The sequence below is a fragment of the Setaria viridis genome, chromosome 1 (genome assembly GCF_005286985.2).
Source record: "Setaria viridis chromosome 1, Setaria_viridis_v4.0, whole genome shotgun sequence".
Taxonomy (NCBI): domain Eukaryota; kingdom Viridiplantae; phylum Streptophyta; class Magnoliopsida; order Poales; family Poaceae; genus Setaria; species Setaria viridis.
Window position 1 is genome coordinate 23,622,501 of NC_048263.2, and position 136,830 is coordinate 23,759,330.

Genomic DNA, 136,830 nt, shown 5'->3' on the forward strand with positions numbered 1-136,830 from the left:
TATGGTATGGCTCCAGCTAGGATAAAATCGAGGTGAAATTAAATACGGGAGGTCGCATGTCTGGTTTTGGGAGTTGAAGGGATCGAAACGAACTATTTTAGAATCCAAGAAGAAGGGTTTGTTTGGTTCTTGGGACTAAAGTTTAGTCTCTGTCACATCAAATGTTTAGATACTAATTATGAGTATTAAATATAGGTTAAGTACAAAATCAATTGTATAAATGAAGGCTAATTCGCAAGATGAATTTATTAAGCTTAATTAGTCCATGATTTGGCCATGTGATGCTACAGTAAATATGTGCTAATTATGAATTAATTAGGCTTAATAGATTCATCTTGCGAATTAATTAGTCCATGAATTGGCCATGTGATGCTACAGTAAGCTACATACGGTTGATTATCCTTTTATTTCAAAAAAAATTCCTTTTGGAAGCGATGTATTGACGTGTAATGTGATTCTGTAGGTATCTGACAATGCTAACTTGGGGCAAAGTGCTTTTTTGAGAGGTTAATTAGGTATGCTTCGCTACGGTAAGCACCTTCTCCATGTGCAAAACAGAATACATCCAAAAATAAGCAAATTAAAATTCTAGGTGTTACATTTTATGATGGAAAGATATCTGACGGTCCCAATGTCACTACTAAGAGCTATGATGAGAAGAGATTTCTTCATTTTTATCAAGCAAAATCTTTAGGTCGTACTCATTCATAAATGTAGATGGTGAAACAACCAAGAAGCACAACCGTAGCCTGAAAACACAATCGAATCTGCTGCAGTTTCGTGGCCGTTGCAACGCACGGGTATGTGTGCTAGTTATGAATTAATGAGGCTTAATAGATTCATCTTGCAAATTAGCCGCGGCTTATGCAATTAGTTTTATAATTAGTTCACATTTAATCCTTCTAATTAGTATCAAACATCCGATGTCACCTAAACTAAGAATTAGTCCACGGATCCCAACACCTCCGAAAACACACACTCGACCCAAATTCCAAGGAGGTAAATAGGACTTTTTGCAAAACAAAATGATTCTATCATCCATTTTGGGCTCAAACAAGCCACCTGGCCCGGGCTCACCTCAAGAAGCGAATTATATACTTGGGCCCACTGGCCGAGCAAGGCCGCCCATCCAGCCACCTGGTGTTTTTGGTCGCAATCACTCGCTACTAGAGACGGGAACAAGCCCACGGCCTCGGTCAGGGTGTCTCTCTATTGGCAGCCACGTCCACCCCGCTCAGAAAGCGTCGACCAGCCCACGTCTAGCCCGTGCCAAGTCGGACCCCACTTCCCCCACCCCGACCCAGTGCCAGTGCGCCACGTGTACCCACGCAAAAGCCGTTACCCCCTCCCCCCTCCCTCCTCTCAAAAGATCACAGAGAGGTGGGGAGAAAACGAAACGCCGTTGCCTCCTCCCACGAATCTCCCCGCCCTCTCCTCTCCCCTCCTCTGGTGCCCGTCACGTTCCCCGCGTCCGCCCGCCACCGCCAGCCCCTTCGCCGGCGACACCCCCCGCCGCCCGCCGCCCACGGAGGCCGTGGGCCTGCCGCCCCGCTCGGTCGCCAACGGAGGCAAGGTAACCGGCGCCTTTTTCCCCTTCCTCTCGATGCGATCGTCTGCCTGCCTGCCTCGCGCCGATCGGCCGGGCACGCCATTGCGTCCCGGCGCGGGCGCTTTTCCCTTTCCTCTCTCGTTGGGGTTAGGCGGCGTCCACAGGAACATGATGGGGATCCTTTTTTATTTTTCCTCCTCTTTTTCGGGGGATGGGAATTTCTGAAAAATCCCTTCGATTTTCTGGGGCCGCGAGATTGGGTTTCGCTGTCGCCGTTCTCGCCGCGTCGGTTTGGCTCCACGCGGTTTTGCGCCCGTGCTTCACGGGTTTGTCCGGGGACGGCGGTTCTCGTTCCGAGATCGCATTCTGGTTCCGTTCCTTGATCCCTCTCATCAACTGAATTTTTACTTCATCCCTTTTCTTTTTCTCTTTGAATGAAATTGTGCTTGGCCAGGTAAATAACTGTTGTTGTAAATAGTTATTGCTATTTATCATTCTTGTTCACTGTTTCATACGTACTTGCCTTTTTCTCCTCTCCCCATTGGTAGTCGAGGTTCCTGGCGTATATATGAGGCTTTCGTCTCCTTTCTGTGGCGTGTTCAAAAGTTTCCTTTCCTTTCACGGGTCAAAACCCAAAATGTGCTGGAAAGATTAATGCGTCGTGCAAGGTTGTGAATCGGGTACCTTTCTCATCTACATGTCTCTGTTCATCTTGTGGGGAACGGGGGGAATTGAATCATTTTCCTTCAACTTGGAGGTCTGGATTTTAGATTGGCTAGTAGACTTGCTTGCTATGATTTTTTTACTCCCTTTTTCAGTTATGTTCCATGAAGCATTTTATTCCCTTGTTCAGTTATGTTCTATAAATCAGTGAGAGGATTCCCATGTCTTCCCCTTTGCTTTGTTAGATTGGAATTATCATGTTCTTCGGACACTTTTATCTTCTTTCTGCTCTTTTGGTATCAGATTTGAATACAGCCGTCTTTTTTGACAATGAATGAATGACGGCATGATGCCTTATGTGTGCTCAACTGTCTACAATTATCCTGAATGCTTTGATCATCCAGACCTATCTTACATGCACCACACATGCAGTTCAATAAATCAAATCTCTTACCTGAAACTCATAGAAAGTTAAGTTTGGGCTGTTGGTAAGTTAGGTGAAGCATTAGAAGCAATCTGACTTTTAGTTTCATGCTGGTTACTATTCTACTTAGTCTTATCAAACAGAAAAGTTCATTTTAGTAAGTTCTCTCTTCCTTCACTATTGGGTATTTAGTTTCAGCAGCTAAGTAATCCTTGGCAAGTGCTATTTCCTTGGTCTCTTCCTGTTCAGTTTCACGCTGGTTACTATTCTACTTAGTCTTGTCAAACAGAAAAGTCTATTTCAGTAAAATTCTCTCTTTCCTTCACTTTTGGGTATTTAGTTTCAGCAGCTAAGTAATCATTGGCCGTTTTTCATGGCTTTCCTGTTGTCATATCCATGATCACTTTTCTTTATGCAAGTGCAAGCTATTGCTCTAAGAGGTTTCCTTTTTCCTGCATGCAGGCTATGTGTTGGGAAGGTCTGAAGGTTTTCAAATCTATTCGGAATTGGCTTTAGCAAGGACGTGAAGTAAAAGTACCATTTCAAAGTGTTGTGATTCCAATCAGTTCGTTTCTGTAGTGGATTTAGACCAAAAGTTTGAAACTCCAAGGAATCAAGGTTGGTCATTTCATTTATGGCATCTTCAGATGAATGAATAAATAAAAAGAATGTTTGTTACAATCGAATATCCATTTTTTTTCATCTCATGATATTTTATAAAGGAACAGTAGTGGCTCAATGTTAGTTGTCTCCAAGGTTTCTACCATTCTTGTGTGTTCATTTATTCTTATCCCTTGGATTGTAGGAATTGGTTCTTTTAGTTCTTGACAGAAAAAATTCCACCAGACATGGTGGCGTCTTTAGACAATGTGAGAGGCTTGACTTTGGCCATGTCATCTAGTGCATTCATTGGTTCAAGCTTTGTGATCAAGAAAGTTGGGCTGAAGAAGGCTGGCGATAATGGGGTGCGAGCAGGTTGTGCCTCTTCTAACAGCTTTGTTTTTATTGAGGAATCATAGCAGCTCTTTAATCAGGATGAAACCTTGGTAGTGCATAATGGTGTTCAGACTCTTAACTCTTAGTACTTACTTAATGATGTATACCTTTCATGTATATCCTGTTGATGCTTCTGATTTCCCTTGTTACTATGATGAACTGCAGCTTCTGGAGGCTTCTCATATCTGTATGAGCCGTTATGGTGGCTGGGAATGATAACTAGTAAGTGTCAACTAAGATCATGCTTTGTCTTCTCAGGGATTTAACAGTTACAGACATATTTCTGTATGTACTTCTTGTAGTAGTGCACTTGTACTGCTATCTGTAGCTCATTGCAGTTCTACTTGTTTTTATGTTTGGGTGTTACTCTGTATCTGATTTATATGCTTTTTAAGCTGGTTGGTTTCATAGTTTCTTGAGTTGTGCCACTGACACACAACTGGAGTTAGTCATTGTTGACTGTTTTTATCATTCTCCACCTGCACGCCTACATTTACCATATAATCTTGCAACAGTGAATTTGGGTTTGTGATTTAACACCTACATCTAATAGATTATTACTGGGATTACTCCATGCTGCTAGCACTAGGCTTCAACCTAAGTGCCAGAGGGTCCAAGTGTGCTGCATCTTTTCTTTTTCCTAATTGTAGGAGAATGTATATAGTAAATGATATGCATGCACTAGTAATAGTAAACTATATTGTATAGTTAGGGATTCTGTCATGTTCGGATGAACAGAGGAGCATGCATATAATGTTTAACTTAAAATCTTGGGAATTCTCTCATCCCTTGGTTCTAAAAAGGCTGAGCATGGGTTTCAACTTACCTTGTTTGTTGGAATCCTGTCACTGCACTTGTAGTTTCATGAATGATGGAAATTTAAAATGTTTGTTAAGAGTCTACCTACTTGCATTATCAAGTATTTGGAGCAATAAAGGGGGTTATATCATCTGATGAAGAATCACTTAAAAAGAATCAAGAACATGACATCAACTTGCATTTATATTTCTTTTCATTTTAAAGGATAGGGCAGTAACACTATAATAACAGTGAAGTACAAAACAATATTTCTGACATAGTATTTACATGCGTAGCAACATTATATAATGATGGAACGGATGGTACACAGTACACTCTCCCTAATCATTTTGTTTTACCTTGCAGTGATTCTGGGTGAGGTAGCCAACTTTGCAGCATATGCATTTGCCCCTGCTGTACTTGTTACTCCTCTAGGAGCTCTAAGCATCATATTTAGGTAGAAGCCTTGCCATCTTCCTGAATTTCCTTACGCCTAGCATTGCGCTCCTGTTTAATGTTTTGCTCATGCAGTGCAGTGCTCGCACACTTTATTCTGAAAGAGAATTTGCACATGTTTGGTGTTGTTGGTTGCATACTATGTGTTGTTGGTTCGATTGGTATAGTTTTGCATGCCCCAAAGGAGAGAAAGATTGACTCAATGAAGGAAATATGGCATCTTGCAACGCAGCCAGGTAGCTAACTGATCACTTGCTCCTGTCACTATGGAGTCCCTTTTCCTTCTTCCTGCCTGCATTTGTTCTGTTTAACTGGTCAGTCCATGTTGACGTGTACACATCATTTGACTTACAGGTTTTATTGTTTATTCATGTGTGGCGGTAGCCTGTGTTCTTTTTTTGATATTCCGGGTGGTTGAACGCTCAGGACACAGGTTGATGCTGGTTTATATAGCAATCTGTTCATTAATGGGATCTCTTACGGTACATAAGAAGTACATCACCTTCAGATTAAATTATTAAATAGAATTAACCACTGACCTTTTATTAACATAATTTTATGATTGGGACAGGTTATCAGTGTAAAAGCAGTTGCCATTGCTTTAAAGCTATCATTTAGTGGATCAAATCAATTCATCTACGTTCAGACATGGTTCTTCATAGTAGTTGTCACTATTTGCTGTTTGGTGCAGTTGAACTACCTAAACAAGGTATAAAAGTGTTCTGGTGTATGGATACATTCTTGAGAAATGCCTTGCACAGTTTTCTTTTTTCTTTTTAATAATGTCATTCTGAGCTATGCATGAGTTTGCTTTTCATTATATATGTGGCAATGCCTTGAGACATTGATATAATGCATCAACTTGCTTTACTTGTCTAATTTCATTTCGTTATGCTGAATTTCTGATCAAACAATCACCCTGTAACATCTTATTTTTGCATATTTCCTGATCTAGGCCTCAGTTTCTGAACATACATTTCTTCGAATATTTTTAGTTGACATTCTGAGCAAGCACATGTTCAAACAAACATATTTTTATAAGCAAGGCCTTGGTTTAGATCAAAGTACTGCAGGGGTTATCTTTGCACATCAGGAGATTTCGGAAAATTTCTTGTAACCCGTGCTAGTTAGTCATTCAGCTGTACATAGCAATTTTCTTGAACACATGAATAACACACAAGAAGACACAAAATAGACATTTCAAGCTAATAACCAAGAAGACATAAAATAGACATTTCAAGCTAATAACCAAGAAGACATAAAATAGAGGAAGTTGTGTTTAAACTCTTCTGGCAACTCTTCATTGTGACCTTTTCACCCTCTTGTTACTTTGCTGTAGGCTTTGGACTCGTTCAACACGGCTGTGGTTTCTCCTGTATACTATGTGATGTTCACCATTCTTACCATTTTTGCTAACATGATTATGTATAAGGTGATCTTGTTGTCCACTTGCACATAACTTTTGCATGATATATTGGCCTTTATATGTTTTCATCATTATTTCTGCTTGCTGAGAGAAATTGCATGCCACAGTAATTTATATTGGCTGATACAGGATAACTAGTTTGGTGAGCTCCTTTATTGTTCTAAATAGATATCGATTTGCGTCTTGAGTGTAGCTTAGAATATATATGAAATAAGATGCCTGATATTCTCTTTTATCTTGCAAATTGTATGGGCATGAACCAATAATATATTTCTGGAACTTAAGTTTCATTTTCTGTAATCACTAAAGATGCAAACAAAGGGTGAATTGCAATTTTTCTGATATCCAAAGGAGAAATTCCAAAAGAAAGGAAACTATTAAGCAGCATGCCCCCCCCCCCCCCCAAAAAAAAAAAAACATTGTTATGATTGTTTCGTATTCCAGTGGAAATGTGAATCTGGCAAAAAAAAAAAAAAACTGATATCTGTTTGTCATGGTTTTTCAAGGACTGGGCCTCACAAACCGCAACACAGATTGCGACGCAGCTATGTGGGTTTGTGACCATTGTTGCTGGGACCTTTCTACTCCACAAGACTAGGGATATGGGGAATCCACCACCGCCTGACCAAGTTTGCCTGGAAGAAGCTAGAGAATGTGCTCCACGATCAATGAACAGCTCTAGCTGAAAACATAACATGTACTAAACATGAAATTTGTCTCAACCTCTTTAGACTCTGGTGGAGTTTTTGGCTGTAGATATATTAGGAAAGAGTGAAGATTGGGTGCCATTGATTGAACTATTAAGACTTTTGTAGTAGTAGGATATACGAATGAAGTTTTACGTTTTCTGCACCAGTGAAGTGTATGAAAACAGCAAAATCTTACATAGGATTTAAAACTCATTGCAGATCGATAGTTAACCTTTGCTTAATAGTTTGTTTCAAAATTTTTACTGAGCATAGCTAGTTTCGACACCTAGGATCTGTGTTTCTGATTTCTCCTCTCTGGTTTAGGCAACAGAGTGAAATTCAGCCCTGCTCACCTGCTCGGTGCAGTAGTTCCTCGCTCAACCTCTCAGCACTGTCCTCCGGCAAGTGTCTGCTAGAGGTGTCGAATGTTTAGATATTAATTAAGAGTATTAAATATAGGTTAATTACAAAACCAATTGCATAAACGAACGAATTAGCCTTCATTTATGCAATTGATTTTGTAATTAATCTATATTTAATACTCGTAATTAGTATATAGGGACTAAACTTTAGTCCCCGTAACCAAACACCCCCTCATGGTACCATGGAAGTGTAAATTAAATAAAGCCTTAATTGATTGAACAATCAATACGTTTCCATTATAAATGGAATCGGTACATATAGTTTGGAATGGTACAACAGAGGCAACTAATCCTTAGAATTGCATGCAAGAAATAGATAGAAACCAAAGATCCTGTAGTCTGTAGGTAGTTTCCGTAGAAGCCCTGCCGATCACATGCGTGTCGCTGTGAAGGGTTGCACGGCATCTGTTGCCGGACGCGCTACAGTAGGGGGTGTCACACCAGCAGAAAGCGTTGCCTGGCCGCCACCGCCAACTGGCGTTGCGTGTCAATCTAGAGGGATCTTTTACTCACAGCTTCAGAAGCCATGTCACTTGAAGCAACAATGTTAGCATTCCATCTCAAAATCAACATAGAATGTAACGTATTGTGCTCTCGTTCATCCTTGGAAGAGCTCTTGCAACATCTCTTCCAGGTCCCGGGGAGTGAATTTTAGGGTGGTAATTTTGTTATCCTCTATGTATTCTGTATAGCCTGAAACGATTTTCTCGGTGATAGCTCTGGGCAGCGTTTTCCTCAGCTCGGGATCTGGGACCTTCCACAGCTTTTGGGTATTGTAGGTCTTCAGAAACTCAGACTGGAACTTGTAAGGCAGTGGGGAGTAGTTTCTCCTGAAGCAACGAGGTGCCGGAGCATGACAACACCGGTGCCCACGATACCTGTATATAACTCTCCATATAGCGCTCGAGTTTACCTCGTAGGATTTGGATATGTAAAGAACGCAGTTGCTCTGCTGTATGAAATGTGAGTTGTTGAGCAGGAATAAGAACCCGAGGCTTTGATTTGGGAATTCTTCAGACTTCGACAAGACTCATGCTGTCCAAAGGTGATAGGTCCCCAATCTGAGGCACATACTCACAGACAACTGGATCCAATGTCCGGTAGTTTGTCCGCAAGAATCTGATGTAGCTTAATACGGACGGAGTGACCTTGTGAATGCCAGAAGAGTCTTGGTCGTCCTCCAGTGATTCCATGATTCGAACCCAAACCTCCTCCACTTGGCTCCTTATGGCATCAGCCGCCTTGCCCTCCTTTGCTAGTAGGACACTGCCTATCTCGCTCCGTATCCTCTCAACGACTCGTGCAGAGGGTGATGGATCATCGAATAGCAACCGGATCTCGGACAAGGCCTTGGACAGAGTATGGCGCACACGGAGCAGGGCATGGAGCTTCTGGCAACAACAACTTCACAAGTACTAGCGGTAAGATTTGGCAGAACGTCTATGAAGTCAACAAAAGCGAGCATTTTCAACATGGCTTGTTGGATAATGGATAAATCTTGCAAACTGGAAATGTACTCACTCTCCATAGCAGCAGCAGCAGCAGCATCTTCTTCCTCCTCGGAGACGTGACCAGGCAAGAGCGACACCATGAGACAAAAGGTATTCGTGATCTCGGTGAGAGCCCGGATCCAGCTCGATGCATGATTCGGATCCAGCTTGAGTTTCCCAGCAGCGACACCATCAGCGAGGTGGAGAACCCACCCGATACCCAGCTCCATCAACCACCTCTCAAGGACACCCATGTCGGCGCCTTCGATGCTGCATTTCGCCGACGGCGCACCAAAGAATTCCTTGGCGCTTTTGATTCGCTTCGCCTTCTTCCCGTTCCCCGTTTCTATGCGGGGCTTCTTGACTGGTTGAACAAACTCAGCATCCTTCTTCTCCATTTCTTCCAAGTGCATGGCCGCCTCCATATATAGAGATAGAAGACGACAGGCGAGAGCCGGTGGACGTGTAGGCAATCGAGAGGGTACCTGAGGAGCTGCTAATGGTGTAGGAACTGGATCCGGTTTGCTCGCGGTAGCTCCAAGGCCCGCGGCCGCAGTGGTGGATCTAGAATTTTACCATAGGAATTTTACCACAGGGTATGTCAAAAAAAAATCTTATACAATTCGATAAAATTATTTACAATTCGATAAATTCAAAGATTAAGCTAGAAACAATAACAAATCACAATATAAATAGTTCGAAATATAGCATAAAAGAAATTTACAATATTACTTGTCTGCTTTGTTTAACTGGCGCTTTTTGAATGATATGAATGTCTTGATTATATCTTCATTCACTTGGAAGAAAATATCTCGCTCAATAAATGTGACTAGACAATCATCCAAAATACTATCACCTAGCTTATTCCTTAACTTTGTTTTCACTTTAACCATCGCATAAAATACCCTTTCAACATTTGTTGTTGCCACTGGTAAAAGCAATATCAATTTGAGAAGCAAGTAAACCATATCATACATTTTGTACCTCAGTGTTTGAACAAGCTTAACTGAGAGATCAACGATGTTGTCTAGACCCTTGAAGCTATCATCTCGTCGCATGTCATCAATATAATTATCAAGTTGCAATTCAAGTTTTAGCAAATCATTGTTGGAGAAGTCCTTACAATAAAATTCAGCCAATAAGCATACCTTCTGTGCATCAAACGAAGCAAATGAATTGGAAGGACTAAATGCTGACATACACGAAAGTAGCTTCATATTGATCTTATCAAACCGATTATCAAGCTCTTGACTAATTTGATCAATGACACCAATATATACTTCTCTTCTAAAATGGTCATCATTTGTTTGGTTTCGGGCATGGGCATACCTTGCTGATTTTCCATATGGCACATAATCACCATCCATAGTAGGAACTTCAACATCATGTTTAATGCAAAAAGAAGTGACTCTCTCAAGGAAGTGGTCCCAACCATCATACCTTAACTGTTGCATTTTGTTCTTTGCCACATTAACAAGGGAGATTGCATTAAGAATATCTTGATCCCTTCTCTGCAAACACTCGGATAACTCATTTGTGTATCCAAGAATAACAAACATTAAGTGCACAAAGAAAACGAACTTAAAAGTTTCAAATGCTCCAAGCACAAAATGTATCTTTGTCCAATCATCCTTATGTGAAATATCATCACCAAGATCAATGAGCACATCATGGATTGAGGAATACATTGTAATGATGCTGCATATAGTTTTGTAATGAGAGCCCCATCAAGTTTCACTAGGCCTAGGCAAACTCATCTCTTGATTTAATCCACTCCCAGCTCACCACACTCAAGTGCTTTCTTGATATTCTCAAGCCTAGCAGTTCGAAGCATATCATGACACTTGTAAGAAACTCCAATAATATTCAATAAGATAGATACTTGATCAAAAAAGCTCTTACAATCAGTATTTCTCTTGGCAACAGCAACAAGAACTAGTTGGAGTTGATGTGCAAAGCAATGGATATAATATGCAGAAGGTGATTCTTGCATGATCAATGTTTTTAGCCCTTTAATATCTCCTTTCATATTGCTGGCCCAATCATAACCTTGACCTCTAATTTGAGTCATAGTCAATCCATGACTAACAAGTAAACCCTCAATAGCTTCCTTAAGTGACAAAGAGGTAGTATCATCTACATGAACAACTCCAATAAAGTGTTCACATGGCCTTCCAAGTTTATCAACATAACGCAAACACGGAGCTAGTTGTTTTTTATGTGATATGTCACTGGACTCATCAGCTAAAATTGCATAGGGCTCATCATTAAGTTCTTCAATTATTTTCTTTCTAGTTTCTATGGCACAACAATGAATAATTTACTTTTGTATCTCTGGGCTAGTTAAGGTGCAATTACCTGGAGTATTAGTCAAGACATACTTGTTCACTTCATCACTGTTTCCGGCAAGAAACTTCAAAAGTTCAGCGAAATTTCCTCTGTTGCTAGACTCTTCATTTTCATCATGTCCACGAAATGCCAATCCTTGATGCAAAAGAAACTTGATACATCTAAGTGAATATGTCAACCTTTTCTTATAAAGATGAAGATCCTCATCAGTCCACTTCTCAATGTGATAATCAATTGCTACCTTGGGATTTATAAAACCAATGTATCTCTCCTGAGCTGCATTGTGTGCCATAGAACCACTATGTTTGAGAAGTGCTTTGTTTCCTATATTCCAATTATTCCCTCCTCCAACAATAAATATATTTGACCCAGCACCCTTCTTGAACAAGTAGCATATAAAGAAAAACGCAGAATCCTTGTTGATACTATATTCAAGCCACTCATGATTATACATCCATACATAATTGAATTGGCGATCCCTACCTCTAATTTTTCTTGATGGAAAATCATGATTAATAGGTTTGAATCGGCCTTTAATAATATATGATCTTCGAATTGCATCTTGATCATTAACATGATAACTTTCAATGGGCTGCCTTTCACTTGGATCATGTGGAAGATGATTGATGTCATAAATCGGCGGATGTGATGTGGGTGGTTGCAATGGTGGAGGTGAGGGCACAGGATCCACGATTTCTTCAACTACCACTCTATCCTGCTCCTGATTCTGTTCTTCCACAAAAGTTTCAACTGGAGATGAGACAGTGTTTGAAGCAACAACAATTGCTGCCTTCTTTGCTGCTTGTTTCTGAAAAAGAGATGCAATATCTCCGCCTCTCTTCATAATCCAACCGTTCTGGAAAAAAACAATTTCTATGAAATGTAAGTACAACAACTTACTAGACATTATAGCAAAACAAATATGTAACGATATAATCATGTTCTAAACTTTTAGGTAGAAAACTTACAAATCACATCCTCACACGATATTAATTTAAGAATGTTGATGGATTGATGGTCCGTTCAATAAACTCACGAACTAAAATAAAAAAAACACTCATACATAAATAAATAAAAATATTTAAGAATATAAGTTTTTTCAAATAAGAAAAAAATAGAAGATAGATTCATCTTAAACCTCCTTGTGGACGATCAAAAGTTTTTGCGCAACGGCACAAATTCCCACGCGCAGTCGCGCACTTGCGCAGACGCACTGGCCGGCCCGGGTGGCCTGGTGCGGCGATCGGCGGTGTTGCCGCGGAGGACAGGAGGGGTCGTGGCGGTTTGACAACGTCTAGCAAGCGGACTGCGGAGGAGTCGTGGACTCGTGGCGCCATGGCGGTGGTGCGGCGCCGAGCGGAATTGGAGGGATCGCGAGTCGTCGAGTCTCGAACTGACGTCATGACGCATGGAATCGTTTGCTACGCGGCTAGGCCTGGGCGCCATGGCAGAGGAAATCAGGAAAGGAATCATCACAGGAGGAAACGAATCGTCACAGTCGTGGGGAACGTGGGCTCCTGCCGTCCTGCGTCCTACCTCCTGACAGACTGGCGCTTGCCGCCTGGGTGCCTGCCTCTTGAGTCCTGACGGACTGGGTGCTTGCCTCCTACCTCCTGACAGATTTACAAGGTGCTGGCCTGCTGGGGCCTAGGGTATGCCGGGGCCCACCCGGCATACCCTGTAGCTCTGCCCATGCGCGGCCTTCACCCTGCCCGTCGCCTCATGCTAAACTGGCGCCGATCTTTAGAGAGCAATCTCCCTACCGAGGCGGGACGTCAAGGTGGAGTGCATCCGCTTCTCCAAGGATGGGGGGCCTCCTCTACCTCACCGCCGTCAAAAAGTCCGACAAGTCCCCGAGGATCCCAATCTCATCGACATCCTCGCACACGTAGATATTGATCGGCAATAAAATATTAACAAGTCCGATAATCCCGTGGTATCAGGGAAGAATGGACCCATCCACCCCCTCCCTCGTCCCCACGGGATGCGACTCCCATAGTGAAAACCAGCCTACAACCCAAACCCAAATCCCGTCTAGATCCACAACCATCAAAGCCAACCTAGCTCCATCCACTGCAGATTTGGAGACGCCGACGGATGATCTACAAGCTCATCCAGCTATCATCACAAGCGATGCAAGGACGGAGGAGATCGAGATGGCTTTGAGTATGGCCACGACGGAGCTCCTTCCGATGGCGTGTCAGCACTTGTCAGCATGATGTCACTCGCAGGTACAGTTGATGCAGCCTAATGCGGCAGTAATCCTCCCGGATCTTGCTTGAGAGATTCATCTTCAAACTGGATTCAAGACGACGCACAGAGGTGTTGGGCTCGAGGGTAGCCAGGAGGAGACAGATCCATTGGTTCTCGACCTTATTCAAAGGCGCATTAATCAGGAGATCCAGCAAGATCCGCCAGCTTACAACATCACAGCCACCTCAGCACAAGGAGATTGAGTTATGGAGAAAGAGAAGAGGAGATTCACTCAAGCAGAGAAAGGGAAGGGAATCAATTCAACTACCACACAAGGACAGTAATCACATCCATTCAAGACCAAAGAGGGAAGCAGCTTAACGATGCCCAAGAAAATCCAGCAGGGTGAATGCTCCACCTCTAGGAGGAGGATGAGCTTTCAATCCCCATCTTTTCAAGTACATCCTGGACAGAGCCCTCCCATGGATCCACCACCAAGAATTCAACATGATGATGCACAATGGACAGATCAAATTGATGAGCATGGTTATTAGATAGTCAAACTGGCCTACTGGTGGTGCCAGACCAACAAACATTCAAGAGAGAATTCACTGCCACACCAACTGAAAAAGGATGAGCAGAGACAACAGTCATACTTGGCACACGTCAGGGGCAAATGTCTTAATTGTTTCTCCACCGAGCACAAGGTTGCAGATTGTAGGAGTCGACTCAAATGCTGGTGATGTCTTTAGTTGGGCACAAGGAGCACCGCTGTCCCTCCAGGAGGACTCCCTTTAAGAGGCCGGCTATGGAGCTGCATCCACAGCTTCACACTCCCTCTCATAGTTCTGCTCCCCCTTTTGGCGGAGCTCCAGCTGGGGGTTCGACCGTGCGGATGGTCGAATGCTCCTACCTCCAGGTGGCTAAGGGTGAGATAGTGAAAGAGGACATGGCGATGTACCCAGGGGACTCCCATGCACGATCGGAGTTCGCGACCTGCGCGATCTTCGCGACGGGGTCGATCAAGCGCAAGAGGGAGTCCCTGATCGGCAAGACAGCCGTTTGCTAGCTCAACGACAAGAGCCATGACTCTGTGCCCCACCACGTCATCGACGCTCTGGAGGAGAAACTACACATCTCATGCCAAGAGGTGAAGGTCATGAAGCATTTTTCGGAGCAGCACCTCGTCTTATTCTCTGACCGCAGGGCCTGCAATCGAGTCCTTCACCACCGAGGTATTTGGAGCAGGGGATGTGTCTTCAACTTCGAGAAGTGGATGGAGCATTGTGGCACCATGGAGAACAAGCTTGAGTTCCGGGTGAGGCTGCGCATCGAGGTGTGCCCATGCACACCTGGTCGGAGGAGGTGGTGGCCAAGATCATCGAACAACACTGCGCCATCCACTACATCGAGAGGCATTCATGTGGGCGTGGTCCTCCAACCCAAGCAAGATCCCCAGAAAGGTACTGCTCACCGTCACCAACCCAGACCAGGAGATAACCGACAATGACAACTTCGTGCAACACTCTGACCCACCACAAGACATTAATGGCGCGTACGACTACAAGCTGCACCTTCACCTCGATGTGGTGGAGGGCCTTGCCTTCCTTCACGGGCGAGGTGGTGGCGGCGGGGGCCGCCCAATAGGAAGCCACGCTGGGAGTTCCTGTGGAACTACGATGTCGCGGACTCGCTGGGAGAGTGACGCAACGGGCAGCACCACGACAACCACACCGGCCGCGACTACCGCCCTCGCCGAGACCGGGACAATCACGACGACGACACCTTCCACCATGGCACACGACATCACCGCAGCCAGTCCTCCTGGGGGCGGGCAACACGTTGCCATGGCACGGTGGAAGACTGCTACAGCTCCAGGCGTCACCGGGCAGGCAACCAGAACTACCGCAACAGAGACTTCACCCAGGAGACTCCTCACCAGCAGAAGATAACAGGCAAGCAGACGTTCTGGAGGAAGAAGAGCAACAAGTGAGTCTCCTTCCTTCGCCAATTCCCTGGTGCAGATCCTAGGTGTGTCTCCCATCACCGAGGATCCTAGTTGGTTTATGCGTCACCCTGAACACTTCACTTTGGCAAACAAGGAGGACTGGGACCCCATGAGGGATGAGCCTCTCACCCAACATGTTCTTGCAGGGCACCCATCTAAGGAGAGTCGCATTCAGGAGATGCTGGAGTCGGCTGCCGGTTGGACCCCCGTCGCCTCCCCACGCGGCCCTGGAGGGGACATGGAGCAGCCTGATGATGGCACTACCACAGAAGCACTGAAGAAGACAGCGCCCATCCACACGAACCTGCAGGTTGGTCATTAGGGGCAATAGAAGCTTTTGATTCAAACAGTACCACACCTAGTACATTACAAATCTGTGCACCAATAGATGCTCAGCTAGAAAGGAATTCCAATTCTAATCACTTTGTAGTAGAGATGCAGCCTACTGAAAATAACAATGACACCATGGAAGACAGCAACGTCTCCAGAGATGAAAACACCAACGCATCCTCACCTCAGTGGTAGAACACCATTTCAGCACCCACAACAATACAAGTCTCCATCAATGATAGTGTGGGCTGCAGCACTAACAATGAAACCCACAATATGGTCAACAATGAAAACAGCACCAAGTTCAATGATTTAGAACCATTCATTGATTTCATAGAAAATGCTACCCTCCTGCACAATCCCGCCTAGAGCTAATCCCATCCAACCTACTGAGACCCATTCGGAAACAGCTAGTGCACAAAGAAAAAGCTCCAGATTAGCAGATAAAATAAAGCTGCATCCGAGCAAAGATAGCATTCAACTAGCGCAAAGAGTGCTGAATAATAATCTTGGTGAATTATCCCCAAAGTCAAAAGAACACCTAATCCTAATTTTAATCATTTGGCATAGCACCTCCCAAAGCCGTTGACCGGCCTGAAGATGAGGCGATCCAGACCTTGGTGGAGCACGGGAACCAGCCCAAGAACAAGAACGAAAGAAGAGCAAGATTGCCCCAGCACCAGCAGCAGGGGTGGACGCCCAGACGGCCTAGTGGACCAGAGCCTCAAGATGTGGGTCATTTTTACTTTCAGTAATGTTAGGCAGACTCTAGATCTCGATCTTGAATTCGAACTCATTCTGGTTTGTAATAGTAATTGGGTCGGCAATTTGGCCTAGTGGCTTCAGCGGTGCTTTGTTCCGGGTCGATGGCCCAGCACCAGTGTCCATGAAGCTCATCGCTGCGATCTCACGCGAATCGCCGCCCTCAGAGTGAACCAGGCTTTGTATCTAGCCCCAGCGCCAAGCCTTGTAACCTACAGAATGTTGCTCCCCAGGGGTTTAATGTTAGTTGTGTGCTTCATCTCCATGTCACAAAAAGATTGTAATATCCTGTGTTGGAATGTACATAGTCTGAACGTGGCCGCAAGAAGAGCAAATGTACGAAACGCTGTCCGCTCATCTAGGGCAACGGTAGTGTGCCTCCAGGAGACCAAAATCGCCCAGTGGACGTCCAAACTAGTAGCAGACATGCTAAGATAGAGTTTTGCAAAGAACTTTGTGGCGCTACCAGTGATAGGCATCAGTGGAGGCATTCTCATATACAAGGTAGAGGATAAGAACAACAACAGACTAAATAGGACTTTGATGAACCGGTTCAAGCAGGCTCTAGATGAGACTCAATTAATGGAAATCGACCTGCGTAGGAGAAGGTTTACTTGGAGCAATGAACAGGACAACCCCACATTTACAAGAATCGACAGGTTCTTGGGCTCGCCAGAATGGCACACCTCCTGTTCCCAAACTTGGACCTACAAGCCCTGTCGACTATGGGCTCGGACCACTGCCCTCTCTTTATGGCCATGCCCTACAAGAGCAAAGGACGCTCACGCCAGAGGAGTTAGAGTTTCGGTGATACTTGAAAGCTAAATCAGTGCCAATCCAGCGGACCCGTGCAAGACAGCACTCTAGATTAACATGGATACGTAAAGGCGACACTTGCACACAGTTGTTTATGATACATGCAAATAATAGGAAAAGGAAGTTACACATTCCTGCACTAACCAACCCATGGAACAATGACCAATCACCAGCAAAAAGAAGCAGTATACCAACACTTTGCCAATCTACTGGGCAAAATGCAAGAAAGAACCCTAATCTTAAACTAGGCCAACCTCGCATAAACCCCCTTTGACATGGATGAGATCAAAAACATGGTCATGCACCGGCCAGTAGAGAAATCACCGGGCCTGGACAGCTTTATCGGCCTCTTCTACAAAAAGTGCTGGGCAACGATCGGCAATGATCTAACAGAATCATTACAAGCTTTCCACTCTCTCAGGACTAGACGGATGGAATTGATCAATGAAGCCAACATTGTCTTGCTGCCCAAAAAAGATGGAGCGACCAGAGTGGCAAATTTTAGACCAATTAGTCTTATCAATAGCTTAGCAAAGATCATAACAAAGGTACTTGCCGATAGGTTGGCTCCAAAGCTTAATGAACTAGTTTCCGGGTGCCAGAATGCCTTCATAAAAAAATGATATATACATGACAACTTTGTTTATGTACAAGGTGTGATCAAAGCCTTGCACAAATCAAAACGACCGGCATTGTTTATAAAGCTCGACATCTCTAAGGCATTTGACTCGATCAGCTAGGTGTTCCTCATAGAAACTCTACAGGCTCTTGGTTTTGGCCAAAAATGGAGAGACTGGATCACAGCCTTGTTAGCCACATCATCCTCAAAGGTATTGCTCAATGGAGTGCCTGGGGAAAAAATTCAAGCATGCAAGACGCCTTCAACAAGGTGACCCACTATCACCCATGTTGTTCGTCCTGGCCATTGACCCACTCCACAAGTTAATCAAGATGGCCGCTAGTAACAACATCATAAACCCCATCCTCCCTCGAGCGGCAAAAATGAGATGCTCTCTACATGCCGATGATGCGGCAATTTTCGCGAACACGGATCGAACAGAACTGCACCATATCGGCCAGTTGCTACATACATTCGGCGAATGCTCCGGCCTCAAGATTAACATGAATAAGATAGAGATATTCCCCATTCGTTGCAGCGAGGATATCATCTCAGAAGCTCTAACGGACTTCCTAGGAAAAACACTTCTTCATTCCCTGGAAAATATCTGGGATTACCTCTCCACACCCGCAAACTCAGGAGGGTGGACATTCAACCGCTGATCAATAAGATAGGAGGAAGACTACCTGGATGGAAAGGGAAATTGTTGTCCTGGGTCGGAAGAGAGACACTAGTAAAGAGTGTGCTGACTTCTCAACCAATTTACTACCTCACAGCCTTCCCAACGCAAAAGTGGCTGATCAAACAAATCGATTGACTCAAATGAGGCTTTTTATGGAAAGGAGTCGAACCGGAAAAGGTCAATGGAGGACATTATTTGGTCAACTGGCCAACAGTGTGTTTGCCAAAAGATTTAGGAGGGCTAGAAATTCTTGACCTAGAGCAACTCGCTAGAGCTCTAAGAATGCGTTGGTGCTGGTTCCGATGGAAACATTCGAATAGACTTTAGGTAGGATTGGGTATCCCTTGTGACAAACATGACAAAGGCCTATTCTATGCCTCAATTGTAGTGGTGGTGGGTAATGGGAAAAAATCTAACTTTTGCCACTCGTCTTGGGTGAGCAGGGCGTCACCAAGAAATTTGGCGCCGCTCTTATTCCAACGATCCAGACGAAAACAATTCTCAGCACACCGAGCATTGCAGGACAACTACTGGATTGATCAAGTATGCCCGCTCACAACTTAGGAGGAAATCAGGGAGTATGTGCACCTATGGGAAGAAATTCAATTGCTACATATGGACAACAGCATTGAGGACGAGATCTCTTGGAGGTGGACATCGGATGGGGAATACACGACAAAAAGAGGACATAAACCCATATCGGTGAAGCAAAACCAGTTGATGAGGTGGCATTCTTAATCAAAGAGGACATAAATCAATACCGGATGGTAATGTCTCCCGCACGGAACACCGATGTTGTAGGCAGCCCGACCGTTGGGAACGTCTTTGGTTGTTTTTCTCTTTGGGATTGTCATGTGAGCGCCCGCTGTCGTCTCACTCCCCTCTTCTTTAATTTGTTGAGTGCGTGGCTAGTGGCCCGGTCGTTGAGTTGCTGTTGAGTTGTGTTGTCTGTTTCTTTATATTGTTTCTTTATTCCTTTTCGTCTAATAAAAATTCGGCAAATCTCTTACCGTCCGTTAAAAAAAATAATCCCGTGGTAAGCCATGTACCTATTTAAATAAATCTTTAAATCATTTAAGAACACTCCAAGTGATTTAAATAATAATTTAAATCACTCATGTCTTCTGATATGCATATCGACGAAATATTTAGGTCCTGTTTGGCACGGCTCCACTCCTAAACTCCAGCAACTCCATCAAAAAATTCAGCCAAACACCCCAACTCCAAAACTCCATGGAGTTGCCAACTTCATGGAGCTGTAGTGCAAATGGAGGTGGAGTTTTGGAGCACCTCTTTTGCTACTCCAGAAACCTCTCTTTTTAACCTCCTCGTGGAGTTGGTGGGTAATTACCCACCAATGCCACTGGTTACACAAAAAAACGTTTCATTCTATTCTCCCTTCTATTCTCCCGAGCCCCACTTGCCGCCAGAGCCTCGCCCGTCGCCGCCCCTGTGGCCGGCTGGCCCCGCTGCCCGGCGACGCCCGCCGCCTGTCGCCGCGCCCATCGCCGCCCGCCGCCCGGCGTCGCCCGTTGCCGCCCCCGTGACCGGCCGTCCCCGTTGCCTGTCGCCCGTCGCCGCCCCGCCTCCCGGCGACGCCCGTCGCCGCCCGCCGCCCGTCTATTCTCCCGAGCCCCACTCGCCGCCAGAGCCCCACCCGTCACCGCCCTTGTGGTCGGCCGGCCCCACCGCCCGTCGCCGCCCCACCGCCCGTCACCGTCCCGCCGCCCGGCGACGTCCGTCGCCGCTCGCCGCCCGCCGCCCGTCGCCCATCGCCGCCCCGCCGCCCGGCGACGCCCGTCGCCGCCCGCCGCCCGTGGAGGGTCTCCCATGTGCGGCACAGTGCAGTGGAAAAAGAGGAAGAAGAAGATGGGATAGAGAGGATGACAAGTGGGACCTTAATTGGGAGGCAACAATGGCAATCCACACTGAAATCGATTTTTTTTGGAGCTGAGAGCACCCATCTAGCCAAACACCCTATTTTTGTTCTGGAGTTTTGGAGCGGAGCTGGCTCCATGTGGAGTTCTGGAGTGGAGCAGCTCCACCCGGAGTTGGAGCCATGCCAAACAGGACCTTAAGAACCCTCCATGACAAGTTAAAGAAGGGATCAGCGTGCAATGCAGCTGCTACATCGCCGGAACTTCCTCAAGGACTCTGAAGCCTTTCTTCAGTTCTTGCATGCAGAACTTGAGTCACTGACAAGCAAGATAAGTGTAACGCGCCTAGCAACATTTTAAGCATTTGCCTAATTGCCTAGAAATTGCCAAACATGTCAACATGATTGAAATTTGTGCTGAATATGGTGCACGGAATGATTGTAGTGATTTTGTTTTGCATTTGTTTTTTGCCCCCTAGGGATATGGAAGAAGCAGAAATGGTGGACTTGCAAGTCACAATCAGCAACAGGTAACAGTAACTATGCCAAACCATTGCTCCAAGTACACAATTCATGGATATGATTCTATTCCTCTTTACAATGGATATGCCAATAAAAAATATCCATATAAATGGCAGAGCAAGGTCCGGGCCTCATTTAGCTAAGAAAATACGAACTTTACAAAGATATCATCAGGTGGCAAATTGAAGTTTAACAGGCGAGATCTCCAATCTGAAATTTGTTTTCTTATCTGATCTCCCTCCTCTTCCATCCGTGGATATGCCATTGAAGGACAAACCCGACAGCACGTTCATGGCTACAGAATGACGAAAGATTGAAAAGGTATGTCGATAAGCACATTTCGGGTGACTGCCCTACTTCGAATCTGTAAAGTGAAAGTATAGTTTACACCTCATAATTTATTCAACAGCTTCACAAGGTTCATGTCAATTAGCTTACTGTTAAGGGTTATTTACGAAAACCTGAGTGACTCGGGTTTGGGTAATCAACTTTATGACATGTCGACATGCAACTAAGGCATTTGGCATACTTGTAAATCCATGAATAGCGAAACAATAGCTAGAAGCCACAAATATTTGTAAATAAAGATAAAAAAGGCTTTCATCATTCTTGATGTCTTGCTTCAGGTATTACCTGTATAAAGAAGTTGGAACATCTTATCTGTCCATGGGCCATCTGGCCACTGGTGATAAAATGAAACAGTGCATCAGTCAGAATTACAGGCAACAGCAGCACTGCACACTCACATCTGTTGCTTCATGGCTGGCTCTCCCATGCTTAGAAGTATAGGGACATAGGGTGATTTTTCATATTCCTTTGTATGTGTACTCAAAAGGTTGGAAGAAAACATCCATTCAACTTACTACTCCTTCCGTCCAATATTACTATTTATTTTGATTTTTCTATATACATAACTTTTGGTGTGCACCTAGATATATACTATGTCTAGATACATAGGAAAAGTAATGTACGTATAAAAGCCAAAATGAATTGTAATTTAGGATGGAGAGAGTATTTCAGAAAAAAGAAATGCGTTGCCTTCTACTTTCAGCTTATAGACCTTGATATTTAAGGGTTAAGGCCCAAGGAGAATGGTGTGGTGCTACACTGCAGTAGCGGCTGGCGCAGAAAGATTAACATTTGGGAAAATTGGTTTCATAGCATCGAAAAATCACTTCATCTGGAAAATACCATTGAAAGTTTGCCATCCCGTAAAATACCATCGAAAGATTCAACCGTCAACTGGAAATAGCATTCCGTGACGTTCGAGTGGAAATGCCGTTAACGTCGTCCGTCTTAGACACCTCCTCCCTCCCATGTTTCTTCCGGACTTTCCAAAGCCGAACGCCTTCCTCGTCCCTCCGTTGCGCCGGCAAGCCGCTGCTTCTTCCTGCCCCTGCTCCTGGCCATGCTGCGTCGCTACAACGGCTGGGCCAACACTCTCACTGCATCAAGTCTTGGTGCTAGGCGCTTCCCCTACACCCTCGCTCAAGGGCTACGACGTACCTGAGGGTGTCGATTTCATGGACTTGAAGATTGCAGTGGTGGATTTAGTGCTTGCCCGCGTGAGAAATTTGGAAGCAAGCAGGTGCTTCTGATGCTATAGAGAAGGGAGGGGGAAATCGAGTAGAACAAGGAGATAGCATGCTCCATGCTGCTTGCTTGCTCTATTCGGAGATGCAGGAGTTGAGCAGGTGCTGTCGTGCTGCTTGCTAATTTGAGGAGAGCAATAGAGGGGGATTGAATGGATAGATTACTACTTGTGCTTGGATTGGAGGTGCGCAGGTGGCCGCTTACTTCGATGGGGAGAGAGAACAGATGAGAGATTGCATATGGAGTAGAGGACTAGGGCAGCGCCCTCACTCGGCCTCGGCCTCGCATCCTTGGCGCGGCGTGGAGCTCGGACTGTAGCTGGAGGTGGCCAGGGGCTCAAGAGGCGGCTGCAGGCTTTTGCGTGCCCATCGAGAAGAGGGGCAAGGAGCGGTCGGCGCTCACCTTGGGAAGGAAGGAGGAGCCAAGGAGGGATGAGCTGGATAGGCTTGACGGTGTTTCCTCTTCACGTCACGGAATGCTATTTATAGGTTGACGGTTAACCTTTCCATGATATTTTACGGAACAACGAGCTTTTAATTGTATTTTTTTCTAGATGTGGCGACCTATAAAACCAATTTTCCATTAAAATTTCCATCCTCCCCCAACCACCAGACCCCTGTCGGTGATGATGAGCAGCCTCAGACAGAGGTCAGAGCACGTGCTCTTTAGCTCAGCGACGGCCCGTCTCCAAAGCTCTGCCGGACATGGGCCTCATGTTTATCAATACCAATGGTCACACAAGCTGTTCGGTTGGCAGTCAACAATGGCAATCAGTTTTGCCCGCATGGAGGGAATGCGACACACAAATATAAAGAAAATGGAATTGACACTCCACACGTATCTAGACTTTTATTAAAGCCTCTTCTAAATGCGTTGAGTAACAGAAAGTTTAGTTCTCGGACCCATATGATTACATGAACATCATATATCTGACACACACGCTACCGGGGACATTAACATTATTACACAACGAGAATAATGTACATGTGGCGAACATTATTTTCATCCTAACATAATCGGTGGCATAGTCATGAGCTACTTCCTCCATTCCAAATTGTATCTTTTAGCTTTTTTAATTCATAAATATTATTATGCATCTAGATATAGCTCCAAAATATAGATCATTTTAACTTAGCTCCAAATTGTAGATCGTTTTAACTTTTTAGGGTCTAGGCGCATAATAATATCTATGAACCTGGAAAAGTCAAAACGACCTCCAATTTGGAACAGAGGGAGTAGAAAGAATTTGTGGTCCCTTCAGTTGTACTCGACAAACTCTTTGGATCTCTACAGAAAATGTGCTTACAGCATATGTAACCCTTCAGTGGGCAGTCTAGTTCTAATTACCAACCTTCTCGATTTCCCACCCACGAATGGATTCGTAGATAACTAGGCCTTCTATGGTGGTGCGAAATTGCATTGACGGATATATTCATCGTCATAGTCCACGTACTTTGTCCAAAGGTGCCTGAACTGGTTCATACCGATGTCCAGCCACGGCTTCATATTACCGTTGAAATGCACAACAGCAGCATTCCTGATCTCCTCCATGCTGATGCTTGGATTGTACCCAAGCCCAAGAACATGCCAGGATTTGTCCAGAGGCTTCGTGGTGGAGTAGAATGTGATTAAGCCTGGGGGCAGCGTTCCTAGCTTCCATAATGTCCGGTTCTCATTCTGAAAATGATAACAAGGAATTCATCAATGGTAAATAATCAACAGAAGAAGAAAAGGCAGAGTATTGGCTAGAAGTTCCTCCATTCACACCAAACTAGTATGTTACATGGATTGGCAAAAGTACTGCACATTTCAGGGGCCATGGGAATGTTAACTTTAGTAGTTTAACTTCTGCCCTACTTGACAACAACCATTAACATTTGCTCTTTGACAAGCCGTGCGTTAATTAAAATAAGATTGACTAAACAATTTGACAATATTCAAATAATCATTTTCTACACCTAGTAATTTTAGCTGTTGTCGTCTATCATTAACAGAGTTACTCTTGTATGGCGTAGCAGAGATACACAGATTGCCTTATCACACAGCTTGGTCATTTAACAACTAAGAACATTAACTCTGAATTTCGGACAAGAGATATCTAAATGGTTACCTGATTCTGCCAGTAATGGTACTGTTCAGTACACTTCTCCCTCCTCCAAGAATCAAGATCAAAGAAGTTCATGCCATATGCCCATCCACAGGCATTAGGACTAAACTTTGCTTTGATAAGGGGATGTGAGAAGTTCATGTACTGCCAATACCGATGAAAAGACCCAAAGCATGTTTCTACTGCTCCATTCACTTTCCCATCCATGTCAATCTTCCACAGCCCTGTAAGATCCCTCTGCACCACAACATCATCGTCCAGGAAAAGAATCCGGTGCAGCTTCGGGTACATCTCCGGCAAATAGAATCGCAAGTGATTGAGCATAGATAGATACTTGGGATTCCTGAACTTCATATTGCTAGCATCTTTGGTGGCATTCTCAAGCTTGTTCTCAAAATAGAATTTTTGGAGGTTTGCCGACTCCAGTTGCCGGAGCACAGGGACATACGAGGAGTTCAGAAATTTGTAATCCTCAAATGCTTTGACCTCATAGTGTGCACCTTTTAAGTCCATTCGGCGTATTATCACCTGCAATGGCATGCCATATAACTTTAAATACACTTCTAGCAGAAACTATCAGTGGGCCAATGACCATGTGAACTAAATTTAACAAGAAGGCAACAGTTAAAGAAGCACAATGTCAATGGCCAAAAGACATAGACAAATAGGAGTCAGCATAGTGATTCTGAATCTTTCATTGCATTTATTAGCAGAATGGTATCCCACTCGGGTGATCCTGACTTGCTATCTCTAAACACTAAGTATAAAGCTAAAAATCCAGTACTCAACCAGCCATTGCGATGTTCAACTGTTCCTGATCTACCTATACAAAATAAAGCTTCTGTCTAGCAATATTTAGTGAGCTAGGACTTCCTTAAGACTATATATGTTGACTCTGTAAATTTGAAAGTAACAAACAGAAACGGATAGAATACTCTACCAAGGGCATGTCAGATTTCTTCAAGAATGCACAATATGTAGAAGACACCATTACATCTAGAGATGTGCATGAATGATCATTCTACATTATCACTAAAGTAACCACTGATACAAGTTTTTGGGAACAAAATGCTGTGCAAAGTAGGCAATACTTCAGTGTATATATAAGCAAGATGGAGAAGCAGAATGGAAGCAAACCTGCATGGCGCCGAGGTTCATCCGGTCGGTGACAACATGGAAGACGTGCTTTGAGGGGTCGATGGAGTTGGCGACGGCGGAGCGCACGACGCAGGAGGCCGCGAGCACGTTGTCGGAGAAGATTGCGTAGTGGAAGAGCGCGGGGTCCTCGAGCGCCCGCGGCGGCGGCACCGGTTCCGCGTACTGCTCGGGCCTGGCGATCCGCTCGGCGGTGAGGCGGACGGCGAGGCAGTGGAGCGGCTTGGGGATGGACTTTGCGGCGATGAGGGAGGCGAAGGCGCCTCGCTTCTTGGCGCGCGCGAGCAGCTCGTTCTGCGCGAAGATGGCGTCCTTGAGGCGCTGGATCTTGAGCTGCGGGTCGAATAGCGGCTTGGAGTCGGCGATGGCGGCGCGCGCGGCGCGGATCAGGTCCTTGGCCTGGAGGTCGAGCTGGCGGGAGGACGAGGCGTTGGCGGCGGCGGCGGGGTCGGAGAAGGGGTCCGAGACGGTGGCGGCGTCGGCGGCGAGGGAGAGGGCGCGGAGCGTGTTGGTGAGGTTGCGGTGGAGCGAGGAGAGGAGGCGGAGGTGGCGCGCGCGGTCGAGGTGGAGGCGGCGCGACGCCGCGGCGAGAGCGGCAGCGGAGGCGGCGGCGTCCGAGGCCTGCTTCCGGATCTGCTCCGCCCGGAGGCGGTCCCCGTTCACGGCCGCGGACGCGCCGGCGGTGGCCACGGGCGCGGCGGCGGAGACGGCGAGGAGGAGGAGAGCGAGGGCCACGACGGGACGGGCGCTGCGCCCAGCGCTCCCGGCCACGGCTGCCATGGGTCTCAGAGCTCGCACGGTACGGGAGCCTCTCGCATTGGCGGGGAGAGGGTGAGGAAGGGAGCAGTGGCGCACTGTGCAGTGGTGGTGGGCTTGGGGAAGAAGAGGAGAGGGGGTGGGGATTTAATTAACCGGGAATGGGATTAGTATCTGCGGATCAATGGCGATGGCCTCGGGTCCAGCCGCGTCGCCGACACCTCTGGTTCTCACTGGCACGTGGGGCACCAAGCGCTCGTCCCACATGTCGGTCTAGCTGGGTAGACTGTGGAGCTGGGAGTCCGTCCGGTTGTGGGCCCGGGGCTCGTGGCCGCGTACCGGACTGAAGCGGACCCCTGTTCTGCCGGTGGGCCCACTCGTCAGTGGGGTGTTGTTGGTTTCGGTGGTGAACCACCAGACCCCGATGGGAATGTCGAGTGGCCGAATCGTGCGGTGCGCGGTGGCCGGAATTCTGGTATTGGCCCGCCCGGTGGCTGGATTTTGGAACGCGGATCTTCTGCGCCGCGCACCATCCCGTTGACCGGTAGGTCCAACCAATGCGCTGGAATGGATTCGGCCCCTGCCTAGTCGCCTAGATCAGCCCCTTCGGCAACACGATGCTAGTCGAGCACTCGAGCTCTAGTACCTTGCCAAATTCTCCGAGCAACATCACTTTGTCTTACCAAGCACATCCCGTATCGATTCTCCTGTTCTCTCACGAGGCATCCATTGCCTCAGAAGCCAGAACCAATTCGAAAATCGATTGAGGTGAATCTCTAACTTCTCTCTAGCTAACTATCGAGCTCGTTCTACTTTTGCAAAGGAGTATATGTAGAACGAGCTCATCCGTCTAAAAAACGCACGCAAGGTTTCTTTTTCTTTTTGTGGCGGGATATTTTTTTTATCTAAACCACCAAAACTAATGAAACGTCCCATGGTTATCTAATGTCTTGATGGTTAAACATGCAATATATTTAGGGAACCACGCAACCACTGCTGGGGAAAGCGCCTTCAGTACCAGATCCAAACCCCCTTTGGCACCGGTTGTGCAACCGGTATTGCTAAGTCGGTACTAAGGGGGTCCTTTAGTACCGATTGGTCTCCCAACCGGTACTAAATTCCTTTTTCTTTTCTGTTTCTTTTCCCATTTTCTTTTCTATTTCTTTATTCTATATTAGTATTTCGTATTTATTTTCTTTGCGTATACTAGTTCTAATACGCAATATATATAAAGTTGTATTTGATCAATAATATTACATTTAAGATCATATTATACATAGACATATTGCGCATGCACATATATGAATAATATTACATTACATCAACTCTCCAAGTTCAATATTTTGGATCAACTATTATGAACCCGAGTCTTGATGGTGATGCAGATTTGATCCATCATTATGGAACTCTTCCGCTGGATTTACTACCTTGTCCAGAAGAAATCCACTGAGTTATTCTTGAATTGCTCTAATTTTTCCATCTCGAGGAATTTTTCTTTCATGTGCATAATCTATGTCATTAGTACAAGTTATTATATTAGATCAATGGATCTACGCAATTAGAACTAATTTATTGTTAAGAAATTTGTATATGTACTCTGAATTCATGGTTAGTTATACGCTTGGGACGTACAAAGCCATGGATGAACTCACATACGTAGTATCCGCATAAATTATTCCTCGGATTCTATCTCAAACAATATATATATATATATGGTAAAAGAAGTTACGAAATATTTGTTGTGTTCAAGGAAGTGACACGAGATGTGCAAATTCAATACATACCGGGAATTCATAGTGGATATGAAGTTGCTCCTTGAATTCACCCGAGTGATGTTGACGGAAGCGAGCCCATGCTCTGTTAAGCATGTCTATGAGGTTGGTGTATTGATTTTTTGATCTCCTTAGAGAATCCAGGATATAGACCATGCTTCGATCAACCACGATAACGAGTATCCAGTGGAAACTGTACATATAAACATAGTGAAAAGCTATTTAGTCTTATTTTTAACTGCTAGTTCGAAAAATAAAAGAGATGGGAAACACGCTCACTTGAAGTTGTACGGCAGAAATATGTACTTCTTGTAATGTTGCTTGTCCAAGAAATTATATATATTCTTCAAGGTTCGATTTGGTTTATCTCTTACATTTGCCTCGTTTATAACATCCGGATCCACGAAGCCGATGTCATACAATCCTATCCTCCAGCAAGCTTGAATCTCCATCATGCATGATATAAAATAGAATAGGAGATAAGATATCGCACAATGACTAGAGTACGGATTTTGAAGTTAGAGAAAATTAAACACTTACAGAACCTAGGAACTGATGAGTGATTTGTCAAGTGCGTCTTGATTGTAAAGGAAATAAAGTTACTTGAGTGGCACATTTATAATGGCATCACCAAGGAAATAATGTTGATCGCTAATTCGAACTTCTAGCATGACTAAACTGGTGGCTGAAGCCTCCATGTACCATTGGTATAATTTGTACATCTTCTTTGGAAGACGGTCCACCAACTGCGGCCACACAAGCTCTTTCCCTAACTCAAATTTCCATTTACCATCCCCAAGGTGCTTTGGGATGTGATCATTCCCTCGAAGTAGAGCTGCGGTGAGATTTGTATCTTTGGTGAATAGAAGCAGGTTCTTATCAAACTCCGAAAGCACCTGGAGCGGGGTAATCAATTGGTTGGATTGGGTTCTGATCTATGGAATACTTGACCCACTTTTCTTCTTGTTCTGAAAAGCATTTGTTATAGTGCGGTCGCAGTCAGAGAGCGATGGTTTCGTTGACTTTTTCTTTTTCTCCAACTCCATGCGTCTAATGAAAGCCCAAAATTTAACCTTATCAAGTGGTGGATCTTTCTTCACGGGAGGCTTTGGTGCGAAGTAAGCTTTAACCTGAGCATTCACTATTGCGTCGAGTTCCGCATCAGTCATATCATAAGGTTTTTTGGGCTCTGGTTGATTCTCATTTGGCTTCTTCTGCTTCTTCTTTGTGGGCGTAGTAGGTGGAATTGAAGGCGTCTTTCGCCGTGTAGCCTTGCTCATAACAGGGGGAGGTGGACCCATGCTAGGATCCTTGTCAGCTGGCGGAGAGCGTGGACTCATGCTAGGATCCCTATCAGCTAGTGGACTCATGCTAGGATCCCTGTCAGCTAGTGGAGAGGGTGCCCTGGTAGATGGCGTAGGTGCTCTTGCCCTTGAGCCCTGAGGAGATGATCCCAAGGTCCGGGGATTCGGTTGCAGAATCATTATGTAGCGCTTGGGCCATAGAATCCAACTGTGGATGGCTTGTCCTAAATTCTTTTCCCCGTCGCCTCCAGGTACCTGCAGTTCAAGGTCATCCCAACCATCGACCACTCGGTCCACCCCAACTTTGGCGTAACAACGAGCTGAAATCTCCATGCCATGAATTGTTTGGCCTTGTGTTGGTTGTTCAGCCACACCATAAGCCACCACGATAAGATTGTTTTTCACAGGAGTAACAAGCTCACAAAGAGCTCTCCCAGTGATGTCATCTACGGGGTAGCGTTGGTTGTCCTCAACCATGTCAGAAGATCCTACAGCTGGTGCTTCCGTGGAAGCAACGCTTCTTCGACGTTGAGAGGAGCTTACATCGACATTAGCCCTAATGATGCAGTTGCTTGTTCACTGGCTTGTTTTCTAAGAGTTAGAGCCACACGCCGATCGATTGCTTCCTCCATTCTTTCCTCTGTCAAAGTTGCATGTTCTTGGAACTCTCACAACTATCGTGCCTATTCGGCCTTACTTCTTTGACGACTTCTATAGGAATGAATGTGACCATGAAAGGCAAACTTCCATAGAATTACTCCTTTGCCTCGGCAATGTCCAGGATGTTTTGAATTACCTAGTGTCATAGTCAGCTCGTTCTTCTCTCGATCAGGCACGAAAGATCCTTTGGTTGTAGCCTTTATTAACTCAACAAGCCTCGTACCCGCTTCTCTTAATTCTTGGCCGAACACAAATAATCCATCTTTGGGATTGAGCGTGCCGCCATGAGCATAATATCAATGCTTTACTCGCTCCGGCCATTCGAGAGTCGCTGGTACAATTCCCTTAGCAATTATGTCATCTTCTATCCTCTGCCATTTGATGATCCCCTTCGTGTAACCTCCTGGCCCAAGCCGATGAAAGTATTTCTTCTAACGAGCATTGTCGGTGTTGGTTTTAGTTGCCTTAGCGCTCTTTTGCGACTGCTTGAACTGCACAAATGAATCCCAATGATCTCTTAACTTCAGGTGCTTCACGAAATCTGGTATAAGACCCTTCTTTATGTAGTCTTTGTTCATGTTCTTCTTGTACGTCTGAAAAGCAATTGAATCCTTCGGAAAGTCCCAATCTTTCACTTTTTGTTTATCTACACCTTCAAACGTAAAGTTTTCTTTTATCTGCTCCCATATCATTTCCTTCTCTTGCTCGGGGACCGTGCTTATGGGGAACATGCTTGTGGGGACCACACTCTCATCGATTTCAGGGCTTTTCCAATTTTGAAAGCTTATTGGGATGTTATCCCTAACAATAAACCTAATTTAATTCACCAATTTGGTCTTAGCATTGTATGGAGCAGTTGGTTCACCCTCTTCATTAAGTTCCGTGATGATGATACAGCCCTCAAACTTCTTCTTCGGGCCTCATTTCCGTTTAGGCCTGCTCGATCCATATGGTTGAAAAATGAAAGAAATATTAATTTCCAATAATCTTGATAAGTAGAGAATTTAAATCATGTTTACGTATAATAATTGTTATACCTCACCTTGTTGCCCATCATTGCCTCCCTCGGCAATTGGTTGCGCCTCATTGCCATCACCAGACATGTTGAGGTAGATGTCAGTCTGGCAATGATTAACCTCTTTGTTTGGTTGATGATTCGTGCGACCTTGAGCAATCAAGTTCATTAGGTATTCCTCGTCCAATCGAGCCTGCTCGTCCTCGGATCATGCCATTGTAACTAATATAATATAAAAGGATTTTATTCTAAGAAATAGTATGATTTATTCAAAGAATGACTATAACTTATCAATTTTGTTAGAATAAATGAGTACCAAAATGAATGACTAATAGTTATACATTTTCAAACAATAAATGACTAAAAAAGAATGAAACACTTATACAATTTGTTATAATAAATGACTACAACAATATTTAATGTGAGTTGCTAGTAAATGACAAAAAAAATTAAGAATGAAACACTTATACAATTTGTTACAATAAATGACTACAATAATATTTACATTGAGTTGCTTATAAATGACAATAAAAAAGAATGAATAAATAAAACTTATACATTTATAACAATAATTGACTATATAATGAATGACTAATATTTATACATTTTGTAACAATAATTGACTACAAAGAAGAATGGCTATAACTTATAAATTTTGTAAAAATAAATGACTAATACTTATATAATTTATTACAATTAATGATAATAATATGCACAATAAATGACAAAGAATTATTCTAAGTAGTAGGCATTTTATAATTTCTAGCACTATTCGTATATTTTCTACCACTATTCTACTCATTTCTGGCACTAATAAAACAATGCATGGCAATAATGTACAGTAATTTCCTAGCACTATTTACAAATTTTCTAATTTTCTATATTCACCACACTACTTATACATTTTTCTATTTGTTATAAAACAATTTCTATATTCACCATTCTACTTATAACACAATTTCTTTATTTCCTAGCACTATTTTCTTATTTCCAAGCAATAATTTACATTAATTTCCTAGCACTATTTCCTTATTTCCTAGTACTATTTACAACACAATTTCTAACACTATTTCTATACTTTTCATTTTTTTTATTTTTCCTAACACAATTTCTATACTTTTCCTAGCAATATTTTAACTAGAAAAACATTTATCCATAATCCTAAAAATAAAGAAATTAAAAAAAAGATGACGTCAGCAGAGACGGCGCCCGCGGCCGTGCGATCCCTTGAAGCACGGCGCCGGTGGAGGGGCGGGCGTTGGGTTATGGGGGCCGGCGCCGGAGCCACGCGCGGGGTGTCGAAGAAGGCAGCGGAGGCGTGACGGGGGTCGTGGCTGGGGCGCACCGCGATGTCGGGGTCGTTGGAGAAGGCGGTGGAGGCGCGACGACGGGGACGACAACGGCGTGAAGGAGGGAGGACGTTGGGGTGGCGGCGGAGGAGGATCCGGGAGGAGAGGGTTGGCGTCATAGGCGAATTTCGCTAAGTGTTGGGGAGGAAGGCGTGCGGTGGGGCTTTTATCCTCCTAGTACCGGTGCTAGCCAGCAATCGGTACTAAAAGGCTTTTTAGTACCGGATCCAGCCATCACCCGGTACTAAGGGGGGGCAGAGCGCGCCAAAGCGAAATCACTATTATATTAATTTATTGCGTAGTAAATCAAATAACGTGCATAAAAATTGCAAAAATGATTTGTTAGCTTGATGTTGATTAGATATACACTATAAAAATATTAGATGCAGTTAAATATCAAACATAGTAAAATTATTAATTTTAACTTAGTAATAGGTTATACTGGTCATAATACTTATGTTAAATTTAAAATTAAAAAATAGATATTTTGACATGCAAAAATTTTGAAGAATAGTGCCTCTAGTTTTACTAATATGTTTATCATGACTTAGTCATGTACTTATTTCATTGTATGTAATTTTATTGTTTACTATTTAATGGTACTACAAAAAATCAAATATTTAATATTTTAGCCATGCAAAAATTAGTTCTTGTTTAATAGAGTGAGATTTTTGCAAATAGTATTGTTAATAAACTCATAGAACACATGACATGACATTACAATGCGTTATTACATTAATTTGTCACTTGACCACAAAATACAACATAATGGTTCTAATACATTACACATCATCATCTAGCGGAACGTTAATAACCTTCCTCTTGACGAACATCCCTTGGTTGTGATCGCGGCGTAAGTATGGAGCGTCCTCTTTGGCTAACAGGATGCTTGAGTCAACCTCGACTGAAAATGGAGGAAGATTATCGAACTAATCATAATTTTTTGAAATGCCAGTTTTGTCCTCAACTCCAACGATTTTCCTTTTCTTTGGAAGAACAATGTGGTGTTTTGACTGGTCATCTGACTTATTAGCACCTTTCTTTATTGGTTTGCATGACATGTCTTTCACGTAGAAAACTTGAGTCACATCATTGGCTAGGACGAATGGTTCATCTCTGTATCCAATCTTGTTGAGGTCCACTATTATCATCCCATAGTTGTCAGTCGTTATGCCTTCTCCAGTAAGTTTCACCCATTGGCACCGAAACAAAGGAATTTTCAAAGGTCCATAGTCCAGTTCCCATATCTTTTCAATGACACCATAGTATGTCTTTTTTTCTATTGTTGTCTATTGCATCTATACGGACACCACGATTTTAATTTGTGCTCTTTTGGTCTTGAGCTCTTGTGTAAAATGTTTACCCATTTATCTTGTATCCTTGGAATGCCGATACTGAGATAGATGGACCCCTAGCTAACCATGCTAGTTGTTTTTCAATCATGTCATCACCTATCAGTTGTCGCCGCAACCAAGAGGTGAAAATCTCAATGTGATTACGTGTAATCTAGGGCTCAGTCTTCTCTTAGTTTGAGGACCGTACAATAGCCTTGTGCTCCTCCATATATGGAGCCACCAGGGATGATTGTTGCAGGATCATGAAGTGTGCTTTACGCCATGTACTTTCATCGATGTCCATCTGAGCTTTCCTCCCAAGTGTTCCCTTTCCCTTGAGTCTCCCCTCATGGCGTGATTACGAACATATTGTGTAGAAATATAGGACTGAGAACAAAAATCTCTTCAACAAGGTGGACTACAAGGTGGGTCATAGAAGGTGGGTCATGATATTAAAGAAGGAAGGTGGAAAGACCATATCAAAGCTGACAAGGTATTGCACCATGTCATTTTGCAGTTGTAGTAGATTGTTTGGATAGATTGCATTCGGAGAAATCATATTGAGGAATGCAAATAGCTTCACGATTGTCATTCTCACATTCTCTGGTAGAATACCCCTTAGTGCAACAGGTAGCAACTATGTCACCAGGACGTGGCAATCATGGGCCTTATGAATTTCTTCTCTTTAATATTTATTATTCCTGTATATTGAGGAGTAGCCCGATGGGACCCTGATACTATTCAAGCACTCAAACATGCTTTCCTTCTCTTCCTTGCTGGGAGTGTAACTAGCAGGATGCAAGTAATGTCAATCATCTCTCTTTTCCGGATGTAGATCATCTCATTGTTTCGTATGTTTCAGGTCCCGACGTGCTTCAATTGTATCATTTGTCTTTCCATATGTACCCAGAACGCCAAGCACGTTCACACCAAGATTTTTCGTTAGGTGTATCACATCGATTGCATTACAGACCTCAAGAGCTTCCCAATAAGGTAGCTCCCAAAATATAGATTTCTTCTTCCACATGGGTGCATGTCCGTCCTCGTCGTTTAGAATAGGTTGGCTACCAAAGCCCTTACCAAAGACTACCCTCACATCCTTTATCATAAAAACTACATGTTTACCGTTACGGTGAATTGGCTTAGTATGTTTTTCTTCCTTCCCTTCAAAATGCTCCCCTTTCTTTCTTAACGGGTGCTTAGCAGGAAGAAATCGCCTGTATACACGACCTTCCGATAGTGTTTCAAATAAATGCTGTAAGTATCATCTAAACAGTGTGTGCAGACTCGATATCCCTTGTTTGTCTGTCCGAACAGATTACCAAGCACCAGCCAATCATTGATGGTTACGAATACCAATACTTGTAGATTAAAAGTCTCATTTTTGTTCTTATCCCACACACGTACACCTTCTTCCTTCCATAACAGTAAAAGTTCATCGACCAACGGTTTTAGGTAAGCATCAATGTCGTTGGCAGGTTGTTTTGAAACATAGATAATTAACGGCATCACAATGAACTTCCGCTTCATGTACATCCAAGGTGGAAGGTTGAACATACATAAGGTCACAGGCCAAGTGCTATGATCACTACTGAACTCACCGAATGGATTCATCTATCCATACTTAAACCAAACATTATGTTCCTTGCATCCTTTTCAAGTGATTTTCATTAACTCATCAAAACTCTTGATAGAAACTCCATTTTTTGCCTGTCATTGCAGCATTTTCAATGTGGTACCCAACTTTTTGTGCCCCTGTTTGCAATCTGGGTACAACAATTTCTTATGATCATCTAACATACGCTCCAACTTCTTTGACTCCTTCACATTCTCGCAGTTTTCCTTTGCATCTCGCAACACCTGACCTAGATCATCGGTAGGACATTCTTCTGCAACCATCTCTTCTTCAGCCTCGCCCATTGCAGCATCTGAAAAGGCACCTCCTTGAGGCCAGTCAGGAATGTAGTTATCATCTTCTTCATCATCATCATCTTCCATCATAATTCCTCTTTCCTCGTGCTTGGTCCAAATAAAATAGTTAGGCATGAATCCCGAATTGTATACGTGGGCGTGAACAGTCTTTCTGGATGAGTAATCCTTCTCATTTTTGCAAATTCAGCATGGACAACAAATAAAACCAGACAGTGGTTTGTTGGACTCTGCCAGATCAAGAAAACAACACAAGTCATTAATGTACTCCATGGAACATTTGTCCGCGTTGTACATCCATTGCCAATCCATCTACAAAGTATTACCGAACCAAAAATATTCTAATCAACCATAGAATTATACATGAAACATAACAAACATGATACAAATACCATTAAACTCAAATGTTGCTAAAAGTATAGATAGAAATACACAAATTTAAATTTCAGACCCAAACAGCATGATACACTACGACAAACTCAAATGTTGCTGAAAGTTTAGATAGAAATACACAAATTTAAATTTCAGACCCAAACAACATGATATACTATGACAAACCATCTACTGAGTACTATCTAGGAGGACTTTAAGTATCCTTGGGCGGCGAAAATGAAGGTTTCGCTGACCCAACCTCATCCTATGATTTATTTATACCTCCTACGATGGTAGTACTTAGTGGACCTGAAACACCCAGGACTGGCGGTGGAGCATAACGACCACCAAAAGGAGGTTTTTAACCTGCCGCAACAGCATCTTTGTGACATCTTTTCAAATAACAAAGCATTGCTCTCTCCCACGTGCTCATGTTCTTCGGCTTATCATGAGGGCCAACTATGGTTTTCCCCTTGCCGCGAGAGGAACGATGATCGCCCCGACCATCACCACTACCTCCAACAGCAGTAGCCATCTCTATGTACCACAATTTATTTAGCTCATATTTGCAAATAACTAAACTATGAACAAATTATATTTTTCTCATAATTTATTTAGCTCAAACATAACATATAAATGAATTTTTTTTCATTGTATCTTATTCTAAAAATGACTAATTACATACCTCTATTTCATCTTATTATCTCTATGTACCACAATTTATCTCGCTCATATTTGCAAATGACTAAAATATGAACAAATTATATTTTTCCCCATAATTTATTTAGCTCATTTTTGTAAAGGAGTAAACAATAAAATTATTACTCTAACTTTATATCAATTTCTTTGACTAATACGAAACATAGGATCCAAAAAATTGTAGTTTATTCTAAAAATCATAAATATGAGCTCTAAATAACATATTCATATAAATGAAATTTTTCTCTATTGTACCTTATTCTAAAAATCATAAATTACTCTAACTCTAAAGCATAAAACTTAGTATAGTAACCATGTATCAAGGGAGGATGAAGTTTCTAACCTTCAGAACACTTGAATGAGTGAAATCTTCACAAAATGATCAAAAATCCGGCAGCACCTTCCCTATTTCGCCATGAATGGATGAAGCTCGAGCTGGAGTAAATGGCTTGGGCAGGAGGAAGTAGACGCCTAATTTAAGGAGGGAAGTTAGTACTGGTTGGGGGCTCCAACCGGTACTTAAAGGTTACCCGAGTGGAGGCTCCACCCGGTACTAATGGGTGACCTTTAGTACTAGTTGGAGCCACCAACCGGTACTTAAGGAGTCACGAGGGGCTTTAGAGAACTAGCCGTTAGACCCGGTATTAATGCTCACATTAGTACCGGGTCAAAAATCAACTGGTACTAAACCTCGTGATGAATGCCAAGTTTTCCAGTAGTGTACTAATCCGACGTGCATGTGTTGCAAATAGCCAACCATGTACTGATCGTGATGGAGTCACTACTCCGTAGCCACCGTTTAACTATGAAGTATCAAAGTTATGAAAATATGTGTTTCCTTCTGCATGGTAGCCTATCTCCACATGGCATATGTCGACATCGTCCACGTCCCCCCGCTCATGTAAGGAAGTGAGCAGTGCAAGGATGCACGGCGAGTCAGGTCCCACAATCACTATGCAAGAAATCAACAAAGAAGACTCCTCAATCGGAGATACTGAGGTTCCGTTTGGTTCCTAGGACTAAAGTTTAGTCCTTGTCATATCGAATGTTTAGATACTGTATTAAATATAGATCAATTACAAAACCAATTGCACAGATGAAGGTTAATTCGCGAGACGAATCTATTAAGCCTAATTAGTCCATGATTTGGTAATGTGATGCTACAGTAAATATGTGCTAATCATGAATTAATCAGACTTAATAGATTCGTCTCGCGAATTAGCCTCCATCTATGTAATTAGTTTTATAATTAACTCATGTTTAGTCCTTCTAATTAGTCTCCAAACATTCTATGTGATGTGGACTAAATTTTAGCTTAAGGATCCAAATAACCCCTGAATTAAATGGGTCTCCAATGTGAGATCGGAGATTCGCATAGAATAGACACGTCTGCTATCTGCTTGCCTCCATCAAAATGTGTCTTCTATGTAGCTACATCGAAGACGTGGATTAATGAGCTGCGTCTCTCGTAACGTGAGCGGTAATAAGAGACGCGTCTACTCATCGGTACTCTGGACCCGAAAAATTATACAACTTGCTTCAGAAGCGGTTTGCGTCCGTCCTCTCGTCCCCGCTGCCGCTGCACCCTTCCCTTCCCCACCCACCACCAGGCACGTACGTTTAGCTTGGATGTATGGGCTCGCGTGCGATAGTGCGAGAGTGCAGGAAACGAGCCTGGACCCCTTGGACTCACGTGAATTTTTTAAAAAAAATATCTGAATGAGATTTACTATATTATCAGGACATCTGCACACTGGAAACTCTGGAACCGTTTGAGTGAGACAAACTAGTGATTCTTTTTTATTTAACAAAAATATTAATATTGCTAGAGAAGAGAAGAGAACACTTAAGCTCTGATGTCGGAAAACTCGGTACGGGGAGACCTAAAACCTAGAGCTATGACTTGATGTACTAGCTCTGAGTGTGGTGGCAGCTAGTATTTTCGAAGTGCACAGAGAAGTAGGGGCATTTAGAGATCGTTCGGGAGACTTTCTTATGAAACGGCTTCATGTGTTGAAAGGTCTAGGATATCGTCTAGAGCGGGGAGTAAATAAGCAAATCCTATGATTAACAAAATTTAAATCTATTGTTAGTACCTAACTGGCTAGGCTAGTTTTGGACAGAAAAAAAAACCAACGACAAATGCACAAGCGTATCTACGAGTTCTAGCACAAATCAAACTTGGAAATATACCTTTGCATATGTTTTTTTAGCAAGGTCAAATAGTCCTTGCACACAAAACAAGCACACCTAAGTAGATCAAAGCAGAAGCACAAATAAATGCACGAATGAGTAAGGCAAACTAAATCAGAGACACGATGAGTAAGTTTACCATTTTGGCAGTCATTTTGGGATCACAAGAAGGAAGACAACCTCTATACTGGCCCCACATGTCACGGAGCAAATAATAGAAAGTGGGTCGGAATAGAGTGAAAAGGAACGACCGATTGGGTGGGCTGGAGGATAGTGGCGCATTTGGTCAAAGAGGTTTTGCAATACGAATCCGTTTTTAAAGTGGGTTTTTCTGATGGATTTAAAATACAAATAATTATGCACACAAAAACTGATAAAATTAGTAATAATAGATTATGCATTCATTTCACTTACTTTTGCACCAATAAAAGATGATGCGTCACAATTAGGACAATTACAAATTTAATTTATACGGCAAGCTTTTCAATCAAATAAGCACATCACAAAAAAGGGAAGAAAACCAAAAAGAGTCATCTAGATTTTCCCAAGCCACTAAACGAAAAAGACAGAAAGTGAGCAAGATATTTGAGATTTTTTCTGGTTGTAGTCGCTTGCTTGGTGGTTGATAACTTGATAGTATCACTCTTTAAGTACAAAGATGCACCGACCGATTCACCGTTTGATATAGACTTCGGTGTTAGATATCCGGACAGTAAATTAGTAATTTGATTTCAAGTAAATTACATTTTCTTACGAGTGCCATTACTCTCTTATTATGACCTTGCCTACACATCTTTGGTTAGAGAAGCTGACTAAAACTGTAGAGCTTGAAAGACGGGGAAAAGGTATTTAAAAAAAAGATCATACGGAAAAAATTGCAACAAGAATTGTCGATCATCCCTTGGGCCATCTATAGACTTCACTTCGAAAAAGAACTCATACACAACTAGTACAATTTTGAGCCCAGCCCAAGAAATAAACGACCTAGGTTGACTTCTAGGCCAGCCCAATCTTCAAAAGCCCACTCCTACTCATAATGCTCTTCTGTATGTCACTTCATTTAGGCCCCGTTTGGTTCAACTTACTTATTTTTAGCACCCGTCATATCGAATGTTTAGATACTAATTAGAAGTATTAAACATAGACTATTTACAAAACTCATTGCACAGATGGAGGCTAAATGGCGAGATGAATCTATTAAGCCTAATTAGTCCATGATTTGACAATGTGCTGCTACAGTAAACATTTGCTAATGATGGATTAATTAGGCTTAATAGATTCGTCTCGCAGTTTAACCTCATCTGTGCAATTAGTTTTATAATTAACTCATATTTAGTCCTACTAATTAGTCTCCGAATATTCGATGTGACACGAACTAAACTTTAGCTCAAGGAACCAAACACCCCCTAATCCACTGCTCCTCGTAATAATGATGATGAAAGGGTTCAGCTATATCTGACAAATCAAAATTCAAAAGCTTATGTGAATTACAAAGCCGCACGGCAACATTAAGTATAATAATACGTCTGGCTTCATTGCAGTCCGACTTACTTCATGTCCAGGACATGATCATGGATTCAAAAATTTTATGATTAATTTTTTCATCCTACGGTTCGTTTTGACTATTCTACGTACATAAGTTTTAGTATGTATATAGATATAGTACAAATCTAGATGCATATCAAATGGTAGAAAATTCAAAATGAATAGTAATTTAGGATGGATGGAGTATTTTTTTCTTATGATGGACAAGATTGAGTACTACTGCTGCAATATGTAGGGCTCGTTTGGCAGGGTTTTGGATTTGGCTGAAAACAGCTCCAGCTGTAGCTTCTCTGGTGGAGCGGCTTTTCTGGTAGAGCTGAAGCCGAGAAAAGCGTTTGGTAAAATGGCTTCTCCAATATTTTAAGAAGTGGATGTGGGAGATTAAATGTCCAATATACCTATGACTATTTAACATGATATGCATGTGAGTTTTATATTTTTCGATAAATTGTAATCTGACTTATTTAAGATATGAGTTTTTATTTTTTATCAATTTATAATCTGATTTTATATGAAATGAGAAAAAGGTATCGATGGAAGAAAAAGAAGTGTTAATCTTTTTGGGGTACGCGGTGGCAATTTTACCATAATTATGACAACTCTGAGGTAATTTCGTACCAAAGGTGGGGAGCTAGGAGGGAGCCGCGGGGAGTCAGTTTTTTAAGCTCCACCGCTGCAGTACAAATCACAAAACGGCTTCTCCTTAGCTTCGCATGAGGAGCCGTTTTTTTACACATGCGTTAGGTACAGCTTCCCTGAAGCCGCACATGACGCCGTAACAAAAGTCTTGCCAAAGGAGGCCGTGGTATATCACCACAAGAGCCCACAACAAATCCGGCCTTATTACCATGAAAATTATTGTGAAATCTATTTTAGGCTGGAGTAACAATAGTTCATCGCTATCTCGCCGCTGCTGCTGCTCGCGTTCTTCAGGTCACGACGTAAAGCCCCATGAAAAGGGGGGGGGGAAAAACAATGTGCGGATGGCAGTAACTCGACAAGGGCACACACTCGTGCTAAAAACAGTGGGAGCGTGAACAAGATTTAGTACTTGGCACGTCTGGATTCTCCGGGGGAAAAAAATAAAGTGACACATCATCACACAAAAAAACATCGTGTTCGTTATGTGTTTTCTCTCTTTTAATTGTGGAGGCACCACGCCCCCTGCTCGGTGAAAGCAAGCGCGGGGAGCGGACGACGCTGTCGGCGTCTTCGTCGGACGTTGCCAACGGAAGCCCCACCCTGCTCGGCGGCGTCCGGCCATCCGTAACATCCAGCGATAGACTCAGTGACCATTCTACCCTTCTACACACGTCACACGTGCCATATGCCGTCGTCCTTCCTTGGCTTGCTCCCTGCTTCGTTCTTCTCTGACAGCGCCGGTCTCGAGTTCTATACTCCTGTCCGATCCATCGGCGCCGCACGTGTGTGTCCACACGTATCATCATCGTTCCGGCTGCCTGTTCCTCTAACTAAACTCTCCATCGCTACAACTAAATAGGCAGCAGTAGTGGTTTGGCCGTTTGGGCTAGCCAGAAGATGTGCAGGAGAAAGAAACGCAGCTAGCAAGAAAAAAAAATTGTAGGAATGGCCGGTTCCACAGAAACACACTACAGCAAGGGATACTTATGTGAACAAAGTGTATGTACAGTAGGTATCGATGTGTTTGTTTGCTGTTCCAAAAGCAGAAAAAAAGATAGAATTCAGGGAAATTAATGATGAGGCAGAAAAGGCAATACACAAGAAGATGTAAAAAAAAATTAACCGCAGTCTTATTTACATGTTAATTCTTCTCTATTATTGAACTTGCTATTTCTCTTGCGACGGCCAAGGATACAGCATAATAATTAGTGCATGCAGCCATACGATCCTTTCCTAAAACAAAGTCACTCTAGAAAAACTCAAATAACTTAGCAAAATGCAAAATTCTCGTGCTCATGCTATTTATTAGCCATATCTAGCGCTTGACCGTTGCATGCACATGCACAAATTTTGCACATGCAGAAACTAAAAGTGGACAAATTTTGAATCACGGAATGAATTCCTTTTTAAGGATGGAAGTAATCTAAAATGATTAATACTTTTTCTTATGGCAATTAGCCATACACGGACCGAGAATCATAATCATGACATTCTTTGTCCACTCCTGGTGTAACTCTAACGTTTACCTTGGTAGGAGTAGCCGAGTAGTGGTCATCGCTAGCTGTGGATGTGCTATGCTGAAAGAGGAGCTGTCAAAAATTTGCAAGAAGCGTGTCACTAGAGCAAGCTGAGTAGAACTGCGGAGTATAAGAGGGGTTAGAATTGGATCACAATTTTAACTACATGATTTTAATACGGTCTTTGTGATACGTATGTGTCAAGTGTCATCAAAAGTCTCAACCCCTTATTTCCTCTACTTTCTAAGATACTACAAAGTAAAGAAGAATTACAAAAGTGCTAGAATGGGGTAGAGAGGAATTTGAGTCAGCTTAGAATGATGGTCTCTAGAAACTTCAAAAAAACGTTATTCTAAAAGTTTTGAGAATGTTATTAAGCAACTGAGGAAAGTGGCATATCTATAAAATTTCCCCCAAAACTTATCTTCTGTAATTTTGCAGGTTTTGGATAAATTTGTTACAAAATCACAACCCAGAGATATGGGACAAATAAACATGCAATAATTATGCCCAAATAGGAATATAAGGATTGTGCATGATACATTTTCTCAATAACAAGAGAAATTAGTGCCCATGGATGCATTGTATGATACCGCTTCATATAAAAATCACCAATTGTAATTAACCATTGCAGTTTCAGCATAATTTAAGAATTTTTGGGTCAATGGAGAATCTAACCAATTATGTGGCACTGGGCAGAAATTTCTCTTTTGAGTACCTTTCACTAGGTTTTAATGCGGGGCATTCACATTTTTTTTTCCTGAAAATCCATTCATAGTGTTTGGTTACACACGCGATAAAACTCAAGAAGTACGGGTTGAGTGTTGTCGCAAGGATCGATGTTTCAAAGTTACAACCAATTTTGTCGCTAACAAGTTACAGCTCATAGTTTGTGTGCCTTAGTAGCACAACAAGAGCACAAAACAACCCCTACATCATAGGATATCAACTAGGAAATGCCAAGTTGACTTGGTCGCTAATGATTAGACACCCGCTCCTCATAATAAGAGAAGATGTAGGTATTGACCCGCAATTTAGGAGGATGAGTTTCTAAGAAGCTAATATGCATGCCAACAAATGGTGGCTAGGGGCTGGGTTTGGATAGAGGTGGAATCCAAATTGGATGAGGTGGGCTTAAAAGGGATGCTTTGAAGGTGGGGCATTAGATCGCAACAGCGGTGGACCGATTGGGATAGAGATAGGGGATGCAAAGGAAGTTAGTAAGAGAAGTGTAGGGGATACTAGTTAGGAAATGACATGGTGAAGTGACGTCAGAAGATGGACATCACAATATAGTGCCGAGAGCACAGCTTGCTATAGGCAGTAAAACTCACCAATGGGAATAGGTAGATGGTTGGGCACAACAAGAGATGCTGGTTGGGCATGGCCACCTTTATTATTGTTGAAGGTAGTTAATAAAGGAAGGAAGATGGAAAAAGTAAGAAGACGACAAATAAATGAACGGGGCGACGGAGGGTTTTATTAGCTCATCTTTGCGACACATGCCCGCCAAGCAGTGGCTTGTATCAGATGTCGCATTATGTTGTTTGTTAGTGGTGTGGCAAGGGATGCTGGTTGGCTACGGCCACCTTTTATCATTGCTGAAGGTAGTGAAGAAAGGAAGGAAGAAAAAGTAGGAAGACGACAAATAAACAAATAAACCGGTAGGGGAATTTTGTCAGCTCATCTTTGCGACACGCGCCCGCCAAGTAGTGGCTCGTATCAGATGACGCATTACATTGATTGTTAGTGGTGCAGCAAAAAGGATGTTGACTGGCCGCGGCCACCTTTATCATTGCTGAAGGTAGTGAAGATAGGAACACAGAAGAAAAAGTAACAAGACGACAAATCAATAAATAAGGTGCTAGAAGGGATTTGTTAGCTCGTTTTTACGATAGGTGACCGCCAAGTAGTGCCTCGTATCAGATAGTGTGCTACATTGTTTGTCAGGAGGTACCTGCAAGAATTTGATCTCATACCAAAATATATTAGAAAACTACTAAAATTGACCTGTTTTGCACTATAAAAGTCGTATGATGTACTCTCAAATTTGAGTACTTTGCATTTTAGGTACCTCGTAGCGCACCAGTTGGCAACATGTGCAATTTTCTGAGGAGGACATCACACATTTTAATATTTACGCATAGATCCCTGTCAGCGTCTCCCTTGACCTTGAAAAGTCCACGGGTGTATACCGAGCGAGTCCTCCCGGCCGCAGGGGCAAACCCGTCAATCCCCACCACACCCCCGCGCCACCAGCAGCCAAGCCGGGACGAGGCCGCCCCGCTACGGCGAGACGTCATCGATGCCCTTCATCACAAAAAATAAAAAAACAAAAAACAAATAAAGAAACGCAATGGATGGAAGGAAATCTCCGAGTAATTAACGGGAGGAGATGTAGAGAGAGAAACCAGCCCCCGAGCAGAGCAGGGGAGGCGGCAGTAGAGCGAGAGAGGGATAAGAGTCGAGTCGTCTCGCCTCGTCGTCGCAGAGAGGGAGGAGAGAGATAGGGAGGGGGCTAGAGAGAGAAACAAAGGTGGTAGATGTGAGCCACCCTCTTTGTATCCCTCGCCAACTTCTTCTCCTACCAACTTCTTTTCCTCCCCCACCCCCTCCTCTCCTCCTCCCCTGCCGTCTCGCGCCCGCTCCGCACAGCGGCCGCGCTCCACCCGCCGCCGCCGGCACGCCCCGCCCGGTACGTGCTTTTCTCGCTGCCATCTACGCCTTTGCGTGCCTCTTGGACGTCGCCGCCGCATTGATGACCGATTCCTCTCCGGCCGGCAGGCCGGCGCGCGTCCTCGCGGCGCCAGAATTCCGGCCGGCCCGACGGTGTTCCCGCCGTTCTTTGAATTCCGCGCGGCCCTTTGTCGTGGCGGCGGTTGCTTTTGCGCTGCGACTTGTGTTTTTGCGTTCGCGTTGCGCCTTGCGGCGGATTGATTGGAAGGTGGCGGTGGTTGGGGACGGGCTTGCGCCGGAATTCTCGCCTTATCGAGGGGTTCTTTGGATTGCTTGGTTGGTTCGTCGGGGTGGCGAGGGTTGGGTGGCTAAGGGGGTGGTTGGGCGAGGCGTCTCGCCACCCACTCTGCCTGTGTTTGTGATTGATTCATGTTCTTTTTTCGTTAGGTCGATGATGGTGGCCGTAACAATCATATAATATGCTGGTTGTTATGATGAGAAATTACGCCTAAAAATCGGTCTTTGGGGAAGTTCTTGGATTGGTGTCCGATGATTGTAGACTATGTAATTCTCTGTAGCCATATGAGCGTCTCGACTCCCATTGCAGGATGAAGTGATATGCGCTGACCTGGGTTTTCTTGGGTACAATTTACTGTTGAAAGGGAAACCCCTGTCTGCAGGACTTAACTCTGGGATGTATAGCAGGATTCTGTAGGCCCTGGACTGTGCTTGCTCACTTCTGGTAACTGGAAGTGCTGACAAGTACACTGCCATAATTCTTGCTTCTATTTTTAGGCAGCTATTTATTTGATGGAGGTTACTGCATTTCAGTTGCTCTCCCATCAGCTTTGCTTAATCTGACTAGTGCCCCCACGTGATAGGAACGGGACTTTGTCAGAAATGCTTTGCAATAGGATGTTGTGTTGGAAAATTGGTCTGTTCTCACCAATTGTCTTCTGGGTCTGTGGGGTTCCTTTCAGTGTGTTGGTTACTGTGGCTACGAGGTTTTTATGCTCAAGGGTTGCAGATGACCCACTTGACTTGATGGATTATATGTCTCCTATACCAATAGTATGGATTTTAGGATTAGGTCCTGGATATTTTGAGTGATTGTGTATCCTATTTGTTCAAGGTGATTCAAAGATCAGTTGAGATAGTGGAATGATGATGCGATGAATTGTGCAATACATTGAATTGGATAAATGAGTTGGAACTTTACCTGTGGTTATCATTCTTTTTTTTTTCTCAAACGATGCAGGAGAGGTGCGTGTCATTTCATTTAGGTAGAAAAAAGAGTACAATGGATACAGAAAAGACCCAACCCGAGTACCAAAACCACACCCACACACCCCAAACAGAAAAGGATCACATGCGCGCCACGGAGCACTAGAGACCTGACCTAGGGACACCAAAGCCTAAGCGGCTATGGTCAGCAACCTGGTGGTGGTTATCATACTATGCAAGTAGTAAATAAATTTGTTTTCTTTGTGATTGTACTCTTTGTATATTTTAATACCTGGATTTTGTCAAGAAAAATGGTGCTTTATTCTTCCTTTTCGTAACCACATGTGCACTAGTTGAAGCTTTCATGTAGTCTCTCCTTCCAGGGAACGTAATTTAAGAAGCTGACAAGTATACACGGTATACACGTGCACGCTATTATGGCCTGTATGTTGCATTTTATACACGTGCACGCTATTATGGCCTGTATGTTGCATTTTTTTGTCCGTTTTCCTTATATATTTTCATTTAAATGGAAATTGGGTTATACGCTATGTTTCATGTAACGATTAAGCAGGCTATCATTGTGAGACCTAGTAGTCAAACACCATTGTGTGCTTCTTTGAACAATGCTGGTGATATTAAACACGGATTACACGTATACTTGTGTTGTTAGTGTGTGCTGTAGCCCATATGTAATGGTTAGCACCATCGAAAACCCCAGAGTATTTTCATGGTTTTATTTCTTATTCTAATTTTAGTATGAATTTTACAATTTGTTTATTTATTTTTTCATATTTCTGACTCTGCTGCAGGTGGCATTTCAAGTATGGTTAGCTTGAGGCGACGTCGACTATTGGGGCTTTGTTCTGGTAAGAGGAACTCATTTCAGTACCTTGAAACATCTTGCCGTGATGTAATAATTGCTCAGAGGATTTATGTTAAGAAAACACAAATGTCTTTTTTCTGTGTATGATGTGGCATATCATATTTGTCATTTATACTTATCAATGTGATTACGGTCTGCTCTCCAAAATAGAAATTTTATATACTTTATTATTCAGCCATATCTTTCTATATGGAATAAATAAATCTTGCTGTATGCATTCTGATGTATAAGAGTTTGTTGTTCGTGCTGTCTAATTTCTGTCTGAAATATTCACTACTTCCCATTTCTCACATAGTGCTTAGTCGAATTAGGTAGTTGTTTGACTATTTAGAAATGAGGGACTGAGGGCCATGGGAACTTAGGAGGGCATGGGTTTCTGTGAGTGGGAAATTTGGTTGTAAGTTAATTGTCGGCAGTACCAGAATTGGTACTTTAATCACTGTTTTGGTAATCCTTCGTCTGTTCTTTTGGAGCTTCAGATACCGCCTTTCATTCAAATAAGTAATAAATGACTTTTCCTTATGATGTGTAAACATTGGTCTTTTCAACAGTGGCCATATTAATTGTTCTGAAATCCAGCTATGACCTATTGTATATGGTCAAGCAGCAATTAACTCTAAATGAAGTTTTGCCAGAATAGATTATGTTTGAACTATCATATATGTGGATACACTTATACAACAAATGTTCTCAGAATAGACATCTATATGAATTCCAATCCAATATAAAAAAAGGATAAACCCAGTGCTAAATCCTTATAACTACATGTGTGCTAATAAGTTACTGATGGAAGCTACATGACTTTTACTATTGTAGTTGGTCTGATCACTAATCAAAGTAACAGCCCAAAGTACTGTCGGAAAATCACAAATTTCATGTACTTGATTGTATCAGTACTCCCTTTCTCTAAATTAGAACCTAAGTAGGATAGAAACTTTGAAGTGAATGAAAGTAAGCCCTTTTCAGGATCATCTGCATATCTATGTCAATAAAGCAGTATGGCTACATATTTTGGATAATCACATGAGTTTAGCTTTTGTTTCAGGGAAAGACTCATTGCCCGTTGATCTTCCTAAGCCCATTGAGAATGAAAAACCTGTGGAAGTTGTACATTCCAATGTGAAGACATTCAGTGTACACCCACTGCCCCCGGTATGTATAATTACTTTTTGTATGTTGAGGAAGTATCAGTGCACAGTAGTATATTGGTGCACATGTGCACAAACTAAAATATCTTTTAGATAATGAAATAGAAAAATATACTAGTTTGTGTTCTATATTACCTGCTTGTGTATCCTTCTTTTCTCCTTTAGATAGCCTGATGAGTTTTCGAGTGACATTCCATAGTACCTGCATTCTACTTCTAGCATTACTAAAAAAATTGTCAGTTACAATGACAAATATGATTTTTTTTACTAATGAATTTTACCTTTTTGTCGCAAAACAAGACTTCTGATGTGCTCACAAAATCCTCAAATGGTTCTGATGATTCGAAGGAAGAGAAAACACAGTACTATCCAGGTTCGTACTTCATTCTTATTCTGTATTATTTGCATTGGTTTCTCCACATAAAAGCTCATGTTACTTGTGGTTGTGATACTTCTTACATGGAAGATGATATTTTAGAATTCTGCATTGGAAATCTTATAAAGAACTTGTGTTTTTTTTCATTGTCATACTCAAGTTTCCTCGGAGATAGTTTGCAATAGAGTGTTTTTGTGACAAAATTTTCTTATATAGATGTCTAGGAGATGTTTCATTAGGGCCTCTAGCTTTTCCCTAGAGGACTCCCTGTTCCTTTTCTTTGGTGTTTCTTAGCCTTTATCAGCTGAGTTGGATATGACAATTTATAATATATAGCTGATCAGAACATTGCATTTTCTTTCCTATCACTCAGGCAAGGAAATCAAGCGCAGAAAACGACATAGAAGAAAGCAGTATGTGGATCAAGAGCCATGCATTATGAGGGGGGTTTATTTCAAAAATATGAAATGGCAGGCTGCCATAAAAGTTGACAAGAAACAGATTCATTTGGGTACTGTTGGGACACAGGATGAAGCAGCTCGGCTTTATGATAGGTATTAGATGGTCTTCACTTAACTGCACACTTATGCTTGACCATAAGATTTCCATCTTACTATTCTTAGGTAGCTTCTTACCTTTTACAATACAAGCTGCCCATAGAATATCGAAGATCCGATATATGTCCAGCTGGTGTTCAGAGCAATGAGTTACTCTGCTGGCATAGTATATGTTGCATAGCTTTTAATAGGATTATCAGAAGTGTTATGTGTTAATACTTAAGTTCATGAGTGTCCAGATGTCTATCGTTCCAGCATTCAGTGTTAGCTCCAGTTAGTTCATGACATACAAACATTACCGATATGATTGCGTTCACTATAGTTTAAATATGCACAAGAGCAAGCTTGTTTCAGTAGTGTTTCCTGAAACTACACTGTTTGCATGATTTGTTTCACCTTTTGTTGCCCTGTACTCTTTTTTGGCCACAGAAGCACATTTTAGTAAACGGTTTATATATAAGGTCTGCAGACCACCTAGGCTGCTACATGATTTTGCAGCCAGAGGCTCATGTTCGATAATAGTTATCTGAGGCACTGTGAAAAAACTTGTATGTATAAAAATCTATCTTTTTCACCTGTAAAGTTAGCTCTTCTTATTCCCTAGTTAAAACAAGCTTCAACAAGTCAGTATGTCCGAGTTTTTTTGTTCAGTGATTTGGCTTCTAACCAAGCCTACCAATTCTTATTGTGCCACTCAGTTTTGTTTATTTGATGGTATTCTTTGTTATGCTGTCTCATAGGCTGATATTAAAGTAAATCTTCCCATCTGTTGTTTACTTGTTCTGATTCTTAATTTTGGTTCTAGGGGTATGTACAATATGGCACATGGCCTTGTATCAAATGATGTTCTTTGATGTTTGATCCAATGTGGATGCCTGATTTGTAGCATATCTAATGGTTCACCAATTACCATGAATCATCAAAATTTGATGAACTCAGAATTCTATTCTACGTGCAGGGCTGCTTTTATGTGTGGAAGGGAGCCAAACTTTGAGCTTTCCGAGGAAGAGAAGCAAGAACTGCGGAAGTACACCTGGGAGGACTTCTTAGCTGTAACTCGCAACACAATAACCAGCAAAAGTATGACCCAAAATTTGAATTCCTTTACATGTTTACCCCTTTATGGCTTATAAATGTTGCTCATAGCATGTTCATTTATCTTACTCTAGAACAAAAGAAGGTTGGGTTGCTAAGGCGTAGCAAGGCGGACTTGTTCATGGGACAGAGTGATGGTGATACTGAGATGGCAAATGGCGGTGGCTCATCGAATTCTGACAATGGAGATGCCGAGACATCAGCATCTTAGATTGCTCCCAGAGGTCGTGGCGACCCTAGTGGAGTCCTCCAAATATTCATTCCGGTCATGATATGATCCCTGTTTAGGATTTTGTTCTCTCAATAATTAATTTCATGTGCATAAGGCCCCTGTTGGTCTGATCAAAGGTTAGGGAAACCATGCCATCTCAAATAAGAAATGGAGGTGGTCCATTGTAGGAAAATTTCATCCGAACAACATGTATACCGGTTCCGTAATTGTGTATATCTACCGATAGGTTCATCATTACAAATTTTACCCAATGTAATTAGTTTACATTACCATTTATCCAAAAGAAATCCTTTCCTTTCCGATATCTTATTCGAGCAATTTTTTTTTGAAATGAATCAGTCAGGAGAGCTGCTGATTATATTAAAAAGAATAAAAAGAAGATGAAGTTCAGATTGGGCAATACAACAAATGGAAGAAAAAACGACACGAGCAGGTTGGATTGGGACATCAACACATGCTCAACTCAACTCAACTATCGGTCGGATTGGAACATCGACACGATCTGCAACAACTCTGGCTGGTCGGATTGGGACATCGACACGAGCCGCACGACATCATAACGCTCAACTCAGACTCAACCACACTAGCCGGTCATCTCCAGTTGCCACTCCACCCGAACGCCATCCCTGCAAAATCTTATCCAAGTATCATCTCTGTATGAGTGGAAACCATCCTATATGTGTCATGTAGTTGCCTTTACAGCCGACCATGTTTGAAATTTTGAACTGCATCTTTTCGGTCTGTAAGTTTTTGAATTCATGCTGCATCTGTTGGGTTTGTGGCATTTTGAATTTTGATGCAGCATATGGTGTACTTGAAGTTTGAACGAAGACATGCATAATTCAAAGTCATGCAGTGTACAACAGGGACACGATTATTTTTGCATAATTCAGTTGACTGTATAATCAATATATACTGCCCTCAAAAAACAAAATAATCCATATACACAAACACAAGGTGTGCAGAGTAGTGGATGCACTGTACTCAAGTGGAGCGCGTGCAGCAACTCCGTTGTGGGAAGAGGTGCTCCACCTCCGACGGTGATGGGCGATTTCTGCGCAGGGACCAGGTCAACGGCGAGCTAGAGGAGAAATATGTCAACGGTGACGAGGAGGAGGTGAGGTCAACCACACGTGTTGCATTGTGCATCGACCTGTGATTTGTTTAGCTAAAGTGATCTAAATTATCACAAACTACAATTTTCGAAACTGTAACTACACTATGCAAACTTCGCCTATGTTTATTGAAAACCACACTTCGTGCTAGGGGCGGAGCTAGCCGGCGGAGCCACTGGTGTCAGTTCTATACTAGATACCGGTGTCAGCGTAATGGAACAGCAGCATGCAACAGTGATTCTTCACTGATTTTGCAGCAACTCGCCGTTGTCAGCTGACAACGACAATTAGCCCTGGCTCCGCCCCTGCTTTGTGCTTTTGTGAGATAGCTTCAGGCTACTTCTGTTCCAACCAGAATCATATCCGAAACAGTTACAAATGGAACCCATATATTTGAAGGCTTGAACCTACGGCAACCTAGTTCTAGAATAATTGACACCCATGGTCTTACTTTAATAGATGGTGTAGACTGACCTGGCTGTGGCTTTGGTATTCTTCACCTCCTCCTCTTCCTGGGTAGTCAGTAAATCATTTTTTTTTAGCATAATGGCATAGTGGAGGTCCATCAGTGCTCGTTCTTCCGCTCTCTTGTGCTTGCACAAAACTTTCCAAAGTCAATTCATTCATGCATGACAACATTAGACGGTAGCCCATAAACATTCTACCTGTGTACTTGCCGCCCCCAAACAATTGTTCAACATTTCATACTTACCACACTTGTACCGGAGCATCCTTTATCTGACCAAACCATCCCAGTTCGAAGAGAGAAATGGCAGAGATATCCTGCAACAAGTCAATTCATTCATGCATGACAACATTAGAGGTAGAGATTTGCTCGTCAACATTACAACTAACATATTCAACAAACAAACTCTGGCAGAGCCAGGGACTTGAGGTAGAGGGCTCATCTCCCCTTTCTTCCTCTCTTCACTCTTTCTCCTCCCTTTATCATCCACGGATAATAATCAAATCCTCGAAGCCATTCAAAAGAACTACATGATTCATTAGTCAACCAATACACATCCAAGTAGTGTACCAAATAGGAGGAAAGTCGTTCCTCCATATTCTCCACACGTACTATATGACTATGTTTTAGGAGAAGAGGATGTGAGTTACTGCTAGAGTTTTTACAGCTCCTTATTATACGGAGGCAGTTCGGTAACATCACTTTTATAATCTAGCTAGTTTAGCATCATACCCGGCCCAGAACAACAAACCAAATAAAGGCCTAATGTTTCAGTGAACCTCCAAGCACTTGGCTGAGCAATCAAATACAGACCCAAATGCTTTTATAGACAAACTTGGTTAGCCTAATTTCAGAAAAAGACCAGTTTAGATTAAATCATAGAACCAAATTCTTGTATACTGTAAGATCCTGTAGCGGTTATAGAGAAACTGATTTTTCCCCAAATCTGTGGATCCCATCCGTGAAACACTCTGCTCCACGAGTCCACGTACGGTATGATATGAACGGATAATCGCGCCGTTCCATGGGGATCTTACTTTAAAAAAAGTTGTGACGTCATAAGCCACCACAAATCTCTCCCGCGATGGCGGACTCCCACGTCGCGTCCCCGGTGCGCCGCCACGACGACGACGACGACGACTCCCCTCGCCGATTCAAGATCCGCGCATGCTCCTCCCGCTCGTCCGACGCCGAGGCTAACCGCCGCCGCTGCAGAAAAGACGACCATGACGAGCACCTCAACTGGGATGCTCTCAAGAAGAGCATCAATGGGTTGGTTAACAATGTGAATGTGGCCAGCATCAAGGACATTCTGCCGGAGCTCTTTGCCGAGAAACTGGTTCGTGGGCGGGGGCTCTTCTGCGATTCGTGCATCAAGTCACAGATGGCCTCACCTGAGTTCACAGATGTGTTTGCTGCTCTTGTTGCAGCTGTGAATACCAAGTTCCCGGAGATTGGACGCTTGCTTCTTGTCCGTGTTATGCTCCAGCTCAAGGGCGCATACGAGCAAAATAACAAGCCCCAATTGCTTGCAGAAACCAAGTTCATTGCACACTTGGTCAATCAGGCGGTGGCACATGATCTTCTGGCCCTGCAGCTTGTGACAATGTTTCTTCAGAATCCAACTGAAGGCAGTGTTGAGGTAGCAGTGGGGTTCGTTAGGGAATGTGGGGCGATGCTGCAGGTCTTGTCTCCACAATGGCTTATGCTATTTTTGAAAGATTTCGAAGCATACTTGATGGAGGAGAAATAGACAAGCGTGTGCAGTTCCTGATCGAAGGCCTTTTTTAGTTAGAGAGATTCCTAGCCATCCGTCCAGAGTTGGTCCTTGTAGAGCAGAGGGACCAATTTACTCATGAGATATCCCTTGAAGGTGAGCTAGACCCTGAGACCAATTTAAATGTTTTCAGGGCATACCCAAATTTCCCTGAAGATGAGAATGGCTATGAGAACAGTAAGAGAAGCATCGGGGGATCAGAATCTTCTGAAAATGAGAACCGTAAGAGAAGCATCTGGGGATCAGAATCTTCTGAAAATGCAGAATCTTTTGAAGAACAGATGGAGGAGATATGGACCAATTTTTTTAATAGAAGGATGATACATTTGACTATTATGTCTGGTGTTCGTTTTGAAGAAGCCGGTCTCATGAAATTAGACCTCAAGCCTGGCCAAGAGATGGAGCTATGTAGCATGATCATTGAGTGTTGCAGTCAAGAGATTACCTACCTCCGGTTTTTCGGGCTGTTAGCACAGAGGTATTGCATGATGAGAAAAGCATACCAAGAGAACTTCGAGAAATGTTTTGTGCAGGAATACTCAAATATTCATCATTTTCCAACACACAAGATGATTATTGTTGCCAAGTTTTTCGCGCATTTGCTGGAGACGGATACACTCCCTTGGCATGTCTTGGCGTGTATCCAGTTGGCAGACAAAGGTACGACATCATCCCATCGAATATTTGTAATGATTCTGTTTCAGGAACTCTCAAAGCGTCTTGGCATCCGCCAGCTAAACGAGAGGCTGAACGATCCTGGGCTGCAAGGTTCCCTGGACTCGATCTTCCCAAAGGATCATCCAAAGAACATGAGGTTCGCCATGCATTTCTTCACGAGAATCGGTCTTGGGGGCATCATAGAGAACCTGAGGGAGCACTTGGAGAGCTTGGAGCAGCAGAAACCAACATCTTCTGGGTTCGAATGTGGTTTGGAGTCTGATACGGAATCCAGCTCTGATGAGAGCGATAAGTGAAGGAAGACTGGAAGAGGACCTCCAGCTGTGCTTAACTGATGCTGCTGTTCTCATTGGAAATTTGGGATGCATTTTCTGTTCTGTTCAGATTAGGCGCTTTTAGCTTGGATCATCCTATATTGTAATAATATGTCCATACAGCTGTTGGCGTGTTCGGTTGGGTCATATAATCAGAAAGCTTACCACACTGAAATAATTTCCATGTTGGGTTCTTATACAAAAGAAAAAGGAAAATAAAAAGTGATGCAGGCAGCATTTCTGGTGGTGATGCAGTCTCTAGTGGATGACGAATTGTCACCTTGTGAAATTCTTGTGAAATTGTGATTGCCATGGAGCGTGGGCCGGCCGTGCGTGAGCCCGTTCACCTCTCTGGCAGGCTGGCTGCATCACCCAACCAACTGACCCACACATCCCTCCTCCTCCGGTCATCCGTTTCCTCCAGCTTTCTCGGCCAGCGCCGCGCGGCGCATCCCCCCGTCCCCCGGCTTCAACCCCCCCCAGGTTGACCGACCACAATGGCCGCCGCGGCCGCCATCTCCGCGCCACCGCGGCCTCCCCGCCTCGCGCTCCACCTCCACCCCTCCCCCTCCTCCTGCTCCACGGCCTCCTCGCTCCCCATCCTACGCCGTCGCTTCCGCCGCCCGCTCACCACCGCCGTCCACGCCGTCAAGCAGGACGCGGCCGTCTGGACGCCCGCGCCCGTCTCCGCGGTTGGCGCGGCCACCGCCGACGGCTCCATCTTCCACGTCGCCGTCGACCTCTCCGACGCCGCCGACCTCGCGGAGTCCTACACCTCGCCGGGGCAGTACCTCCAAATCCGCGTGCCCTCCGGCGGCGGGGAGGAGCTCAAGCCGGCGTTCATGGCCGTCGCCTCGCCGCCAGGCGCCGGGGCGCGGTTCGAGTTCCTCGTCAAGTCCGTGCCGGGGACCACCGCGGAGCGCCTGTGTGGGCTCCGCGACGGGGACGTGGTGGAGCTCGGCGCAGTCATGGGGAAGGGGTTCCCACTCGAGAGGATAACGCCGGCGGACGCCGCGCAGACCGTGCTCATCTTCGCTGCCGGGACGGGGATCAGGTAATTTCTTGCTTCTCTAGTCAACGTTCATTCTGCTGCTCCTGTAGCCTTTATAATTCCAAATGATAGTAGTTGCTTTTGTTCGGCCTTTGTTCACCCGAGCAGTATCAAACAAATATAATCTGATTGTCAGCAGAGTATGAACCAAAGAGCAATTGAGGCCAAACTCAGGCTAAAATTAGAGAGATTAAAATAGAGTAATACCCCCATGTGTTTGAAATTGTTATGGAAAACAGTCGAATTGGCGCATCAAAGGCACATCTTTTATCATCATCATTAAGTAGATAGCCATTGGATCAGTAGTATGTGAAAATACTAGCCATTCTATATAGTCAGAATTACATTGGATCAGTAGTATGTGAAAATACTAGCCATCCTATATAGTCAGAATTACATCACATCATCAAAGGCATGCTTTTCACAATCAGTGTTCGTGGACACGTACCTGTAACTGTCATTTCCTCATGTTGAGACACAAGATTGTTGTTTTTGTTGATTAATTGAAAACAGTTAGCAAAACATTACTGCTGGGTGACCGCAAAGTATTCTCCTTGCCCTTTTCTTCTTTTAAGGAGAATATGTGCTTGTCCGTTCTGGATCAAATTTGTGACAACGTCAGTGCATATCAATTTGTGACTAGCATGTATGCCACATCAGTGTATTAATAATTCAATCTTTTTTCAAATAACACATCAAGCAAAGCTACCTGTATCAAGATAGGCCTTGCTTATAGTTCTCTTAGAGAGGGCTGAACCTAGACAACAAAGAATCACTTTGGTTTGATGTTTTTATTTAGTAGGTTGGGTGGCTTGGGTAGATATGCCCCTTTAGATGCTTTGTTAGCTAGACCTTTTACTCCCCATCCATTGGCTACAGTGCTATCCCCTTTCTGGCTTTCTCCTGGCACCAACTTCCTTCCAAATGCTGGCTACCAGGACTACCAAACTACCAATGCATCCTACGTGGTTGCTAACAGCTTTAGAGCTTGCCATGTTCTGTACTCCTACTCCTATACCTGGTGCAGGCGGCAACAACCCTGCTACCACATCTACTGTTTGTGTTCAGCCACCAAGTGCCAATTGGAGCTTGGCTACGGTCAGGTCCCTCAAGACAATCCAATTGCTTTGGGAGCATGAATTGTACTATTTCAGTTTTCATCCATATTGTCACTGACAATCAAATTCTGCATTTACTCTAATTTTCTGTCCTTTAATTGGATCCTATTCCTGCACAAATTAATCCTGTGTATTTTGATGCAGCACAATTCGTTCACTTGTTGAGTTTGGTTTTGGTGCCAATGAAAGAGCTGACGTGAGACTTTATTATGGTGCCAGAAGTCTAAAAACTATGGCGTATCAGGTTGGTGAATTTCCCCTCATTGTGCTGTCAGCAAATCATCTATTCACCAGAGGAGCCTTCAGCTCACAAGAAGCACATATAATTTTCTGTCTGACAGGATAGATTTAAGAATTGGGAGTCAGCAGGACTTAACATAATTCCTGTCCTATCACAACCAGATGATAGTTGGAAAGGTGAATGTGGATACGCACAGGTAATATAGGAAATGCTCCACCACTATTTTGTCTTGTTACTGGTTCGCTGGTACAAACATTCTTCTAATGACATTACTTTTGCAGCATGCTTTCTTGAGAGCCAAGAACATAGTAAACCCATCTTCTACAGGAGCAGTGCTATGTGGACAGAGGCAAATGCAAGAGGTGCGCATATTTGCCGTTTCAGGATCACTTTACATAACCTTACTGTTATACATGCTGCAACCTGTGAAAAATTATGCTTAATACTTGCTTCTAGTCACGCAACTACTGCCTCAAATTATAGACGAATACACTTTACTGCAATATTTTAGAAATTGCCTCTTATTCCCAGACCTAGACCTACTAAAGTTATTTGAACGGAACATTCCTTTTTGGATCTGCCAGAGGTCACACACTTCTATCCAGAGCTACCAAATGTTGCTATGGACTTTCTATAGTGTTGGCTATCCTCATCACTGGTTGTTGGTAGTCTCAATAAACTTTAACTATTTTCAAGAGGAGTTGTAATTGTAATTTAGTATCTTGTGAAGAATTACAGTATGTTAGGTAGGATGGGCAGGACAATAGTGGATTATTTTGTTTTTCTTTGGAAGTTTTCCGCACTGCTTATGTGACACTACTTCAAACTTGATCTGGAGTTCAGATACTGAAACCTGGGCCACTGGTCAAAGCATGCTATTCTGCCAGGCAGATCAGCTACATTGATATGCATGCATTCCAACCCACTTGTCATGGTCGCACTGCCTGGATAAAGTTGCTTGAATCATCTTCAAAATGAATTTTATTTCAGCTAGGATGCTAGAGTCTACCTTTTTGCATGTCTAAGTTGAAGCCCTCACCAATGTGAGATACTGATCTGAACTATGCTTATGCAAGTTTGTTCGTACGGTTTGAACACATATTCTGAACTATGCTTCATTTTCTGGAATTTCTTTAGGAAATCTTTATTGCACCTTAACAATTAGATAAATATGCTATGTCCTGAATAGGTGTTCTGTTTAACTTGTTTTGAACAAAATGAGCTGCTTAGGTTCTTGTTTTTATCGACACGATGATGATACTTATGATGCCCTCTGCTTTACAGGAAGTCACCACAGCCCTTGTTGCGGACGGTGTATCACAGGATAAAATTTTGACCAACTTCTAGAAACGATTTCTGGCCTCCTGTATTGTACTACCATTCATTTGGCCTGGTTTTGTAAATTTTTATGCTTAGACCTCACTGCCATGTTCCACGGATATATCCACCGAGCTTCAGCGAGGAACAAGGCTCCAATTTTTTTTTTCGTTGCACATACTTTGTGTAATGTAAGCAGAGGACGACTACTTTTCAGGCAACCATCATCTCCTTTGGTTGGCTTTTGCTAAAGACACCCATAACCTTGGCATCATCAAACTGAACCAAACGGATCGGTTTATAACTTTATATTGATGAAGCGGCCCAACAAGAACCTGCCAGTTTCTCAGTTTAGGCCGGTCTAAATCGTGACGGCCCATGTACATTTCGCGCCCAAGCGCCCTTCTTCTCCTCTCCCCCTCAAATATTCAAATTTCAAACACGCTGCCGCTCCCCTGTTCTCCGGTGCTGCAGGTGGTCGGGTTCCCGCGGAGCGCGACCTCCACGCCGCGGTTCGGGCTGGTGCTGTCCGACGGCGTCCACGTTCTGCTGGGCCTGCTCGACTCCGGCCTGGCGCACTTCGTCACGATCGGGGTGCTCCGCCGCGGCACTGTGCTCCGGCTCCTCCAGTACCACTGCAACACCATAGGGAACCGCAGGTGAAGGGTCCCTCCCTTGCACTTCTTTTTTTCCGCATCGCATTATGTTAGTTGGCCACTCTGACGAGGGTGTCTGCAAAATTCCGTGGATTATTTTGATAACACCCGGCATTCTGATCTTGGGTTTGGTGGATTAGTTTTCTGTTCGTACAGCTAGGTTCCAACAGTTTTACAAATTTGTGATACCATTCAAGACTAGGATTACCTTTGCACTGTAATCCGCGCACGCAGAGGGCAGCATCTACATTAATTTCCCACCTTGTGGCATTTACAGAGAACCAGGGAATTTTGAGTTTGTCCAGTTTACCATTTTGAACCGCAGTATTGCACGTACTTAACTTACTACCACATCTACTTTTTTGAGAAAAAAATATTTGAAATCTTTTCAACAAATCTTGTTGGTATTGTGATTCTTCAGGACAACTTTGTTTCAGGCTTTGCATATATACTCTCATTCTTTCTATTGATTCTGATGAAGTGAATATTTCTCTTGGTTATTGCCATGAATCCAAGGATATGAAAGCTTGGGGTGCCATCTTTGAAGTACTTATTCCTCTGTTGAACAAAGAGCAGCAGCTCTGCAATTTTGGCAACCAAAGATATTGCTACACACCTTTTTCTTTGGATTGTTTTATTGCTTCTAGCCATCATTCATGTTTTTTGACGGCGCAGGAGGAACTGTATACATTATACCATGCTTGCTAGTTTTGAATTCAGTATTGCCTTACTGGTGAAATAAGTTTTTTGCACAGCTAGTCGTAAACTGTATTTTTTTCTGGAAGTACCTGAAATCCAGACTAGTGATGAGTGAAACTGTTGTACTTCGGCTGGGTAGTTGTAATTGCTTGTTTGTGTTTCTTCTCTGGATTTCTCTTTTCTGTATTTAACCATAGCTTTGCTGCGGTCGTTTGTAAGAAAAAAAAACTTGACCTACGGGGGGTAAGACAGCCCCCCGAGCATTTTGCTAAGAAGACCTTCTAACGCAGGTCGAGAAAACCCTCGAACCCCTGCCCCACCCTTACATAGCGGCACCGTAGCCCATGTAAGACGACCAGCGACTTGGGCTGCTCCCAATCGAATGAGAAACAACTCTCACATACTCTCAAAACTTGTTCATTCAAGCTCGTGTTCCGTTTTTGTTTCAGATTTAATTTGTTTCTCGAGCCAGGTGTTGGAAAAGCTAAAAAAATGTGTTGGTCTTCATTTCAGTACCATTTGAATAAATGAGATTACTTTTTTCATCTTCTAGTTGCTATTTCCATAACTTGTTCAATTCTTCACATTGAGTTTATTCCTTGAAACATGTCTGATAATAAGGTAACTGCATATGTGCCATGATAACCGTTTTGTGTTTCTTTTCATGTCTTTTTGGCAAGTGCTTTTCATGGATCATGGCTTGAAAACTGAACTGACCATTCCTTTTTCTCCTGTTGTTTCCTGAATTCTTTATTCATATTTACCCAATTTGAAATATTGCAAACTGAGTGTGCAGTGACTGGAAGTCCCAAACTCTATGAGTGTCGACAAGGTGTTCAGTGGTCTGGCACATCCTTGAGTCTTGAGGAGAAAGGTGCTAGTAACTTAACATGTGCTGGTCAGGGTCATATGTACATGGTTGATCCTTGCCTTGCTTCAGAGGCAGAAGTTGCCAGGAAATCAGTTGCTCAAATCAACTATGAAAACTTGGCATACCCAGGTAATCAAGATGTGGCCATTGTTAAAGCTACTCTCTCATATATAAACACCAAAAATTTCTGTTGTACTGTTTGCCCGCTCGTGGTGAATGGTAGGCAATGCAACATGAAGGTCGGCAGTAATGGTGATGGGTGGTGGCACTGCGGCAGATGCAACCAGACCTTTGTTACTTGTGATTACAAGTATTTGGTTCTTGTTCAGCTAGAAGATTCAACGGGTATGACCTATGCTGTCGTGTCGCAAGAGGCTGGTGAGGAGATATTTGGTTGCAAAGCAAAGGAGCTCTACTTATTGAAACATGAGAAAAAAAGATCATGCACAATTTGATGATATCATTCAGAGGGTACTGTTTCATGAATATCTATTGAAAGTGGAGGCAGAAACAGAGACATTCAATGATGAACAGCTCGCCAAATGCACGATCATCAAGGCTGAAAAGGTCAACCCGTCAACTGAAAGTCATCATCTTCTGAGGGTGATAGGCATGCTTTTGCCAGAGGGTTCAGGCTCAACTTCTGCTAATCAAGGTATGGCAGCAGAACTTGCCTGGAAAACAGTTGCAGAAATCACTGCTGTTTTGGAATGCTTAGTTCAGCCAGCGTTGGTCATTGTCAAAGCTATTCTCTCAATTATAAACACTGAGAGTTTGTGTTATGCAGCATGCCCGTTGGTGGTGAATGGTAGGCAGTGCCATGGGGAGGTTGCTAGTAGCAGCGACAGGTGGTGGCACTGCAATGCATGCAACCAGACCTTTGTAGCCTGTGATTATAGGTACCGGATTTCCGTTCAGCTAAAGGATTCAACGGGTTTGATTTGGGCTTCTGCATGCAGGAGGCTGGGGAGGATATATTTGGCCTAACAGCAAAGGATCTCTACACAATGAAATATGAGAAGCAGGATCGTGCCCAGTTTGACAATGTCGTAGAGCGAGTTCAGTTTCGTGAGTGTGTATTCAAGGTGAAGTTGAACCCAGAGGCATTCAGTGACACAAAGCTTCCAAAGTGCACCATCGTGAAGGCTGAAGAGGTGTGTCCATCCACTGAAAGTCATCGCCTTCTGAGCGTGATCAACAAGCTTTTGCTGGAGAATCCAGGCTTAGCTTTGGTGCCCCGCACCTCCACGGGCTCTGTTTTCTCAGCTTTGGAAGCCCGAATCCAACAGAGGCTGCAGAATTCCAGATATGCGTGTGCCATGAACATTGGTGGTGCACAGTATCTTGTCTCGCAGTCAGACAGCAACAGCCTGTAGGAGGGGAGACTGCAGAGGGCTTCTATGGCTCTTCATTGCTCAAATACATCACGCTAAAGTGTGTGTCTCCAATGTGATCAGGCAGGACACTTGATTGAAGACTGCCCATGGCAATCCTCTGTGCTGGCGGCAGTTGTTTCTGTGAAATTAACCTTTTGTTTTGATGCATGACGTCTCAAGACTAAATGTGCGCTAATTGTATGAACAATCCAACTTATGTTTGATGTATATTGTCAGTTGGATTGTATCAGAACAATGCTTTAGCTTGTATTTTACTCGGCATGGCCGGCTATCTCCTAGGACCATGGAGTGCGTTATTACTCGGTGCTTTAAGCTCATTATTATCTGGTGTTCTGCTCTTCTGAAGAGTGCTGGAATGGTATTGTTGCACCGTCTCCTTTTAATACACTACAGTGGTTCTATCTTACTCCCGTCATCCTAAATTACTATTCGTTTTGATTTGTCTAAATACATAACTTTTAGTACGTGTCTAGACATAATATATATTTAGGTGCTTACTAAAAGTTATATACTAGAAAATCAAAATGAATAGTGATTTGGAACGAAGGGAGTAGAATTCTAGACTAGTGATTTTACCGGCATTAGACCAGCTGGTCCTGTCCACGCTGGAGATGTGCGCGTAAACGTACTGGCCTTCCTGCTGGTCACAAATAAATATAAAAGGCATATGCATCTAAATATATATACTTTATAGTAAAATATATGAACTTAGGAAATTCAAAATAACCTATAATTTGATAATTTGAAATGGAGTGAGTAGCTATCACAAATAATTGCTTAACCACGAATTATTAGAAAGTTCAGAATTTATAAAAATATGGTGTAAAAGCTTCCATGTAAAGGAAAAACCAGACGACAGATGCCAATTTCTTTCCTCGGGTCTCAAGAAACATGGAGGTAGTAAAACAACAAGAAATGAAACCACGCAAACACCACAAAAGAAAACATGAAATACAACATATGTATATCCTCTACATCGTCACGCGGGTAATGGTCGCCCGGAGCGGCTTGCTCATCGTCTTGAAGAACCCGTCCCACTCCGTCAGGTCGACGGTTTCCCCCGCCGGCGGGGCCCAATCGAACTCCCGGACGAGCGCCGCCAGGAAGAGCTTAACGTGCAGCATCCCCAGGCCCATTCCGAGGCAGAACCTCCGCCCCGCGCCGAACGGCATCATCTTGATCTCCTTGGGCCCCGGCAACGGGCCGACGTCCTCCGCCTCGCCTCCGGGCATGAACCGTTCCGGCCGGAACTCGTGGGGGCCCTTCCACGTCTTGCCGTCCCTCCCGATGTCCCCCAGCATGAAGTGGACCCGCAGGCCGGTGGGCGGAACCGCCGCTACGCCGGCGACCTCGGCCGCGTCCTCGGCGCGGACGTAGCGCTGGGCTATCGACACCCCGGCGGGTGCATGCGGAGGCTCTCGAGCACGACGCAGTGCAGGTACGTCATGCCGCGGTGCCTGTCTTTTTTGTGTACGAGATTTCTTAGATGTTCTCAAAGGTGGATTATCACTTATATATTAGTTTTTTTCAAGAGTAAAAGGCACGTGTGGCCATTGTAGTTGTCTTCATGTTTCAATTTGGTCATCATACTAAGAAAAGTGTAAATCATGGTTACTAAACTCGCTCGACTATGTCGATATAGCTATGGGCCCATAATTATATGTATTTGTACTTATATGATGTATTGGTGTTCTATACAACAAACATTATTCCCTTCACTTCCTCTTTTGTATTTTCGTCCCTCTCTGTTGTTGGCCCCTTCTATATTCTGAAGAGATAACAATCTCTTCATCTATGTGCAGAATAACAAGATGTAGGGCAATTTTACACGATGGTTGAATCATCCAGACCTTATCTTCACATGCTAGAATATGAACAAATGAGACACATCTCACTATTTCTTTCTACCTATTGCATTGTTCATGTCACAAGAACAAGATGCTGAATGAACCAATGCACTATACCCTAATCATCAACTCTCAAGCTTGCTCATGTCGCCACAAGCCTTCAGTTCAACCTTGCTTTGCTGGTGAAGCTTACCTGCTCAGGGTATGAACCTAACTAAATCTTTGTGTGCGAGCGAGCCCTACTTGAGCATGTGCTCACCCTTTAATCCTCTTGTCGAACACAAATTCCCTATTTATCTAGGACTGGACCTGAAGTTGCCAACAATTAATATTAGAGGTTCTTGAAACATGAGCAATGAAATTAGCTCGCCATCTAGCTGCAAGCATGCTTAGGATCTTTGGATATGTAACCATTCAGTTAGTTATAAATCTTGGGGGAAAAAATAAAAACACAATATATATGCCACAATTTGACCACATTGGATGAGCAGACGTAGCCAAACTTGTTCCAGACGATCCGGATACGTACAATTAAGGATCTAATGACCATATCAGCGTAGTTGGTAGAGTTTAATGGCCACGATGTACACTTCGTCCAAACTGAAACATGGAGACAAGTAAAATCGCCATTCTCATATATTTTACTCTTTTTTCAATATCCTGCAACTAAGAATAAGTTTAGAAAAAAAAGGAAGTGATTCAAAGGTCACAAATAACATGGTGAAAGGACAGCAGCTATGTACCCGCTGATCATCCTCTTCGAAACCTCTTTTGTTTGGGTCTTTGCAATCATCCCATACTCTGAATCACAGATCAAGTGGTTAGATATAACATGCAAGCAACTGATTCATAATTAAAGAGAATAAGTATTTAGATGTCTGTGCCCAGGCTGTTCAATATCCATGTACTGTATGCCAGGTGTGAGTTACGTTTGAGAAGATGAAGCTTGCATCTGGAAATTCGGAGTTAATTCAAATTGGTTTCAATAGGTAGCAAAGGTGCTAGATTTCATGGTAAAGGGAGAGTGTCTTTCTATTGATTGTTTTGTGAACCTTTGTTTCCTCAAGGTTGGGTCGTCTCCTCTAATGCTCTGATGAAGATATCTCTGGTGGTGTCTCAAACCTATCATATTATTTGAACAGCTTTTCTGCATATTTCCCAATTAGTTACACTGCTCTTTCGCAAGCTCTAATTCCCGGGATGTACCACTCGCAAGGATAAGGTGTTGATAGACTGTTCAAGAAGCCATGGCCTCAAAAAAATTACCGGCAAATCCAATATGGCTCGGCAAGGCCACGCCTGTAGTTCGAGTGCAACACGAAAACGTGTCAGCCCGGCTCTGCATTCCGTCCAGGACATCGTGCTGACTGTGGATTTCATATGGGGAGACGAGTGTAGATGGTGACCGGCGGAGCTGCTGCTTGCCCTGCCGGGTGGACAAAGGTGCGGGATGGAGCATGCCGTGGGGAAAAACGGTCATGGGTGTGCTGGGCGTGACGGAGGAGAAAAGTTGGTATTTTATTCTTGTAATTACTGTGGGTCCCACGACATATCCCTAACCCGGTTCAAGAAAAAACCAAACATGGATTTGGCATAAGATCTCATCTCCCTAACCCTAACCCTCCCCTTCTTATCCCATTCTATTTCCCTTTCCCTATCCCAATCTCTACCCAAACACCACCTCCATGTAACGCGGATATCTTCAGATTACTACCCAAAAAGAATGTAGATCCATACCATGCATAGCCAAGCAGAGATCCCACGCCACCGTAAAACTGATTCTTCAAACTCTCAGAAAAAGAATCACAAGGTGCAGTACGCGAACTTACTATCCTTGTTAAGAAAGGTGCAGGAAGAGAAAACTACAAAATAGCGTAACACAACTAGTAACAACATATACACTTTTGAAGTAGCATCACAATATATACACATACACTTTTGATTGGCACATTAATTACTCTATTAATTAGCGCCCAGGACACTCCCCAGCCCAATGTCCAGGCTGCTTGCATTTGAAGCAAGAACCCGGCCTGCCATTGCCAGCTGCAGAAGAGCCATAGTTACCGCCCATAAAGCCTCCTGATGCAGCACCATTGCCATATGCCTGGTGCTGTGGGGCAGTAGCCTGCTGTGGGCAGTCTCTAGAATAGTGCCCAGGCTTATTACACTTGAAGCATAGATCCAACCTAACATTGCTACCAGCAGAACCATAGTTGTTGCCTATGAAGCCTCCAGCTCCCGGTTGTTGTTGATTATCCATACATGTAGATGGAGTAGACATCCCCCCGCTTACGCTTCCTTTCTGCCCAAACTGATTTACGCCACACACGTTCATGCCATAGGCATTATTGGAGGTAAGCACATTGTGACCACCTGGAGACTTGCTGAAACCAATGTTAGTAGCAAAGTTGCCTTGATCTCCTGTGCTTGGGCCTGATCTGCCCTGCAAAAGGCTGTCAATATCTTTACAAAGGATGCTGCTCTCCTTGGATGGGTCCAGTTTTTCAGCATTAACAATTTTACATTGCACACGTGGCTCATCATTGAAGCTTTCCTCCCTGATGCTCAACTTGAATAGATTTGGATGCCAACGGGCCCCTTCAATGATCTCAGTGAATCGGGCATCATCCCGGTCAATATTTCTTACTGTGTGAAGTTCTTGTGCCGTGCAGCCAAAAATATGTTCACCAGCCTCCTGGAATGCAGTAACATAGATAGTGCCAGTGTGATCTTGGATTTGAAACCTTACTGCGTACCTGTACTCACAGTTTCCAAAGCTCTTATCACATCTTTCACAAAGCCACGTCCCATCACCACAATCTACGACCTTTTTGTTGCATGGCTTCTCATTAAAAATCAAAGGGCATGCTGGATAACAAAAACTGTCAGTATGTACGTGTGAGATTGCAGCCTTAACAGTGATCCAGTTTGCCTTATCGCGTCCCAAGTTTCCATCCCCAATTTGCGCAATTGTTTTGCGGACAGCCTGGACTGAATTAAATTGTTCCCGGGATAGAGAAACACAAGCAGTGTTCTCTCCTTCAGCTATGTACCACTGCCTCAGCCTATCAGCATCAGAAAAGTCTGGGTTTATTTTTAACCGGGTTGAACTGATTGTACTCACCGATCTGCCATTAAAATCACTGATGCGGGCACCTACTAAAGCAAGTATAGGATTCAAACCAGAATCACACTGCAGCTGCAGCTGCTGACCTTCAACATCACAGAAGTTGCCCCAAAAGGTCACTTCCACACTCCAACCAGACATGTCCCTCAGTTGAAGGGTTCTTTTCTGGGTTTCGATGCCATTCTTCCTCGTTATCAAAACAGAAGGACCAACTGATGTAACAACACCAAGTAAATCTATCACAGTTTGACTATCAATGTTCTCTATTTCACTGATCTGCCGGAAATTGTACTGCGCCCTAGGAATGTTATAATCATCACTAGAACAAATCTCTACAGATGAGGTTAAAGCCTCCAGAGTTATTTCATTATCATTATTCAAAGCATTAAACTGCTTCTGTGCAGGCCTCACAGATCCTCTTGATATCAAGTACACCTTATCAACTTCAATTAGGTCATAAAACTGATCAACCGCTTCTTTGAAGCATACTGCACGAATTTCCCCACCTTCTCCATCAAGGAGATCAAATGAGAAAAGTCTTCCTGTACCTCTGGCATTGTTCCAATGCTTGACAGCAGTCTTAGCAGTCACCCTAGCCTTGATTGTCCACCTAGTATCATACGGATGCAATGCACTTATTGGGACAACACGGGATGTTGATACATTCCTAGCAACAGGGGTTCTATTGATATACCCTGGAGGCAGCTGTTGGTATGAAGGCTTTTCTGGGTGCTCATAAGTATTGCTAGGAGGGGTCAAGGCCTCACGTGTGCCACTAACAGTAAACCGTTGGTTATGATGAGATCTCAGAGAAGGCTGCTGAGATCTTGGTTCCACCATACTTGCATTTACAGTGTTTTGTGCTGATACTGTACCATAAGAGCCTCCAGTGAACATATTGTTATGATCAGGTACTACTGCCCGGCCATTGTTATGATCAGGTTCTAATGTCTGGCCAATGGAAGAACTCACTATGCCTTGAGCACCACTATAGGGTACACCATATGGTAGATTGTTGGAAGCCTGCTCTGCCCTCGGAGCAATAGAAGACCCCAGCATGCCTGGGCCACCGAAATCGGTTCCAATGTTTTTTTGAGCAGCAATTGCCGATAAGCTGGGATCTAGTACCTTCTCTAGACTTTGTGCCAAGTAGTTTTGGGGGCTCCCGATTATGGCACATTCAGTTTGCAGAATTTCAAGTTTCAACACAATGATGATCCTGATTACAGAAGGGAAGAAGTAAAGAACCATCAACAATCCGAAGTTAGGATATTCATCCCTTTAAGAGGTATTCAATAAGTTCTAAGGGGGTGTTTGGTTCCACGGACTAAAGTTTAGTCCTTTAGTCCTTGTCACATCGAATGTTTAGATACTAATTTGGAGTATTAAACATAGACTAATTACAAAACCAATTGCACAGATGGAGGCTAATTCGCGAGACAAATCTATTAAGCCTAATTAATTCATGATTAGCACATATTTACTGTAGCATCACATTGTCAAATCACGAACTAATTAGACTTAATAGATTCATCTCGCGAATTAGCCTCCATCTATACAATTGGTTTTATAATTAGCTTATGTTTAGTCCTCCTAATTAGTATCTAAACATTCGATGTGACAGGCACTAAACTTTAGTCCGTGGAACCAAACACCCCTTAAATAACATCAACTAAACAGATGTAGAAATTAGTTCACAAAACCACAAATAAACACTAAAAAGGTGGCAAGCTCTAAATGAGTTCAAATTTTTGAACAAGTGACAAACTGACACACATTAAGGTATTATATCCAGCCTATCTATTCCATCACAATGATAATCTGTATCTTAATTGTGCCTAAAATTGTACATGCTTAAGTTTAGCAACAAGATCAAACTAGGTTCCAGACTTATTACGAAAGCTAGTTCTCCATTTGGCTCATGCGAACATGTGCTGTGGCTTGTTTCATTAGTTTAATACAGCAATCAGAATGAAAACCTTCTTAGAACATATCAAGGTGATGAGATCGCCATAATGTGTACATACTTGACCAAGCATCCACATTAAATACTGAAAAAACCAAACATAGAAATGAACCTACACCGAACTCCACCATTTTACCAACGTGATTAACAATAAGGACAACCCAATTCAGCTAGAACATAATGATGACTCTGAAATATGCTATGCTAAACAAATGGCAGAGGACTTCCACGTGAACAAAATATAGATACACAACACATAAACCCTAAAATTGAACAAATATCAAGCATGCTTTCCCCAGGAAATTCGCACATACGCGTCATCTCCAAAATCCAGCAGTTTCTTCACTAGTCTGTCTCAAATTCCGGTTCCAAGTTCCAACTAATGCAAACTCATGAACAGTGAACCCTAAATCCCCACCGAGGAAGATCCAATCCAACTACTAAGCAGGGCAGACGGGTGGTGGCAAGGACGCTCACTCACCTTTTATCATGGATGGTGTTGCAGATGAACTCGTTGAGGTGGACAATGGTGCCCACGCGGAGGGTGCCGTCCCAGACGAATGGGTTGAAGGCGGTGGCGAGTATGGCCTGATGCGAGTGGACGCCGTCGGAGAGCGTCATGCGGTAACGCTCCGAGGTGTTGGGGTTGGGGTTGGGGTTGGGGTTGGTTACCTGGCGCACCTGCAGCACCTGGAGCACCGGCTGGATCTGCGCCGGCAGCGCCCCGTCCACGATCGCCCGCACCCCGCCCGGCGTCAGCTGCGCCGCGGCCTCCATCGAACCGGAGGACCCGCCGCCGAGGCGAACCTTCCAGAAGCTTCCGCCGCAACTAGGATTTCGAAATTGGGCGAGGTTCTCAGTTCCGTTCGGAATGGTTACGGAACCCCGGACTAGTGTAGGTGAAGTAGATGAGGCGGGCGGCGGTTCCGCGGATCTCGAGGCGGTTTGGGAGGGAGAGATGTGGGTTCGGTGCATAGATCAGGTGTACGTTATGCACTTGGACGGTGTTTCAGATTTTGGGAAGCACGCTCAGGAGAGGTCCGGACGCCTGGATACCGTGACATGCACACCTTCTATTTCGTCCCGTCCATTTCTTAACAGTGAGCTGGACTGACCTCACTAACGTTTCTAATGTTGTTTGTAGCCCATGGCGTTCCTATCAAAAATTTTGTTTTAACGCTCGTTTGATAGCAAGTTTGAAGAACTCGTTAGATTATTCCTTGGACCCCTGGCAAACAAAAATTTAGTGATAAAAACTTTAGCATGTCCCAAAAAAAACATATAGCTATTACCTAGCACCTCCTATGGATCATGCACAGCTGCTTGATAAACTCGTTCATGATGGTCTTTATCTTCTATGGCACGTTGCCGCCTCAAGTTTCTTTTTAATATTCCCAGAGTTGCAGTGGAACCTGACCATCCAGATTTGAGTTCTCAACTCAGCGTATGTACTCGTATTTTTCTGAATTTATTCTAGAATTTAACTGGCGCTATTCTTTAAGTGGCAGATGACATGCCCATCGATAGTGAGGCTTTAGTGGTGACTTTGTCAATCTTAAGAATTTGCCAGCTCAGTCTTTTGAGATGTTCATAGGGATAGGGTTGCGTACGTATGTTTGTAGGGGCAAGTGTGCGTGCGTGTATGTGAGCGTCTGCATCCGTGTGATTCGCAATAATGTTTTTATCGCTGATTAACATTTCAATTATTTCTAACCTGTAAATGAAAATATGAAGGCTTATTTTTGTCCCTATCTTATATTCCTAATCTAATATATGACGTTGGGATAACTTACTTAGTTCATTGAGACCGGAGGAAGTGTGATTCGTAAGCCCTCTATACTGATTGGTCATTTATTGTCATATTTCTAAAGCTGTTGTTGATAGCTCATGACCGTTACCCGCCACCAGCGAATGATTCAAAAACATAAAAACATAAGCTCGATCGGAACTCGTCCAGATACCAAATCCCTCTAGCTAATGTCAGAATGCGATCCGATTACTTGTAAACTGGGCAAGAATGGGAGTACCTCGAGACTTGACCAGGGATGCAATCACAGCAAAGCTTCAGGCTTACAGGTAAGCATAGTTCGGCTCACCCATTGCCACTTGAGAAATCAGCGGGATTTAGTGAGACGTACAAGTTTAGATTTGTAGGTGGGGGGAAACCAGCTGCGTCATCAATCAAGTTGATTATCTTGTTATTGAGACCTAGGCCTTGATTTATAGTATATCAAGTAGTCGGGTCAGTTTCGACAAGCTCTTTGATAAGAGCAACTCCACAAGCTCCCTTTTATTAGTCCAATACCTCAATTAGGGAGAAAAGGAAAAAAAAATAGGCTCCAACAACACTCCTAAACTTCCCGTAGATATTCATCGTCCCGAATCCTTCCCCCGTCGCCCAGCATATATATATCCGTCGCTCCAATCTTCCCCAATCCTCCTCCCCCTGTGCTCATTTGCCCACACGTGCAATCATCATCTAACGATGAATTCAGCACCAGTTGCATGGAATGTATTCGTCGGCTCATAACAAATCTGTTTTACCTATCTCCTATTGCAATTGCACAACGTAGTGATAGATTTGGCTGGTAGGAGCGGTGGCAAAAAAAAAAAGAGGCACGGGGAAGGGCGAACCGGCGGTGGAGGGCGGCGGCGCCGTAGAACAGATCCTGAGGGGGAAGGGAGGTGGCGGCCCAATTGAGGGGCCCACACGTGCTGATGGGCTAGTTTTGAAGTGTTAGGGAGTTTATTATTAGGGATCTGCCGTGTGATGATATGATTTTGGGGAAATAAATTTTTAGTAGATCCCCTAATACATATTTTTAGGGAAGAATTTTACAGGATACTCTTGAAGTTGCTCTAACTTTGCTTGCCAGTTTTAGAAACGTGAAATCTTTAAAAGACAGCAGAACTCAGACCGATTTAATATAACCAGCCTAATGCGGTAATGCATTTTTATAGAAGCCGCTTCACTGGAGGAGCCACACCCGTACTCATTTTTACAGGAGTCGAAGCCATGCTAAATAGGCTGCCCTAAATGATGCCGTTTTTAGTAAAATATAAGTAATTCATTATCTCTTTTTTTAGTATCATTTTGCTAATTTCATGCCGTGTGCTATTTATAATGTGTTTGGGATTTCATTGGCTTTTGAGTACCAATAGGTGAAATTGGGTGGGGTGGGGGGCTGTGGTGCTGGTCACAGTAGTGTCGCTTGAGATGTCAGCAATGCAATTTTCCACCTCCCATATTTGGCCTTTCATTTTAGAACTGTACTGTAGTGAAAAATTCTTATTTTGTTTTGTGTGACTCGGCAGTGCCCATGAAGCATAGCATCTACTTGTAACATCTGTGACTTCTTTTATCATATTAACTGTGCTCGAGTGTTTCGAAGAGCAACACTCGATTTTCCGACCAATTGACGGACACCAGGCATGCTTTTCTCCTCCTCCGGCAAAGATGAGTGACTCCTCCGACGAGCTTTAGGGGTTTTGGGTTGGGGGATTACCTGTGCCCTATGGACCTAAAGGGCGATTTGGGGTGGCTCGCCGGCCGGCGGTAGAGGCGGAAGAGATGGTGGGAAGTGGAGGCGGCGAGGGCACCGCCGGAGTCGGGCGGTGGAAGATCCCCCGCAGTGGAGGTGGCGGGGGTGTAGAAGACCAACAGGTTAGCGTTGGTCGTGGTCGGCGGCGGTAGCAGAGGCGGTGTTTCGCCGCTAGAGCCGAGCGGGCAGCTGGTGGCCGCTGGGAAGCTTGGCCGGACTTGGTGAAGAAGACACCGGGGGAGGTGCAATGTCAAAAAGGGTTAATTTTGGGAAGCAGGGTGGGAGGTGAGTGGCGGGTGCTGGAGAGGGGAGAGAGGTGGAGGCGGCGGGGGCTCAGCCTTTTCCTCACGTGCGTTGTGAATGGATAAGGGTCGTGCGGGGAGAGAATAAGGGAGGAGGGATCTCATTTAAGACTGAGCTCCCTCTACACCCAAGTATTTGATAGACAATCCATGTAAGGGGGCGTTTGGTTCCCTTTACTTATTTTTAAGCAAGTGTCACATCAATGTTTAGATACTAATTAGGAGTATTAAACGTAGGCTATTTACAAAACCCATTACATAAGTGGAGGCTAAACAGCGAGACGAACCTATTAAGCCTAATTAATCCATCATTAGCAAATGTTTACTGTAGCAACACATTGTCAAATCATGAACTAATTAGGCTTAATAGATTCGTCTCGCCGTTTAGCCTCCACTTATATAATGGATTTTGTAAATAGTCTACGTTTAATACTCCTAATTAGTATCTAAACATTCGATGTGACGGGTGCTTAAAAATAAGCAAACAACCAAACCAGGCCTAAAAAAGGTACTGTCGGCGCAGCTAAGTGGGCATAAATAAACGGGAGCATCAGCGCCTGGCATGATCAACCAGCTGCTTGCCGGAACCATGGCGTCCCTCCTGCTAGCAATAGTTCTGCCCTTCGGTCTCATCCTTATCTCCACGTACGCCTTCCAGCTGATGGCCAACGCTCGCCGCCGTCTCCCCCCTGGCCCCTTGCCGCTGCCGGTCATCGGCAACCTCCTCACCATCGGACGGGGCAGCCCTCACCGCTCCCTGGCTCGCCTCGCCGAGCGCTACGGCCCTCTGATGTCCCTCCGGCTCGGCGTCGTCCACGCCGTCGTGGTCTCCTCGTCGTCCGCCGCGCGCGAGGTCCTCCAGAGGCACAACGCCGTCCTGGCCGACCGCCCCGTCATCGACGCCTGGCTCGCCAACGGGCACCGCGCCAACTCAATCATCGCGCTCCCGCCGCACGCCAAGTGGCGCGCCCTGCGGCGGCTCTGCGCGACGGAGCTCTTCGCTCCCGGCCGGCTGGACGCGCTGGGGCCGCTGCGGCAGCGGAAGGTGAGCGAGATGCTGCTCCACGTCTCAGAGCAGGCGGCGCGCCCGCGGCCATGAACATCCTGTCGCGCATGATGTTCTCCGTCGACCTCGACTCGGGGCCGCCGCCGTCACCTGGTGGTCGGCGCGGGCTCAGCGACGCCGTGAAGGAGGCCACGATCCTGGCCGCGACGCCGAACGTCTCCGACTTCTTCCCGGCGATCGCGGCGGCCGACCTGCAGGGTCTGCGGTGCAGGATGGGGCCGCTCGTCGCAGATGCACACAAGATACTGGACGAGCTGTTTGCGCAGCGGCTGCTCGATCGGGAAGCTTGTGAGCCGCCCAAGAATGATATGCTAGACGCGGTGCTTGACAAGGAACATGAATGGCAGCAGGAGGGCTCTATGATCAATCGCTCTACAATCAAAGGATTGTTTACGGTACAGTACACACATACTCCGTCCATATCTGAACTAACTAGATTGTCCTAAACGCCGTGTATTTATGGACCCGATCTTAAGATATATGATCTGAATATATAGAGGACGTTTTAGAATTTCAGTGATCAAATCAAATTAATTAAAAACTTTCACAAGTTTGGCAGCTGCTAACATAGGAAAAGAGTATTTAGGTTGGTCACATCTCACATGATAATAATTCGTGTAATATTCAGTTGCTAACCTTTGGGTGGGCAACGTTCGTTGGTTAATTCACACACACTGATGTCCTTCAGTTTATCGATGCATCACAGGACATGTTTGTCGCGGGATCAGATACAAGCTCAACTACAATTGAGTGGGCAATGGCCGCTTTACTAAAGAACCCTCAAGTGATGGAGAAGGTGAAGGGGGAGCTCATGAGAGTTCTTGGCAACAAAACACAAGTCGAGGAATCCGACATTGCCCAGCTTCCCTATCTTCAAGCTGTGGTAAAAGAAGTACTTCGACTCTACCCTTCGGTCGCGACGACATTTTATCGCGCAGAGGCCACGGTACAAGTGCAAGGATACACCATTCCTGAAGGAACCACCATCATACTCAACATATGGGCAGTTCATAGAGATGCTGACGTATGGACTGATCCGGATAAGTTTATGCCTGAAAGGTTCATGGATGGAGGCAGTGACTTTTCGAGTAAGGACTGCAAGCTAATTCCATTTGGTGGCGGGCGTCGCATCTGCATTGGATTGCCGCTAGCGTATAGAACGGTCCATTTGATTCTTGCGTCGCTGCTGCATCAATTCGATTGGATACTTCCTGAAGAGGCCATGGAAAATGGTGTTGATATGACCGAGAAGTTTGGACTTGTGATTTCTATGGCTACTCCGTTAAAAGCGATCGCCAAGAAGCGTGACCTGTGAATGTATGTTACAATAGTCAAAAAAGTGTGGTACAACAGAAATTTTAGAAGTAATAAATTGAAATAGTGGATTGTAAAACTGTGAAACTTGTGACATGATGAAAATACTAATAAAAAGGAGACAGCAGCAATGATGCCTTGCTAGCATGACCACTTTATAAGAGAGTACCAATCTCGAAACATTCTCCTCTCCCAGAAGGGGGTACAGACCCATAAAAATCGAGAGTTGGAAAATATTTCTACCAAAGAACCCATCCGTGATGCTATCTCCCATAGTTTCAAAGTGAAAGTATGAAATATTTTCAGATATTTGTCTGACTATTGAATATAAAGCTTATTCTATTGCAAGTCTGACTGTACAATAGCAAATAACTAGACATACAACCACATACAAAATGATGCTAAAATAAGAAAAAATTGACATACAGCCCAATATCAAACACACTTCTCAAATACTTTAGATACTTTTGGGTGGTGAGGTAAGCCCCCCACATATATGCAGATTCTTCAGATATTTCAAATTTCCCAATGCATATGCAGATTAATCAGATACTTCAAATTGGGATTTGGCAAAGGTCGTTGGGCCGGGGCACCTGACCATGATGCATGACTGGCTCTACCTTGGGATGTCGGGTGTATACTCCTCCTGTTGATAACTTCAAAGTGTCACCTCAGAATCTCCTTGAAGCTACTTTGGATCCAAATGGTAAAGGACACTCTGGATTCTTATAATAGTTTTTGAGAATATGGCATTTTCTTCAGCTTTAGACTTCCAAAGGCAGAACTAAAATCAAAAGATGAAATAAAGTTAGTCAAGATGCATACTACCTCCATTTTAAAATGTATGGGTGTTTAATTTTATCATAAATCAAATCTCTAATTTTGACAAGGTTTTTTAAATATATTAATATCCGTAATATGAAATAAATATACTATTAACAATATATTCATGATGGATTTAGCAAACCTTATTTGGTCATAAATTTTATCAAAGTTGGAGAAATTTGATTTAAAAAATAAAACACATCACATTTTGAACGAAAGAAGTACAGTGCAAAAAGTGGCATCATCATCATCATATCAACAACAAAATTGAAACAACACAAGGATGCTTTACCAGGCCTAATTCAGCCCAACCCGACATCCATCCGTCCACGCAAAGGGAAAACCAAACCAAGGAAAAAAAGAAAGCAGCTTGTGGGAGGAAGGAGCGGGAGAAGGAGATCCTCCTGCCGCCCCCACGACCCCGTCTCTTTCCCATATCCCCACACCCATCGCCCTCCTTCCCTCCCACATTCCCTTCTCACCACCTTTCCTCTCCCCGGCCGCCGTCCTCTCTGTCCTCCGCTCCGTCCCCTCCTCTCCCACCACATGCTGCGGCGGCGCGGGTGCCTCCCCGCGGCGCTGTTGTGGCTCGTCGCCGTGGCGTTGGCGGCGCTCTTGGCGCGGCCGGCGGGCGCGGCGTGGTGCATCGCGCGGAGCGGGGCGTCGGACAAGGCGCTGCAGTTGGCGCTGGACTACGCGTGCGGGCCCGCCGGCGGCGCCGACTGCGCGCCCATCCAGGCCAGCGGCCTCTGCTACCTGCCCAACACCCTCGCCGCGCACGCCTCCTACGCCTTCAACTCCATCTTCCAGCGCTCCCGCGCCGCGCCGGGGGCCTGCGACTTCGCCGGCACCGCCACCGTCACGCTCACCGACCCCAGTCAGTACAACTTTCCGCCTTGTTCATGTTCTTCACTGTGCGGCGCTTCCCTTTTTCCTTGCGACCTTCCGTCCTGTTGCCGTATCAGTGCGGCATCAATCCGTCTCCGGCGTCCCCCTTTAGCTTTTGCTTTTGTGTTCGGTCTTGGAGTACGTCCTCTGTCTCTTTTGCTTTGCGCAACCATACTCTGCTGAACTGCCGGTTGCTTTTCTTGTTTTCTAGGACTTCTGAGTTAATTTCTTTATTTGTCACATAATATCTTTTCATTCATCTGGTTAATACTAGTTTTTCCTCACTATTTTTCTTTTACATGAGAATAGTATCAATTTTATAAGAGAAAATCATGAGTAAAAACTAGCTGGGGAGTTAATGTGAGATGTGTCAAATGAGTGTTCTCTTAGATCCATTTTCAGAGGTCTAAGGGTAGTGGACATCTTGGCTTGTGTGGAATGCCTGGAAGGCATGGTGAAAGTTGTATTGCTATACTAATAGGAAGTGAGTGATGAACAGCATTGACATGATCGATAACTTTAGACTGGCCTTTTTTATCTAGTCCATGGCGTGGGTAAGAGCATTGCTGTGAACCCAAATAAGTACAACACGATGCTAAACAAAAGAGTGTGTTTTGTTTCATATTACCACGAGACGTATTTGGGTTGAGATAATACACGCGAGAAAGTAGAACTGCTATACAGTACACTGAACAGGAGGCAACTGTAAGGTCATGCATGTTTATTGCCAGTTTCGCCTTCACAGTTATGTTCAAGTGTTCAAGAACTCTTGCAACTTTGCAAGAGGATGAAAGATGTATGCACGTAAATTGTACACAGTATTCATTAGGATTCAGTAGAGCTTGCCTATCTCTTATTGTGGTGTATTTGTTAGTTGGTCAGATTAACAGAGGTTCCTTATCAGAGAACTAAGTGCAGCGATTTCTAATCTATACTCTGATCATGTACATGTGCTTTATGAATAAATATTAGTCAATGTTGGCTACTGAATAATGTTTTTTCTTGAATTGAATTTTTCACTGAAAAAACATCCAACTAAATGTAATTCCATCTTGCGCTGAACTACAAATATACAAGACATGCGAAAGGGAATATGCATGGCCATGAGATGAGCTAATGTAGCATGATTCTACTTTTCCCTTTGAGAAGTGTAGCATGACTCTACATAAAAACCGAGTTTGCACATATATGTCTCATAGGTGGTTACATTTTAGTTTTAGTATTTTCATTTGATCTTTTGTGGTGTTCAATTAAAGTTTATTTTAGATATGTTGGATCTGTGATGTGTGCATTTACCATTATATGCGTGACTACAGCCAGTTGAACCATTCTTGACCCCTCCCCTTGTCCCTTTTTCTTATGACACATTCTGCAATATCTTCTCACAGATCTTAGAAGTATATGGGGGTATCAACTTATTCATTTTGTATTTTGCATTTCAGGTTATGGATCATGCACCTACCCTTCATCTCCAAGGTAAATGTATTACATAATACTAGCCTCCATTTTAAGAAGTGCATAAATGATTCAGGCAATGTGGAAATTCTAATGACAGTTAACTTCATTGGTTCATTCCATAACTTATTTTATCTTGTAGAAATTCAATATTTCTAATGTACATAGACATGTACAGATAAAATTACAAAAGACAAGTAGCACACACCCGCATAACTCATTTGTGAAGGTAGCTGCTTAGCCTTCAAAGTATTATACTTGGAAGTGTTTTCTTAATTTTAAGGAATATGTTCATTGGCCATTTGTCAGTTGGTATCTTACATATGGATACACTAGTAGAATTTGTTAGGATACTAAGCGCAAATTCACAGGATTTTTGTTCTGATTGCCTGTCTCTTGCTTCCTGTAACCTTGTCATGCTAAAAAATGATTTGTTGGATGGCAATAATAGATACTTTTTATGCAAAAGAGCACCCAAAAAATGAAGATACTAGAGAGCATGCATCATGATTTCATGGTTATTTTTTTTTTCAATTGAGTCCCAGAGTCAGATATTGCTCCAATAGGCAATTCGGCAGCACGAGGAAGTGCTGCATTATTTGTGTAAAAACATAGTGCATTATCAGTGGTGTTACAAAATAAGCTATTAGAAAAAGATAAATAGTTTGGAGCCTTTCAATGAAGAGTTGATTCTGGGGTGAACCTTGAACCCTTTTATCTAAATCAAGAGTTTACAAAAAAAAAAGGATGTGATTTATGTAGATCTGCATTTTAATTTTATTAGCCTGGTGACCACATAAAAATAATTTGTGTGGTTCTTTTAGTTTATTACGATTTATGCATCAGAAGTTATACATTCATTGCTGAAACAGAATCATATTGACCATGGTAATTCTTGTTTGCAGCACCGCCGGGCAGTCAGGTTCAACATCCTCCATCCCTGGCACCACGTTTAAGTCACCACCGGGCACTGGAGGACTGAGCCCACCTGACATCGATTCAACCGACTCCAATGCTGAAGCTCCAGCTGCCGCATCCTTCTTGTCTCTTGCTCTGTCCTGTTTCATGTACATGTTCTTGCACTTGTGGTGATGCATGGACGATCTAGTTAGAGTTTTAGACTCTGTAGAGCATTTCCATGTTGCATTTGCATCATGATATAAGAGACACCACAACAGTTTTGTCTCAGGGGATTGGTTGGTTGGTGGTAGCGGTTGTAACCTGCCGTTCAAGTGAAAGGCAAGAGTGCCGTCAGTTGGATTCCCAGAGGTCAGAGGTGATTCTCTGCTGATTTCAGCAACACCTCTGCCAAATGGTTTTTCAGAAAGAAGTGATTCTCTGCTGATTCTGTGAAGTGATTCTTTGAAATAAACTAAGAGGCTGGAAGCTAAAAAAAAAGTAGTTTTTCCTGATTCTGTGAAGTGATTCTTCACCCTGATTTTAAGAATTTATACTAGAGAATCAAACAGAATCACTTTCAGCCACAGAATCACTTCTATCAGAGAATCACTTCTCATAGAGAATCAGAATCAGATGGAGTTTTACCGAACGCACCCTAATTCTTTTTTTCTTGGTGTCCCGATTTTGTTACGTTGTAGCTATTAATTTTCTATTGCTAATTTTTGTTTCAAAGCGGATTGGTTTTGTCTCCAGAAGTTTTAGGAAAATAGAATTACATGATGATTTTGATAGAGATATATTCCCCCATCCCAATTTATAGGTCGTTTTGACTTTTCTAGGTGCATAGCTACGTGCCTGCTTATGTCTTATACATAATAAATACTAGAAAAAAGTGTATTTTCCACCCCTCAAGTATTGCAAAAGTGTGACATTCATTCCTCATGTTTTATTTGGTGCAAATCAACCCCTTTCTAACTAAACTGCTGCATTATCATCCCACCTTAGTTTAACAATGGTTTAGTATCATCTAATGATAGTTTATGCCACGTAATCATGTGACTAATCACTGCTTAGCAATGTAATATGATGAGTTGAGGATATAGAGCCCACAAAAAATTCAGTAAATCCTCTAAATTAACTATCCATAAAAGTTTTATTGAAAAATTTAATAGAACTGATTCACACCAAAATATTATAGCAATTGACTCAACATTGGACGTGGCTAATCAATGATTAGTAAGATGATTACATGATCTAAACTGATATTACATGGCACTAGACAATTGTTAAACAAGGTGAGGATGATAAATGTATCATTTTAGTTAGTTAAGGGGTTGATTTGCACCAAATAAAATATCAGGGATGAATATCACACTTTTACAATATTTGAAGGATGAAAAGTACACTTTTTCCAAAATATTATGAATCTAGAAAAACTAAAGTGACCTATAATTTGAAACGGAGGGAGTAGATGTTTAGTTATAGTTAAGTGGTAGATGATATCTTTTTGCCTGTCGGGAAATGAGTTCAATCTGCTTAAGAAAAGCTTGCATCTGGAGCCAAATGGTAGAAGTAGTACGTACTACTTCTTTGGCTGACAATCTATCAATTTTATGGCTCAAAGTTGGTTTCCTTTGAAATTATAGCTGAAGTTACCAAAAAATTATTTGAAATTGAATTTTAAAAATGAGTGTGGTTTTTTTTCCGGTTGAAAGCGTCTTCAACTTGCGGCTGTTCGTAAAAAAGTCCAGTTTAAATTCAAGTTCATAATCTGAATTTTTTTACTTGTCGTTTAAAAAATATTTTTTTAGATACTTAATTTTATATATATCTATAATTGAAAGCCAATGTATTTTCAGCCGAAGTGCAGTCGGAAATGAAGAACAAAACGTTCTCTAAAAAAAAGAAAAAGGAAATAACAAATCATAATAACATAATAAGTCGGCCCAAAAATGTCCTCATTAGCCCAGATAGCCCAGTCAGCCCATCACAGTTCAGCCTAGGGTTTTGTCTCCACAGCGTTCCTCCCCATGCTCCCACCTCTGTTATATATAATCCTTCCCCGCCGCCGCCCGTCCTCTTCCCTTCGCGCACCGCTCCACCCCACCCCGCCGCCACCGCCGCTTCGCCGCCGGAACCGCCACCGTCGCCATGGGTAAGCCCCCGCCATTAGTCCACCCATCGTTGGAGTTATCCTCCTTATCTTGTTGCGGATCTGAAGCCGCTGCTGTTGTGTGGCGATGAATTACAGCCCGGATCAAGGTGCACGAGCTCCGGGGGAAGAACAAGGCGGAGCTGCAGGGGCAGCTCAAGGAGCTCAAGTCCGAGCTCTCCCTCCTCCGCGTCGCCAAGGTCACCGGCGGGGCACCCAACAAGCTCTCCAAGATGTGCGTACCTGCAATATCTCCTCATGTCTGCCTTTCTTTGCTTGTGAACCGGGTTGAATCGAATTGAACCCTGCTCGTTTGGATTTTGCAGCAAGGTGGTGCGCACCTCGATCGCGCGCGTGCTGACGGTGATCTCGCAGAAGCAGAAAGCGGCGCTGCGTGAGGCGTACAAGAAGAAGAAGCTGCTCCCCCTCGACCTCCGCCCCAAGAAGACCCGTGCCATCCGCCGCCGCCTCACCAAGCACCAGGTATATGCACCATACTACTAGTCTACTACGATACAATCATATCGCCACTGCCACCCCTAGGTGTTCGCACGCCTTTGCCCTCCAGTAGTGTTAGAAAGCGTTTTACTTCAAAATAGATATTCTTGCACCCTAACGAGTGAAATGGGGTGGAACCTTATTAATCAAGTGACTGTTATTTTCGTGAGGTTGTTTCTTTCTGATAGTCTTTAGTGCTTTGCCAATGTCTGATTTGATTAGGTTATATAAGTTGTGTTGCATCCTTGCTGGAGGCATCATTGACTGACCAACTGGCAACTGGTGATGCCTTTTGTTTAAGTTTTTCTTCATTATGCAATTTAAAGCAATGAATTAGGTTTGTTGCCTGGATATATGATCTGAATACTCTCTGTTCTCACACAATTAAGTCGTAGCTGACTGAGTGCTACTAAATTTGGGTGCCAGATAATTACATTTCCTTCAATCTGTTCAGATATGCAGTAGGTTTTTGCTTGCTAGAATGTTCTTTGCATAATTCTGAGTTGATCAGTTGATGTGTGATGTAGTTTGATGTATGAAATTATCTTGTGTGTAGCTGAGTGTCTACAATTACTAGCTGTACTAGTCTGCAATTGCTATGACGCCTATCAAAATGGTGGTATCCAATCATTTCTCTAAGTTGGATGTTTTAACAGTGTGACATGTGAGCAAGTGACAACTGAAACAATACCCTGTTTAGAATGTGACCCTGGAATGCCAATCTTATTAGTTACTGTTGCCCATCAATTGCCAAACCATGCAATTGGCAATTGAAACAATACCATGTTTAGAATGTGTCACTGAAATGCCAATCTGATTGGTGCTGTTATGACACAGCAATCACCAAAACATGCATTGCCCTTGGAACTGTAAATTGCTTGCCATATTTCTGTACTTTTGTATTGGATTTCAAATCATAGACGGCCTGACATTTTTGGTCTCTGTGTCTGTCCTCCAGCTTTCTCTGAAGACGGAGAGGGAAAAGAAGCGTGAGAAGTACTTCCCCATGAGGAAGTATGCTATCAAGGCCTAGGTCAGAACTGTGAGATGCTAAGCTTAGCAGATCAACGGCTGTTTCTTTGCCTAGGAAGTGTTTTAAGTTTTGATTTGTATGGACATTTGCTGTGGGAAAGTACGGTGTATTTCCTCTGTTATCTCAAATGCCTAGATTGGTTCAAGGGGCTGTTCGTATTGGCACTGAAATCTTGCTTATTTGGTGTGAAAACTGTCATGTCTACAGTTTATCCATAGAATGCCGAAAGCGCAAAGTCCCAAATGGGTTGTCCTGCTTTTCCTTGGATTACCTGTTCTTTTATTTGCGAAACCTTCAAGTTTATATTAGGCGAGTCGTACAGTAGGACGGACAACAGCCAACAGGAGGTAATGTGAGATGTAACTTCTCGACAGAGATGGTATTATCCATTTCGCAGATGACTGGGCAAATATGTCCGACAGGGTACATGCTTGACCATCAGGCAGGATGGGAGTACGAGTCACGCGGGCTAAGCTGGAAGAATTACAAGCATGCATACATGGGATACAAATTGGCAGAGTTGAAAAGCAAGCAATGTTTCCAGTAAAAATGCATGCAATGAGCACAAGTGGCTCTTCATGCACTGAGCGGAAAGCTTTATGAGCAGTGCAACGATCTCTTGATAAGTTCATATCAATGCAGTGCAACGCATATGATTTTTTTAATTTAGCTAATTATTCAATAGTAATTCCTTCCAAATTAAGTTTGTAAGAAGTAACTTTTTTTTGTCACGCTGAATTTCGTGAACAATCCCTCCATAGTGTCACTCCGAATTGTGTCATGTGATGACAGTGACTGATATGCCACGGTGGTACGGGCCGAAAACGATTCCGTGTGGTAGTATCAACAGGAAAGTCACTGGAGTACAATTTGAGACGGTAACTAGATAGAGATTTGATCATTTGAGCATGGCATAACGCGTATGTGGGATATTTAAACCGTTCCTAACTCCCAAGCATGAATTTCTATTGCACAAGTTAAGTGAAACATGACCCACCTTGTTGCTTCCGAGTCAAGCTGGAGCGTTGTTGATTTGGAGAGTTGGAGATATAGCAATTCTAGTTCATCTTTAGTGCAGCAGGATCAGCTTGCATTCTATACGCTGCTTTTTCTGAACGTGTTTCGTACTGCTTCAACTTGATAGGTCTGTTTTAAACTAAGCTAATCCTGCGTCCTATTTGTAGGCTAAAACCAATACTCCAGCAAGAAACTGGACCGTGTTCTTGATCCTTGAAGCACCAGTAGATTGTAGATGTGCGGTCGAGTAACAGCAAGATTTCACATCTATGATCTCAATGCAGATCATCCCATGCTACCGTCCCCCTCCAGCACCTTGTCCCCCGGGGCCTGCCGGAGCTGGAGAGCGCCAGCTGCCCAGGGCGTATGCTAGACTCCAGCGCTTCCTTGGGAGCGGTAGACAGGTAGACGCGCATCTCATACTTCCTGGTCCAAAGAAATTTGCCGAGCCCACGTTCTTTGTTCAGATCCAACCCCGTTCTTGCACGGATTCAAATTTCAATCTCATCAGGCTAACAGACTGAATAGAAAACTAAACACGGGTATATTTCAGGATGCAGAAACTGAATAGGTAAGGGCAGGGCAAAAGACGACCGAGCTGAGCTCTTCTAGGTATGAACGAGGAGCATGCTCATATCAGATGGACATGGACCAAAACATGTCTGGAAGTAATCGCTCACAAAGGAAGTGAAATATATGCCTGCAAATTCCTTACATTTCTACCTATTGTTCCCACTCTCCCTATAAACTAGACACTAGAAATCACTGCACAAAAAACAAATCGTCCCTTAAAAAAGGGACACCTAAAAACTGTGAATTACAGTCTTTTTAGGACAAATAATAGGACAAAAGGGGGAAATTTGAAGCCCGAGTGAGAGTTTGCCAAAGCCTTACATTACCATCCCTCCATCAATGGTAAGGACCTGCACATGACACAACAGGGCAAAGGAGTTCGGTAAGAAGAATTCAAAGTTCAAAGAACCAAGAAAATAAAACATGCACACTAACTGCAACCAGACCTGTCCAGTGATGTAGCTTGCAGCAGGGCTGAGGGCTAAGAATTCCACCAGACCTGCTACATCCTCTGGCCGCCCATATCGCCCTGAATTTTTTTTTGTGCAGTCATTAGTGGCTTAGTGCCAGGATAGTGATATAAAGAGGCAATATCTCAATCTATTTCCAATATTCACAAAAATGCTATCCAACTCATCCACATTTAAATTAGGCAATTAAGAATATTTGGTTGCAGCTGAGGATACCAGTGCCAAAGTAACTGCATACCTAAGGGAATATTTGACAGAATTTTCTTCTCAAGCTCTTCTCCAAGTTCGGCAGTCATATCTGATGCAATAAATCCAGGAGCAATAACATTCGCCTGAACAGAAATGTCCAGAAAACAGAAATATTTCAGCAACTGGAAAACTGAATTAAAGCTTTGAGTTGATGAATCAAAAGACATGCTCACATTAATATTTCTGCTAGCATATTCCCTAGCAACTGTTTTTGTGAACCCAATGACTCCAGCCTTTGCAGCAGCGTAATTAGCTTGTCCAGCATTACCAGTTAGACCAACAACTGATGCTATGTTAATAATTCTTCCCTGTATTGTGGTGTGAAAATGAGAGGCTGGTATAAGTAAAATATATGCATTAATAGCGGAAAACAGAAAGGGCATATCAATTTGATGAAGAACATATCATACCTTCTTTTTCTTCATCATTACTTTTGTTGCAGCCTGCAAAGAATATGTTGCAATGAGACTGGACAAAATAATTGTGGTAGCAAAATGGGGAGAGAAGGGGGCTAAGTACCTGCGTGCAAAGGAAAACGCCTGTAAGATTCAGATCAATTACATCTTGCCACTGTGATTTCTTCATTCTCATCAACAATGTGTCCCTTGTGATTCCTGGAATAAGTTTTGTATTCAAATTGTTGGAAGTGAAACAAATTGGAACAGTTACAAAAAGGTAAAAAGCATTCGTCAGTACCTGCATTATTTACCAGTACATCAATAGTTCCCCATGTGTCAACTGCCTGGAAGATTTACACATGCATCTCTGTCAGAATTGAAAAGGAGAACTGAAGTAAAAATTAGCAAATTGGTTACTCATAAGTTAACTCAACTTACTGTTTTTATCATAGTTTCAACGTCAGCTTCTTTGGAAACATCTCCTCCAAAGGTAATGGCCTGGCCTCCAGATGCTTCAATCTGTAAAATAGAGGAATATAAGTATCTGCTTGGATACAGTTCCAACAGAATAAGACAAGACATGAACAACAAAGGCAAAATATGGGATGATTTTTTTTCTTGGTGAAAAATATAATCGACACTCATATATCGGATGATTTTTTTTCTTGGTGAAAAGCTTTTACTGATATGCTCAGAGAAAAATACAAAAGGTACTTCCGTATGAACAAGTAAACTTCAATCAGAATCCACCAACTTCGAGTGGTTCAGAAGAAACTTAGCAAGAAATATGATTTTTATCAATCACAATATATGGTTAATTTAGATGGTAGCCTGACAAAATTTAACTTAAGCACAGCATCACGTATTCACGTTATTGCTCTTTCAATCTGTTTTCCCATTTTATTATTGTCTTCTCAGGTAAAAAGTATTTATGTACGAGGCCACTTGCCATTGAGCTTACCTCTTTGGAGACTTCTTCAGCCTCCTTTGAAGATCGGGCATAGTTCACCAAGACCTGCGTTTTTGTATAACTCCGAAAATTAAACTTTTTATCCATAATGCAAAATGAATTCATATTGATAATCTTGCAGCCTGCCCTTGCAGTTGCAAACTGGCAATTGTGGAATCAGATGACAATTGTGGAATCAGATGAGCTTAGTCTACTTATATAAAGTTTACTAAGAGAAGCACCATATGCATTTGATAGAATTTCTATAGATGTATGAGCAGATTACTTAAACTGCTAACCTTGCAACCTGCTTTTCCAAGAGCTAATGCAGTGGCTTTTCCGATTCCCCTTGAAGCACCAGTAACAATAACGACAGGAGCTTCCAACTTTGTAGCATCTTGTACAGCAGCTTGCTCAACAGCCGCAACATGAGTTCTTACACCTGCAAATACCATTTACTTAGTAAAACAAAAGAATGTAACAATTATTTTGTTGGCTCACAAAAGGAGTTAAAATGGTGTTGTGGTCAAACTACAGTTTTCTTTAAGAATCAGAGATAGACCTAGTGGTAAGCAACTTTGCAACTAACAACTAGTGACAAGCTCAAAAACCAAGCTCTTTAGCAATGAAAACAAAAAATGGCCACAACCACGCCCCAACCTTTCCAGACCGAGGATTAGAGATTAGTTTTTCCAGCAGTTGAAAAGTTGACAAGACAGTAAACATAAAACCACACAATTTCTGCGCATGCGCGCAGCCTATTTTCGGCAAATTGCAATTGCCTGGGAAGCACGGGTTCCCACCACAGGGTTCAGATAAGCATCAATCGCCCACCCAAATTTCCAATACAGCACCTTAAGTAAAACTGGATCGCTAGCATTTCGATATTAATTGGCCGCAACCTTTAGAACGAGAACCTAAAACCGCACCAAATCCAACTATCGAAGCATATGTTACTAGCACCACGCCACAGAGCACAGGTGTGGTCAGCAAGCCGTACCGGAGAGCGCGACTGCGCGGGTGCTGGGGCCGGACCGGAGCGCGGGGGCGGCGAAGCTGACGAGGCCCCGGCGCGCCGGCGACGGGGAGAGGGCCGCGGGGGAGGCGAGCGCCGCGGCCGCGGCGGAGGCCATGAGGGATCGGAGTCGGAGGGGGGAGGCGACGGTGCGGATGGAGAGGAGGCGGGGCGCCAGTGAGATAGCCGTTTTTAGAGGATGGCGTTGGGGTTTGGCAGGTTTGGTGTGCCTGCGTGTAGTTCGCTTTGGAAGCTCCGACGGCGACCGGGGCGATGGATGGCTTCGGGCGGAGGCGACGAGGATGGATGGAGGATGCAGATTCTCAGGGCAAAAAAGAGAGCGATTGCCTACAAGATGCAGAAAATTCTCCTATTTGCATGGTGGAGTTCTGTCATAATATTGTCGTACGTGATAAGAAGTTTCTATTTATTGTTTACCAGTAAAGTGCACGTGGCACGCACGTGTTTTAACAAAAAAATCATTGAACATATATTTTATATTCATAAAACACACATAATAATAACAATTTGTTTATTCGACATCTTTCCGAGCGTCCCTTGCACATAAACAAAGTAAAAAAATGGGGGCAAAACAGATTACCACGGCTATTATAACCTGCAAATATCTACTGTATAGTGGTATGTAAGTACACATAATTTAATATTTTTAGTCAGAGAAATAAGTTGATTATATTAAAAGAAAACAGAACCGGATCCAATCAGTGCATGATAGTTTTTTTACGAGGAACTCAGAATGTGGACTAATATTCAAGTGTATTGCTTTGCACTTGTCGTATCTATTCTATCAGGCTCCCGCGTTGCTTTCAGGCGACACGGGTGGTGAGCCTACTGCGCCGCCACCCACCCACCTTGCACCCTCCTTCCCCTCACCATCGTCGAAAGCCCGTGCAGCCGCGAGGACAGCGCGACGGGGCCCTTCGCTGTTAGGCCTCGTGAGGAAGAGCATTCCCCTCTCTCCCGTGCTTGCGACTATTAGTGGATGGAGTAGCTAGCGGCGTGGCGGGCCAGATCCACGTTGGGGGAGGACGGATCCGGCGTGCCGGCGTTCGAATCTGGCCAACTTGGCCCTCCGCGATGGTAGCAGCTTGGTGCGCCTGGAGCAGCCCCCGCTTGGTGGAGTGTGGAGCAAGCAGGTGCCCAAGCGATGGGCACGAGAGGGTGTGAAGGAGATCATGCAGTGGCGCTAGGTGATGAGGTGGCCCATAGCCAGCGGCGCGGGCAAGAGGCGGCACGGAGGCGTGCAGATCTACGGCGGTAACGACATGGTGCCAGGAGGTAAGGTGATGGCTCGAGGTGAGGTGTTTGTGGAAGGGCTTCAACGAGTCGGGTGGCACGTGGAGGTGGCCACCTTCAACAAGGCAGCGGCTGCAACTCGTGGCGCTCGCCAGGAGGATGCCCGCGGCGTGCGTGGGGTTGTTGCATGCAGTGGGCGTGATAGGGATGTCTGTGGCGCATGCTGCGGTGTCAGTGACGGTGGGGACGCTTGCGGTACGTCCATGGCGGCCGACGATGGGAGAGGTCACGGAAGCGCGACGATAGGAGCATTTTTGGTGTTTTTTCATAATATTGTTAAGAAACTTTAAAATATTTTTTTAAAAAAATTGTCTTATTTCTTAGAAACACATTACTTACATGAGCACTCATATATTTGCACATGAATATCGAAGGAAGATTTCTGTTACGAATTCTAAGAATGGTGAAGTCGCCTCTAATATCAAAGACAAAACTTCCAACAAAAGTTATAATAATCTTTCCATAATGACCACTGTCGACAAATGACGAATGCGTCGCTTACCACATCTCAAATTTATTGGTAACTCAAACTCAATTATCCACTTATCAAATGAGCCTAAGTCCAATCATTAAAAAGGTACATGTCAAACAAACAAGTACCACTAAACAATATAGTTATATAACTCGAGATCGTAGGCAAGTAAACACTCATAATGTTTAAAAGTTAGATTGAAATTTCACAAACTTCGTGAAAATTTCTATCTTTTCGGCTATGATCGAAATTACTCGTTCCTATCATTCCGGTGATGATTTATATTGTTTGCCTGAAATCCGGTCTGTTCATTGAAAGATATATACACTTTTAACTTTTTTAATCCAAATATCTTGTGAAAATTCACGAATTTAGTGTTTTTGTTGAGACTAGGAAAAAAAATTGAAAACAAAATCCCAGTCATCGCCTCAAGCTAAATAGTTTGGTGTCTATCTGTAGATAGTCTTATAATATTTATGAAACTTAGTTATAAGATAATAAGTACATGTTTGACAAATTTACACATGCCACTTGCATGTTACAGCATTAATAATGTTAAGTCTTTGCTTATTCTTTTTTTTTGCAGTATCATATCCCATTTGGCCTACAGCTTGCAATTACACCACCCTATTCCTTTCGATTGATTCATCCACTCCAATGTAGAGCACCGGAGAATTTGCTTCAGGATGATGAGTTCTTGAGAACCCACTCCACCAAGGTGGCAACTCCGAACCCCGTAGCCGCCTGCTTCTTGTGACTCCACACTGTCCCGGCTATGTCGATGTGCATCCACTGGACTTTCTCATCAACAAACTGCAACAACCAGAAAATAGATGCGCATCACTAATATGGCTGCTCTGAAATTTTAATGTCAGAGTGAGCCTAGCTAGAACAAAGAATATCGTCACCCTGTAGAACTCAAGTAAACTGAATAACTAAAATTATATGAAGAACACCGTATTTTCGTATAAATGTAGTGGTTGAGTAAGGGTATTTGTGGAATGTAAATTGACGGTCGACCTCGGGTTCCACCCTCACTGTGCAAAGGGATCGTATTTTTGAGAAATAAAGCACCTTGAAGGCTCTGTCCGTTTCTTTAAGTGTCCGATCATCAGTATTGCTCTAAACCAACATTTAGCAGCGCTGAAATTCCATTCAAGGTACTACGTGTTCGTGCAATTAAACCATAAGTAGCAATGTGTCGCTGTACCTGTTTGAGGAACAATGCGGCGGTGATAGCACCGCCCTTGGGCTGCATAGGGCCGGTGTTGAGCATATCAGCGATGCTGGACTTCATGTCCTCCCAGTAGCTCTCTTCCATCGGCAGCCTCCAGAACTTCTCCCCAGAGACCTCAGAGGCGGCCACAAATTCCTCGGCTAGCTCATCGTTTGGTGTGAAAATCCCTGTGTGTGTGTGTGTGTGTGGAAGCTGTTAATTTCCCTTGTCTAGCGTATGCAAGACAGCAAAAAGATCAGTCTAATATCGCATTATTGTGGACATATATTGACTTATATTTGGCGGAGAAGAACACATGCATGGTCAAGATTAGTTTACCAGCAATGCTAGGCCCAAGTGCAACACGCATGGCACCAGTTAGTGTTGCCAGGTCAATAATCTGCAATAATGTGATTGCAATGAGTCAGGATTACAATGACACAGAACACACACATATAGCAACAGGCATGATTCATAGAAGAAAACCCAAATGATAATTATACAAATTAAACACACCATGTCATGGGCACAAAAACAACTCATTACCTTGTCAACACCTTGATTACAAGCATAGACCAAAGCGTCAGCAAGTGTAAGCCTTCCCTCTGCATCAGTGTTGTCTACCTAAAGAACAATGTATATTTACATTTCAAGACAAATACTACAAACCAGGAAAAAAAGATCAATGGACCATAGAAACTTGGTATCATCTTCCGAACAATCGCTATCACTGTCATATTATTCTCTTGGATCATGTGAATTCTGATTTTTTCATTTGAAACACGTTACAGGAAACATATATACCTCGATTGTCTTCCCGTTAGAAGCAGTCACAATGTCACCGGGTCTCATTCCTGTGCCACTAATCATATTTTCACAGGCCGCAGCTATAAAATGGACCTGTCAGAAGGGATTGAAATCTTTAGCAAACACGCTAAAAACATAGAGGTTAATCATATTAGTGCAATTGAATTTGAAGGACCTCTACTCCAGGAGGCTTGATCTGTCCCAAGGCTTTTGCTGCACCAAACACAGCAGCAGAGCCTCCCATGTCCCATTTCATAAGCTCAATTCTGGCGACTGGTACGGCCTTAATGTTGTAGCCACCACTGGAGCCACAGGTGGATCATGTATGAGAAGCACTAAATTTCGAAGGAATCTGTCATCATGCATTACAACAATCCACTGTTGAAAGTAGTGCTACAAACCTGTCAAAAGTTAGACCTTTCCCAACAACAGCCAGCTTTCTCTTGACGTTACCACCGGTGGGTTTGTAACATAGGTGGATGAAGTGAGGAGGGTTTGCAGCTGCTGCGGCAACCGCCAAGTAGGCGCCCATCCTCAACTCTCTGCATTTCTCCGCATCTAAAACTTTAGCCGTGAGTACATCGCTGTATGTCGAGGCGATCTTCAACGCCTCTTGGGCGAGAGCAGCTGAAATGGTTAAGGAATAAGGACAAATGAGGACTCTGAAAAGCAAGTAAATATCACCACAGAGGACGGACGACCGACCCTTGCTCAATGTTAAGCTGGAAATCATGGCCAGGTACTGTACTGACCAGGGGTAAGGACATTGGCAGGAGAGTTCACAAGGTCCCTCCCAAGTATGACACCCGAGGAAACATGATTAGCATGCTTCAGTTTCTGATCCACCTCCGGACCAGTGCCGAGTCCAATGAGGTCTACTTGTTTCAGAAGCACCTTCTTGAATTCAGACTTGAATCTGCTGTCTTCGTGCAATCCCAGCACAGTTCCTGCATCCAGCTCAAACAGGCAGAGAAATTAATTCCACTTCCAGCAGCATCAAGCTAGTACATTCCATGTCCATCATTACATTCCTGGAGCACTGATCAAAGTACCTGAAGCGATCGCTGCAGCGGCATTCAGCTTGAGCTCTTCCTGGATCACACAGGGCGAGGAAAGAACGATGGCGGCGCTGGTAGCCTGGGCGGCCTTGGCGACGGACGCGACGGACTCACCGAGGCCCTGCAGGCAACCGGCGTTGCGGGCGACAAAGCCGATCAGAGCCACCCTCTTGAACCCGTGCCCCTGGACGCGGAGCACCACCGACTGGCCGGGGTTGCCGGTGAAATCCTCCTCCGCCGCAGCGGCCGACAGGAGGCCGCCGAGCTGCCCGTCCAGCCTCTTCAGCACGGCGTTCTCGAACTTGGAGTCTGGGGCTCTGGACTGCAGGTCCTTCTCGGTGACCGCAACGGCGAGCATGTCACCGTTCCAGTCGGAGAATTCGATGTCCTTAGCGGCGAAAGAAACCTACAATACAAGAACGCAAGAACAAGAGGAGGCCGCAGGTTGAGCTTACTGAATTCGCAGGAAGCAATTCGGTAGAAAAAAAAAGATGACCTCCTCGATCTAGCCGATCAGTTCACTGATTAACGTTCCAACAGCAAGCAGGTAACCCCCGATCAATTCAACTCTTGTTGCAACTACTATTACTGCTGGACAGCACACAGCAGCACGGTGGTGTGTGCTGAATTAAGCAGCCGACCGAATCTCGAATGGAATCCGCGGGGAATTCAAAGCGTTAGATCACAGGAATGAACAAGCGGGTCCTCTGTCATCACAGAAGAAGCAGGCGCACCTGAGGAGGGTCGACGGCGTTGGGCCTGGTGAGGCCGAGGGCGGGTGCGGCAGCGGTGGCGTCACCCATCGTCGGAGCGAGCGGGCAGGAGAGGGCGCGTGTGTCGGACCGTGTCAGGGGGCGTGCACTCCGGCTTAGTAGGGGCGGCGAAGACGACGAACCGTTCCTGCTGGTGCTCAGTGTGGACTTCCACTCGCTACAAGACGGGGGCGAGGCCTTCAATTTCTTCGGTTTAGGAAAAAAAAATTGGCGCGGGAGGCATGGCAAATCCGTTTCCGTCGGGCGGGCAAATCCGTTCAACGTCGGGGGCCCGCAACGATGGTAAAGTTTCCGTTGCAGACCTCAGAACCGAGCTACGAGTGCGTACGTTCTTTACAAGTTTTTCCAAGAAAAAAAACGGTGTGTTGTTTACAGTAGTTTCTTCAACGAACGGCAACTACCGATTGCGTCAGACTGAAGTAGTAGCATAGAAGTGAGAAGTCGTCGAGGGAAAATGAAATGAAATAAGGGCCATGGAACGGAATGGAATATGAACGACGTTGAGGTTTGACCGGCCTCGCTTTGGCCAGCTCAATTCGCCCGCGTCCCCATCTACCGCGCAGACCACGTGCACAGCGCACCACCCATCGATCCCTCTCGCATCTGCATGATGACTTGTGACTTGATGAGCCATGCGTGGCCTATTGCCGTACATAAAACCACCATGAGTCAGCGTTCCTCGCTCCTCCTTGCACAAAATAAAATGCATTTGGAGGCAGCGACCGCCGGCAATCAGCTGGCATGCGGCGGCGCCATGGCCGCGCTTGCCCTCCTGCTCTGCTCCTTCATCTACACCGCCTGGCTCTCGCCGGCGGCCACCAGGCGCCGCCTCCGCCAGGCCGGCTTCGACGGGCCCAGGCCCTCCTTCCCTTTGGGAAACCTGCGCGAGATCACGGCCACGCTGGCAGCCACCGACGGCAAGAGCACCAGCAGCGTGCTGGTGCTGCGCTCCTCCAACATCCACGCCGCCGTGTTCCCCTACTTCGCGCGCTGGCGCCAGGCCTTCGGCAAGGTCTTCGTCTACTGGCTGGGCACAGAGCCCTTCCTGTACGTGGCTGACCCGGAGTTCCTCAAGGCCGCCACCGCCGGCGCGCTCGGCAGGCGCTGGGGGAAGGCGGAAGTCTTCCGCCGCGACCGGATGCCCTTGTTCGGCTTGGGGCTCGTCATGGCCGACGGCGAAGAGTGGGCACGCCACCGGAACATCATCGCGCCGGCATTCTCTGCAACAAACCTCAGCGTACATACGTCTTGACTTTCCTTTCTGCTTCTGATGAATTGGATATTATTCCTGCAGGTTTCTTTCTTGTTGGGTTAGTTGGGTGGGCACGCACTGAATCTTATTGGGTTTGCGTTGATTGCAGGATATGGTCGGGCTGATGCAGGAGACCACCGCCAAGATGCTCGCGCGGTGGAGCGACGCGGTGGCGGCCGGCCAGAGCGTCGTCGACGTGGAGAAGGACGTGGTCCGGAACGCGGCCGAGATCATAGCCAAGGCCAGCTTCGGCGTCTCCGACGACGACGAGGCCGGAGCGGCGGTGTTCCGCAAGCTGCAGGCCTTGCAGGCGACGCTGTTCCAGTCCAACCGCCTGGTGGGCGTGCCGCTGGCGCGGCTGCTGCACGCGCGCAAGACGTACGTGGCGCGCATTCTCGGGCGGGAGATCGACGCGCTGCTCATGGCGATCATCGACGCGCGCCGGCGGCAGCAGGGGGCTGGCAGAAGCAGGAAGGACCTGCTGTCGCTGCTGCTGACCGGGGCCGGCGCCGGCGACGTGAGCGAGTCGAGCGCCGGCGCGGAGGAGCGGCGGCTGACAACGCGGGAGCTGGTGGACGAGTGCAAGACCTTCTTCTTCGGCGGGCACGAGACGACGGGGCTGGCTCTGTCGTGGACGCTGCTGATGCTGGCGGCGCACCCGGAGTGGCAGGCGGCGCTGCGGGAGGAGGTGGCGCGGGAGGTGGACGACGAGCGGGCGCTGGACGCCGCTGCTCTCGGGCGGCTGACGAAGATGGGCTGGGTGATGAGCGAGGTGCTGCGGCTGTACCCGCCGGCGCCCAACATGCAGCGGCAGGCGCTGGAGGACGTCGTCGTGGCGGCGGCGGCGGAGGACAAGCCGCTGGGCGGCGGCGCCGTCGTTATCCCGCGGGGCACCAACATGTGGGTGGACGTGGTGGCGATGCACCGTGACGCGGCGCTGTGGGGCGACGACGCACACGAGTTCCGGCCCGAGCGGTTCGCGCGGGACCCCGTGCAAGGCGGGTGCCGGCACCGCATGGGGTTCCTGCCCTTCGGCTTCGGCGGGCGCATCTGCGTGGGCCGCAACTTCACGGCCATGGAGTACAGGGTGGTGCTGGCCATGCTGCTGCGCCGCTTCCAGGTGTCGCTGGCGCCCGAGTACCGGCACGCGCCCAGGTTCATGCTCTCGCTCAGGCCCTCTGCCGGCATCCAGCTCCGCCTCACGCCGCTCTAGCCTAAATGTGTGCTCCATCGCTCCATGAAATTAGATGCCTTTGATGGACCTTGAGCCTATATCCCGTTTTTCTTACTTATCGTTGTATTGCAAAGTTATTACCTTAAAATGTAAGGTGATAATACATTACCTTGATCTAAATTTTCGTCTGACCGGTTGCATCAAGGTGATAAACCTATCAAGACTGCATGCAAATAAATATGAGACTATATGATGGTGTGTATGAGCCAATTATTTTTGTCCTACTTTGATGTATTTTGTGGAATTATTAAGAAAGAAAAGTAGAAGGAAATAGTTTTTGTAAAATAACTAGAAATAGTTATATATATGCTATCCCTACGATTCAAAATACATGTCATTTAGGATATTGGCATGATCTACTTAGTGAAACATTGGCCAATAGTTTCTATATATAAAAATATGATGTTTTCAATCATCATAATTGAGTATATTGAAAGTTCTTTTCAAATTTAGTAACATTTATCTTATACTATAAATCTTTGTTAAAAAATTATACCCAAGGTCAAAGTATTAAAAGTTTGACTCGTATGAACAACTAGATTTCTTTATCTTCACTCAATATTAGGTATTTCTATCTACACTTCACTCAAATGATGGGGTTAACACAACCCCCTACCCCAACCCCCCATACAGGATTTGTTTATTTAAAGAAAAAATTGCTAAAACGACAATGCCCAAGAACAACCTATAATTTGTACCAAAGGGAGTATAACTTTGCTATAGCTATTGTAAACCCTAACCCAAAGCAAAAATGGAATTTCAAGGTATCACGATTTGCCATGTACACTTGAATTTTGATGTCTATAAGTATTGTGGATTATGTTCTATTCTTTTTAGTGTGCCTCTTTGGTAGGGATGAAAGTGGTATGGATATTATTCGTTCAAAGGGGTTCAAATATGTTGGGGGAAATATTAACGACCTCCTAATGCCGCTTAAAGCAACAGTCATGAAGGCCCAGGCTCACCTGCAGTGATTACGATTACAGCCGACCCAGTAAAGGCCGAGAACATCCCACTCCGTCTCGCCCGACCCAGGGCCCCGCGGTCGGACAATCCCGACCCCTCGGTGGAGGGACTCCGCCTCGCCCGACCAAGGTCCCAGGGTCGGGAGCGCCCGACCCCTCGCCGCAAGGTTCCGCCTCGCCCGACCCAGGGAACCGGGGTCGGGAGCGCCCGACCCCTACCACAGAAACTCCGCCTCGCCCGACCCTGGGCGCGGGGGTCGGACTCACTCGGGTCCACAAAACGGATATTCGCCTCGGGCGCGGACTGGAGGATCAGGATAACGATCTTGTGGGTCCCCCTATCGACCTCGCCATAAATGCGCCGCGGCCTTGTCAAGCCAAAAGGGAGCGGCGTCCCCAACGTAACCGGTCACGAATACGGGTGCGCGGCCGTGCGGCGCGGGCTGCAGTGGCCGCAGCTCCTTCTGATTCGCCATAGGGTACTCATGAGCTGCGCCGAACGGCACAGGAGGACGCGTCACTTGCTCTCGCGCCCCGTGCTCCCAATGGCGGTTTCAAGGATGTGACGTCCGGGTCTTACGGTAATCGGCGGGGCAACTGAATCGGACCTCCTCCCCGGCGGGCGCGGATGCTGAGGCTGATGATCATCATCACGCTCGACGGCGACGGCGACTAGGGAGATCATCGACAAGATCGGGAAGGAATCGCCCTCCCTCACCAGACGTGCTGACAGGGACCGAAGGCTGGCGCAAGAGTGGCGGCCTTGGGACCCTCCCTTTGTTTTATTTTCCTACTTAGCTTATCCCTTCTTCCTCTCGTCCTGACGCCTGTCTCAACTGTAACCCCGAGCTCCTTCTTGCGTTATAAAAGGAGGACCGGGGGTCCTGAGACAGGGGGACTCAGACTCTTTTCTCTCAAGCCAACAGCACACTCTCACACTCCCTTAGAGCACAAACACACACAAGAGACCTGGGATCAGTTCCCTCTCTCGCCCATCTGTAACCCCTACTACGGAACCCCGCATGGGTAACACGAGCTGCCTCGATACTGGACGTAGGGCCTCCTTTGCCCGAACCAGTCTAACCCCGTGTCTCCCACGCCACCATCCGAAGCCTTACACGCATAAAAGAAATTTACTAGTCTAAGTCTTGATCCGCAAATCTTGACAACGACAAAATACTAAATGGATAGTTCGTCCGAATCCAAATATTCAATATCCATATATTGTATCTGAATCTGGATACTAAAAGTCGGATATCTAATATATGAGAATATTGGTGTAGAAATTATGTATGCTATTATGTTTTTTATTCATTTTTTACTCCATGATCTAGTAAGTAATAAATTTTATATTGTAGTCTAATTTTTTTTGTTGCAATCAGTCGTAGTATCTTACTTAAATATGTTACAGTGGAAGGATAGTCACAATTACCACCAAATTGTACAATGTTGCTACAATTCAGAATCATTCTACATTGTTTATAGCCACTTTTTATGCCTATTTACACATAAATACGTACTTACATGTTTTTGGCTTGCGAGGGAGAAGGGTAGGGGATGTGCTGTGCACTTGAAAACCGAGTGATTGCCACCATGTTTCCAATTATTTTTTTTATTGTTGTGTTATTTGTTTATGATCGCCCAAAAGCTCATATGATGGAGGTATTTAATATGAGCATACAAGAGTTCAACAATTTCTAGTGACACTCAAGTAGTACTAGAGTAGAGGTGTTGTGCATGATGATTTGTGTTGCAAGACGTTGTTGAGGTACATGAAAGCGTGATGGTTCCACTTCATCCTTATAAGAATGAGCGAGTATCATTACAAGATGAGAAGTGGGAGGAATCTCTATTCTATTGCTTTTAGTCATCAAGAACTATGATCCATGATATCATCTCTACATTACACCATGATAGAAAATTTTGAACACGATGTAACTCTTGAGTGCCTAGAAAAAGAATTTTCCAGCGACAATAATATTAAATCCATTTGCAACGGTATATAGTGCAAAGTATCACGTAGAAACCCACGTATTTAGGGTAATAGTGAAAACAATTCAAAAGATATTTCAAATAGGAACTAGATGCACAATAGGTGATGTTACGCAAAACTATATAAAAAATTAACATGGTAGTCGAACGGCGTGTGTGTGGAGCAGGGCATGGTGGACTACCTCGGGGGAGTAATTGCTGGTGATACTGCACAATGAAATCCCTTCATCATCGCTGGATTCGGGAGAGGTTGGGGATCTTGCTAAAGGGCAGACAATGCGACTAAATGCGACTAGTTGCACGAGCGAAGTTCAACATCCAGTTGGATGGTTGCTCAACAACCATGGGGGCCGGACTGTGTGTGGAGCGGAGCAAAATTATAGGGTTGCAGTGTGAGCGGACCCGAATCTAAGTAACATCCTATCTCATGAGTACAATGATGTTCACCTGACTAACTATAGAAGCTAACAACTTTGGTGTCCATGTGTTCTTATATGTACACCCATGTGCTTCGATGTACTAATATGAGATCATTACTAATGATGGAGGTACATAATGCTGTTAAAAATACTTGGAAATATCAAAGGTTGCACCAGCACATGGTACAAGGAAGTAAGAAAAACTTCCTGCAAAGCTAGTAATGCGGTGCAACTTTCACATTACACGAAGTCTCTTTATGTATCGTTACAGTATATAAAAAGACTCTATGTCTCATCCCTTTTGTGTGTATTTTTGAGGATCGTGTACATGATGAAAATGATACGATCAAATACACACAAAGGGATAAAAACGTACATAAACCGGTAATATAGAGTTTTTATGAAATTGTGCTAGTTCCTTTTCATCCTTATAGCAATAAGTGAGTATTGTTACAAGATGAGAAGTGGGAGGATGTCTTTATTCTATTGCTTTTGATCATCAAGAACTATCATCCGTGATATAATCTTTATGTTACGCTTCGCCATGATAGGAAATTTGCAACACAATATAACTTTTGAGGGTCTAGGTTTTTTCAAGATCAAGTGCAAATTATCATGTAGAAAATCCACGTATTTAAGGAAATAGTGAAAACAATTCCAATAATATTTAAAATAGAAACTGTAGATGCACAATAAATAGCTGACATCAGACGGTTAAAAGAATGTAAAAAGATTCATCAGTAAATGCCGGGTGTATATGGCAAAACTGTATAAAAATTTTTTTGGCAATAAATTCCATCCTTCTCGTATTCCACCAACTTCCGTTTCCGCTCCCCCCGCTCGCTTCAAAACCTCCTCGCCGGCGCCCGCCGCCACCGCCGTCGGCCATGGCGTACCTCCCGCCTCACAAGCGCCACACCAGCTCCACCGCCTCCGCGCCCACCCCCAATCCGCCCCCTCCGTCCCTCTCCTCCTCCCTCCGCTCCCTCTCCCTCTCCTCCCCGCGCGACCGCGGCCGCGGCGGCGGCGGGCGCCACCCGCTCCCTTCCAACAAGATCATCCACGCCGCCGACTGCATATCCCGCTGGTCTCCCCTCCCGCCCTTCTTCCCTGGCCCCAAAGACAGCGACGGCGAGGAGCCCACCCTCCGCCTCGAGCCCTTCCCCTGCGACCCCATCGAGCGCAAGACCGGCGCCAAGCCCCTCGCTCTCGTCGCCTCCTCCCCAGGACAAGGCTCCTCGGGCTCCACGGCGACCGCGGTAACTGCCATCGCCGAGAGGTTCTTGCCCGACCTCCTGGCCGCCGCGAAGAGGGCCAAGGCGAGCTACGCACCCAAGGAGGAAGAGTTGGTGAAGCTGAATCTCGTGGCCAGAGTGGGAAAGGTGCTCTTCCAGACCCAGCCGTGAGTCTTCTCTTCGTTTGCCCATCCCACTTACCATTTCTTGGCCCCGTGCTTCCCGACAATCTTGTGATGAATGCTGATTGCAACGACTTGCTGTGGATGTTGTCTTGCAGCGGTAGATCACCTGTCTCCTTAGAGACACTACGCCAGGCCGCGAAAGCAGGGGAAGGTGCTTCCAAGAGCCAGTTGCATAAATCGTTCTACACGAATGTGCCCAATGAGTGTCTGGATGATATGGAGCAATCCGTGGTGAAGAGGATGGCGCTGGAGTTTGATTCGTCCAAGGAGCACTACCATGTGAAGGTTTGGTCCTTGTCCTATAAGGCTCCAATGCAATCTGAACTATGACTTGTTTTGGGTTCAAATAAGTAAATGAGTTTTGGTGTCTGCAATTTTGTGACAGGTGTTTGACAAGCACCGCAGTGATTCTACAATATCTTGCAAATGCACTGTGGAAGAAGATGGGAGCCTTGCTATCCATAAAGTGAGTTTACCGTTAATCATTGTATCATGACCTTTGTATTTCCACTATGGTTTGGCAGCTCGTTTCAATGATTTAAGTGACTTGTTTCCTTCATCGGCTTTGAGGTAGTGGCATATCTTGATTTTTATCTAACATAAAAAAAAGTGTCGATTGATGTCTTGAATTTCTTAGTATAACTGCTGGCTCCACAAAATCATGCATCCTGAGGATATTATACATGTTTAATGTTTTTAGTTCTTGATGATTAGACACATCTAAACACATAAATAATTGGTGAATAAAATCATGAATTTTGGGGTTGTTCCATAACTCAATTGTAGCTATTCTAGATCTCCAATATCATGTTGTATATGAAAAGTTGATAGGTTACACATTCTGAAATGCAAAGAATTAACATGTTTGCCTTTGACACTGTTATGTATCGATTACTTCTATGGCCCTGTCTCCAAACCCCAGATCTGTCCAAGCTTACAGATCCTTAAGAAGCATACTGGCATGCCTTACTTTGTGTCTACTTACAGTACTCATGTACTTATCTTGGTAGTTATATTGTCAAAAGGTCTGTAGTTGTACTATGCATTATAGAAAAGGGTTTATGCTACTTTCTTGGAAGCAGCCAGTCAGCCACATTGCTTTTCATTGTTTAGGATTGCCATAGATCAAATTTATCTTCATTGGACTGTTTACTCTTAATTTTGATGTTCTTTTTTTTGTTAATTCAAAACCAGAGTTACAAATCGAACTCAAATTGACTCACCTTATTTATTGAAAGAACAAAGATTCTCTCCTGTTTCATGACTACATGCTAGCAAAGAATTGAAGGCAGCTGTGCTAACCACCTTGTAATTATTTTTTTGTGATTGCGACGTTCTCCCCAGGCTATTGCATTGTTGTATTTATTGCAGTAGGTAGATGAATTTCTATATTACCTGGTACAGGGGTAATTAGTCAGATTATAGGATGGGTGTACTTCACGTAAATGGGACCTTTTGTGTTCTCAAATGCAATTCATTTCAATCAGTTACTCAAACCATACCTAAGCTTGCAATTCGTCAGCGCTGACACCTTTTATGCAGGTTGAATGGAATAAGGTACGGCACTTGGTGGAAGACATATCCTGCCTTTTCAAAGACCTTGATCTAAGGCTGATGTTATGTACAAAAAGGATCCTGAAAACCCTTGATGTAAGTTCTTGTTAAGAACACCTTGATCCTTTCTGTTGAGATCCAATATATTTTTAGACTAACTTGATACCACTTGCAGCCTGAAGTGGAAAATGCTTTAAAGAGCTTGGTGTCTTCTGCTGTTATTGATCCTGATGTGAAAGGGGGACTTAGATGGCCACTTGGAAAAGAGTCCATTGGTGAGAGGTTCAGCATAGTTGGGGTGTGGCACACAAACTACAAGGCTTTCAGAAATGAAACCCTAAGGCTCAAGTTGAGGCATGGTGACCGATTTGATCACCGAACCTCAGCTGGGGAAGTTTCCAATGAAGTTACCTTCAAACTAATTGGCATGTCTCGAAGACTGGAGGTTAGTAAAATCGACTCCAGATATAGTTGCATTTTACTGTTCTGTGGCAAGTTACTGATGGTTTACAAATCTGTGTTTGCTATGCTCATTTCACTTTGGTGCCTACAACCTATTATCTATATAGTACATTCTAACCTGAGTTGCAATATAATTGAAAAGAGGGTAAACTGCGTGGTCTGAATCTGTTTTGTATGTCATGTTTTTACTAGGTATCCCCTTATCTAACGTTGTGGTACTTAGTTGTTGTTGACTTGTATGCAGACTGATCATACCATTTTCTTTGATTTCATAGGATGTTGATCCAGAAGAAACCTCTCTGAAGGATATGCTGGAGCCTGTGGTTCAAATGGTCTGGGACAATGCTCTGAACTACAAGATCGTGCCTTGAGCGCAGCAGCTATACTGACGAGCAAATGGTTCGATGGAGAAGCTTGACGGTGCCTTCCTTGGAACTGCAACGGAGCTGATTTCTTTTAGCCTTTCTGTATATATCTTTGGTTCGTGATATGTGATGGTGGGATTACTGTATGGGCATTGGATGGTTGGTGCTGTACTTGCAAGTTGCAACTTCAGACCCCTGGTTCAAGCTTGGCCTTGCAATGGGGTTGATATTGAGAGCTGCATCGCGTGTCGATTGGTTCCTTGCACCCTGTCGTTTGATACTTTGATTGGTATTGGTATCAGCAAAAGTCATGGACCTCCACCGGGTTTTCCCGATCTCGGTTACAAGGAAGATGCTCGTGTGTTCACAGTTCACCTACATGCAATCCTGTCACATAACTAGATGTCCTTTCTGCCAGAAGTGCGTTGCCCACTTCGGGTTTCTTTGGTTGGCGAGGCATTGTGAGTCGCGCGGAAAGAACAAATCCATTTTTGTCTATGTAACTTGGTAGTTCATTTCGCCCATCCAAGCACCAAACAAAACTTCACTTAGTTTACCACCACAAACTATCTGAAACCAAGATACCTTTTTTCACCTAAAGTGGAGCCAATAAGGCGGTATTGCCTCTCCTGGCACTACTCAGCAAATAGTAATTGTGTTTATAAATAACTGATACCTTTACTTTATTAATTAAATTTTTTTTGTACAAGTAGTAATAAAAGACATAAAAATGCTTAAGTACTTTTTATACTAGAAGTATGGTGACGCTACTTTTTTTTTTCGTTGGATGCATACTACTTTTTTTTTTGTTGGATGCATATTGGACAATGCAGCTGGGGGTGCTGTTGCAGCACGATACAGTGCTGGGAGCATCTGATGCTGCGGGAGCACCAGAACTCTTCTCAGTACATGGAAGATTAGAATAACAAATGGCTTTCCTTCTGGATGAACCTTATAAGATGGGATTGTAGAATCTGTTGGGTTGAAGTAGATCATTCTTCACGTCTTGCTTGTGTTTACGTGATGTGCCTGTACGAACCAAAGTTTGGGCTCTGGTAGCATTTCCGTTAGGAAAATTGCCTTATTTTATTGTGCCAAAACGTGAGCCTGTAGTTGGCAGCGCACCTGGTGAGATTTCCAGGTCCATGTTAAGGCCCGACCCCCCAAATAGTGGTGAAGCTAGAGCAAATTGGAGGGAGGTGCACTTGCTTTATAAGTGCATAGAGTTTAGTTGTGAGGGGGGCATATGTGTTGAAAATTTGTACCTAACCATTATTTTTTAACTTGCACCCCCTAATCACACTGGGAGGAGGGAGGGAAGCGGGGGAAGCTGGCCTCGCATATTCAAAGATGAAATAACACAAGCCCACCACGAGTTCGACGAAATGCCAAAGAGGGCTCCCTCGACGTGCCGGATGAAGAGACAAACCGCCTTGGTTGGTTGGCGACCTCTCCGCATTTCTGCATTCAACTACAGCATCCTCCTGGGCGATTGCCGGGGGAGGCAGGCCGGCCACGCGCGGCCTGGCAGTGGCACCCGTTGTCTTCCACCACACGCTCCATGCAGACATTCAGGACCTTTGGTTACTCTTGCTAAAATTTAGCAGCTAAAAGTTGCTAAACTTTAGTTGCTAAAGTTTAGTCAAAGCTGTTTGGATACCTTTGCTAAATAACATTAATGAGATGGATAAAGACTTGTTTTCCCTCAATGAATACACCAGACAAACAATAAATGAGGGGTATAGGTTGTCCAGCCCACCTTTTAGCAAGTTTTAGCAACCAAAAACTTGCTAAAGTACTAAACTTGAGCAACTCAACTTTAGCAAACTTTAGCAAGGGTGTTTGGCAGTTTAGCAGCTAAAAGTTGCTAAACTTTAGCTACTAAAGTTTAGCAAGGAGTATCCAAACACCCCCTCAGTCTCTTTCCAATTCAAGTATCTTGTACATTCCAACTCCAAACGCACCCCTATGTTCTCTCTGTGATATGCTGCTCCGTCTCATGCAACAACGCTTCTTGATTTCCCTCTGATTAGGTTAGACTATTTGGTTTGTCACAAAAGAGTGGTTATGAGGATGCGGTGTGCCAATTAACAATGGCAGTCCTAAACTCCTAATTGTGGGTTGACAATCGGTAACCTTCAGGAATCGGGCCTAGTGTTAAGACTTAGAGAATACTTCACTACTTTTATTGGTACAGTTCAAATCATGGGTCAACAAGACGTGGAACAGAACTCAAGTAGAAGGGCTCAATTTCACAAACTTGAATAGTACGGGTTAACGGGTGCGGTGCAATTTCATTATCTTTGTTCAGAAAAAGCTGAAGGCTGAAGCTACTGACACGTCATGTAGCATCACTAAGCAATTATTAGTGGATATAATTAATAAAGGAAACCAAGTCAACTGCTCCCCCATGCTAATTTTCTACAACCTAGTTGCGAATACAGTACAGATGCCCATTGTTTAGTTTTAAAATGTGTTGAATTTGTCCACCAGTCCCCAACCAGGATATGCATCTAGGAGGAAGCCTTGCCTCTTTCTAGTTTTCTCCAGTGTGTTATACCTTTCTTCAGTCTTTCAAAAATCCAGCCATGGCTGCTGCAGCTGCGGCTTTTGCAAGGAAAGGTATTGCAACTTCAGTCATCTCCTATATCATCAACAAGGCCTTCGACTACCTGAAGGATAACAAGAAAGACGCAGGGTTGAAAAGTACCAAGAAAAGGCTGCTGGAACTGGTTCCTCAGATCCAAATGGTCTTTGATGCTGTCGACACAGATCAGATCAGAGATCAAAGTGAGGCACTAGATGCATGGTTGTGGCAGCTTAGAGATGCCGTTGAGGATGCGCTTGATGAGCTAGAATATTACAAGCTTGAGGAAGAGGTGAAAATGTGAGATAACAAGGTGAGTGGCTCTTTTCATAAGTTCAAGGGAAGGTTTGTCCAGCAGTTTAATAATGTATTCAACACTGGGTCACTGAAGAGGTTGAAAAGTGCTGTCGGGACTTTAGATGATGCTGTTTCTGGTGTGGAGCGTTTTCTCCATGTTCTCAATCAGTTTGATAACAAGAAGATGAAGAATCACAGACAAGCGGTGGATTCCAGGAACCAGTGCGAAACAAGCTCACTGCCTCCCAGCATGGTACTTGGCAGGGAGGAGGAGAGGAAGGTTTTAGTTGACTGGTTGACCAAGGCTGAAAACAGTGCACCTGAACAAATTGTCAACAATGTCCCTATATTTTCTATACTTGGGATAGGTGGATTGGGGAAGACAACGCTTGCTCAAGTTATATGCAATGATAATGAGGTGATAGAGTGCTTTGATTTCATCATCTGGACTTCTATTTCTTTTGATTTCGATGTTGAAAGATTAATAAGAAAGATTCTTCAAGACATAACTGGAGAAGAAATAAACATTGTGGGCCTAAACCTAAATGCTCTTCACAAGGCCCTCAAGGAAAAATTGAGTTCCAAAACATTCCTCCTTGTACTTGATGATGTGTGGAATGATCAGAGAGTTGATTATTGGGATAACTTAGTACGACTATTGAGATATGGAAAGAAAGGAAGTAAGATCTTGATGACGACTCGAATGCAATCAGTAGCTGATCTTGTTGCAAGAGCAATGCAGGTAGACGGCCAGTCTTTGAGATTGAGTGGACTAGAAGAAGCTGACCTTCTTGTTCTTTTGAACAGTCATGCATTTTTCGGTGTTAATCCTGATGATTACAGAAATCTGCAGCAGATCAGTAAGAAAATGGCTGGCAAACTCTGTGGGTCTCCCCTGTCAGCGAAAGTTCTAGGTGGATTGTTGAACAACAAAAGAGACAGTAGCACTTGGAACAAAATTTTAGCATCAAGTATTTATAATATACCACCACAGGGCAAGGAAGGGATCATGACAGTGCTAAGGTTAAGTTATCATCATCTACAAACTCATTTGCAAGCATGTTTCAGATACTGCAGCTTATTTCATAAAGACTATGAGTTCACAAAGAAAGAGTTGGTGTACTTATGGATGGGTTCAGGACTGATCCAACATGTGGGGGGTGGCATGATGCCCGAGGAAGTTGGAATGGAGTATTTGGATACATTAACCATGAAATCTTTTTTCGACATCAAATTGAGGCCTCGTTCTCATCGTGCTATAAAATGCAACTTGTTTGATGAATATATGAAGAAAAATATGTTATTCATGATCTTCTTCATGAGTTGGCACATTCTGCTTCAGTAAATGAATGCATCAGACTTGAAAGAAATTTTTCTGGGATAATACCAAAGACTGTTAGACACATGTGCATTGTACTCACAAGTCCTACTGTGGTTGAACAGATTTCTCAAGTAAAGAAACTGCGCACCCTTATCATGCACTTTCAGGACCAAGATGAGGAAGACCAAGAACTCATAGTCGGTAAAGTGTTGAGTGTGGCAACAAGCTTACGGGTGTTGTCCCTAATCACAAACTCTACCTGCAAGTTGCCTAAAACAGTTAATGCTATGGTGCACCTTCGCTACTTATCTCTCATCTGGGGTTGAAAAAACATGACACATTTCTCCTAGTTCCCACCCTCTGTGTACAAGTTATACCACTTGGAAATGATGAAGTTTGATAGTCCCCAACTTGTAGTTCCTGTAAAGGGAGAAATGGAGGGAGTATGCAATCTGGTGAATTTACGCCATACAGTTATCATATGGCATAATACCTATGATTCCTTATGTAGGAAAATTGACTTCTCTATGTGAGCTATATGATTTCCGGATCCAACAGCAAAGCGGCCACACTATCAGTGAAATCAAGAATCTCAAGAACATCTGCCACTTGCATGTTTCAGGTCTTGACAAGGTAAACAGCACAGAGGAAGCTGCTAAAGTCATGTTGGACCAAAAAGAGAAGCTATCTGCAGTCACATTTAGTTGGTCTCCACGCCCTGAAGACCTACTAAAATTTGGCTCAAGTTCATCTGACTCGTGTGACCCAAGCAAAGCTGAGCAGATTCTTGACAAACTTCAACCACATCCCAACTCTTGTAAATTGAAGATTCAAGGATATCCTGGTTCTCGATCTCCATGTTGGCTGGAAAGTCTCGAACTCATTAATTTGACATTTCTCTGTCTGTGTGATTGTAAAGTACTGCAGCGTCTTCCACCTATTGGGCAGTTACCTTCTCTCCAGTATCTTTACATAAGTAACATGGAATCAGTCGACCGTGTGGATTCTTCGTTTTATGGGAGTGATAAGCCTCATGGACTGCGATCCCTTAAGGTACTAGAGATTGAAGACATGCCAAGATGCACTGGATGGGTTGGATTGGATGATGAGAACTTATTTCCTAGGCTTGACACACTAGTAGTGCGCAACTGTAAGGAGTTGAGACATGTACCAATTGTACCTATCAGTATTCAACATGTTGAAATTCATTGCGTTGGCCTGAGGGCTATGCCGCCATTGTTTGTGACCTCCAATACAGGTTCATCATCATCACCAGCCCTGTCTCTTTCAAAGTTAGTGATTTCCTACTGCCCGGATCTAGCAACTTTGTGGCAGGGGTGCTCTTTTCCTGCTCTTGAGGAATTGTCCATCAAACAATGCGTGAGTCTGTCATGCCTGCCAGAAGATTCCTTGTGTTCACTTTCTAACCTGAAGACCTTCGAAATAGTGAAGTGTCCAAATTTGATGACAGGAGAGATCAGGTTGCCACCTACAGTAAGATCATTCACATTAGGATCATGCAGCAGTGCTGAATCGCTACTGTTTAAATCCTTGCTAGGTCTTATATCTCTGAAACGGCTGTATTTAGATGGTTGTGCAATGCTGTCACTGCCTTCAGACGTATTTGCATGCTTGACAGGGCTAACTGATATTATGTTTATTGGTTGCGCAATGACATCTTTCCCCTCTGCAGAAGCCTTTGCAGGATTGACAAGTCTTGAAAATCTAGCCATCTGGGATTGCAAAGATCTAGCATCACTTGATGGAATTCAGGGGCTCCCTTCACTCACGTTGTTGACAATCAGTGGCTGCGACAGACTTGTTGAAGACATGTCTGTTCAGTCAGCAGAGAGTGCTTATTTATCTAGGTGTACCTTGGAGCTCTGTGAGCTTGATATTGACCACTCATCTCTCTTACTCAAAGAGCCATTATGAAGCATAACCACTGTAAAGAGGCTTCGAATTTCTGGTGGTCCTGAACTAAAACTTTTACCTGAGGAATGGCTTCTGCGCAACTGTCGAGCCCTTGAAGAGATAGTAGTGGCTAATGCTTCTGATTTGCAATGCTTACCACAAGAGATGGCAAGCCTGACCTCCCTGCAGTCATTGCAGATATCCCATGCAAATCTGATTCAAACGCTTCCAGATATGCCTGCATCTCTGAATAATCTACGCATCCACAATTGCCACTCTAATCTCAAGAAGATGTGCAAAAAGAATGTAGGCCCTGATTGGGGCAAGGTTGAACATATTCACAATGTGGATATTTCCTAATATGTGGTACATTGTATCAGTATGTCACAAATGGGATATGTTACAACAAAGCTTGTCTAAGTCCTTTGCTACATTTGCACTATGGCACTCTCCGATGCAATGCATTTGCTGGTAAGTCTTGGAAACGCATGTGCTGGTACGTCTTGGAACTCTACAGTTCTCTATCACGCTTGTCCATTTACTTTCTGAATTGTAATTAATATTAGCAAGCCAGATGTGTATTTGTATTTTCATATCTATGGACCATGGCATCATATGCTCAATGATGACAAAGCTAACTAAAAATTATCAACAAGTTGTAAGAAATAAATAATAATTAATTATACCTTTTAGATTTAACTGTGATTAGTTGCAAGATAATCACTTAATCTCATTTATGTTTCCTGTTAAATGTTCCGATTAGTTCCTACTGCGTGCCACTGCCATTTCACGTTTGTCACTGATTTATCAAAATAAGTATAAACTGAAGTTATGCACGGATTTTTCAGCTTCTAGAACTGTCATATTTTCGTGCCTTGCAGGCACTTTCAGTGAATGGCTGAATGCACATGCTTGAATCAGGTTCCAGGTATACTTGAAGGCAGTTAGATGTCTATCCATCTTTAGCATCCATGTTGTACCTCAATTTGTGAATTTAAGTGCAGAAGGACATAAAATTCAGTATCCAGTTGATACAATACAAGAACCAAACCAGAACAAGCTGGCCTAGTTCACGGTATGAAATGTGACCGTTGTCAATATTGAACAGACAAGTGTTCATGATCTTGAGATTGGGAAAAAAAAGAAATGTGGTATTAGATCAGTAGCTGGTACAGTCAGAGTAACTGAGAGGTGGAAAACGGGTATAGCAAAGTCCTTTCTTCAGAACGATGCGATGAGGGAAATGCAGAACCTGTTCGGTTGAAGTAGGTAGTATTCTTCTCCTAATCCTTATGTTTGTATGAACTGACAGCTTGTACTTTTGATATATTATTATATTAACTGTTAGATAAAAAGGTGTTGATGTAAACTCCCATGTTAACTGCATGGGTAGATACACTGACACTGTGACACACCAAATTGATTTCACACGCCACCACCTGATACCTAACCAAGATTGATGGAAGCATGTGAGGCGTGAGCAAAAACATGATGGGTACGGACAGTAATTAATTCCATTTGGATTCAAGCATGCAAGGTGCTTGTTTTTTTTCAAATAAGGACCTGTTTGGTTTGAGTTGCTTATTATAAGCAACTTAAAGTTGCTTAAAGTTGCTTATTTGGAATTTCTTATTTTTAGTCTAGCTGTTTGGATACCCTTACTTATGAAATGGACATTGTCATATTTGCCCCTTGTGTTGCTACCCCTCCAATTTGCCTCCCCACCCTTCTTCTTCCTGCACACGCCCGATCCCGGGGGCCGGCGGCGGGTCTGCGCGGGGGCGGGTGGCGGCCAGTGGCCGGGAGCGGCGGCGGGTCTGCGCAGGGGCGGCGGCCGGGAGCGGCGGCGGGTGGCGCGGAGGGAGGAGAGCTGGTGAGTGGTGACAGGGGAGGGAGGAGAGAGAGGTAGGGTGCATTGAATGAGGGCAGGAGGTGTAAAGTGCACCTTTTAGTCCTCATAAGCAACCATAAGCAACCCAAGCTAAAAATAAGCAACCCCATAAGCAAGAGTTATTGGTTTCATGAGCAACTTATTTGCTTATTTTAAGTTGCTTATGCATAAGCATGTGAAACCAAACAGGCCCTAAATCTGCCATCATGATTCATATGAGCAGCGTGCCCAAAATGAATTGTCACCACAGGTGTGCGGATCACACAGAATTGCCTAAAACCAGGTTCTCCTGCAACTTTGATGAAGTAATAACAAAACGAGAGATTCTTTAAATTTGTTTAGGCTCCACTCAGGACACAACATCGTGTCTTTGGATACCTGTGAGCTTGGTATCGGCACAATGGCGGTGGGTGGAGTGTACTTCCTCCATCCTACGAAAGAGTGTTTTTTTTATAATGTCCTATGTCAAACCATCTTATATCTGACTGAATTTTTATAAAAATATATTAATACTTTTGATGTCTAAGTTAGATTTGTTATGAAATATATTTTCATAGTGTATTTATTTAGTGTTATAAGTATATACTCTTCATTGTAAACTTGGTCAAATTTAACTTTAAGACAAACCTAAAGGATACTACTTTTTGCAGAGAGAGTGTTGGTCAGCAGGGACAAACGCCATGCAGGGAGGACGACAACCGGAGATTTACAGGACAAAAAATGCAAGAAGATAAACGTAGTGTGTTTTCTCGAGGAGGATGGATCAAATGACGTGTAAATTCGCTCTCCTTTGGTTGACAAAAGGCATCAAGTATATCGAGCCAAAACCACATGTTGCTCAAAACCTGCACAAACATGAAAAGCACAGTAACGAGCGCCATCTGAGAAACGAGCGTTGGGCCTGGCCTTCTATCGACAGCGACGGCAGGAATCCTCCTCGCCTCCGGCTCCACCTTCACGTCACCGCCTCGATCTGCCCGCCCGCTCGCCTCACGCGCCGAATCCGGAGCGGCGTCCTGCACCCGCGCCGCCCCGCCCCGCCCCGCCTCACTGCGTGACCCGCCGTCCGTCCTCCCCCCTGCCAGATCCAGGCGGCGGGGTCGTCCCCGCAGGTGCTCTGCGGTCCATCAGGTTCGTTTCTTCCTCTCCTGCCGCCGCGTGTTACCGAGGAATTTGGGCCCTCACCTTCGCGAGGGTTCTTGGTCGGGGTTAGGGATCCGCGGTGGCGTTCGCCGGCCTGCGATTCGCATGTAGAGTTAGTGTGAAACTGCTCTGCGGCGGGTATGGAACCTCGCGATGAATCTGGTCGATCGCATTCAATATTTTGCCTGCTTGCAGGGCTACGAATTTCTAAACGCATCAAATCACACATGATGTCTCAATAGCACTGGCAAGGGAAAAAAGGATTGGTTGATTGGTAAATATGTATAGGTAAAGTAGGAGACTAGGAACACGTGGTAAATATGTACAGGTATATGAAACATAAACTTTGGAGGATGTTTGTTTCAATCTGTAAGCACTGCAAATGCATCCAGAGCAAAGGAAATCTTTCCCAGCGCCCACTTACTAAAATGAAACTCGATCGTTTCAAATTAGTCTATTTCCTTGTTCATTTTAATGGAACTTAATTCTTACTAATACTAATCTAGAAGGATGGACTATACCCAAAGATGTGTCCTTGAATAGGAGCGCATGGAAAGCAGCTATTCATGTCCCTAAACCTTGGTTAGTGGCTCCTATTGGGTTTCAAATCTAGCCTACCCCAAGTCCCCAACTTGCTTGGGACTGAAAGGCATTATTGCTTTTGTTGTTGTTCATGCTTAGTAATCTTTGTTGTAAGCTGGTCCTTTTCTTGTTCTGTAGTAGTGTAATGTGCTTAAACAAGATGATGGGAATGAAGTTACCTGGTGCAAATTTGTCTAATCCACATGGATGCTTGATCCATTGTGGTGTTAATGTGTTATGCATACATTAATTTCTCAAATCATGTTCATAACCAGTTCATATTAGGTGATGATGCAGAGTGGTCGTCTCTTCTGACCCACCAGAGCATTAATGTTTGTCTCATTACTGCAAGCTATGGTTCCATTATACAAACATAAACAGGATTATTGGTTGCTGAGAGTTGAAAACATTAGATGTCATACATTTAGGGGTAAATCATTAGGATTTTATTGCAAACATCAGTGGTTTGTTAGCTATGGTTTTCTGAACTGCATAAGTTACAAAGCCATTGATTGAATAGAAAGACATGAAAATTGCATTTCAAATATTTTTTTGCATTAATAATTTTATATCTTTTGGCATCATCCGCTGCCAGGAAGGGCAAAAAGGTTTTGTACCTTCCCCTCAGAGTTGATAGATAAAAAATAAGCAACTGAATTTCACTATTCACATCGTGTCAAGTTTTTTTCTTCTTCATTTTGGCCCTACAATATATCAATTTATGTTTTTTTTGTTTACCAACCAGTGAGTAATTTCAAGACTTTGTATCCAGTTCTGACACAGTGATATGCTGTTAATTGCAGTTTTCAGCAAACATCTTTGGGATACCAAATTTGTTGTTATTCTAGAAGAGGAAATATGCAGGTCTGTTGCAATTTGTCTTTTACCAACTCTTTTTTTTCCTGTATCATTCTTATAGCAATATCGTATATCATGAGTGGAAGATTTACTTATCAGCTCGAAAGCATGTATTGATAGATAACAGTTTTTCTTGTGTTGGACTGTAGAAATATAATACCTAACTGTAACACAAATAAATGCATGGCCGGTACTCTTGTTTGCTCTCCATCTAGTATTATGTTCTGGTTCAAATTGATCTGCAGCTTTGAAAGCTCAAACTTATATTTAGAAGAATGAATAATTTGTCATATATAGTTCAGAGATGAACATGTTTGTGTATGTTTCATGTCAGAATCCATCTATTTCTTGCACACTTATTATCACTTCGTGCTGTTTATTTTGAAACTGAGCGCTCAAATTTAATGATCTGGAAGGTAACATAGTAGCATGTGCACATTTAATTGCACTGTTTCACCATATCTTGTTCTGCATTTTTTTTATTTTTATCAAACGCTAAACGGGCACAATCTTTAGCATCTATTTCCTAAATACTAATTATTACTTTGCACCGTTACATTCTTATTTTGAAACTGAGCACTCCCATTTACTGATCTGAAAGGCACTTGTTATTAGTTGGGGTGAATAAGGTCTGCATTTATTTATTTTTATTGAATAGAGTTCTTAACTTCTTATGTTTAGAAATACTGAACGGGCACACATCTCTAACATGCAGCTTTGACTATGACTAATCTTTTAATAGGCATCAAGAGCTAGGCTTTTCAAGGAGTACAAGGAGGTGCAGCGAGAGAAATCAGCTGATCCTGATATTCAGTTGATATGTGATGATTCAAACATATTCAAGTGGACTGCTCTCATCAAGGTGTGTTTTTGGTGACATTGAAACAACCCAATGAAAAAACATTTTGAATTATTTTCTAACAACTCTAGTTCTTATGTTATCAGGGACCCTCGGAGACTCCTTATGAAGGTGGTGTCTTCCAGCTTGCCTTTGCTATCCCAGAGCAATACCCTCTGCTACCTCCTCAAGTTCGGTTCTTGACTAGAATTTTCCATCCAAATGTTCACTTCAAGGTTATTTCTTTTACTGGCAAAAAATATATTTATTTGTGAAGAGCATTTCTTTTCACCATTCCTAATTTGCTCTGTGCTGTTCTCATTTTGTGATCAGTAAAATATTGTTTGGATGCAAATGATGATCATTTTAATAATATTTTTTGGGTTTTTTTATTGGTAATGATTTGTTTGCCTAGACTGGTGAAATTTGCTTGGATATCTTGAAGAATGCATGGAGCCCTGCATGGACCCTCCAATCAGTTTGTAGAGCCATAATTGCACTGATGGCTCATCCGGAGCCAGACAGCCCACTTAACTGTGACTCAGGTAACCTTGGTTTTATCTCTGACTATTCAAGTCTTGCATTCACATATAAAATAATTTCACGTGGCTGGAGTTGATACCTTTACTCAACATTGTTACTAGAGTTAGTTTCCTTTCTTCAATGTTGTTAAATGTATGATGCCTTTTTGACATAGTAGTTAAACATATGATTTGCCTATTCAACTGCTACACTATTATGAACTTTTTCTAAAGTTGACAGTTTGCTGAGGTCATGGAACCCCTTTCACTCTAAAGTTTAAATTTGAGGTTAGCTAGGAATTACAGATGCACAAGCACAAAAGCATGTGCATTTGAGATCTGTTAAAAGGACAAAAATCCAAAATTCATGGCAATGAAAACAAATGATCCTGGCTTAGCTGAAACTGATAGCTGTATTCTTGAATTAGATATAGTCGTTACCATCTTGTAGTGGTACCTAAACGAAAGTTTTTAGCAGATGTATTATGGTAACTAAATGAATGCTTATGGAATATAGATAGCCTTGATGTTGCAGGCCAGGCCCATTTTGACTAGCCATGTATTGTAAGGACAACAGGCTAAATATCACATTTCAAATTGACTGATTACTTGAATACCTCAACTGACCATTCGCAGTCACAGCATCTTCTAAACCTGTGGTGCTGGCTTCTTACGCTTAAATGTTTCCATGTAACCATAGGTAATCTCCTACGATCTGGCGACATCAGAGGTTTTCAATCAATGGCAAAAATGTATACAAAGCTTGCTGCAATGCCAAAGAAAAACTAATAACGCTGACATGATGTAAATGTAACATGTGAGGCCATGGGGTATGCCTTCATCAAAGCTCTGATGTTGTCGTCAACTGTGTCTGGAGTTGTGTTGTATCTGTTTATTGACCACTTGGTTGAATTTGATGCTAGGGAATTGCCCCGGTGGTGTTTGTCTTGGTATAAGAAACCATCTGCAACTGGCCTACTGTATTTCTTCCTTTTGTCTACTCACACCTCGCATCTTTTAAACTGATCGGCTGTGTCCTATTCTCCATTTTGCAAACTTGTTGGCGAAAAACTTCATTTTCGACAGCTAGAGCAAAACGGCCCTCTATCCGTCTATCATAAGGTACAAGAGAACCAGAAGTTGGTGGTGGCCTACAAGGGGGGCTGTTGTTCTACAGAGTATCTAAAACAGAAGCACTCAAATCATCCAAATTCCAAGAGGCGTTAATTAATGAAGCAAACATTAGGCTGTGGTTGGGCCATCTGGCGTTCATTCATTTGTACTCCCTCCAACGGCGCTTTGGTTTGTCAAACTAGGTCTTGTTTAATTGCCCAACTTTGGGGTGCCAAAATTCGTGTAGCAATACTGTAGCGTTTCGTTTGTATTTGTGAATTATTGTCCAAATATTGACTAATTAGACTCAAAAGATTCGTCTCGTAAAGTACAACAAAACTGTGCAATTAGTTTTTAATTTCGTCTACATTTAATACTCCATGCATGTACCGCAAGTTTGATATGATGGGAAATTTTATTTTTGCATAGTGTCAAAGTTGGGATTTGGGGGTGAACTAAACAAGACCCTGCTCTTGCGCAAAATGGCCGCCAGCAAACCCCAAATCAAGAGCATCTAATTTTTCGGACAGGAAGTCTTGTTTGTCTCATTGAAATCAAAATGATTAAGGGGTGTTTGGATACGAGGTGCTAAACTTTAGTAGGGTCACATCGGTTGTTTGGATACTAATTAGGAGGATTAAACATGAGCTAATTACAAAACTAATTGCACTGATGGAGTCTAATTCGTAAGACAAATCTATTAAGCCTAATTAATCCATCATTAGCAAATGGTTACTGTAGTACCACATTGTCAAATCATGGACTAATTAGACTTAATAGATTCGTCTCGCGAATTAGACTCCATATGTGCAATTAGTTTTGTAATTAGTTTATGTTTAATACTCCTGATTCGTATCCAAACATTTGATGTGACGGATGCTAAATTTTAGCACCGTGGAGCCAAACAGGCCCGGTTATCTGATCCATTTGCTCATCAAAATGATTTGGTCATCTCGATGGAGGGCTCGACACCGGCGGCGGAGGTCGACGGGTGCAAGAAGAGGCCGCTGGAGCTGGGCAGGCCGGCGTTCATGGCGAGGGAGGGCGGGGCCTACCACGTCTTGGAGATGCCCAAGAAGCACAGGTGCGGGTACCACATGGCGAACCCGAGCCGCGCGCGCTCGCACCTCCTGACTTGCGGCAACGCCGGCGGCGGCGACGGCACCAGCAGCAGAGAGGAGAAGAAGAAGAGGGGGAGCTGGAGCTCGACGAGCCGGAGTTCGTGACGGAAGAAGAGAGCGGCGCCTACACCATCCTGGAGATGCCCAAGAAATACAAATGCGACCCGGCCCGCTCCAACTCGGCCTTTACGAACGCTCTCGACGCTGAGGACGCACGCTTGCTCGCCATGTGCTTCCGCGAGACGAGCGTCACCAACAAGTACAGGCAGGAGCTCCAAGCCGTGGCCGCTGCCCGTCGCACGCAGCTGATTTAGACGGGAGTAGTATCGATCGAGAATTTTTTATTATCTGATCCTGTATGTTACCATCTCTTTAGATTAGAGGAGGTCTGTACATGTTCCCTATTAGAGGAGGATTATTGAACTCAAAAAAAAAACTCAAGTAGAACAAATATTATATGGCCAACATATAATATTTGTTCAATGTCTTTAGAAGGTACTCTGTCCATTTTAATAGGTCGTTTTAATCTTATGATAAGTCAAATTACTCAAACATTGACCGAGATTATAGAAAAATAAGTTTGGCTAATTTTTTTTTGTTACGTATATTGCTTATCAACTGATCAAGAAGAAAAGACCTCCATGAAGATTAGTTATGGTTTAGTTATATTTGGCATTCTAGGACTAAGTTTCACCCTAGCTATTTAGCATTTAAGGAATAATCTTGGTTCATTGTGGAATGATGTAGATGGCAGTACCTTATTTATCATTTGGCAATGCAAAGCTACGTTTTTGGTTTTATCACTTTATATGTTCCCAGTCATCAAATTAAAAATAAAACCTTAAATTATGTATTTTTATTGTAATGGAAATGAGAAAAATAATCTTGTCTAGTTATGTTGCTGAATCTTAATATTATGCTGCGATGATTATATATCTGGCTGAGAATAGGTCTTGCAGATAAAAAAATATGTGTTGTTGACGAGTGTTAGTGAAATTAATAGATGTTATTACATGTATTGTTATACAGAGAGAAATTAATAGATGTTCTGACACAATGGTATGCTGTTAATTGTAGTTTTCTGTAAGCATCTTTGAGATACCAGATTTTTGTTACTCTAGAGGAGGAAATGTGCAGGTCTGTTGCAATTTGTGAGGAGATAAACTTAGGACGCATAATTCGAGGATGCCGGATCAAATGAGGTGTAAATTTGCTCATAGGAATTACTCACAACGTCAGGGTTGCCTCAACATGACTAAAAAAATTGTCGGGCCAACATTTGTAAAATCATGAGCTGCTAAGCCTTTTAATCATGTGATTGTAATAGCACTCACCCAGCATGACAGCAGATCCAATCCCAGAATCACTGGAACTGGGCTCAGCTAGGAGAAAATATATAATACTGGGTTGTTCACAAATTGCACAGGACATAGCAAGGAGCTAGGAAGAAGGTACAAAAACCATAGCGAGGTAAACCAGGTCCAGTTAAATGTTCGAAATGACTAATTATTGACCCCTAAGTTGTTCCTGCAGCTACAATTAAAACTGAGAAGAATAACAGAGAAAAAAGATATCATCCTTGGTTGGCAGCAACGATCTTTCCCAAGATGGAGCTTTGCATTGTATATTTGCCTAATATACTAGACAAAACCCCATGCTGCTCAAAACCTGCACAAATTTGAAAACCACAATACGTTGCTAAGGAGTGCCATCTGAGAAATGAGAAAAACTTCGCAAGGGAACTTGAGATATAGGAATAGGCTTCAGCCATTTGAATTTCAATTGATCAAACAGCAGAGTATCTACTTATTTATTCTAGAGCTGGTGGACGTCCTACCAAAGTGGAGCTACAGAAGAAATCCTGTTTATAATCACTCCCCAATTAGGAGATATGATGTTTAGGACATCTGCTGTCTTTCATTGTCACCTTCTAACTGAATATGTAAGCACAAAATTGTAAGACTTGTATTTTGCAAATAGATTTCATAGCATGCACTATGATATCATTTGCACAAGTACATGACTGTTCAAAATTATTAAGTTTGATTGCACGCTTTTAAAAATGTCATATATCTCCAAATGTTTTGCAGTAATATAACATGAGTTTACCAGCAGTGGCATATGACCAATTTCCACTACAAAGACCCGTGACAAGAACATCAACCTAACTGTCTTGTTATGATAATCATATAGCCCTGTTACAGAATTTTAGCCAGTGATATGTGAGTGGAAGGCCAGGTAGACAAAATAAGTTAAATAATGTTCAGTAAGTGGAAAGAAGACTAAATCAAACGACTGAACACACTGCACCACAACTTTCTAAGTTGGTTACACTAAATTGTTATAAAGTGATAGCAATGGAAACTTGGAATAACAAGAGCAACAACTAAGAAGAATTCATGGAGACAGCGTTCACTAGTTCCCACGGGAGAAATAGAAGATTCAAGAAGAAACAGAGCAATGGTAGTACACTGCTGCATATGTAACTATGTATATACAAGGGTATTTGATTGCCCATATAAAATCAACTTATGAAAGTAACATTTACCATTAGTCCTATTCTTCTAAAAAAAAACTAACCTATTGCGTTACCACTTCAAATTATTAACGGCCCATTTATGCTATGTTTCGGAACTAATCAGCAACCTAGCTGGCTCTTTGTAGGATCTAGGAACCCTACCAAGTAGAGGGGGTGAACAGGCGGTTTCAACTAAAATCACAAAACTAAATAGATTTAATTAGTAACACAAGAGAAATCATATTTCTACTTTTTCTAAAACTGAGGGTTTGCAACCTAGGGTCACAAGAATAAAAAACTAGTGGCGGACCATACGCCTCTTAGGGCTGGACTGTCCGTCCTTCAACTTTTCAGCACAGCAGAACATACTAAAAAACGGCTAAGTCAAAGAACGGTCCACCTCAACGAGGAAGACCGTCCGCCATACACTGCGCGTTAGCCATTTTCCAAAACCCATTTTACCGTCATTTTATCCACTTTCCAAACGGATAAACTCATATGCAAGCAATGCAATTGTTTGAGCAAAGTGGCACTATAGAACCGTCAAGCAAATGAAATTGACCCCTCTTGATAGTACGGATATCTACCTACTAACCCAGTCAATTATCATCCACTAAGCACCTCTTGACCAGTAAAATAAAAAAGCCCTACCATATACCTGAGCCTTGAGCTCTCCAATGTAAATTCATCAAAGCTATCACTATAGCATCCATTGAAGCTCAATCCATCTCCGGGACTAACCAATACTCGTATCTCCAATGAAATTGTTAGTCCACAAACGTTGTCATTAATTACGAAAACCCAAATTTGGGGCCTAGATGCTTTCACTCTTGGCCCGTGGCACACACACTCTGGTGGCGTTTGGATAGTGGGAAAAGAGGAGTGGGAATGGGAAATAAAGGGATCAGGATGTCTTATCCCTTGCTTGAATTTAGGGAATGGGAAATGAGGTGGGTTTGGGATAGGGATAAGATATGCTCTTTTCCCACCAATCCAATCCCAATGGGAGGGGTGGGTTTCGGCAGGGAAATACCCTGTTCATCTTCAAGCTCTGGCTCTACCTCTCGATGAGCAAAAGTTGCTGAGAGCTCGCCATAGAGCGAGGAGGCCATGAGGTTGGAGTTAGTGCTGCAGCGTGCTGTGGATCTCGCAGTTGGTGGCCTCCATATCGAATTGATGCAGTTTGGGGTGGGCTCAAAGCAGAAGGGGCGTGATCTTCTCCTGAGATTGCCTTGGTGCTGCTGCAGTACTGGTACCTCATCACCTCTGAACAGCAGGAGCCTCCGCTCGTCTCGCCGCGCAGGCTGCTGGAGCTGCCATCGACTTGCAAGCGCAGCTGTTGGTCGCCTCGCATGTGCTGGCCACCAGCCAGAGCTGCCGCTCGATTCAGATGCGGCCACGTCGCGGGGCTTTGATCTGAGCTTGATTGGGTGGAGATCGGCGTCAGAGAGATAAAAGAGAGATCAATCTAGCAACATGGAGTGCCAGCGGTCAGATTTGCAGTTGGATTCGAAGGACAGTAGCCATCGGAGCTGACCTCGTCGAGCACGCGCGAGGCCGCCGGAGCTGCTACACTTGCCGCTCGCTGCTCCAAGGTGCATGTGTTGGATAAGATGCTGTTTGTTTATCTATAAATATACGTGGGATCCACACAATAACCTGAATCCAAACCCACACATATCCGAACAAGGGAATGGGATAAAACTTTATTTCCCTAATCCAAACACAACCAATTATTTCCTAACTCATTTCCCTATCCCTAACCCAAGTACTATCCAAACGCCACCTCTGTATGACTGTTAGAACTACCTTAATCTGACATATGAACACTCTTCAGAACTACTTGGCAAGTCAAGACTTGTGTGTTACAAATCATTTTAAACACTTCAACAGATTTTTGTTTTCTTATTTTGTCCACCAAAAGGTAGTAAAGAGTCACATTTCTCTCCAAGTGGTCCAACATTTAATGTTTTCCAAATGAACTTAGAAGTTTCTTCACTACTTGCTTCCTTTCCCATATGTGAAAGCAAACAGCAGAAACATAGAAGGCATGAGCAGTGACTTACGAATGCCAAGTTTACGAAGGAACTTCAAAACATTAAGAACTTTCTCATCAAACACTTCACATTTGACTTTCACTATCTGAAGGCATTCTGATATAGCAGCTGATACCTCAGCTGGATCAGGGCTTCCTTTCATTTCCTCTACATTTGTAGGTACCTACAGTAAAAGGAACCAATATAATAATATCAACAACAGTGTACAATGATTCTAAAATTCAGCAGTTGCGTATTTTATAAAATGTATACCTCAAGAAATAGTTGAAGAGTGAGCTTCTCCAGAACTGGTGAATGTTCAAGAATACATGCAAGTGCACGTAAATCATCAGGCTCAGACCAGTATTTGTTGAGTAACAAACTCTTCAACTTGCTAAACATAGGGCAGCATCTCAAGTCCCTTTTGAAAATATACTGGACAAAGGGCAAGCAGAAACTATAAAATAATCCTCACTGTGAGGTGTGAGCACGACAAGTGAAAGTGTTTAGAATACTAGATGTTGACAACGCAAGCAAAAAAAGATAGGCACTATGTAACATCTCTCAATAACCTACAACAATATAGATAATGCAGATTATATAATGAGATGACTATAACAAAGGTAGAAGACAAGAGTGCAGGTAATACCATTACAGGGCAAGAAAACAACGCCAACTTCTTAGCTTCTGATAAACCTTTTAGCAGCACACAACAGTCATGGCCATCAACACTGTTATCATGATGGTCGCAAGACTTGCAATCACAATCCCAATAGTTCGCATGCCATTGTCCGCACTGGTCCAAACAGTTCTCAGGTATTCTGACAAATGCCTCCACTAATGATGGCATGCTCTCAAGAACCGGAGTACACCCATAAACTTTATCTAAACGCAGTGAAACCAGATTGGGAGCACAAATGTGTGTGCGGAAAGAATCATAAAACCCACAAATGGACTCAGTGATGCTCAGATATTTAAGGGAATCAGAAGAAATCTTCTTGACCAACGAGAATTCACATTTGTTGAACTCCAGATGTTGCAAAGCCGGGCAGCTTGAGAAATCAGGGAAACTTCTGTAAACCGCAACACCATGAAGCTCTAGCCTCGTCAGATGCTTGGAGGCCATAGGCAAGCCACCTAGCTCAGGCAAGGCGTGGAACCCCTCAAAGTCATTGTGCAAACGGAGCCTGAGCACCCGAGCTTTGCGCGTCACAACATACCAAAACCAGATCTTCAAGCTGGGCAAATCTTCATCACTGAACCCCAAGAAATTGAAGTCACCGAAGTTGCCGAACCTGAGCTCGAACGTGTCTAGAGGCGCGCCTCCACGGGAGAGAAGCAGATAGTCTACAAACTCCCGGAGCTCCTTCACGGACTCGCGGAACTTGCCGTCTCCGCCGACGACGTGGAGGGCCTTGGCGGACTTCCAGAGGTGGCGCCAGCGCCGGGCCAGCACGCAGGTACGGACAGCATCCTGGGCCGGCAGGAAGCCGATGATGTCTTCGAGGACGCCGTCCGGAAGGGCGCCGATGAGATCGCCGCCCCTCTCCGGAGCGGCGACCGGTACTTCCATGTGCTCTTTCTTCCCCGGAGTTCGTCGAGCTGCGCCCGCGGGACGAGAAACGAGGCTTTCTTGAGACCCAAATCTTGAAATCTCTCGAAGATTGCTGAGGGAAGGGGTCGCGGATTAGGCGCGCCGGTGCGGCGGCGCCGATGAAGTGGAGACGCCGGCCGTTGGAGTCGACGACTTTGCTCAAGGGAGCGTTGTTGGGTTGGGAGATGGAGCGCACCGCTTGGGCTGGCAGTGCACGGTGCCCCAGTGGGTTATTAGGCTTGGGCTTAGTGGGCTCATGGGCTCTCTGTATGGGATGATTTGGCTTCAACCAAATTTTAAACGTCTTCATGGATTCCCTGAAAAATAATAATAAATGGACTCTGTAAAAAGTTGTAAAAAAACCATCAGAATAACTATACGTATAATTAGGGTCATTGATCTGAATAATATAGTTGACTTTACACGTTCAAATTTTTATTCTACATTTCTGATTCGAATTATCTTTCGAGTTCGTTAAGACCAATAAATTAAATACTTTATATATGAATAAGTCGGATTAAATATAGCAAAGATAAGAGGATGAGCCAAGGTAGTGGATGGACCAAGGGAAAAAGATAGGAGATGGCTAGGGCTGGATAATGAGCCAGCTCGGCTCGGCTTGGCTCGCTCCAGCTCGTTACGATAACGAGCTGGCTCGGCTCGGCTTGTTATCTTAACGAGCTAAAACCTGAACTTGGCTCAGTTCGTTAAAAGCCCGAGCTGGGTCGGTTCGACTCGTGAGCCGACGATTGCATAAACATACCCACGAGGAATCCACGAGCCGACGACTGCAGCTACGAGCCGAGCGAGCTAACGAGCTACGAGCTGATCGATCTAACGAGCTATGAGCGTTTTCGACCATTAGGAATCCATGGAGAGGAGAACCATCGTGACTATAGTATGAGCAAGATCTTTTTAATAGTACAATTTCGGTGGCCCATAACGAATTTTAACTTATAATAATTAAAACGAGATTTTGCTCCCTGGCGTAAAATCACCTCCGAAGGTCCCCCGAGGACATTTCAATCGTCCGGAGAGGAGATAGAGGAGAGATTGGTGGAGAGAGAAGAATTAGGAAAGACATTATCTATTGAGTGAATTTCATCGTACGTCCTTAACTATTCCTGAGATCTCATCTAGTTTCATGAAATTTTAAAGCGGTCAACTAGATCCACGGTCTAATAAAGAGTGACCGTGGAGGGGTACTTCCGCAATGACAGCAGGGCAATAAGTTGTAAAAAAGATCCCTCCATCTTACATTTATCCCTCTCTCGTCCTCGTCCTTGCACCAGGATCTCCATCGCTGCCACACCCTAGGTGTTGCCCGCCACCATCACACGTATGTCCTCCCAGGTCAGGAACACCATTGCGTCCTTGCCCGCAGTCGTCCGCAACGCCAGCACTGGCATCTTCGCAGCCTTGACCGATGGTGTCTTGGCGGCCATGGGCTTGGAACTGCCCTTGGGCGGCGGGAGGCCGTCAGCTCCGTCGCCAGCGTCACAGACGGAGGTAAAGCCGACGCAGATGCCGATGGCGAGGTAGCGCTGGTGGTTTCCTGAGAGCGTGCCTGGGATGTGGATGGGCTCGTCGCAGTCGCAGCAGAAGAGCGTCCTATCCTCACAGAAGATGAAGAGCGGCTTCTCCTAGCAGATGTCGCAGCGCGGGAGGTCCCCCGCGGCGCTGCCGCCGCCGCCGAGTGGGAGCCATTGGTGCTTGCATGCCAGCCTGTTGGCAGCGTGGATCTCGATGTCGCAGCGCTTAGCTCGCACAACACCGCCTCGTCCGCACAGCACACCACCGTGGCTGCCGTGCCGCCGCACACGTCGCACTGGGATCCTCATCCCACCCCCACCTTTCGCTTAGCTCAGGCTTAGGCTCAAGCCTCACCCTCACGTGCTCTGGCTTCCGCTTGAGACAACAACCAACTCAAAATCTGCATGGAAGCAAGAGGAGCAAAGCAGCAAGCAGCAGGCTGCGGATGGCGCATATAAATCGTGCAGCGCACGTCACGCCACGCCCCTACTCCCGGGACGGGGAGCGAGCTGGTGCCGGTGTCGGCGTCGACGTCATCGACAACCGCGGGCGCGAACACGGCGGTGTTCCTGACATGGGAGGATGTGCACATGACGATGGCAAGCGGCGCCCGCGACGTGCCGGCAGTGGAGATCCTGGACGGGTGCAAGTGCAAGGATGGGGACGAGATAGTGAGAAATGAAAGATGGATGGGTCTTTTTTTTACAACCATTTGCCATGCTGGCATCGCCATGTAGGCAAAAGGTGCCTCCGTGGACCTCTGTGGACCTCCACAGTCACTCTTTATTAGATCATGGACCACTACTGGAGAACTGACCTTCTTTCCACCCCTTTTATCCCGGTTAATATTTAACCCGTGACTAAAGTGGCTTTAGTCCCGGGTTAAAAATGAAGCACCAAAAGGACATCGACGGGATGCGCTTTAGTCCCGATTGAAAAGATCTGATAGCGACGTCCCCCCTTTTGTCCCGATTGGTAATTCCAACCAGGACAAAAGATTTATTCTTGGTTGGAATTAACAATCAGGACAAAACAGGACCTTTAGTCCCGGTTGGTAGCTCCAACCAGGACAAAACGTCCTCCCACGCGCGCCCCCCTCTCTCTACATTAACTTCCCTTTCTCTCCTTTAATTTTCCTTCTCTCTCTTCTTCTCCTTATCCTTGCACCCGGCGCCTTCCCCTCGCGCACGGTCGCCCCTTCTTCTCTCCCTCTCCTCCTTCCCCTCCCCCCCTCCCTTCCTCTCCCGACCCCTCCCCCTCTCCCCTCCCCTTCCCCTGGGGGGGGTGAATCAGCTCAATCTTTAAAACCTGAAAATTTTTCGCAGCGGAGTTAAATGTGTCGAAACTTCCGGTATAGGGGGCAGAACTTCCGATAGAGATAAAATTACAAAAATTCAAAATAAAACAAGTTCAGCAGAATCTATTTGAATCAAAAAGTTCAGCAATGATGTATAGAGACTACTGCAGGTGATCCTTATGAGAGGAACTTCACAAGAAAGTAGATCAGCACAAATCAAGCTCTAGGTCAAGAAGAACTTGAAGAACACAATAAGCACACGAGATAAAGGATTTGTTTACCAAAGTTCACTCCCACAGAGAAAGCTACGTCTCCGTTGAGGAGCTCACAAAGATCCAGGTCCTCACTAACCCTTTACCTCTCTCAATCAACCACAAAGGAGGATTGAGTCACTTACTATGAATCCTCCAAGAGGATGGGCAATACAAATTTTCCGGGCATACCACAACGAGAGGCGCTCAAACGGGCGACGCCGAACCGTCTAGAAGCAAGCTTCAAGAGTAACAAACACGAATCCAAGATCAAAAATGCTTCAAATACTCTTGAGATGAACTTGGTTGACCTCACACTCAAATTTAGAGTCACACACCTCAAATCCTTCTCTCACCCAAGCCCTTGCTCAAAACTCTCAAAGATTTAGCTCAAGGAGGGAGTGGGGAGGAGTATTGAATACTCTTGGAGGTGTTTGTCTCGAGTTTGGTTAGCAACAAATGAGGGAGGGCTGAGGGGGTATAAATACCCGAGCCCTAAAAACTAGCCGTTTTGTTCTGTTAAGTGATTGTTGGAACTTCCGATACAAGGTCGAAACTTCAGACATAGTTCAAATAAGACAGCTAAGCATCCTCTACCAGAAGTTACTGGGAACTTCCGGCACCTATTATTGGAACTTCTGAGATAATACCGGAACTTCCGATACTATTCAATTAAATCCGTTGAGCACCCCCTGTCGGAAGTTTCTGAAAACTTTTGATAGGTGTCGAAACTTCCGACCCTCACAGAAACTGTGAGAAACTAAATGTGCAAGTGTGTGAGTGGTGTCTCTCATAGGTGGTTAGCATCACAAATAAGCACTTTTACATCTTCAAGTTGTCCATCCGAATCCGCCTTTATAGTACGGTGTTCCTATATTCAAATTCAAAAATAAAAAATATAAAAAGATCTTTCTTTATGCTTCAACACCGTCCTTCAAATAAATTAGGGTTCTTTCTTGTACTTTTTTATTTTTTAGAATTTAAACCTATCAATTTCTCGATAAATTCATTAGTTCCTTAATTATGTATGTCATCAACATCAAAACCCATTTAGGGAGCCAAATTCCCTTTCACTTGTCCGTAGCTGATGATTAATTCTGGGAAAATCACACCAAGGTTTGTTGCCTTGTTTATCACTTCCATTTGTCATACTTGCCTGTATGGCACTTCACAACTTTATTAGAGAGAGAGTGCAATGGCACATGTGGATTTTGAAATGTGCGACGTGATGAACACTTTATTCCATTCTATGGTGCGTCTTGATCTCATCAAAGTGGTTCAAACACCCCTCTAGGAGATGAAGATCAAGATATGAATGCATTTCGTGATGCTATCGCTAACGGTTTGTTTGCTAGGCGAGAGTAATCGCTATTTGTGCAAGTTTGTATGGACATTACTATTGTAATTTTTATTTGTGCACTTGACTGTACTAATCTGCACTATTGTAATTTATGTTGAACGTTGGCATTCTGAAATTGTATAGCAGCTTGGCAGGTAGAGCCGTAGCAAGCAGTACAGAGCAGTGTAGCAAGCAAAGAGAGCATGCGGGTGGCTAGGGAAGGGACCAGGGCGCACGGGAGGGGACCCGTGAGGCAAAAGCAAGGGCAGAAAGAACTTTTCTTCATGTACTACCTTTCTATTAGCACTGGATCCAAACAGAGGTGCTAAACTTTAGCACCTCTACTCATTTAGCTAAACTTTAGCACTTACTAAACTTTAGCATTAGCACATCCAAACAGAACCTTAGTCTCCGGATCGCACACCTGGCATCACCACTAACATGAACACACGTAAGCCGTAGCAAATGCCCACTCTGGCACACACCTGCGGTGTTTGCCGCCTCCCTGGCTGGCAACGTGACTTCTTTTTTCGGGTCGCACGACTTCTTCAGCACCTTCTACAACGGCTTCCGACGAAGCTACCTAGAATTGAAAACGGCTTCATCCATTGAATCCCCTCTGCAAAATGAACTGGGCGAGCGTCGAGCGGGGCCGAAAAAACTGACTTCATCCGGCTTCTCTCCATTCCCGCGGATACCCATGTGCAGTTGCCCATCAAATTCGCAAAAATTACACCCCAAAATGCCATCATCTCCAGCGCTCACCGGTCCTCGACTGGCGCCGACGCGCCGTCTGCCATCCCCGCCTTGCCCGGCGCCGGCACGGACGCCATAGCAACGTGACATGTTGAAAGTGTACCGACCGGAGTACGATTTTTGGGAGCGAGCCCGAGTCGCAGTGGTGCCACAAACCGACTGTGGAAAGTGTACCAGAAGTCCAGAACCAAACTAACCCAGCGCACCACGTTTGGAATCTGCGGAAACAAATCTGAGCCCCCTGGCTGGCCTGCCTCCGTGCCTCGTCATCGTCTCGTCTCCCCGACTTCTCGCCCGACTCGTCATTAACTCCTAGAAAAGCCTCGCAAGAAGCGACGAGAGCACACTTCCTTCGCTGTTTCGCCCCAAATCTGCTGCCGGGGGCACGAGCCGAATTTGAGCCGATCGAGGCGGCGGCGGGCGGCAATGGCGGGGCTGTCGCTGCGGTGCGGCGACTGCGGCGCGCAGCTGCGGAGCGTGGAGGAGGCGCAGGCGCACGCCGAGGCCACCAACCACGCCAACTTCGTCGAGTCCACCGAGGCAGTCCTCAACCTCGTCTGCTCCGACTGCGGCAAGCCATGCCGCTCCCAGACCGTAAGATCCACCCCGCCCCTCCCGCAATTGTTACCTCCGGTTCCCCCCGTCGGATTTGGTGGCCCGTCGATCCAGTCCGGCGCACCTCGGCGGGGTTCTCGATCCGATTCCGATCGCGTATGGGTTCGGTGGTTGATGATTCCGCGCGGTGTTTGTGTGTGTGCAGGAGGTGGACCTTCACACCAAGCGCACGGGCCACAAGAATTTCGCGGACAAGACCGCCGAGGCGGCCAAGCCCATTGATCTCGAGGCGCCGCTGAAGCCGGCCTCCTCCTCGGAGGACGTCGACGCCCCGGCCTCGGCCTCGGCAAGCGAGGAGCCTCAAGGTTGGGTTGTTTAACAGTCTACTATTTGTGAGATGGGCGAAAGGGTTTAATCTATTTTGGTCTCACCTTCTGAGTGCTGAATTGTGGTGGTGTTTGATTGTGGCAGAGATGGTGGTGCCGGAGGTGAACAAGGAGATGCTCGCCGACCTGGAGGCCATGGGGTTTGCCACGGCGCGTGCCACTAGGGCACTTCATTTCTCCGGTATATTTAGCGATATTGTTGGCTTCTTTCATTGGAATGTTATTATGACTGTTGAGTGTTGACTGCTTTCACTGAATTCAGAAATTCTTAGTGCCGGGGATTCAATGGATTGCACAGAAAAAATCCATCATATATAAGAGCCTTAGATGCGAGTACTTTGCATTAAGACTTAATTTGCGCTGGAACTTAGGCTGTCAAGCAAACTTCCATGTAATAACCAATATATTACTCTTTTAGAGAAGATTGAGATGAAGCAGCAACTGTCTAAGGATCTGGTTAGGTTGCTTCATGAAGGTGGGCATGTCAATCTACCTCTGACAGTGAGGATATGTTTCTGCTCACACTAGATCAAAATAAACATGTCCATTGAGAATATCCAAAAGATTCTTTGTCCAACTTAGATTTGTATAAGGTTCTGCTAGACTACAAAGAGAGTACAGAAACATGATTTGTTGAATCTATTATTTCTCATGGCACTAAGATATTTTAGACATCCGACTAGTAAGTCAAGACTTTACATGTCTGACATAAGGTTTCGTTATGAGATGAATAAATTGGCAATTGAATTATATGGGACACTGATTTCCATCTGTTTCCACCTTTGACTGCTTTGCCAAGCCCAAATTGACCCACTATGCGTGTAATTGGATGTACTTTCAAATCAATGCTTGTGGAGTGAAATGTGAAAGACAAAAAATTATATATGCATGAGATGCTGATAGGTTTATTACGCTTTTAAGAACTCATGTTAAAATTGAGTTGTATTCTTAACTTGCTAAATAGATGATAGTGGTATATAATTACTACAGTGTCTAAATATACCAACATATGCTTACTGTTTGGTGCTTTTATTGATACCATCTCATCTAATTGTAAAACAATACAATGATGTCCATCCTTTGCTGAGCCATGTACTTTTACTATAGGTAATAGCACCATCGAAGGTGCTATCAACTGGCTTTCTGAGCACCAGGAAGATGCAGATATTGACGAAATGCCTCTGGTATGATGATATCTTTTAACTTATTTCACAGTTAATTAGCAGTTTGTTCCTTTCGATACTCTGATGGTGCTAATTTGATCCCCTATTTGAAAAGTAGAATGTTCTTGATATATCACTAATTGCCTTGCTATTCTATTTCCATTAGGATGTGCTTCATAGTTGGTTTTTGTAACCTTTTTCACTATAGTTCCCATGCTATATTTTTGAAATCTCGCAAGCAGCTATTTCGATCCAAGAAATGGCTAACATATAATCTTGTTGCATTTCTGGATTTTGGAAACATATACCTATTCAATTTGAAGGAAACCTAATTTGAAGTACATACTGTTGATTTGAACGAGTTGATGCTCAATCGCATTGCCAAAATTTGGCCATTCATGCTTCTACATGCACAATTAGGAAGTGCATTGGCCTTCAAATGTTCCATCACTTGCACACTAGGTTTCATTTGTTCCATCGAGCTTTCGTTAGTTATTATTAGGGGTCATTGCAATATTCTATTCCTATGTTATACTAACACTTCAGCAAGAAAATTTCTTTTTCAAGCGCATAACTTCTACAGGTTACTCATCTTCATTTTATCTCTCATTAGGTACCAGCTAATTCAAAAACGGAGGATAACAAACCCAGCCTGACTCCTGAGGAAATGAAGATTAAAGCACAGGAGCTAAGGTGCTTTGATGAACTGTTCTTTTGTGTCATGGGCTGGGTTAAATGGTTGCTTCAAATTTGGTAGATGTATTTTTTGTTTTTACTGCTGTTTTCTTGCTAGTTCTGTATCAGTTCACTTGCATTTGGATATTTTCTGTGCTAGGCATGGTTCAGCTAATACTCCATCTCTCTCTCGATATATATAGCTGTTGAACAGTAAGGAATAATTCCATTTTAGTTTCTTTTGAGAATATAACCAATATATTTGTGTTGATGAGCAAACTAATTGTAACTACTGTATGATCATCTTCTGCTGCAAATTAGTGGTGATTTTGTTTTGTGACCCTGTTGCCAAGGGTCTTGTGCCTTTTTGCAATGCTTAAAGGATCCTGATGTTAGTTACACATGGAATGTGAAAGTATTAGCCACAGACACTGTACTGGGAAAAACATCATATTTCCTTGAAAGCATAGCATTTGTTTATAACACTGCTATTAGAAGATTATCTTTTTTTTAATGTTTGCTCCTAATTGTAGATTTGGAAATTTAGAATGGTTGGGCACAAACTGTAAAGTATGACCATGGTTTTTACTTTCTAAAACTGTTTATTCTTGAATCTTAAGACTTACTCCCTCTGTTTTTGAACATATGATGTTTCGGACAAGCTGATTAGTTCAAAACATCATATATTTAGAGTATTTGGCATCTATGAAATATTGTTGTTCTTTGGAAGACATCTTTACTGAAAATTTCCCCTCCTAGGGAACGCGCTCGTAAGAAGAAAGAGGAAGAAGAGAGAAGAATGGAAAGAGAAAGGGAGAAGGTATGGTCTCAATTCCCCTTTTTTACTTTACTAGCTGGGTGCTGCTTGGTTCTTAAGTTGATTGTCATTCCTGAGCATATCTTTAAATATGGGAAATAAATCAGTCAGGAAGCTGTGATCTTCGTGAACACCGTGGACATATTTGTATACACAAATCAGTGCACAAAAAATCTGAAAAAACAAAGCAGTAGAGATTGACATGTAATGTGGCTATACATTATTTAGAATGGCATTAAAGTACCATAAAAAAAATTAACAGGCAGTTTTATATATCCCTTTAATGTGCTTATTTTACCCCTTAAATGTGCTGAAAGTACCATGAAACTGCCACCTAGTGATATGATGTGCATTTCTTGGGTATCAGGACAAATAGAGCACATCATCATTTTAATCTATACCATGTAACATGTTTCTCCATCAGGCTTCTTTTTGACAGTTCTTTTTTTATTGAATTGTTTAAACATGCTATATCATGGAGAACACAAACTAAACAGAAAGACAATTTGCTTTTGCTCACATTTTTTACATTTTTCAGGAAAGAATACGAATTGGTAAAGAACTTCTTGAAGCCAAAAGAATTGAGGAACAGAATGAAAGGAAACGGTTGGTTTTTCCTTCTCTCTGTGTGTGATTGCACGTGGTTCTGTTTGATTTTCATGCGCTCACTCCTGACTAATTTCTTTTCCACCATTGCCAGCATGATAGAGTTGCGAAGACTTGAGAAAGAAGAGGAGAAAAGAGCTAGAGAAAAAATCCGCCAGAAATTGGAAGAAGACAAGGTTTCTAGTTTCTCCACCTCATGTTTAAGAATCTTTCTCGCTTTGTCTTTCAAGTTTCTAACTGATGTAGAAAATACTAGTAATTGGGGCATAAAAATGTTTTTCCTTTCGCAGGCTGAAAGGAGAAGGAAACTAGGATTGCCACCAGAAGACCCAGCAGCTTCCAAACCAAGTGCACCCCCTCCTGTCGAAGAGAAGAAGGTATTTTTTTTTTCAAGTTTGAATTTCCTTTACCATGATGACTATAGTTTAAGCAGCATTTTGTGCCATTTTGAGCTCATAGTGCTTGACCATTAATTTTGCGGCTGAGATGCACTTGTTAAGAGTAGTAAACTTCTTACAGAACATAACTTTGCTACTTAATTGACTTCTCGTTTTAATTTATTCGCTTCTCACTGTGACATATGAATATGCAGAGTGCATTGCCTGTCAGGCCAGCCACAAAGGCAGAGCAGATGAGGGATTGTCTACGAAATCTTAAGCAACAGAACAAGGTAAAATGTGTAGTTTTTTTTCCTTGAGCCCCTTTTTATTTCGTTTTTTACACCTGCCTGGGAAATCCATCCGTCTGCTGTCATCTTTTGATTAATTAGTCGAGCGGCTTGGCACCCTTGTTCATTAGGTATTGGGTAAATATGATTGTATATGAAAAAACGAGGCATACTAATTTTCTAAGATTGAAGTAATTAATCAGTGAAAAGCTGCAAATTTTGGAGGTTATGTGCTGTCTAACCTTGTATAAGTGGGCATGATGGTCAAACCTATGCTAGATGGCCAAATTAGTCTTCCAAACAGACATGGCACATAGGAGAAATGTTACAGAACTACAGATGTCTGCACATTACCTAGTAAGTTGCTAATTTAGACAGGGAGGATGGACACGGTTTTTTAAACACAAGAATCCTCACGGTGAACTGGGGTAGCCTAACCCTAATCCTCAGCCAGCTAGTCTCCATTGCTGGAAAAGAAGCTAGCCCCAGAAGTTTTTTCACAACATTCAGTCGTTGACGTTCAAATTTGTGTAACCGTGCAAGCATATTGTGACAGGATGACGATGCCAAAGTGAAGAGGGCATTTCAAACACTCCTTACTTATATTGGAAATGTTGCTAAAAATCCTGATGAGGAGAAATTCAGAAAGATCAGGCTCACCAATGCTACATTTCAGGTAGAACTACTAAACGTTGGAATTTAGCTAAGTGCTTGTTAACCTGTTGAAGAACATGAGATGTTTATTCTGTTTCTTATTTCAACTCGCCTTGCAGGAGAGGGTTGGAAATCTGCATGGGGGCATAGAGTTCCTTGAGCTCTGCGGATTCGAGAAACTTGAAGGCAATGAATTCTTGTTTCTGGCAAGGGACAAGGTCGATAAGGCCATCCTGAACACGGCTGGAGCCGAGCTGAATTCTGCAATCACCAATCCTTTCTTTGGAGTCCTTTGAATTACCGAGAACCAAATTGTATACTCAAACCTTTTGGTTTCGCTTCTGCTTGACATGCAATTGTGTTTAACATGGCGTGGACCTATTTGTAATGAATTCACGAATTATTACAGATTACATGCATGTTTCTTCCATACATTACTGAGGTGATCTTTCAAGCAACGTGCTGTGCATATACTTTTTTGAAGTGACTGGGCTCGTATGGTTTTTATAGCCTTTTCTATTTTGAAAATTATCTTCTATGGCATGATCAAGATGAACTAATGCTCAAGCTCATGCAATTATGAGGTGACTGTTTCATAAAAAAAAAGATTATGAAGTGACTGGGCGTCCTTGTGTTGAACATGGCGTGGATCTATTTGTAAGTAACAGATTTCACGGATTATTACAGTTTACATCCATGTATTGCTCAAGTGCATTGCTGCGGCGATCTTTCAAGTACATTGCTTAAGAAATTCTCTTCTATGGCATGATGAACTATATACTCAAGCTCATACAATTTTGAACATCCGAGATCCACGTCGTATGAACTCGTAAAAACGCTTCGCCATGTGCCTTTGACTAGAACTGGGCAAGGAATGCATGAACAGAAATCAGGGAGGATGAACAAACGTGCATGCATTCTATCATGCTATAGCGTCCAATAGACCAAAACAAGAAAACGTTCTCTTACAGCAATTTCTTAAGGGTCACCAGCTAGCTCAGTATCTGATGAAGTTGATGATGAACTTGTCAAATCGATCAATCTGAGACTGAGAGTGAGTCAGTCAGAGCTGAACTTGTCGGTCGTAGATCCAGCTGAATGGCGCGAACTGCGCTTCCTTTGCCCTGTGGTGCGCCCTCTCCTCCAGCCTCCTGAACCTTGGCCCCAGCGAGCACACGAACTCCTGCGCGCGGCGCCCTTCCCCGGAGAGCCCCGTGAGGTCGGCGACGCCCCACCGCCGGACGAGGAACTCGATGATGTCGGCGTAGTCCCTCGCCGTGTACACCCCGAGCCGCTGCGCGACGGCGCTGAACCGCGCGAAGAGGTCCTCGTCCCGGCCGTCGGTCATGAGGTGCGCCGGCATGGCCACCTTCTTGCGCATCATGTCGGCGAAGGCCCGCGCCGTGTAGTCCGGGTCCACCTCGAAGAGCTTCCCCACGACCCGCTCGTACGCCGTCTCGTGCCGCCTCTCGTCGGCGGCGATGGCGCCGCAGGCCCGCGCCAGCGCCGCGTCGCCGTGCCGCCGCGCGTGCCGCGCCGTGTTGCCGTGCGAGATGAAGGTCGCCCGCTCCTGGAACGACGTGTAGATGAACCCCTGGTACGGGTTCGTCTCCGTCTTCGGATCCTAATAGTTATAAATATATAAATAAGAAACTGAATCATGGCAGGACGATTTGGATGGCAAAATGTGTTAAGAACTCATATAAGAATGGATCGATCGAAATGTTTTCTACCATTCCTGAGGCGATGAGGTACTGGATGGTCTTCTCGACCTGGCGCATGTCGACCCTGCCGGTGAGGAAGAGGTACTTGTTCATGAGGTCGCCGTGGCGGTTCTCCTCGGCGGTCCAGGCCCGGGTCCAGACGGCCCAGCTGGTGGGGCTCGCGCCGGTCTCGTCGCGGACGCCGCCGTCGAGGGTGTTGAGCATGGTCTGGTACGTGGGGAGCGCCTCCTCGGTGACCATGTCGCCGACTAGGCACACCAGGAGGTCGTCTGGGATCT

The 136,830-nt window shown here is 44.0% G+C and overlaps 16 protein-coding genes and 4 pseudogenes across 27 annotated transcripts in view; 12 read left to right on the top strand and 8 right to left on the bottom strand.

Annotated features, from left to right (window-relative positions):
• The first annotated feature begins 1,401 nt into the window (after window positions 1-1,401).
• LOC117838350 (probable magnesium transporter NIPA2) lies at window positions 1,402-7,243 on the top strand. Of its 5 annotated transcripts, none has more exons than XM_034718353.2 (11): window positions 1,690-2,003; window positions 2,098-2,229; window positions 3,099-3,254; window positions 3,442-3,611; window positions 3,798-3,854; window positions 4,797-4,887; window positions 4,962-5,122; window positions 5,241-5,368; window positions 5,458-5,595; window positions 6,226-6,318; window positions 6,819-7,243. In XM_034718353.2, the coding sequence occupies exons 4-11, from the start codon at window positions 3,485-3,487 to the stop codon at window positions 6,996-6,998; spliced, it is 975 nt and encodes a 324-aa protein (XP_034574244.1). In that variant the 5' UTR covers window positions 1,690-2,003; window positions 2,098-2,229; window positions 3,099-3,254; window positions 3,442-3,484; the 3' UTR covers window positions 6,999-7,243. The 5 variants fall into 5 exon arrangements, with proteins under 5 accessions (XP_034574252.1, XP_034574267.1, XP_034574244.1 ...); XM_034718369.2 differs by having other exon boundaries at window positions 2,098-2,217; XM_034718361.2 differs by lacking the exons at window positions 1,690-2,003; window positions 2,098-2,229 and adding an exon at window positions 1,402-1,573.
• Window positions 7,244-9,641: 2,398 nt separating this feature from the next.
• LOC140221635 (uncharacterized) lies at window positions 9,642-12,106 on the bottom strand (annotated as a pseudogene).
• An 11,793-nt stretch (window positions 12,107-23,899) lies between these two features.
• LOC117866829 (galacturonosyltransferase 8) lies at window positions 23,900-26,811 on the bottom strand. The gene is made up of 3 exons (XM_034751118.2): window positions 25,908-26,811; window positions 24,774-25,298; window positions 23,900-24,340 (listed from the first exon to the last, which is right to left on the bottom strand). Exons 1-3 carry the CDS (start codon window positions 26,703-26,705, stop codon window positions 24,062-24,064), a joined length of 1,602 nt encoding a protein of 533 aa, XP_034607009.1. The 5' UTR covers window positions 26,706-26,811; the 3' UTR covers window positions 23,900-24,061.
• Window positions 26,812-45,450: 18,639 nt separating this feature from the next.
• Window positions 45,451-51,510, top strand: LOC117841333 (ethylene-responsive transcription factor-like protein At4g13040). Of its 2 annotated transcripts, none has more exons than XM_072293060.1 (7): window positions 45,451-45,707; window positions 47,725-47,781; window positions 48,832-48,950; window positions 49,247-49,319; window positions 49,696-49,876; window positions 50,838-50,959; window positions 51,049-51,510. In XM_072293060.1, exons 2-7 carry the CDS (start codon window positions 47,739-47,741, stop codon window positions 51,183-51,185), a joined length of 675 nt encoding a protein of 224 aa, XP_072149161.1. In that variant the 5' UTR covers window positions 45,451-45,707; window positions 47,725-47,738; the 3' UTR covers window positions 51,186-51,510. The 2 variants fall into 2 exon arrangements, with proteins under 2 accessions (XP_072149161.1, XP_034577606.1); XM_034721715.2 differs by having other exon boundaries at window positions 45,454-45,707; window positions 48,844-48,950.
• A 2,361-nt stretch (window positions 51,511-53,871) lies between these two features.
• On the top strand, window positions 53,872-55,830 carry LOC117855034 (uncharacterized; annotated as a pseudogene).
• Window positions 55,831-55,954: 124 nt separating this feature from the next.
• LOC117840880 (fruit protein pKIWI502) lies at window positions 55,955-59,535 on the top strand. Its single transcript, XM_034721417.2, has 5 exons — window positions 55,955-56,610; window positions 57,870-57,969; window positions 58,067-58,162; window positions 58,248-58,328; window positions 59,251-59,535. The coding sequence occupies exons 1-5, from the start codon at window positions 56,054-56,056 to the stop codon at window positions 59,311-59,313; spliced, it is 897 nt and encodes a 298-aa protein (XP_034577308.1). The 5' UTR covers window positions 55,955-56,053; the 3' UTR covers window positions 59,314-59,535.
• A 4,342-nt stretch (window positions 59,536-63,877) lies between these two features.
• Window positions 63,878-66,304, bottom strand: LOC117855043 (cytochrome P450 89A2). The gene is made up of 3 exons (XM_034737322.1): window positions 66,288-66,304; window positions 65,497-65,554; window positions 63,878-64,363 (listed from the first exon to the last, which is right to left on the bottom strand). Exons 1-3 carry the CDS (start codon window positions 66,302-66,304, stop codon window positions 63,878-63,880), a joined length of 561 nt encoding a protein of 186 aa, XP_034593213.1.
• A 260-nt stretch (window positions 66,305-66,564) lies between these two features.
• On the bottom strand, window positions 66,565-70,861 carry LOC117835756 (replication protein A 70 kDa DNA-binding subunit C). Its single transcript, XM_034715432.2, has 2 exons — window positions 70,328-70,861; window positions 66,565-69,099 (listed from the first exon to the last, which is right to left on the bottom strand). The coding sequence occupies exons 1-2, from the start codon at window positions 70,819-70,821 to the stop codon at window positions 66,720-66,722; spliced, it is 2,874 nt and encodes a 957-aa protein (XP_034571323.1). The 5' UTR covers window positions 70,822-70,861; the 3' UTR covers window positions 66,565-66,719.
• Window positions 70,862-74,245: 3,384 nt separating this feature from the next.
• LOC117862236 (cytochrome P450 76T24-like) lies at window positions 74,246-76,217 on the top strand (annotated as a pseudogene).
• Window positions 76,218-77,262: 1,045 nt separating this feature from the next.
• On the top strand, window positions 77,263-80,797 carry LOC117851874 (PLASMODESMATA CALLOSE-BINDING PROTEIN 2). Its single transcript, XM_034733787.2, has 3 exons — window positions 77,263-77,772; window positions 79,226-79,259; window positions 80,144-80,797. Exons 1-3 carry the CDS (start codon window positions 77,442-77,444, stop codon window positions 80,328-80,330), a joined length of 552 nt encoding a protein of 183 aa, XP_034589678.1. The 5' UTR covers window positions 77,263-77,441; the 3' UTR covers window positions 80,331-80,797.
• Window positions 80,798-82,135: 1,338 nt separating this feature from the next.
• LOC117851885 (large ribosomal subunit protein uL29y) lies at window positions 82,136-83,966 on the top strand. The gene is made up of 4 exons (XM_034733799.2): window positions 82,136-82,293; window positions 82,390-82,525; window positions 82,617-82,773; window positions 83,747-83,966. The coding sequence occupies exons 1-4, from the start codon at window positions 82,290-82,292 to the stop codon at window positions 83,819-83,821; spliced, it is 372 nt and encodes a 123-aa protein (XP_034589690.1). The 5' UTR covers window positions 82,136-82,289; the 3' UTR covers window positions 83,822-83,966.
• A 1,531-nt stretch (window positions 83,967-85,497) lies between these two features.
• LOC117851862 (3-oxoacyl-[acyl-carrier-protein] reductase 4) lies at window positions 85,498-88,814 on the bottom strand. Its single transcript, XM_034733778.2, has 11 exons — window positions 88,478-88,814; window positions 87,777-87,919; window positions 87,490-87,543; window positions 86,967-87,047; window positions 86,827-86,872; window positions 86,650-86,744; window positions 86,541-86,573; window positions 86,304-86,438; window positions 86,120-86,213; window positions 85,858-85,940; window positions 85,498-85,761 (listed from the first exon to the last, which is right to left on the bottom strand). The coding sequence occupies exons 1-11, from the start codon at window positions 88,608-88,610 to the stop codon at window positions 85,729-85,731; spliced, it is 930 nt and encodes a 309-aa protein (XP_034589669.1). The 5' UTR covers window positions 88,611-88,814; the 3' UTR covers window positions 85,498-85,728.
• A 1,905-nt stretch (window positions 88,815-90,719) lies between these two features.
• LOC117844857 (leucine aminopeptidase 2, chloroplastic) lies at window positions 90,720-94,281 on the bottom strand. Of its 3 annotated transcripts, none has more exons than XM_034725669.2 (10): window positions 94,094-94,278; window positions 93,354-93,765; window positions 93,054-93,248; window positions 92,703-92,928; window positions 92,477-92,603; window positions 92,299-92,394; window positions 92,041-92,118; window positions 91,834-91,894; window positions 91,489-91,682; window positions 90,720-91,091 (listed from the first exon to the last, which is right to left on the bottom strand). In XM_034725669.2, exons 1-10 carry the CDS (start codon window positions 94,160-94,162, stop codon window positions 90,960-90,962), a joined length of 1,590 nt encoding a protein of 529 aa, XP_034581560.1. In that variant the 5' UTR covers window positions 94,163-94,278; the 3' UTR covers window positions 90,720-90,959. The 3 variants fall into 3 exon arrangements, with proteins under 3 accessions (XP_034581560.1, XP_034581568.1, XP_034581577.1); XM_034725677.2 differs by lacking the exon at window positions 94,094-94,278 and adding an exon at window positions 93,856-94,042; XM_034725686.2 differs by lacking the exon at window positions 90,720-91,091 and having other exon boundaries at window positions 91,585-91,724; window positions 94,094-94,281.
• Window positions 94,282-94,515: 234 nt separating this feature from the next.
• LOC117864967 (cytokinin hydroxylase) lies at window positions 94,516-96,828 on the top strand. The gene is made up of 2 exons (XM_034749029.2): window positions 94,516-95,369; window positions 95,494-96,828. Exons 1-2 carry the CDS (start codon window positions 94,740-94,742, stop codon window positions 96,595-96,597), a joined length of 1,734 nt encoding a protein of 577 aa, XP_034604920.2. The 5' UTR covers window positions 94,516-94,739; the 3' UTR covers window positions 96,598-96,828.
• A 4,007-nt stretch (window positions 96,829-100,835) lies between these two features.
• LOC117841641 (uncharacterized) lies at window positions 100,836-104,054 on the top strand. Its single transcript, XM_034722095.2, has 6 exons — window positions 100,836-101,396; window positions 101,510-101,699; window positions 101,800-101,880; window positions 102,957-103,064; window positions 103,144-103,413; window positions 103,706-104,054. The coding sequence occupies exons 1-6, from the start codon at window positions 100,882-100,884 to the stop codon at window positions 103,799-103,801; spliced, it is 1,260 nt and encodes a 419-aa protein (XP_034577986.1). The 5' UTR covers window positions 100,836-100,881; the 3' UTR covers window positions 103,802-104,054.
• A 2,329-nt stretch (window positions 104,055-106,383) lies between these two features.
• On the top strand, window positions 106,384-110,274 carry LOC117848433 (putative disease resistance RPP13-like protein 1; annotated as a pseudogene).
• A 2,406-nt stretch (window positions 110,275-112,680) lies between these two features.
• LOC117836512 (protein PEROXIN-4) lies at window positions 112,681-116,730 on the top strand. Of its 2 annotated transcripts, XM_034715961.2 has the most exons (7): window positions 112,681-112,936; window positions 114,334-114,394; window positions 115,131-115,250; window positions 115,334-115,462; window positions 115,642-115,771; window positions 116,448-116,577; window positions 116,671-116,730. In XM_034715961.2, the coding sequence occupies exons 2-6, from the start codon at window positions 114,389-114,391 to the stop codon at window positions 116,534-116,536; spliced, it is 474 nt and encodes a 157-aa protein (XP_034571852.1). In that variant the 5' UTR covers window positions 112,681-112,936; window positions 114,334-114,388; the 3' UTR covers window positions 116,537-116,577; window positions 116,671-116,730. The 2 variants fall into 2 exon arrangements, with proteins under 2 accessions (XP_034571852.1, XP_034571861.1); XM_034715970.2 differs by having other exon boundaries at window positions 112,682-112,936; window positions 116,448-116,730.
• A 2,541-nt stretch (window positions 116,731-119,271) lies between these two features.
• LOC117852028 (putative F-box protein At1g49610) lies at window positions 119,272-124,333 on the bottom strand. 3 transcript variants are annotated; one of them, XM_034733955.2, is made up of 5 exons: window positions 123,185-124,333; window positions 122,809-122,970; window positions 122,566-122,719; window positions 120,091-120,176; window positions 119,272-119,649 (listed from the first exon to the last, which is right to left on the bottom strand). In XM_034733955.2, the coding sequence occupies exons 1-5, from the start codon at window positions 124,106-124,108 to the stop codon at window positions 119,614-119,616; spliced, it is 1,362 nt and encodes a 453-aa protein (XP_034589846.1). In that variant the 5' UTR covers window positions 124,109-124,333; the 3' UTR covers window positions 119,272-119,613. The 3 variants fall into 3 exon arrangements, with proteins under 3 accessions (XP_034589846.1, XP_034589854.1, XP_034589839.1); XM_034733963.2 differs by lacking the exon at window positions 120,091-120,176; XM_034733948.2 differs by lacking the exon at window positions 119,272-119,649 and having other exon boundaries at window positions 119,656-120,176.
• A 5,230-nt stretch (window positions 124,334-129,563) lies between these two features.
• On the top strand, window positions 129,564-135,260 carry LOC117851894 (uncharacterized). Its single transcript, XM_034733810.2, has 12 exons — window positions 129,564-129,899; window positions 130,066-130,225; window positions 130,332-130,427; window positions 131,354-131,430; window positions 132,023-132,102; window positions 132,844-132,904; window positions 133,440-133,507; window positions 133,602-133,683; window positions 133,798-133,884; window positions 134,100-134,177; window positions 134,731-134,850; window positions 134,948-135,260. Exons 1-12 carry the CDS (start codon window positions 129,732-129,734, stop codon window positions 135,122-135,124), a joined length of 1,254 nt encoding a protein of 417 aa, XP_034589701.1. The 5' UTR covers window positions 129,564-129,731; the 3' UTR covers window positions 135,125-135,260.
• Window positions 135,261-135,480: 220 nt separating this feature from the next.
• LOC117851903 (stearoyl-[acyl-carrier-protein] 9-desaturase 5, chloroplastic) overlaps window positions 135,481-136,830 on the bottom strand; it is a 3,583-nt gene continuing 2,233 nt past the window's right edge. Inside the window, exons 2-4 of one of the 2 annotated variants that reach the window (XR_004639674.2) lie at window positions 136,562-136,830; window positions 135,798-136,452; window positions 135,481-135,691 (exon numbers count right to left, since the gene is read on the bottom strand). The exon at window positions 136,562-136,830 is cut by the window's right edge and continues 239 nt beyond it. Coding sequence is in view for 1 of the 2 variants with exons in the window: in XM_034733819.2 (XP_034589710.1) it covers window positions 135,892-136,452; window positions 136,562-136,830 (830 nt within the window). In the remaining variant the exon portion in view is untranslated. Of the gene's footprint in view, window positions 135,692-135,727; window positions 136,453-136,561 lie in introns of those variants that run through there. The other variant, XM_034733819.2, reaches the window with a different exon arrangement.

Bases quoted from the DNA above. Each gene is read 5' to 3' on its own strand.
- LOC117838350 (XM_034718361.2), top strand. From the start codon at position 3,485: ATGGTGGCGTCTTTAGACAATGTGAGAGGCTTGACTTTGGCCATGTCA. The intron at 5,123-5,240 runs GTAGCTAACTGA...TTTGACTTACAG, and splicing joins GCATCTTGCAACGCAGCCAG to GTTTTATTGTTTATTCATGT. The intron at 5,369-5,457 runs GTACATAAGAAG...TGATTGGGACAG, and splicing joins CATTAATGGGATCTCTTACG to GTTATCAGTGTAAAAGCAGT.
- LOC117866829 (XM_034751118.2), bottom strand. From the start codon at position 26,705: ATGGCAGCCGTGGCCGGGAGCGCTGGGCGCAGCGCCCGTCCCGTCGTG. The intron at 25,299-25,907 runs GTTTGCTTCCAT...ATGCCATTGCAG, and splicing joins TGAACCTCGGCGCCATGCAG to GTGATAATACGCCGAATGGA. The intron at 24,341-24,773 runs GTAACCATTTAG...TATCATTTTCAG, and splicing joins ACCATTACTGGCAGAATCAG to AATGAGAACCGGACATTATG.
- LOC117841333 (XM_072293060.1), top strand. From the start codon at position 47,739: ATGGTTAGCTTGAGGCGACGTCGACTATTGGGGCTTTGTTCTG. The intron at 49,320-49,695 runs GTTCGTACTTCA...CCTATCACTCAG, and splicing joins GAAAACACAGTACTATCCAG to GCAAGGAAATCAAGCGCAGA. The intron at 49,877-50,837 runs GTATTAGATGGT...TTCTACGTGCAG, and splicing joins GCAGCTCGGCTTTATGATAG to GGCTGCTTTTATGTGTGGAA.
- LOC117840880 (XM_034721417.2), top strand. From the start codon at position 56,054: ATGGCCGCCGCGGCCGCCATCTCCGCGCCACCGCGGCCTCCCCGCCTC. The intron at 57,970-58,066 runs GTTGGTGAATTT...TCTGTCTGACAG, and splicing joins TAAAAACTATGGCGTATCAG to GATAGATTTAAGAATTGGGA. The intron at 58,163-58,247 runs GTAATATAGGAA...TTACTTTTGCAG, and splicing joins GTGAATGTGGATACGCACAG to CATGCTTTCTTGAGAGCCAA.
- LOC117855043 (XM_034737322.1), bottom strand. The intron at 64,364-65,496 runs GTACATAGCTGC...CAAAAAAGACAG, and splicing joins TCGAAGAGGATGATCAGCGG to GCACCGCGGCATGACGTACC.
- LOC117835756 (XM_034715432.2), bottom strand. From the start codon at position 70,821: ATGCACCGAACCCACATCTCTCCCTCCCAAACCGCCTCGAGATCCGCG. The intron at 69,100-70,327 runs GTGAGTGAGCGT...TTCTGTAATCAG, and splicing joins AACACCATCCATGATAAAAG to GATCATCATTGTGTTGAAAC.
- LOC117851874 (XM_034733787.2), top strand. From the start codon at position 77,442: ATGCTGCGGCGGCGCGGGTGCCTCCCCGCGGCGCTGTTGTGGCTCGTC. The intron at 77,773-79,225 runs GTCAGTACAACT...TTTGCATTTCAG, and splicing joins CGTCACGCTCACCGACCCCA to GTTATGGATCATGCACCTAC. The intron at 79,260-80,143 runs GTAAATGTATTA...TCTTGTTTGCAG, and splicing joins ACCTACCCTTCATCTCCAAG to CACCGCCGGGCAGTCAGGTT.
- LOC117851885 (XM_034733799.2), top strand. The intron at 82,526-82,616 runs GTGCGTACCTGC...TGGATTTTGCAG, and splicing joins CCCAACAAGCTCTCCAAGAT to CAAGGTGGTGCGCACCTCGA. The intron at 82,774-83,746 runs GTATATGCACCA...TCTGTCCTCCAG, and splicing joins GCCGCCTCACCAAGCACCAG to CTTTCTCTGAAGACGGAGAG.
- LOC117851862 (XM_034733778.2), bottom strand. From the start codon at position 88,610: ATGGCCTCCGCCGCGGCCGCGGCGCTCGCCTCCCCCGCGGCCCTCTCC. The intron at 87,920-88,477 runs GTACGGCTTGCT...TGGTATTTGCAG, and splicing joins CCGCGCAGTCGCGCTCTCCG to GTGTAAGAACTCATGTTGCG. The intron at 86,873-86,966 runs GTAAGTTGAGTT...TAAATCTTCCAG, and splicing joins TTGAAACTATGATAAAAACA to GCAGTTGACACATGGGGAAC.
- LOC117844857 (XM_034725669.2), bottom strand. From the start codon at position 94,162: ATGGGTGACGCCACCGCTGCCGCACCCGCCCTCGGCCTCACCAGGCCC. The intron at 92,604-92,702 runs GTTTGTAGCACT...CTGTGGCTCCAG, and splicing joins AAAGGTCTAACTTTTGACAG to TGGTGGCTACAACATTAAGG. The intron at 92,119-92,298 runs GTATATATGTTT...ATTGTTCTTTAG, and splicing joins CTAACGGGAAGACAATCGAG to GTAGACAACACTGATGCAGA.
- LOC117864967 (XM_034749029.2), top strand. From the start codon at position 94,740: ATGATGACTTGTGACTTGATGAGCCATGCGTGGCCTATTGCCGTACAT. The intron at 95,370-95,493 runs GTACATACGTCT...CGTTGATTGCAG, and splicing joins TCTCTGCAACAAACCTCAGC to GATATGGTCGGGCTGATGCA.
- LOC117841641 (XM_034722095.2), top strand. From the start codon at position 100,882: ATGGCGTACCTCCCGCCTCACAAGCGCCACACCAGCTCCACCGCCTCC. The intron at 101,397-101,509 runs GTGAGTCTTCTC...GTTGTCTTGCAG, and splicing joins GTGCTCTTCCAGACCCAGCC to CGGTAGATCACCTGTCTCCT. The intron at 103,065-103,143 runs GTAAGTTCTTGT...TACCACTTGCAG, and splicing joins GGATCCTGAAAACCCTTGAT to CCTGAAGTGGAAAATGCTTT.
- LOC117836512 (XM_034715961.2), top strand. The intron at 115,463-115,641 runs GTTATTTCTTTT...TTGTTTGCCTAG, and splicing joins ATCCAAATGTTCACTTCAAG to ACTGGTGAAATTTGCTTGGA. The intron at 115,772-116,447 runs GTAACCTTGGTT...ATGTAACCATAG, and splicing joins CCCACTTAACTGTGACTCAG to GTAATCTCCTACGATCTGGC.
- LOC117852028 (XM_034733948.2), bottom strand. From the start codon at position 124,108: ATGGAAGTACCGGTCGCCGCTCCGGAGAGGGGCGGCGATCTCATCGGC. The intron at 122,971-123,184 runs GTATTACCTGCA...CCCTTTGTCCAG, and splicing joins TGTTTTCTTGCCCTGTAATG to TATATTTTCAAAAGGGACTT. The intron at 120,177-122,565 runs GTAAGTCACTGC...ATTCTGTAACAG, and splicing joins CCTTCGTAAACTTGGCATTC to GGCTATATGATTATCATAAC.
- LOC117851894 (XM_034733810.2), top strand. From the start codon at position 129,732: ATGGCGGGGCTGTCGCTGCGGTGCGGCGACTGCGGCGCGCAGCTGCGG. The intron at 130,428-131,353 runs GTATATTTAGCG...CTTTTACTATAG, and splicing joins TAGGGCACTTCATTTCTCCG to GTAATAGCACCATCGAAGGT. The intron at 132,905-133,439 runs GTATGGTCTCAA...TACATTTTTCAG, and splicing joins TGGAAAGAGAAAGGGAGAAG to GAAAGAATACGAATTGGTAA.